Source organism: Ctenopharyngodon idella, chromosome 16 (genome assembly GCF_019924925.1).
Source record: "Ctenopharyngodon idella isolate HZGC_01 chromosome 16, HZGC01, whole genome shotgun sequence".
In the NCBI taxonomy this organism is placed as follows: domain Eukaryota; kingdom Metazoa; phylum Chordata; class Actinopteri; order Cypriniformes; family Xenocyprididae; genus Ctenopharyngodon; species Ctenopharyngodon idella.
In genome coordinates, this window is record NC_067235.1 from 2761860 (window position 1) to 2906038 (window position 144179).

At 37.6% G+C, this 144179-nt stretch overlaps 1 long non-coding RNA gene across 2 annotated transcripts; it reads left to right on the forward strand.

Moving 5' to 3' along the window:
• The first annotated feature begins 3293 nt into the window (after positions 1 to 3293).
• Positions 3294 to 72723, forward strand: LOC127497663 (uncharacterized). 2 transcript variants are annotated; one of them, XR_007925601.1, is made up of 6 exons: positions 3294 to 3411; positions 4468 to 4537; positions 55352 to 55391; positions 58087 to 58204; positions 69819 to 69929; positions 71772 to 72723. It is a non-coding gene; the product is annotated as an uncharacterized LOC127497663 (long non-coding RNA). The 2 variants fall into 2 exon arrangements; XR_007925602.1 differs by lacking the exon at positions 69819 to 69929.
• Positions 72724 to 144179: the final 71456 nt, after the last annotated feature.

The following is a 144179-nucleotide window of genomic DNA, read 5'->3' on the forward strand; positions in this document are numbered from 1 at the left end:
ATTATTTTTATTATTATTACTTAATAATGTTTCCTAGAGTGCACTTATAATGTTAGTATGATTTAGATAATTGAGAAATAAAAGGCAATATTCCTAACCTTTTTTAGCCCTCTGATTTGAACACTCTGTTTTAAGGGGCGTGTCTGCTGTGAGACTTCAGTAAACGCCCACTGCTGTGATTGGCTGACATCTTTGCATATGAAAATAGCATTACACGTGGAACTCTCGAAAACTTTTAGCACGGTTTTACTATTGCTGTTCTTAAGGTTTACTAATCGTGAAGTGTGTTGATTATAGCATTATATTTAGAATGTGGCATGAAAGGTTGCAGTGATGAACATTGTAGCCGATCACAGACATGTTGTTGAGCGCATGAAAGCAGTGATCTCGTCATTGCAACTCAATTTCTGCACACTAACCAATGCTTTCATCACAATTAACAGTGCAAACACAATGTAAAAAAGAGATTTGTTGATTCTAACACTCACGCTGTTTGATTGACAGCTCCAGTGATAATAAAGAAAATGATCGCTTTTTATATATAATTTAATCACAGTTTAAATAACAGATTATTTTCATCCTACTAAAAGAAACAATGTGAAGTTGACCGTTTAGTAACTGGTTTGATTTACTGACAATAAACGATTTTGAGATTTTTGTACATGAATCATTACATATCAGAAATCACTGGTGATTTTGGTTAGACATGTACACATCATCTGTACATATCAATTGATCTGTAACAAAGCAATAGTGACACAGTAAAAACTTTTTACTCACATAAGTGTGTTGCGCCGTTCCTGTCGGATTGAATACAGAAGGCACAGCATCGTTTTTAACTTCAGGCTCTCTGCAAATCCAGTGCAGCTACTGTGTTTTTCCACAACATTTTGCACTCTTCAAAGGCAAGTTCATCACTTAGTTGCTCAATCCAGTGTTAGCGTCACGTCTGTTGTTTACTCACTACTACTTGTCATGCTTGAATCAACAGGCAGGGCTACTGAACTTTAGGGTTCTTGATGTCACCAACCCGGGAAGAAGCTCGTTGTAGTCCCTACCAGCCGTTTGTTGTAGTCCTTAAAGAGCAATTTCTGTAAAAGAAAATATCTCCCTTTGCATTGAACTTTGAGCGTCGTAAATTTGCAGATGTTGTTTATGCTCAAACAGCAACATTACACACTAACTAAAGTTAAAAAGTGAAATCATAATCAATCACCCCTTTAAAACATTCTTTGAAATATCTTATTTTGTCTTCTACAGGAGAAAGTAATGCAAGATAGGACATATCCATTTTTTTTGTCACATTATAGAAGTAAAATGGGTTTCAGTGTGGGTTTAGACACCAAATACACTGGAACTGCTTCTGAAGAGATGATCTAGGGAGTATTTACTGAATATTAATGCAATATATACAAATAATGGTGATTTTGTTGCGTTTTGATTGTAATTTGATATTTAATCAAGAAGCAATCCACCTTCAAGCCTGTTTACTTTCTGCTGTTCAACAGCATGAGATTCAAAACCTCTCAGGCTTTACAGTCATAAAAATAGATCAGACTGCTATCAAAATGGCAACACGATCATTGTCTAAGACTGTCTAAGTTTCTAACCATTTTCAACAATGCAAATGAAAATCCTGGCCGAGTTAAAGATCTCATGGATAAACCATACTTAGACATGAAACAGAATTAAGGTGGTTAATTAAGCATTAGACTAATACATGATCAAATCCATACAGTGGATTAAGAGATAACATTTGTAAGAGCCTCTGTGTTGTATCTTCAGCTCTGTCATAACCTGCTCCATCTGTCTAATTATTTCTCATGATGTTCAATATTCTCCATAAAAGTACATACATGCATCACAATTTTCCAGAATTCAAAGCACACCAAACCCCCAGTGGGGCTATAAAACAACAGTTGAAACTTCACAAATTAATCTTGTTTGAAACAAGCATCCAAATGTATGTCTGTAAAAAAACTGTATGTCTGTAATAAAAGCATCTGTGGCATCTTGACCTCCACATGGATCTATTTTATTTGAGTTATCTGAGACCAATTTTGCTCATTCAGACAATCTGCAACATTTGTTCAGTTGTCAGAATCCCACAGTGAGTTTGGCGGACCCTCCATCTGACAGCAGGTATCTGATTAGCCGCATTGTCTCCTAATATCTGTCAGGCGCTTCAGTGAGACTGACTTTGTTTTTGTTTATACTCTGTTTGCCTGTCATTGGCTGACATAACCTGCTGCCGTCTATTTTAATATTAATTAAAGACGATATACTGTACAGGCAGAAAGTGTGGCTCTCTGCCAGTGTTTTGAAGTAAGACTCAATTAACCTGAATGACCCTACCCAATACAAACAAGGCAAATTAATTACATTACATCTATTCCACGGGAGCTTAGCGAGCTCAGAATGCCTCTTAAATACTTTAGGATGTAATCTCTCTGGTTTGATTTATACCTGCATATTTGTCAGGCCATGCAAATCATTAATGATACAAGAGCATGAAAAATTCACATCAAAGCAGACGGACCGATGATGATGTGGAGATTCATATTAGCGCTACCTCTGTTGTTTTAACAACTGCTTTGGGCCGCTAGTGTGTTATATGTTTTAGGGACTTCCGTGCTGTTATATGAGGCTTACATTTGTCAAAATGGAATAAAGACAGTCATGCAAATATATATTTGGCAGTGTGCCTGTGGTGACATTTCTGCAAAATATTATGTGGCTTCTTAAAAGTACGCTAATGTTCTATCATGTTTGAAATGAATGCTGCACCTAAACCCTACAGTAAACCTAACTGATAGTGTTAAGTAAAGCAAAGATGAGATAAAAATGCCATTTTTGCTGCTTCTACAAGTCTTTGAGCTCTTTCATTGTGTTTTGCAGGATTCATATCCAATATAATTAATTTCACCATGTGGTGATTAATTAATCTAATTAATCACAAATTAATCACAAATCAATTTGATCATTTGATGCACTTAGGGCAGGTCCGAATCCACTTTTGCTAGTTTAACGATGGAAAAAATGGTCGGCGTGCCAGGCGCATGGTCTAAAAGGTTTGTACCTAATGTCTTAATGAGTCATGGGTGTGTTTTGGGTCTCAGAGTCTCATCTCCCAGTCCCTTTAAAAGCCATGGCGGATTTCTATTTACATGGTGGAATATAGACACCCTCATCCTGACAAGTCAGTTTAAATACATTTTTAATGTGCAGGACTGAGTTGATATTATTTTATGTATGTCTAATCTGAGGACTTTAATTTTGAAAAGCAGTCACAATTAGCCTCTTAGTTCAGGAAGTAGGAAGTATTAGTTGTACTGCAGAAGTTCAGAAAAATGTGGTATCTGTGACGTCCTCAAACATCTTCTTTCTTTGCATCTGTTAAGCTCAATGTTTGTAAGTACACAGTGTTCACTTATTGTGTGATACATTTGAGAAGGTAAATTTTCTTGGTTTAATTAAACTTACTTTATCATCAATCTGTGATCTTTCAATTTCATACTTAGTAATTGTGTCTTTTGTATATTTTTACAGTTTCACAATTGAATCATAAACTTCATAAACGACTTGATGTCTCCAGCGAAGTTTTTTGAGTCACTGTTTAACTTAATGGATAGTTAGATGCCAGAGAAGTCTAACAAGACCAGTACATTTAATATTTGGCATGTTTGTGTGCTGCTGCGCGTCCGTGTGTGTGTGACAAGCAGAGTGTACACGAGTTTTGCAGCTGCCTATAGGCGCATATTACTAACACGAAAAAAATAACAAAAAAAAAAATACTGCGCCATTGACTTTAGACCAGGTTTTTGTTGGTCAATGGCTCAGTCGTTTTCAGTTGCCTCAAAATAGCACATGCCAACAATGTGCCTGAACACACCTCGTTTTCACCTTGTGAGTGCATTTGCTATTTAAACAACGTGGGCGCTGAACGTGAAAATGATAACTGTGTCGGGCTGAAACTAGCAAAAAACACTTGCGTCGCGCCTGGCGTCACATTGCGCTGGGTGTATGATAGGGCCTATTGAGTCATTTATTCGATTCGTTCAAACAACTGATTCATTCAGGAATGAAGTAAATGGCTCTCTTTGTGAATGGGCCATTGGATCATTGGTTCACCCGACTGATTGACTCAAAATGCAGATTCATTCATAAATTAAACACTGCTGTGTTGCCCGGAGAAGCACAACAGTTCTGCTGTGGCTTTATAGGTAAGATTTCCATTGGCAAAACTGAACAAAAACAGACAATATTGTGTCTAAAATATAACACAATATTAGCTTCTTGTTTATTAAACTGTTTTTTAAAATCAGTATCACATGTGCACTTGTGCTATTCGGAACAAAAACAGCACTCGTGTGATATAGCTTAACTATGTCATATTATATCAATTTGACTCAAGGGCATTTTTGCCTGATATCTTAAATTTTGGATCATTCTAATTGCATTTTATAGGCTTCCACCACGCAGTGAGTTGTTTCCCTGCTTCTTCATGTTCGTCATCAATCAACTGTATGGAATGAAGGTAGGTCTGGGGCGGGGCGGGTGTGGTATTTTTTCCCATAACTAATTAATTAAATTAACATGTTAAATTGACAGCCCTAATCCAAATGCTCCATATCTCAAGTGCAATGCTGTACCAGGTGAGCTACTGAGCAAGTTTACTTAGAAAAGTCATATAAAGCTGATTATGTGATAAACATCAAAATGGGTGGGCAGTTGTGGTTAGCGAATTGGACTTGTAACCCGTTGCAGCAAAAATGGCTTCCCATTGCTCTGGGTATGTGTTCAAGGTGTGTGTGTGTGTGTGTTCAATACTAACTGCTGTACTGCACAATGAGTTCCTGCTCCTGTGCAGCATATGCACTTTTTGATGATTTGCAGTGATATGTTGCTTTCTTTTTATAGTTTCATGCATTCAGAAGCCAGTGACTGCAATGCATACCTTGCTGTGTGTGAACCTGTATTTTATGTAGCTTTTGTTATGTCTAATTTGGCTCACTACGTGACAGATGTAATTGCCTCAAAATACAGTAGAGTTTGATTGGACCTTTGATGTCAACATCTAAAGATACAGGGAGGAAGCATTTCCTCTCTTTTAAAAGCTATTCATATTTATTCTGCTATTGATGCACGCTTGTATGGTAACTGTTTCCAAGCTGCTCGCCACCCAATCAGAACAGACCTGTGACCTATTTATGGGTTGACAACCACTGATATAACAAAGAATAAAATTATCCAAATTTACCCAATTACTCTAAAGGCTTAAAGTTTATCATAGTGTCTATATATACTGGGTTTTCCTGTAATACCCCAGATGACAAGCCTAATCCAGCTTTAAAGTAATACTAGAACTAATAGATTAAATTAATATAAAACTGAAATGATTAAAGTAATACCAGAGCTAATAGATTTTTCAAGTCCATGTGTTTGCAAACTACATGTTAATGTGATCAGATAAAGAAACTCACATACTGCATTTCAGTTATAGCACTGGAATATGGAAATGTTATTAATAATTCAGGTTTTTCGGAATGTATTTAAATCTTCACTGGTCAGTGTATAATTGCAAATGATTAAGATGTTTGGAAAGGGGGATGGATAAATAGGCAAATGGATGGACTTGATTCAATAAACAAGATACCCGCCTCAGCCCGTAAATAAATTACAACTAGAAGACAAAGTACAAGGGATGTACTTTCATTCCTCTTTTCCGCTGTGACTGCAGACATGCCAATGACATCTGCTGCTACAGAAAGTCTTTTAGCGATGCACAGCTCGTTGTGTGTCAGGTAAAAACACTTGAGTCACAGCTGATATGACTGAAGTGTTGCCAATACGAGAGAGAAGACATCTGTGTGTGACAGAAGCGCTACTGATCTTGAGAAGATTCTCACTGCGTTGACTTCATGTGTCTTAGACGACAACATCATAGACACTGAGTCCAAAAAGCAAAGCAATCATCTCACAGCAGGACATTTTTCCTTTCTTTTTTTTACCTAAATTATAGGGAATAACTGGCAACTGCACCGACTATAGCAAACCATTCCTCTTAAGGCATCAACAAACTGTCCTGCGCTTTCAAAATGAATCTTTAAAGTTGTTTTCAAGACTAGCAAGCCGATGCATTGCCAAACCTCTATCAGTGGCTCTTTTTCACTGAGATTTTGCTAAACAGTTTCATCCTGATACCTGTTGAATAAACTCTATCAGTCACTGTTACAGCTGTACAACACAATGTATTTTACACTCTTTCATCTAGAATTCACTGCTAGCCTCATTGAGAATGTGTTTGTGTAGAACAACAGCACAGCAGAGCAGATCCCAGTGACACTAGTGAAGAAAACACCACCACAACAAGAGAGAGAACTGTGCATTTCAGAAAACAATCCATTACCTGCCACAATGCAACAATGCAGAGCAACAGCATTTGGATCACATTCAAAGATGTACAAAACAGAAATGTTTATAGGCAGCAAGATGATGAAGCCTTTTATGAATATGAATAATGACTCAAACATTGAGCCAGTAAATGGACATTTTGATTTGTAAATCAAAACAAAATAACATCAGTGAACACTTTCACTACTGTATGTGTCAGAGTTCAATTCATCGACATGTGACTTAAAGGGAACCCCTGGTATTAAGACTTGTATGACTTAATATAACGTAAATGATGTCTCTTACTGAAATATGTAGTAGAAAACCAAGCGGCAACCTCCCTCAGTTTCTAATGAAGCCAATACAGAAGTGAATTAAACTGCAATTCATCGACTGGCCGCTAGGGACAGGCTCCAAAAGAGAGCAGAATCTCATTGAGCCCCATGTTAAAATGGCAAACCTTACAGCAGAAAAAAAAAAAAAAATTACAGGTTTACAGGTTGGTACAAATTGTGGTTTTGGTCTATACTGCTAATTTTGCCCTTCATGACATCTCTGAGGGGGGTGAATTTTTTTATAACTCATCTGTTTAAATTATATTAAGCCTTAAAGTTCTGCATAATTAAGGGTGTGGTCACTTGAGTGACAGGTGAATTGCACTGCTGTCTCAGCTAATTCCAGCCGCTGAATTTGCCATCTCTGCCGTATTTGTGCTTTTTTTCTGGATTATTTTATACAATTATAAAATAATATGTCTTGCTGCGTTAATCATCGAGACTCGAGACAGATTTGCATCTGTGTACATGTGCTCGCATGCGGAAGATAAACAGAACACACGTTGTTGGATCGTGGCATTGGCTTAAAGTTTTGTTTGTGAGATTTACTACAATGACAATGGCGGGAGAATATTAAACTCCGACAGCACTGCTTGGATATTATATCTAAAACTGATGCACTATTTTGAAAAATTATATTTTGGACGTGGACTCATTTGTTTGTGAGAGTCTAATGTACGATCATATACAGTTTTACAACATAAACGCTGTTCAGGTTGCATCATTTCTTGAAGAACGATGATGGAGAGCAGATCATTCAGAAGAAATATGATGAAAACAATGGATAATATATCAATATTTCATGGATTTAACGCTTTTGTGGACAAAAAGTACTGTTTTTTGTTTTGCAATGGACACTTATGGAAATTTTACCCAATTAAGTGCCACAGATTGGATTGATCTCGCGATCACTATTTCATTATAAAAGTATAGAGTCCCATTTGATTTTGCGTGTTGTTATTTGCACACCCGACACAAATTAAATTACTGGTGTTGGAGCATCTATATCGTAAAAAAGACACTGTAGATTGACAGTAAATCTTTAGAACTTTCTATAACTTGTTATCTTTATTAATATTTTAGATCTATAAATAGATAGATCCTTTGCCTGCTAACATGATCACGTCGAGCTAGGCGGGTGTGGTTTCAGCAACCAGTCACCTTGGTTCCAACCACGTCCCGCCCCTTTGCTCATTTTCAGTTATCCGGGAGTGACGTGTGGTGACGCGCTGCTAAGATGGCAGCGGCCTCATTTTCGCTTCAAAAATGCTCTTCAGAAATCTACGGGTGACGTCACGGACACTACGTCCATATTTTTTTTACAGTCTATGTAGAAAACCCATGAAAGATTTACGTTATTTAAAAAATCCATGTAATATTTGGACCGATTTGGACAATGGGGGGCGCCATTTTGTTTAGCTGTACAGTGCGCTCTATGTCGATGACGTCAAATGGTTGCACTCGGTGAGCTACTGACACTGCCCTGTTGCTATTTTTACCGCAGCATAGCTCAGAATATAATATACTTTTTATATATAATATAATATACGATGCCACATTGTGCAGCTTTTGGTTGTAATTTTCAGTCGATGGGCAACAAGAGAAACGATGTAAGCCTTTACTGCTTTACTAGCAATAAGAGGAGAAAAGAATGGGAAGTTGTGAAGAATGTGGCCGAATAAAACTTCCTTAGTAACATATTTTTTTTCTCATACACTGTACAGCATTTCTTTTCACACTCTGCTTCAGTTCCTGTCTCTTTAAAACCGATATTTTCGAAAAGCCCAGTCTGGTCTGATTGGTCATCTGGCCCAGTCTGTTGAGATCGGTCATATGATTCAAGAGCGAAACCTTTCAGTCACTGAAAAGTTGATCTAGCATTTCCCAAAAGCATTGTTGGCCAAATATGGTCGCATGTTCCTTCATTACCATTCCCAACATAGTTCAACGATACGGCATATGCATCGTACAATAAACGAACTATATAGTTACAGTCACGGCTGTTTTCCGGAAACCATAACTTTGTTGCACATCCATCATTCGAACGACGTTGTTTCAGCAATGATACTGATGTTAATCACATCACACAGGTGTTGGAGTAATAACTTCTAATTAGTCTATTTGAGATCGAATTAATGTCAGATTACTATAGCTCAGTTGCATAGACAACAGAAACCGTTTATTGCGAAAAAGCTGCTTAAGAGAAAAGGTGGGTTCCCTCTTTTTTTTATACTCCGAGTTCCCCGGGGCACTCAAACACACGCGCAGTCTTCAAAAACAATGCAGTTATATAGAATTAAATATGTAGCTACATATGGAATAAAACATAGACTGATAGAAATAGAATGCACTGCATGTTAGCTTGCTTTTCCCCCCACAAAGCATGATCCATGTGTCATGATAACAAAAAACTATGCTTCTAACCATAGGTGGAGATCTGTACTTTCAACCACAGAACTTGTGATGTTGTTTGTGAATGTTCATTAGAATTATGGTTTCGGGAAACACCAAATCGTTCAACTATGATGGTAAGAATGAAACTTGCGATCATTGTTGCTACTCATGCTTTTGGGAAACACATTCCAGACTAACTCAGTTCTTGAGTTCAACTTGATTCGGTCGCAGTGATGAACAGCTCACTGGAATGGAACATTATCAGGGAATAGCAGACATTTTGCCAAGTTCATCACACAAAGATGTTGTATGGCTTCAGAAGAACTGACATAGTGCACAAGTCATTCAGTATATGGACTACTTTTGTAGAACTTTAACATCTCTTTCATGCCCTATTCACTGTAACTGTAAAGCAAAATATGAGTTTGCTACATAAGAGTGAGTAAATGATAGAAATTAAATTTTTAGATGAACTATTTCTTTAAGATGCACAGTTGCTACCCTCATGTCACCTCGAATCACTCGTTCTTTGAAAATGAATTACTTCTAGTCGCTTTGTTGCAGAAAAACATTTTCCACTAAAACACACCTTCAGATGACAGACAAGATTCCGGAAAAAAAACACTCACATATCCACTTCGTTAATTTCGTTAGCTTTTGTTGTCCCAATAAATGTGCATGAAAAACAAGACTATTATCCAACATTAGATCTATTAGCTCTATAGGCATACCTCTGCTAACACTACTGCCAGATTTCTTCCTAGTTAATATAATTACGTAATAAACAATTTCCTACATAGGAGGAGAAGAAGAAAAAAAAAGAAATAAAAAGAAAAGAATAATTGGGTTTCAGTTCAATTTAAAGTGCTTTATTGGTATGCAACAATGTATGTGTTGCCAAAGCATAAACAGTGTGCTAGACGTCTGGAACACTTGAGTGACTGCAAATGAAGTTTTCCAAATGTTTCATTTCTATTAAATGCTGTTAATGTTGTTGTGTTGTCAGTTTTGTTTGCTTCTTCAGTGCCTCTGTGTGGTGATCCTCAGGGCCACAGCAGGAAAGTCAGCTTTGTCGTTTTATCCAGGGCCATAACCACCATAGACACTGAGGAACACAAGTCCCCCCCAATAAACAGAATCAGCCAAATTGTCTGATTTATTTGATATTCTTGATGCTGCTCAATGTCAAAATGATTGAGACAGCCAATCAAATCAAAGGAGGCTGGGCTTAACGTTCACAGCATAACGCCATAGTTTAAACAGTGAAAGAATGCATGGTCAGAAGCAAGTAGCAAAATGTTTAATATCTGATAACTGTAAGATAAAAAAAATGTTAAACAACCGACAGTAGTATCCAGTGATGCAAACTACTCAACTTACTTTTAAAAACATACTTTTTTAGTACATTGTTGTCGTGTAAACCTACCCTAAATCAAATTTGGCATTTTCAGATGTAAAAATCCATTACTAATACAGTGATTAAGAAGGCACTTATTCATTTGTGGCAATTGATGTTTTCAAGTTCTTTAACATATAATTGAAGCATGTTATTGATGTTATATATCTTGTGATCTCGTCACATGTGGCAAAGGTAAAATGGTGTGTTCTGCTCATACTCTGCATTGAACGCTGTTTGAATCAGGGGCGGAAAAAGCGACCCAGTCACTGAAATTATCACCGCCAGAGATCTCACAAATCACGAAGAAAGAAGAAAAAGGTCATTTGTGTGCCTGTTCTTTCAATCAACGCACAGATGAGCCTGAACATGAGCAATCACTAGAAGAGGAACTTTACGTGATTTACATTTGCATTCTGAGATACAGTACAGGAGCCTCTTTAGATTGTAATGGCTGAATCTATGTAGCCCCAGTTAAAAACGGCTGCAAATGGCTACATCTGGTCAGCTCGCATCCGCATTTGTCAATGTTGGAACAAAATCTTCAAGATGGTAGCTTTGTAGCTTGTAGGAAAAATATTTTGCTGCCAACCTATTGATCATGTTAACTTATCTCCATCACATTACTTACACCTCACCAGTCTATCAATTATTATCTACCTTATTTTGCAATGCAGGCGTAAGCTATTTGTGCGAGACCTCAGAATTAGGTAAATAACTAGAAGATAAACAAAGTGCAGTAAACTGTGAAACTAGTTGTGCTACAAACCAGTGTATTTATGATTACAATAATACAATAACAAATACCAGTTTGCAATTTCAAGCAGTATGACACACTGTTTTTGTACAGCTAAATTAACTGGAATCGGCTAAAACCAGACACATTCAATTTAAAACATGGCAACGTTGCTCTTACTTTAAAGGGGTGGTTGATTATGATTTCACTTTTTAACTTTAGTTAGTGTGTAATGTTGCTGTTTGAGCATAAACAACATCTGCAAAGTTACGATGCTCAAAGTTCAATGCAAAGGGAGATATTTTCTTTTACAGAAATCTCTTTTTAAGGACTACAACAAACGGCTGGTAGGGACTACAACAAGCTTCTTCCCAGGTTGGTGACATCACTAACCCCCACCCCTGAGAACACACAACAAAGGGGGCGAAGCCATGTTGGGCTGCTTTAGAGAAGAGGAAGAGTTGTTGTAGTAGAGTGTTGTTACCATGCCGTCATTTTACGTCGCACTGCTTCACAAACGAGGGTCAATTCAATGCTGGATTTGCACAAAAGATTAACATGACGGCACATGCTAGTGGATGAGTTGAATCAACTCCACAGCAACTACATAAATTTATCCACTAACCGTTCAGAAACGTCCAGTTTCATTCTAAAAGTTGTAACTTCTTCCTGAGTCTCTCCATCAGTGTCGACTCCGGTTTGAACAATGTAAGGCTGAACACCGTTACTGACAATCCTCATTTTGGCTGTGTGAGATTCTCCAGCTTTGTTGTTGTTGAGCAACCGAAGCGCGAGCTGTTAAAGCTCCGCCCTCTTCTGGAAAGGGGGCCGGGAGCAGCAGCTCATTTGCATTTAAAGGGACACACACAAAAACGGCATGTTTTTGCTCACACCCAAATACGGGCAAATTTGACAAGCTATAATAAATGATCTGTGGGGTATTTTGAGCTGAAACTTCACAGACACATTCTAGGGGACACCAGATCCCCTTTAAAAATAAAGTGAATAGCATGTGAAATTGTGTGTTAAGCCACTGCTTTTGTAATTAATAGTTGGTTACACTTTATTTGAAGGTGTTGTTACAGTGTAAGTACTGAGTAATATTAATTAATAGCATGTACTTACTGTAGGGTGTGGTTTAGGGTTAACTGCATGCAATTACTAGAGTAAGTACATGTAACATATGTAACAAGGGCACTGTAAAATGAAGTGTTAAAAGGTACTCTCATTACTTTAGGCTACCAGACTTCCTTTGCTAACCACTTAAGATAATTGTACTTCAATTTAAACCCTGCAGGAATATAAACTTACATGTTAATACTCATTAACGGCACACTTTATCCAATGCAACAATTACCTTTGGGTATCCTGACGTTAAGTGTTTGATCAAGAACACAACGGTGATAGGACTGTACTTTATTCACTACATAGGCCACATCACATATGTATGTTTGCAGACCTGAATAAATCTGTCTTGGAGATGGAGAAGAAGGGGATATAGTTTGGAGGTCTGCTTGGTGAATTCAGTGCGAACAGTTCTGTAGCCTGAGGGTTTCTTTTATCAGTCTGTTTTAAACACAGCTACACAGTCTTGAGCCTGAGGACCTGATAGTTAAGCAACCCTCTCAGAGCTGTCAGAAATGTCGTTCACCAGCTTTACCAATATTTGTTACACAATCTTGACTGCAGGGCTGAGCAGTTACAATCCAGGAGTATGGGGTAAGAATTAATATTTAAGGTGCTTCAGAAACACTGAGTTTTAAAGTATAAATTTAAGAAACTAGCAAATAGTTAAACACCCCATTATCAACATTATTATGATGATGATGGTTACTGAACAGCCTTGAATACTGTTTTGAGTAATGTATACTAACGAGAGCACAATGACCTCAATTAAAGTTCCTTTCAGTGAAATAAAAATGAAAAATACCTTAAAAGAATAGTTCACCCAAAAATGAAAAATTGCAAACTTGGATTTTCTTTTTTTTTCTGCAGATCACAAAGTAAGATTTTTGAAGAAGGTTTCAGCTGCTTTGTCAATACAATATTTGATTTGGTCTGTTTTCATTGACATTATGTATTTATGAAAGTTTGGTTTATTTTCATAGATTTGAATTATGAATCAACACATGCTTGATATCGTGATACTTCAGCTGGTATAGAGTGGTGCAGGTAATGACATCACTTTGTAGGCCAAAACGCGGAAACGAGTTAGCATTTTAACACTTCCGTTTCCATCGTCCCAAAGTCAATGGGGTTTTTTTTATGGGGTTTTAGTTAAATGGCTCAAATAAGGTCTGTGGTGATACATCAGTATTACCCCACTCGTGTTTTTTTAAAGCTGTTACGTGTCTTGAAAAAGGCGGTTGCTAACAATTGGCTAAATGAGACTACAGAGGCAGTCGGGGAGATTAAAAGACATCATGCCTAAAGCCCGGAACACACCAAGCCAACGCCGACGAACTAGTGGCGATGAAAGCAGACTGCAGGGTTGGCTCACTTCGGCAGCGTCTGGGTCCAAAGTTGCCCTGACACACCAAACCGACACTCGACACCCGACGGCCAAGTAGCACGTCCGTTCTGTGCCTGCGTAAGATGAAATGCCTTTCCATACCAGCAGGTGGCGGTAGCTGAACAGCCAATCAGAATGATCAGATGGCACGACTGACCGACGAGCTCCAATGCCGATTCAACATGTCGAATTGGCCGAAAAAAAGCCGACAAGGACCAACTTCAGCGGACTGCAGAACACACTGAGAAAAAGTTGTCTAAACTGCCCGACGGCTGACCGTCAGCTTGGTGTGTTCCAGGCTTAACAGGTAAACTTTTACAGCCTCATTATGCTTATAATTGTGGTCTTATGAACTATTCTAACTCAAACTTTCTGGGAAAATGTTTTTATATAAAAACTGAAAGAGTTGTCAGAAGCTTAGTGATGGTGACGCTGAACTCGTGGGACCGTGGTGTAGTTTGTTTATAGCCTACCTTTAGCTTTTTTTTTTTTTGGCGACTGCATTTAGGCTAAGTTTTGAAGTCTTGATGGACAAAATGTGTAAGTATCATAAACTTTTGTTGATCACAGAGATTGTTTTTTTTGCGTGAGATAGGTTTATGGTATATATCATGACAACCCTAGTTGTTGCCGTCTCCAGTAGTTTGTTGTTGTTGTTTTTTTCATCTCCTCAGTAGCAGTGTCGCCACCTTTGCGTCATGCACACAGTACGCGTATACTAGCGTACCTATAAAAACCTATTTATACTTTGGCCTTTAGTGCACCTGACTCTACTTACTTTTGAGTAGTAATCAATACTATGTTTATATGATAGAAATGGTAATATTTTAATATGACGTTCCGAATTCAGCCATGCTTTTTGGCCATTTAATGATGTAGTTACAGCATCGACCAGCAGGGGATAACAGCTCATGCTAACCAGTAAACCCTGATCCCTAAGCTGTGGATGTAAAGAAATACTAATATTCCTTAAAAACATGATACACTGAAATCAATCTCAGTCGAATGGATGCACTTGTTTCCACTTCATTTTGTGGTACATCTGCTTCTGAAGTGAACAAAACTATATGTCCCTCTTAGCAGAATTGGGAGTATATTCAAACTTTGCCAAATTCAAGTGAAGTTTTCCCATTCCCTTCTATGTTCTATGTCAGTGCTCCACGCACTGAAGCTTGAGGCACAATTATGCAGCTGTTTCGTGTAACTGCTTAGAAGGAACTGACGCTACAGCTACTGCGAGAGACAGAGGATTCAAATGAAGCCTCCCACAGGAGCTCAGCAAAGTCTTTGTTTCCCCCAGTAAAAGCTGTTCCCATTGCTCTCGCTGTCAGAGCCGACAGAAGCGCACTCTGAAATTTTGTGAGTTTGGTGGTTGAATCCCCCGGGGGAGTGTCATTAGGAAATCTTTCTAACTCTCTCCGGCACTAATTAGCATGTGGCTCAATGTGGCATTTGGAACCCTCTGTTTCAACCTGGACTCGCGGGCCTGTAGTTTCACAGAACTATGCAGATGTTTGTAGCCCTCCCTTGATTTACTAAGCAACACTGTGGAAAACAAAAACAGCATTCATCATAATTGACACTAGAAAGGAATTATGGCAAACAAAAAGTCTTTTTAGTGTGAAATAAAATCATTAGAGCTCACTGGCACATATAGGTTGTCTTTCTAAAGATAGCTCATTTGGCACTACATTAAATGGAAATGTGGCTTTAACTTGACAGCCTCTTAGGTTGTGTTCACACTTGGCATGTTTGGTTGGATTAAAAATTTTTGCGATTGCTCTGTTACTGTGGTTCATTTGAATAAGTGTGAACGTTGCCATTCGAACCCTGGTGTGCACCAAACAAGAAAATTTTCTTTTTTTGGTCCGGACCAAAAGAACTGAACTACAAATGTGAACACACACCCTTAATTCCATAATGCAAGGTGTTTTTTGGGTAAACAAAATATTGAATGCTGAAAACTGCAAATATTATTATAAAGGAATTTATTGTATTGTAAAAAAAAAAAAAAAAAAAAAAAATGCAAGTGATTAAATCCATGTATTTTTTTTGTTTGTTTTGTTTTTTTCAGGCAGTGTAGTCAGAATCCAGTCTACATTGGTTTCCATTGTAGAGACTGAAGCATCAGCATGACGCCAAGAGATATGAGAAAGTCAGTGTCACTGTCATTGTGGGAAGAGTACGGAAAACTGGGCATTTGGCATCTGTGCTTATCCATCATCTTACAGTTCTGCCGAACTCATAAGCCGAAAAGGAAAGTTGTTTCAAAGGCGGATCAAGTTACTTTGATGAAAGATTTCAAAGACAGATCAGGAATTTGTATTAAAAGTAAATAGTTTCAATCTAGATTTCTTGATCAGTTTAACATTAAGGGCCCTATTTTAACGATCTTATCTCATGGTCTGAAGCGCATGGTGCAGGTGCACTTAGGGTGTGTCCGAATCCACTTTTGCTAGTTTAATGATGGAAAAAATGGTCAATGCACCAAAGGGGTTGTACCTAGTCTCTTAATGAGTCATGGGTGTGTTTTGGGCCTAACATGCAATAAACCAATCAGAGTGTCAACTCCCATTCCCTTTAAAATCCAGCTGCGCTTGCACCATGACGAGTCAGTTTAAATATGTGTGTATTGCCACGATTGGTCAAATAATTAGCCAATTTAATTCGCCATTACTGCAAATAGGTAATTTTGATACATGCAATGACTATCCATTATGACATGTAGGCATTTTTATCTTTATGTACACAATAATAATCTTTTACATTGTAATCCTTTTATTTGTAATATTTGGCATGTTTGTGTGCTGCTGCACGTCCCTGTGTGTGTAATAAGCAGAGTGTATGCGCGTTGTGCACTCGCCTATAGGCGCATATTACTAACGTGCTCTTTAAATTACAAAAAAATACTGCGCCATTGACTTTAGAGCAGGTTTCAGTTGGTCAGTGGCGCAGTTGTTTTCAGTTGCCTCAAAATAGCAACACGCCAACAATGCGCCTAAACACACCTCGTTTTCAGACCAGCATGTCCATGGGTGAACAGTTGGCCACGAGTGCATTTGCTATTTAAACAACATGGGCACATGACATGAAAATGATAACTGCGTCGGGTTGAAACTACCAAAAAACACTTGCGTCGTGCCTGGTGTCGCATTGTGCTGGGTGTATGACAGGGCCCTAAAGCAGGAATAATATTCATATTTGCATGATGCTTTTAGTGTAACATTTTTAAAAGATCAACATTCTTTGACAAGCAAGTAAAGTAAACATTGTCATTGCCAAAATGTCTCAGTTTTAGTGAACTTTCTTGTGATCTTTTTTTTTTTTTTTTTTCAAGCTGTCTTCTCTACCCTTTACACACATTCTTATAATCACACTGATGTTTTGAGAGTGAATGTTGTGGGTTTTCCATCACATAGAATAGTTCATCACATTGTCAGTTCACCTTTTAGTGCTTAATTCTGTTCTGTTCACACACAGTTCAGTAATTTTCAGGAGTGACAACCGCATTCTACAACCAAATTAACTCCCGAAAAATGCAGGTATAGTGGCAATAGCATTCACAAAAATTCTACGCAGTGTGTACGTAACCAAACTGAACCTACAACAAGAGATGACAGACGAGAGATACATCTCTGATGAACGTTAAAATGTGTATTTTAATGTGCATCAGAGTTGTATCTCTTGTCTGTGTGTGTGGTGAAAGAAATCACAGGGAAAGTGGTACGAGCCCTAACTCATTTGTTTTGCCAGATCTTGCAAGCAAATCAGAGAACGAGAACAAGCCCATTAAAAAAAACAAAAAAAAACTAAATGAATGGAAATGCTTAATGCTAAAAATAAATACCTCTTCACTCAAAGAATGATAACTATAAAGATAACTATAATGATAACTATATTTGCGTCCACACCAACGAACGATAACGGTCTGTTTACTCTAAGCTCACACGCGGCACTTTCAAAGTGTGTACATGTTTTTGCTGTTCTTGTTGCATTTACAGGCTTTAACCAGCAGATGTCCTCAGCAGGCTATGTTTGGAGTGAATAGCTAGTGTAATCGATCTAATCTAACACTGAATTTAGCTGATGAAGTCAATATAGTGCAATAAAAACAACGCCTAGTCTTTTTTCACTGCAACTTCAAAGGAAGCAAGATAATGTTGTCGAAAGTAGTGCTGGATAATTTTATATTACACTGTTTTTGCTAGCCTGGCATATATTGCACATAATACTTCTCACCATTTATTCCTAGGGTATGGTCGATTGTTTTCCATAAATCCATTTTTTTTAAAGTACCCTTGAAAAGGGGGTTTGACTTGTCAAACAATGGTGGCTTTTTCTGGACCTCGGCGATTAACTTCTCCGCAGTGTCGTCTGCCATTTTAAATGTGCGAGCCCTTAAATTAGAGTGGATTCTGACTGGCTGGCAGTGTTTTATTGTTCAACAGCTGGAAAAAATATCGTTCCAAAAGTGATTCCACAAATACAGTTTCTCTGTATCGTTATCGTTATAGCTGTGGTGTGGACTCTGCTATTCTTTTATATTTAGAATGATTTTTAGAAATATACCTTCATCGTTATCTTTATAGTCATCATTCTTGGTGTGAACGGGCCTTAAGACCGAAATATCACGAACTGCACCTGCTCACTGCACAAGACGATTGTGTATGTGCCTGAACAACAACCCCCAAAACACTTACTATAAGTGGACATAGCAACACTGCAAGAGCGGCCTTTAAAGGGGACCTATTATGCAAAATTCACTTTTGCATGGTGTTTGGATATAAATGTGTGTTGGCAGTGTGTCTACACAACCACCGTATAATGATAAAAATCAAACCACTCCTTTTTTTAATCCCCATAAATCATAAGCAGTGTCTCAGAACAAGCCATTTCCAGATCCCTGGCAGTGTGACGTCACAAAAGCCACAGGCCCCGCCCACGAATGTTGACAGACACTGCCGTTTTAACATAGAACCGCCCTGAGCGAGTTCACAGTGAGTTTACACAGTCCGCCATTACTGCACTGACGAGAATGTCTCCCAAGCGTTTTAGGTGTTCTGTAGCTGGATGGATTTATCCACATAGCTCTCTCCATTTACTCCCGAAATCTGAGCAGCTGAAGACGAGGTGGATTCATTTTGTTTTCGAAGAAAATGCTCCCTCAACTCTACCGAAATTTGTTTATGTCTGCGCAAATCATTTCACACCGGATTGCTTTGTGAACGAATGTCAATACAAAGGGAGAATACAAAATAGAGGTTGTGCTAAAAAGTTGTTACTCAAAGATAGATCAATACAAACTGTTCTGATCCAGCTTATAATCTGATACTGGATACGGCAGTAATGAAGGTGAGAGCACTTTATTACAGTTCATCGGAGTTGATTTACAGATATAAAGTTTACCAGTTTATTAAGCACCACCCGAAAAGGCATAAGGTCTTTATATATTTGTTTACTGTTAGTTGTAACGAGTGTTTCTGTGTACTTCGCTGTGTATGTTGATGATAATGCAAGGGAGAGAGAGAGAGTTTATGGGTAATATTGTAATGCACACTTGCACTGTGTTTTATTAAGCTCTTAAAGAGATTTTCTAGAGTGAAAACAGATGCTTCATATTTTGTGTGAAGTACAATAAACATTATAAAACTCATCGGTAAACTGTCTTGTACTAATATAGTGGACATATACTACAGGTGCTGGTCATATAATTAGAATATCGTAAAAAAGTTCATTTTTTTATTGTAAATTATTTTAAAAAATGAAACTTTCATATATTCTAGATTCCCTACATGTAAAGTAAAACATTTCAAAAGGTTTTTTTTTTTTAAATTTGTTGATTAGAGCGTACAGCTAATGAAAGTCCAAAATCCAGTATCTCAAAATATTAGAATATTTACATTTGAGTTTCATTAAATGACCATCCCTACAGTATAAATTCCGGGTATCTTTTGTTTTTTGAAACCACACTAATGGGGAAGACTGCTGACTTGGCAATGGTCCAGGAGACAATCATTGACACCCTCCACAAAGAGAGTAAGTCACAGAAGGTCATTACTGAATGGGGTGGCTGTTTACAGAGTGATGTATCAAAGCATATTAAATGCAAAGTTGACTGGAAGGAAGAAATTGGGTAGGCAAAGGTGCACAAGCAACAGGGATGACCCCAAGCTTGAGAATACCGTCAAGTAAAGCCGATTCAAACACTTGGGAGAGCTTCACAATGAGTAGAATGAAGCCGGAGTCAGCGCATCAAGAGTCACCACACTCAGACATCTTCAGGAAAAGGACTACCAAGCCACTTCTGAACCAGAGACAACGTCAGAAGCATCTTACCTGGGCTAAGGAGAAAAAGAACTGGACAGTGAACAGTGGTCGAAAGTCCTCTTTTCAGATAAAAGTAAATTTTGCATTTCATGTTGAAATCATGGTCCCAGAGTCTGAAGGAAGACTGGAGAGGCACAGAATCCAAGCTGCTTGAAGTCTAGTGTGAAGTTTCTGAAGTCAATAATGATTTGGGGGGGCCGTGACGTCTGCTGGTGTTGGTCCATTGTGTTTTATCAAGTGCAAAGTCAATGCAGCCATCTTCCAGGAGATTTTGGAGCACTTTATGCTTCCATCTGCTGACAAGCTTTATGAAGATGCTGATTTCCTTTTCCAGCAGGACTTTAGCACCTGCCCACAGTGCAAAAACCACTTCCAAGTGGTTTGCTGACCATGATATTACTGTGCTTTATTGGCCAGCCAATATGCCTGACCTGAATCTATGGGATATTTTCAAGAGAAAGATGAGAAACAGTCGATCCAACAATATACAGATGATCTGAAGGCTCAATAGTGCCTCAGCAGTGCCACAGGCTGATCACTTCCATGCCACACTTCACTGATGCAGTAATTTGTGCTAGGAGCAAGTCATTTGCTGTAATATGTCCTGCCGATCAAGTATTGAGTGCACAAAAGAACATACTTTAAAGAACTTGAACTTTTCTGTTTTGCAAATCCATTTTTTGATTGATCTTAGGAAATATTCTAATATTTTGAAATACTGGATTTTGGACTTTCATGAGCTGTACGCTCTAATCATCAAAATTAAAAAAAAAAAACTTTTGAAATGTTTTACTTTACATGTAGGGAATCTAGAATATATGAAAGTTTCATTTTTAAAAATAATTTATAATAAAAAAATGAACTTTTTGATGATATTCTAATTATATGACCAGCACCTGTACATCTGCTATGTTGTTGTTGACCTACCAGCGTCAGTTGCGTCGCTTCACTTTAATTCATAAATCCCCTCCTGTGGCCTCACGGGATAGTAAAGTGTTGAATGCGCACTTCAGAATCTCGGCGGAAGTAGTACATCATACAGGGACTTTTCAGACATACTACTGTTTTGTCGTTCAGTTTTTCGCATACTATATAGAAGGGAAGTATTTGATTAAGAGGACTCACTCCCGCATGCGGTTGTCACTCCTGAAACTTTACAGTGTGTACGTTTGTTGTTCCATTTTCACAAGCCTCCTTATCATAGTTATAGTGGGTTGCCATGGATACAGAGCAAACAGATATCATCTTGTGTCTTGGACAGATAAGTTAAACGCATGAGCAAGGGAGAATCAACACAGAAACTATGTTTACCGTTTTTGAATCTGAATCAATCTTTCAAACAACCTGCTGACATACCCTAAACTCTGCTACCTGACGAAAATACATTTACACATGAATCCCATGTATTCTGAACAACATTACTGCAGTGTGAAGATTGCCAATTCATGTCAGTTACCATAGCAGCGAGAAGTTTCTGTCAGTGGTCCTGTCACAGAAAGCCACCGAGTCCGTTGACTAAAGAAGTTAGGAAATTCAGTGGCCCCCCAGTGTGTAATTGGCGTATTTGGCTTTCTGACACATCTAATATTATGCCAAGAAAGCTGTCGTCTTATGTTGCTAACTTTTCTGAACAAAAGATGAGAATTAGAAACAGCGTCCTGAAACTTTATCTTGTGTAAACAGATTGGCCATTTGCCCATTCCTCTGTCAATAACTACTTCTCTGTAAGAGAAAAGGCTGGGGCGAGAGAGAGAGAGCTGTACTGCAGGAGTTCATGGATTTGGAATAGAAACAAAACGACATGGCATTTTTATGTGATTTAATGAAACAAACGTGGCTCCCGCAGAAAATACGGTGGAAGCCAAACACTTACTAATGCATGTTGCTATTGCTTTATATGAATTAGGTTCTTGTGCCAAGTATTGCATCATTTCAATCAATGATTTTTTTTTTTTTTTTTTCTAAAAGCACTCCAAAAATGTTTGTTTATTCTGTGAAGGAATGCAAAGTGCTATGCATTTATGCAAGGTATTTTTGAATCAGATTAGGAAAATAGTTAGAATTTCCAACGTGATCTCATGAGAAAACGTGTGTATTTTTACATAAATTGTGGTTCTACCACACGTACATTTACTTACGTTTTCATACACACAAAAACGTACAACATTGATGTATTTAAAGGACTAAAACGTAAAAATACTTACGTATTAACAGCAATAAAAAACGTAAATCATGTAACGTAAAGTGTGAATGTATATGAATTCCCATGTATTAATATTAAAATCGTGGCTTTAATGATTTTATTACGATAGCTGTGTAGCTGCAGCAGGGATGAGGCGAAATACGGACTTCTAACAAAGATAGGGTATTTATTAAACAAGGAACAGAACAGCGACACAATACTTAACTTAGAATAACATCAATATAACATTAAGAATGGAAAGGGAGTGCAAGGAGTGAGTCCAACTTTAAGGAAGTGCTAATGATGAGGAACAGGTGCCAGGAATCCAGGGAGAAGAGGGAAGTCAAGTCAAGTCAAGTCACCTTTATTTATATAGCGCTTTTTACAATGTAGATTGTGTCAAAGCAGCTTTACATTGATAACTGGTACATTGTTTGGCTGCACAGCATCTCTTAAAGAATAGTGTCAATGCAGGCAGATCAAAAGCACTGTTGAATATCAAATGTCAAGTCAAGTGTCCCCAACTAAGCAAGCCAGAGGCGACAGCGGCAAGGAACCCAAACTCCATCAGGTGACATCAGGTGGCAGACAAGTGGCAAATTGGTGTTAAAATGGAGAAAAAAACCTTGGGAGAAACCAGGCTTAGTCGGGGTGCCAGTTCTCCTCTGGCCAACAGTGCTTTGTTACAATTCAGGTTGCTATCATAAGTCCAATAGGATCGCAACATTAAAAGTATTTATTTCAGTTCCATCCAACTGAGGATCGTATTCATCACGCCGGTATGGACGGTTGTTGAGGAACTGTGTCGTGGCTGTCGTGTCGATGAGGCCTTCACAGGGGATGATCTAGTTGACTCAATCTCTGCTGATACTTCAGGGCTGCGTTGTGGTCGTGTCAAGGTGCAGGTCCTTGGTCTCACCTGGATACGGCCCGGATCCGGTTGACTACGGTGAACCTCGGGATAAACAGAAAGACTAATATTAGCGTAGATGCCATTCTTCTTCTGATGTAACGAGTACATCAGGTGTTATAGGAAGTGTTCCCGGTTCCGGCTGACCTAATTTATGCAGCCTAATAATCCTTTAACGGATTTGGAAATATAAATTGGTAATGTGTTATGTGTATGCCAGGTTAAAGAGATGCGTTTTTAGTCTAGATTTAAACTGACAGAGTGTGTCTGCTTCCCGAACAATGCTAGGAAGATTGTTCCAGAGTTTAGGTGCCAAATAGGAGAAGGATCTACCACCTGCAGTTGATTTTGATATTCTAGGTATTATCAGCTGGCCTGAATTCTGAGATCGCAATAGACGTGAAGGACTATAATGAATTAGGAGCTCGCTCAGGTACTGGGGAGCTAAACCATTTAGTGCTTTGTAAGTAATTAGCAAGATTTTAAAATCTATACGATGTTTAACAGGAAGCCAATGCAGTGTTGACAGAACTGGGCTAATATGGTCATACTTCCTGGTTCTAGTAAGAACTCTAGCTGCTGCATTTTGTACGAGCTGTAGTTTATTTATCAGGCGAGCAGAACAACCACCCAGTAGAGCGTTACAGTAATCTAGCCTTGAGGTCATGAACGCATGAACTAACTGTTCTGCATTTTTCATTGAGAGCATATGTCGTAGTTTAGATATATTTTTAAGATGGAAGAATGCGGTTTTACAGATGCTAGTAACATGGCCTTCAAATGAAAGATTGGTATCAAAAAGCACACCCAGGTTCCTAACTGACGACGAAGACTTAACAGAGCAGCCATCAAGTGTTAGACAATATTCTAGGTTATCACTTGAAGCAGTTTTTGGTCCAAAAATTAGAATCTCTGTTTTTTCTGAATTTAGTAGTAGGAAATTACTGGTCATCCAATTTTTTATATCAGCTATGCATTCCGTTAATTTTGTGAATTGGTAAGTTTCGTCAGGGCGCGAAGAAATATAGAGCTGAGTATCATCAGCGTAACAGTGAAAACTAACGCCATGCTTCCTAATGATATCTCCCAAGGGTAGCATGTACAGAGTGAACAGTAACGGTCCTAGTACTGAGCCTTGTGGTACTCCATATTGAACTTGTGATCGATATGACATGTCTTCGTTTACTACTACAAACTGATAACGGTCAGATAAGTATGATTTGAACCATGACAATGCAATTCCACTAATGCCAACATAATTTTCGAGTCTATTTAAAAGAATATTGTGATCAATAGTGTCAAATGCTGCACTAAGATCCAGTAACACTAATAGAGAGATACAACCACGATCTGATGATAAGAGCAAATCATTAGTAACTCTAATGAGAGCAGTCTCAGTACTATGGTACGGTCTAAATCCTGACTGGAAATCCTCACAGATACCATTTCTTTCTAAAAAGGAACATAGCTGTGATGATACTGCCTTTTCTAGTATTTTTGACAGAAAAGTGAGATTTGAGATCGGCCTGTAATTGACTAATTCTCTAGGATCAAGTTGTGGTTTTTTAATAAGAGGTTTAATAATAGCCAGCTTAAAAGTTTTTGGTACGTATCCTAATGATAAAGATGAATTGACGATATTGAGAAGAGGGTCTATGACCTCTGGAAGCATTTCTTTCAATAGCTTAGTCGGTATAGGGTCTAACATACATGTTGTTGATTTTGATGATTTAACAAGTTTAGACAATTCTTCCTCTCCTAAAGCAGTAAATGAATAGAATTTTTCCTCAGGGACACTACAATGCACTATCTGACACGATACTGTAGTAGACGGTTGCATGGTTATTATTTTTTCTCTAATATTATCAATCTTGCAAGTAAAGAAGTTCATAAAGTCATTACTGCTGTGCTCTTTGGAAACATCAGAAGTTGAAGCTTTATTTCTTGTTAATTTAGCCACTGTATCAAATAAATACCTAGGGTTGTGTTTATTTTCTTCTAAGAGTTTAGAAAAATAGGCAGATCTAGCAGATTTTAAGGCCTTTCTGTACTCAATCATTCTCTCTCTCCACGAAATACGAAATACTTCTAGAAGCTGATGAGGAAAGTGAAAACAGGTGTGGAGCAAGGAGGATACTGGGAACTGGAGTCCGGGAAGGTGTGGATGTGACAGATTTAATGTTATTTTTAGTCTAATTTATTGAAAGCAGTTTACTCATCTACTTAACATAAAATTACATTTCTGTTCGTGACTTGTGCTGCTCGTTTCGGAGGATTACATAATGTTAAACAAGACTACAATTTAAAACCTTATGAATAAATTTTCTGTAATTGTTTAACCATTTTGTAATATTTAGTTTGTTTGCTGTGCGACACAGAAGGCGTTTTCTCCTATGCAGCGACTGACAATACAACCATAAGATACACCAAAGCACAACATAAATTCACAAATCACATCCATTTTATTTGTTCACTGTACTCCCAATATGTTTGTAAGGAACAGATCCAAATTCAGCCCTTTATCCATCGATCTTCATTTTGATTCTCAGCAACAGCGACCATCACAGTCAAAGCTCGCGCTCGTTATGATTCAAATTTGAAAGTAGCGCCACCCTCGAGAAGTGTTACGACATGGTTTACGGCACTGATATCGAACGCTCATTGGTTCTCACCTGCTTTGTCACAGATTGCGACATGCCGTGTTTCAGTGGATTGACATTTGAAATGAGCGTCGCGCCTTCACGGAGAGAAGCTGGATTCATCGTATTTTCATGGATTAATAAGTTAAATTCTGCTCTGTACCCTATAAAAAACTATTACCGCCAGAGAGGACTGTGACTGGAACTCATCATCATTTGAACTACTTCTGGTACCACTTTTGACATTTTCGCAAAAAAAAAAAAAAACAATTATTGTGATTACGCTTGTTTGTCTGTCATTCTTTTATTTATAACAGTAGGTAGTTTAAAGAAATGGTTATGGGTAGGTTTAGGGGTAGGTGTAGGATTAGTGGCTCAAAATATCGTTTTAATGTTATATTTTTACTAAAATTGTCATTTTCCTACACATTTATACCCATTATGTTTTATTCTTTTAACATTCTGTATAAAATGGGTAGGTTTAGGTTCGGGATGGGGTTTAGGGATCTTACATTTATCTACAAAACGATAAAAGGAAATTATACATATATCTTTAAGACATGATAAGATTCGTAAATATTTTACGTTTTTTCGCTGTAAAAACGTAAGTATTTTTACGTTTTAGTGCCATAATTACGTCAATATTGTACATTTTAGCACCTTTCTAAACGTATAAAAATGTACGTTTTGTGTCTTTGAAAGTTACGTATTAATACCTACGTATTAATGAGACCAGGCTGGAATTTCGATTTACATGTCAATTATTTGTCCATTTTACAGCTTAAGATATGCTATTCTTTCAATTTCCTCTTCATACTGCATTATTACTTACATGGCTACTTACCTAATAAATAAATGCACGTGAAATACTGATTTGAGTGTGAATTTTATTATGATTTAATTCCAGACACAAGGAACATCCCAGTATATGTATTAAATCAGTTGCCTAGGATAACGGTCAATTATATCCAGCAATTTTGCATATTATGCAGAAATGTCGCAAACAAACAAAAAACATAAGCAATTGTTTTTTTATTTTTGGCTATAAAGAATTAAGAATGAATGACTTTTTAAGCTTTGTTGTAGGTTAAAAGCAAACCAATGAGTAAATGTATTGTAACATCTATTTCCGTATTTATTGGTAATTGTGCTTTGCAGTTTGATGTCCATATGCTGGAAAGTGGCAAAATATATCTCACTAAAATGTTCTTCATTATATAACCCAACATGATCTCATTCGTATTCATATTGCAAGCGTGGATTTAGCACACAATTATATTTGTGTTTTGATAGACAATGAAATGCATCAATGTACTGATAGTATCTACAACATAAACCCTTTTGTGCATGAACAACAAAGTAAGAAACTTTACAAATCACTTGAGGTTCATAGAATACGGAGTTCAATTTTAGTCAACATAATAAATGAGATTAATTAAATTGTTTAATGCTTTCACATTTCACACAGTTATACAATTACATGATGTGACATTTAAATGTTTTCATTTTGTTCTGTGTGATTTGTAATGTCTGGCCAATAATAGTGACAGTACAAGCACAGTACACAAACAATTTAAGCACAGTATTAGTGTACACCAGATACATGTAAGCTTTTTGCTGTTTGCTGTACTGCACAAATAATGATCACAATAAGCAAGGGATATTTTTGCCTTTTTCTGTCTACCAGCAAAATAAATGTCAGAAACACGCATACACAATCTCTATATTCCACAGTTTATAGCTGAAGACAAGGAGTGCCCAGGACATTTAAGTGAAATGTACTTATAGTATACTCTATTTGTTTTCAAGTATTTTTAATGTGTTCCATATATCAGTTCAGCATTTTTTCAGTGCTCACAGTGATGGCAGATATACATCGTCCCACCATCAGTGCAGTCAACATGGGACCACATATATAACTGTGTGATTCTCAATTTCTTACAGTTGCATGCTAGCATGTCCCAAAATTACAAACCAATAATTACTGCATGCAGAGTATGTTTTCATGATCAGACAGGAATTACAATCTATTCACAATAAAACATGAGTTTTTTTTATTTGTTTTGTTTTGTTTTCTTCAAATATTTCAGCAGGAATTTGGACCATGTGCTTCAGTTTTTCTATGCAGAAAGAGGATGCTAATGTGAATGTGCACATGATGACAGTTCAAACTTACATGAAAGGAGAAAATCACAGTCACAACTGTGCCTCTTTACAACTATACTCGGTCAATGTCACTTTCAAAGAAAGTCAGTTCACTAGGAAGCCATATTGGCAATGCCTCTGCACAGCTATTTTGGTCACGCAAAAACCAACTCATATCTACTGGGGAAATGCTGAAACTCCTATCTACTGGGGAAGTTTTGGACACTAATGTACTTTAGGGACTTACAGAATAAAATATCAAGGTTGTGGATCGACAAGCACAATATTTACTCCTAAATATTGTTTCTATGAGAACCAGAGCTTCTAACACAGGGGTTATCACTTTCCTGCAGGATTTATTTCCAACCTTGATGAAACTCACCTGCGTATCACTTACTAGTCATCCTGACGAACTTGATTAGCTTGTCCAGGTGTGTTTGATTAAGGTTGGAGCAAAACTCTACAGGAAAGTGGATCTCAAGGGCCAGAGTTGAGAACATCTTGGTTACTGATGTAATCCTCATTCCCTGATGGAGAGAACGGAGACATTATGTCGAAAAGACTGACAAATGGGGTCTCACTTGGGAGCCCCAATCACCTCTGAGTTTTAGAAAAATGGGCAATGGAATTGGTGAGTGGAATTTGCATGCCGAGCCATTTCCCGTACATACAGGTATATAAGATGGCGGCAGGCATCCACTCATTCAGGTTTATGCTGAGGAGCCGAGACGAAGGCCCCGTCCATTCAGCGGTGGTTCAGGGTTGTGGTAGGAGGGACGTCTCCGTTCCCTCCATCAGGACAGTTCGGTGTGATGATCACACAGAGTGTGATGTTGCGCATGCTCATTGGTGAGACACTCCGTCATTTTGACTGAGTCTTACTCCATACCAAGAAAAGAGATGCTCTGCATAGGGGAGAGCTTGCTCTTTTCCCAGTTGACCCGAAGCCCCAGATGGCTGAGGTGCCTGAGCACCAGATCCCTGTGTTCGCACAACAGATCTCAAGAGTGAGCTAGAATGAGCCACTCATTGAGATAGTTGAGAATGTGAACACCCACTTCCCTTATCGGGGCAAAGGCAGTCTCTGCGACTTTGGTGAAGACGTGGGGAGACAGGGACAGCCCAAAGCCCTCAAAGGCAAACTGAAGAAATGGTCTGAAATGGTGTCGAGACAGAATCGAGATGTGGAAGTATGCGTCCTTCGGGTTGATTGCTGCAAACCAATCTTGGGGATGAACACATGTGAGAATGCATTTCTGAGTTAGCATTTTGAACGAGAGCTTGTGAATGGCCCGGTTCAAAACACACAGATCCAAGATCAGCTGTAACCCACTGCCTTTCTTGGGTACGATGAAGTAAGGGCTGTAAAACCCCATCTTCATCTCGGCTGGAGGGACAGGCTCTATTGCGTCCTTCGCCAACAGGACCGCAATCTTGACCACACCCAGGAACCAATCATCCAACCGTGAGTGCTCAGGACAAGGTGGAGGGTTCCACTAGAGTCTGATGCCTGCAGCAGCCCGGGCAAGCATGGCCGTCAACTCTGCATCTGCTTCATCTTCATCTTCCTCTGCAGACGACAATAGTCTACTTTCTGATGCAGCTATCGACATCTGATCCTCACCCGGAGCGCCAAAAGACATGCTGGGTCCCCCGTGAGAAGGACCCGCATGATCACTTGGCAGATCGACATTACACGGCACTATAGAGGAGCGGGTGGTCTGTGGGGATTGGGCCAGCGCAAACACTCCCACTGAAACCTTCAAGCCGGATTTACACTGCACATGTCTGTGGCACATTACGACTCCGACGTGGCCACCGAAGTTGATTGCGGCCACTCTAGTCAATGCTTGTGAAGAAGCATCCCAGAAGCGGCCCAGAAGCGGCACTTCACTAAAGATAGGTGCCAAGTCTATTTTTGACGGACGCTGTGTCCAAGCAGTGCAGTTTAAATACAAAATAAAGTCAAAATAATCACCCTGTGTAGGCTCATATTTAACATCACTAGGAGGCCAGAAATTGACGACAAGAGATTCAAAGTGTAAAAACTTGAAAATCTTGAAAAGTGTATTAACTTCGTCTGTAGGCTACAGCAAAACAAAGAAGGGCATAGCAATAAACACAATTAAACAGGACAAAATATAACCATTTAGCTATTAAAAACACAAAAAAATCAAGGAAACCAACATCGGACAAATAAATCTCGTGGTCTCGCGAATCCAGCTGCATCGCTTCTGAAATGCTCCTGGTGTGAGTTGACACCGCGTAGAGGACATAACAAAACAGCAGTGAGGGCATGAACCATCCATGAACACCATCTCAGCATGAATGAGTGGACGCGTGCCGCTATCTTATATACCCATATGTATGGGGGAGTGGCTCAGCATGCAAATTCAACTCACTAACATTGGCCATTTTTCTAAATCTCAGAGGTAATTGGGGCTCCCAATTGAGACCCCATTTGTAAGTCTTTTCTACATAACGTTGAACATGACTGACAGATAGGGAACCCCTGTTTTAACATCTGCTGCAGTGACACGACTGGCTCTTTTATTTACAAACCCGATTCCAAAAAGTTGGGACACTGTACAAATTGTGAATAAAAAAGGAATGCAATAATTTACAAATCTCATAAACTTATATTTTATTCACAATAGAAATATAGATAACATATCAAATGTTTAAAGTGAGACATTTTGAAATGTCATGCCAAATATTGGCTCATTTTGGATTTCATGAGAGCTACACATTCCAAAAAAGTTGGGATAGGTAGCAATAAGAGGCCGGAAAAGTTAAATGTACATATAAGGAACAGCTGGAGGACCAATTTGCAACTTATTAGGTCAATTGGCAACATGATTGGGTATAAAAAGAGCCTCTCAGAGTGGCAGTGTCTCTCAGAAGTCAAGATGGGCAGAGGATCACCAATTTCCCCAATGCTGTGGCGAAAAATAGTGGAGCAATATCAGAAAGGAGTTTCTCAGAGAAAAATTGCAAAGAGTTTGAAGTTATCATCATCTACAGTGCATAATATCATCCAAAGATTCAGAGAATCTGGAACAATCTCTGTGCGTAAGGGTCAAGGCCGGAAAACCATACTGGATGCCCGTGATCTTCGGGCCCTTAGACTGCATCACATACAGGAATGCTACTGTAATGGAAATCACAACATGGGCTCAGGAATACTTCCAGAAAACATTGTCGGTGAACACAATCCACCGTGCCATTCGCCGTTGCTGGCTAAAACTCTATAGGTCAAAAAAGAAGCCATATCTAAACATGATCCAGAAGCGCAGGCGTTTTCTCTGGGCCAAGGCTCATTTAAAATAGACTGTGGAAAAGTGGAAAACTGTTCTGTGGTCAGACGAATCAAAATTTGAAGTTCTTTTTGGAAAACTGGGACGCCATGTCATCCGGACTAAAGAGGACAAGGACAACCCAAGTTGTTATCAGCGCTCAGTTCAGAAGCCTGCATCTCTGATGGTATGGGGTTGCATGAGTGCGTGTGGCATGGGCAGCTTACACATCTGGAAAGGCACCATCAATGCTGAAAGGTATATCTATAGTTCTAGAACAACATATGCTCCCATCCAGACGTCGTCTCTTTCAGGGAAGACCTTGCATTTTCCAACATGACAATGCCAGACCACATACTGCATCAATTACAACATCATGGCTGCGTAGAAGAAGGATCCGGGTACTGAAATGGCCAGCCTGCAGTCCAGATCTTTCACCCATAGAAAACATTTGGCGCATCATAAAGAGGAAGATGTGACAAAGAAGACCTAAGACAGTTGAGCCACTAGAAGCCTGTATTAGACAAGAATGGGACAACATTCCTATTCCTAAACTTGAGCAACTTGTCTCCTCAGTCCCCAGACATTTGCAGACTGTTATAAAAAGAAGAGGGGATGCCACACAGTGGTAAACATGGCCTTGTCCCAACTTTTTTGAGATGTGTTGATGCCATGAAATTTAAAATCCACTTATTTTTCCCTTAAAATGATACATTTTCTCAGATTAAACATTTGATATGTCATCTATGTTGTATTCTGAATAAAATATTGAAATTTGAAACTTCCACATCATTGCATTCCTTTTTTATTCACAATTTGTACAGTGTCCCAACTTTTTTGGAATCGGGTTTGTAGAAGGCAGGACTTCCTGTACTAGAGCCGCCATATTGGGTGTTCCAGTTTATCCATGTTTATTCATGGTAATATGAGTGAACTTGGTAATGTATAACCTTAGACATGGTCTACCCTACTGTATATAGTATATAATACTTTATTTAGCCCCATCTGGGTTTAATTTATAAGCAAATATGAATATCAATCTGAATATGCCTTCTGTCATCTGATTGATAGTTTTTTAGCAAGTAAAAGGCCTTTTAGTATAATTGTAAAAATGTCAAATGTCAGGTTGTGGTTCATGTGTCTTAAAAAAATATATATTATATATATATATATGTATATATATATATATATATACTTTCTGACTATTATTTCATGTCAAGCTTTGCGAGGTAAAACTGTTGCATAAAAGTGCATAAAAATAATGCATAAAAGTATTTTTGTTTACTATGCTGTTAATATGTCAATATTGTATATTTTTCAATATCTGTTCAAACATGCGCAAGTATGTGCTTCACATGCAAACACTTTTGAAAATGAATGATAACGAATAATAAATAAATAAACACTTTCACCTCAGAAATGTTAGCTGGGCGTGTGATACTGTATGTGAGAGACAGTCACAACACACCCACACTTTAATCCCGCTGCTCCTCGACTCCTCCCTCATGCCACGAAAACCACATTTATTATTGATCGGACCTCTTGTGGAGTGAAACTTGAGAAAATGTATGTGTTTTCGCCTGTGTTTCCTCTCTTGTTAAACTTTAATGAGAAGTGTATGAGCCGTCTGGATGCAGCGCATGCTTGGAAAGTCAACTAAATGTGCCACACACAAAGATGGACACAAGACAGGGAAAACAGCACAACAATGTGCTTGAGGATTGCGATAAGATGCTTACTTAGCACCTTTACTCCCATCTCTAAAAGATGTGATGGGTTTTCGCCTGGTGCTTCTGAACTTTTGCCACTGCTCAGTGCCAACTGAATTCTTCTTATTCCCTGTGATTAGGTCCATTGGCAGCCGCCATCAGCCGGTCTGTCCACACATCCTCTCGAAAGCTTGGTCCACCGGCCCACACTCCTGCAGCGGATTACGGGGAACCCGAGCAATCGTGCAGTAGCTTTACTAATATGCTACACAATAAATGTGCGAGGCTGATAATGGCCGTCTTGACATTTGCCTAAGGCTGCTTCACCAGGCATGTGAAAAAAAACAAACACTCGTGCGCATGGTAGACTGAAGATAACGTGTGTTACAAGGGCTCCCACCCCCCTGAGCATTGTTATTATCATCAGAGACAACCCTTCTCAATGTGTCCCCTGCATACATTGGCTCAGCGCAGGGCACAATGAAATGCCAAAACAGGAAATTCTGATGCTTGCAGACAGGTTGGAAGCATTCTGAAAGAATGCACTAAGAAAAGAAATGTAGTCTTTTATCTCTCTTGTTGTAGAAACTGCATTTACACATTGAGCTTGTTTATACCATCACATGTCTCTTGTTTAATGTTGCTTTTTATGCATTTGAAACAAGGATGTTGGAAAGCTTGAATGTTTTATTGTGTAGTCAGTGAACAAGACAGCATTGCACTATTTCAGACAGCATGAGAATAGTCAGTGGTGTAAAATTACTGTAAAATTGGTGCAGAAAGAAACTATTTAGGGCTGCATGATTAATCGAAACAAAATCGAAATCAAGATATGCCACAGTATGATTATCAAATCTCAAAGGCTGAGATTAATTTAAATATATGCATTGCATTTTTCAGAGTTAAGCATGGCAATGCGTTCTTTATCGCATTTTAAATAGCAGTTGTTATTGCTATTAGACTACTCATTATACTACTCATTAGACTAGGATGTAAAAATACTCATTAGACTAGGATGTAAAAAATCAGATCACGTGTTATTTTTAAAATTTGTTGATGTTGCATCTCATATCAGATGCAGTTGGAAGTAGTAATTTGTTATGTGGCTCATCTGGATTCAGTGCTGTGCTTTCACAGTAGTTAGCATAGATCAGTGCTACTCAACCTTGGTCAGGTCAGGAGCCAAGTGGACAAATTTCCTTTGTTAGCAAGTGGCACATTTTAATGGATGGCGTTCCCCCCAAGGACAGATTATGGTCCTCTATATGGTAAATGGAAGCTCAACAGTACTTGCTCAAACCTCATGGTTTTTGTGCATTAAGCACACACAGTGGACCAAATATTTCCATAAATTCAATATTTATAGACAGTGTTGGGGGTAATGCGAGTTATGTAATCATTACAAGTAACTAGTAAAGTAACACATTTTTAAATTCACAACAAAATATCTGAGTTACTTTTTCAAATAAGCAACTCAAGTGACTTTGTTTTCCCATGTATTGACTGACAGCTCTCCTGTCCCCATGTTGAGAGAAATCGTAAGTGCAGAGGCGTGTGAGATGTGTGAACATGATGGCTGTTGTAGTTCTAAACTAAATATGAGCATTTACTCATCTCACTTGCACAAAAACAGATTCAGTATTCCTAAAAATGATTAAAAATACAGTAAAATGCAAACTCTGAATGTTACGCAAATTATTGCTATATATATATATATATATATATATATATATATATATCAGTGGTGTAGTCGGGGCCATAAGCACGCCGTATACTTACTTTTTGCCCAGGGCTGTTTGCGTATTAAGACTTCTAACGATCAGTATTGGCGTATACCCACTTGTTTTTTTTTTTTTGCTTCGAAAGTCCATAATCTATAATCTATAGGTTGTTTGCACATGACGTCATTGCAGCAGCGCAAATGAGTCTGGAGGGTAAGGAGTGATTTTTTTCTATATAGGAATATATAGAATCCTATCAAAAATTCAAAATTCGTATGTTTTGCGTCGTTTATGGTTTCTCAAATAGTTAAAATCAAGAACCCAGAAGGTGTTTATATCGTTTACATAACTTATACCGTTTTTTATAACTTATTTCATTTTTTAACTTTAAAAGTTGTCGCCTTTTATAGTGTTTTGCGTCTGCTGATACTGAAATGAATACCTGCTTACCTTTTGTTTTTGACTTGGTTAAATATTCACATTCTTCATGGTATCATTTGCAGGGAAGAGAGGATATTTTATCCTATTGAATGATAATTTGGTGTTTTCACTTCAGTTTTGTAGAATTCCGTTCACAATGTTGATCTGGTTACCGTGAGAACAGCGTCACGCGCTGCTGCTTCAGCCATCGTATGGTAGAAAATGTCCAAATACAATAAATGTGTTCAACAAGCTGACAGAAGTCGATCCATTTATTTGTTGGAAGCGTGTAAATGTAACTTTAGTTTTAATGTTGTCTTTGTAAATATTCACTTTCCCATATGGCCAAGAAGGAGAATCGGAGGGTCGCATTCAGGGGACAGACACCGACACGCTGTATTTTTGTATTTATTTCAACAAATGACAACCAAAATCAAACCCATAGAAAAACAGTTTTGAAGTGGCTGTGTGTAAGTTCATTCACAAGCGAGTGAGTCATACTCGCAAATGTAATGTTATTACACAAAAACCAAATACAAAACACAGCTAAGTATGTGATTATTTTGAGTGAAAGGCAGTGGGTTTTTTCAGTGACATTACATTTGCTAAACGTCGTCTTCCCTCACCTCCTCAACCAAGGCGAAAATTGTATTACTAGTCTTTTTCCCCGAACGATGATATGAGCTCCTATTACAATTCTCGATTCAGCATAAATGACCAACAATGGCGACATTTCTCACAATCAACGACAGAAAATTAAAATACTGCCCTTAACATCGCTAGCAGAAAAGCAGCGCCATATAAACAAACCAAACTAGAACTGAACAGGGCGTGACGCTTCACTTGCTCTATGTTTACCGCCTCGATGCAGTCAAGTCTTTTAATTCAGTAGAAAAGTCGCTCCTCTTCTTAACAAAAGGATCACGTCCAACATATGTTGTGATTTTCTGTTTATACCTTTCTAAACCAGCACAGTACGGACTTTTCTCCATCTCTTCCATTCTAATTTTCACTGCTTGCCCTCCACATTAATTTCGCGCGTCAACAGAACCACGTGATTGCAAAAATCCTATTGTCATGCTAGCCTCCCCTTTTACTGTGTGCCTAACGCTGTTATATAATCCCGCGATTCTTTGTTGTAATTGGTGCATTAGCAGTTCCATCATTCTACCTTTTCCCGCCCATCATCGACTAAAAAAATCATCATTGAGAGAACTCCGATCAAAGCGCAGTTCTCTCATTGCAGCGGACACGTCATGAGAAATATGGTGGTGAGCGAATTAAGACTATTAATTAATTACATACATCATGCGTTCGGAGCTTTTATAAGCGCTAAGTTCCCGTACGAACTGAAAAGACCAATTATCAGCGCAACTGAAGCCCGGTTTATTTAATGCATCAGTGGCGCGAGAATCATAAGCATACTCTGAATCTTATCACGCTCCAAAAGTGTGATAAGATTTCCACGAGCCATTACTATCGTGACACTTGATGATAAAATATGCGATCCATTTGAATTCTATTGAGAGTTAAACACTTTAAAACGCTATAGAAAGTCAAAACACTTGTTATTTTGTACAATTTTTATAAAAGCTTGTCAAATACCAACATTTATTAGAAAGATTTTTAAACTATTCATGACTCACCCTTACTAGAACTTATCACGTTTTATTGTATTAATTGTGGTAAATTTAGCTAACTTGTAGAATTTATAATCTATTAAGGGAATATATTTTCACTAGATTTACATTACAACTGTGACATGTAGCTATTGTTTCTATATGCTATGTGTAGGTTGCTATTTTTCATAATAAATGCTATAATAAAAAACAAAGGAAAATGTTATGGTTTGACTTCTTATGGCACATTGAAGTAGAAAATTCTTTCAAACTGAGAAGCTTACAGGTGCTGAAATAATATAAAACATCATATAAACCACGATGCAATCTCTGACGGTCAGTATATCACAGTTTAATATTTTTATAATCATTAAAATGATGAAAGTAAGCAACAGTCTCACGCAGTCATAGGCATATAGCGTATGTGTTGTTTCGTTTAAAAAATGACGGAAAGAAGGAGAGGTTTTACAAGCGAGTGCTGAGGGAAATTATATGAAATTATATGAATTAAAGTATAAATTAATTCTATGAATGTATCTGGGTCTGGGTAATAGTACACCACTTCTTTTTTTAGGAGTACACAACCGATATATATATATATATATATATATAATATCTCACTTTATTAACCAATGTCTTTGCTGCTGATCCAATTCGATGATCCAATTCAACATACACAAAAATAACTTTAGATAAACATCACATTTGTGTTTTTCTTGCTTGAAGTGTTGAACTTTCTTCTCCTGCATCCTGTTCTTCTGCGGTCCAGAATGGCAGCACAGCTGAAAGGTTTGTTTGAGCTGCGCCCTCTACTGTACAGGCGTGAATTTGCATTTCCTTCTGCTTTTTCATTTCACTTTTAGTGTGAAAGGGCCTTTACATTTACCAAAAATATAACTTTTTTTGTTATTGCAAAAGCAAACAAGCAAGCCCAGCCCAGGTGTGAAAGAGGAATGCAAAACTAATGTAATGCATTACTTTCCATTAAAAGTAACCAAGTAGCGCAGTTAGTTAATTTTATAGGGAAAAACGCAATTGTGCAATACATTACTTTTAAAGTTAACTTCCCCCAACACTGTTTATAGATTCCTGAACATTTTGTACGTATGTAAAGTTGTTCAAACACTAATTTACATTTAAGATTCTGTCAGTGCATCAATACTGTAAGCTAGCAAACTAGTTGCTCTGATATTATGAGCTAAGCTTCATTCTGGTTCTGCTTAGTCAGCAGCACTCAAAACCCTGTCATAAAATAACAACACCAAGCCTCAGATGAAAGCCATTTGTTTCGCTGAAAACGTATGCTAATTGCACATTCTGTTTACAAAAGCTACCCCAAATTGTTTTGCATTTTAATGTTGCCATTGCAGATATTGACTATATCTGCGTCCCAATTCAGAAGCTGCATCCTTCGAAGTCCGTGAACAGTGTTCACAACCTGTCTAAATGTGATTGCCTTGTTCCATTTATCTACATAATAAAAAGTATAAACCATCTATAATATTGAATCTTGGTAAGATATAAGTCAATATTTGAACAACTTTAAAGTGTTTTTTGTATCGTTAGATATTCAAGGAAGTTGAAACCCAATACTTACATTCTATCCTTCATGGTCCAGAGAAAGAAGAATGCATTTGTCGGTTGCATTTGAAGGAGCTTAAAACGATTAAACCAGACAGGACAACTTTGCTGGTCTTGGATCAAAATGTTTATCAGCTATCATATGAATGTTGATGACCCAGGAACATGTCCCGCTAGGGTTTGTGACTAGGGTAAATCATATCATGTTTGTTTCACAGTTTTAACAGCAAATTTGATAGGTAACAGTCTTTGACTGTTACAGTGACTTTGATGAATGTCTGTGGTTATATTCTGCTTGGGTGAGATTTTTATTGCTTTTTTGGTTATTTTTTGGTTATTTCACATTCACATAAGTTCCAATACTCTGTGAAACCAATGATATCTTGGCTTTGTTGAATTTCATGCAGAGCACCAGACAGCAACAAAAGAGTTAAATGAAGCGAGGCTGAAAAACAGACCTATGCTGTCTCTTTTCCAATGCAAAAAAAAAAAAAAAAAGGTACAAGCACTCAGCACCCATTATACAAAGTGACTCATATCTTATAGCTGTATTTACATAATCATCTCACTGTTTATCCTTGGTTTGAGTGATTTACAATTTTCTCTGGAAAATCTTCAGCTTGTAGATGTATGAATATCTATGCAGATTTTTTTTTCAAATTTATTTAATTTTATTATCAAAAAACTGGATTATATTACTTATATCATTTTTGATTAACTGAAAATAAAAAATATGGCAACAACGAAATTACACACTAATGTCAGTTAATGATTTTGGCCATTGTTCAAATTTCTAGCAAATAGTTTATGCCTGCTGGCACCGAAGGAAAAAAAAACCTCTCTGAGACTTCATTTTTGCTGTGTGGGTGCAAGTGAGAAAGTTTGGGTCATGTCTAGATAGTAAACTTCATTCTGTGAATGTTTATTTGGTGTCCCACAGCAATTCAACCTTTAACCCTATAACCATGGTAGCGACAAATGCAAATCTAATAAGAGTTTCTCAGAACAAGGTTTACAATCTAGATCCAGGAATTGGATTAAGTTTATATCACACAGCTGAGAAGAGGAAATCAATGGAAAATGGACCAAAATTATTCATCATTATGCTTGAGTATGGGTACAAAACAGCAGAACTAAAAGTTTATGTATCACGGAGATATATTGGCTAAATCTGTCCAGAGGTATTATATATATATATATATATATATAATATATAATCATAAATATTTACAGAACTTTCACTTCTACGAATGGATGAACTGAGACTACTGGATGATTTCAATCTACTGAATTGTAACACATTGTCCCAAATGATCAAATCCCAAATAATTCGTGTGAAAGAGTTGACAGATTGTTGTTGTATATAAAAATATAAGCACAACTGTTGTATTTGCAAATTATCCTCTTGGTGTCTGATGTTTTAGGGGTATTGAGAAATTGGGCCTGTCCCAATACCTACACTTGTGGTCTGTGCACTTGACTACTTCTCTACCCTTACGAAAAAGAAGTATACTTCAAGTTAATTTTATGAAGTATACTTAAGTAACGTTCAAGTATATTTTTAAGTATAGGCTACTTTATGTAGTAACTATACTAATATCAATGTACTAGTAGCAAACTTGTAAGTGTACTGTTTCAATACTGCCCGGGACTAAATTGTCCCAGTTTATAAAAAGTATAGTATTGTAAGTGTACTGTAACAGTAGTAAACTTTAAGTGCACAACTAGTTCACAACTATGTTTCTCATTTGTACTGCATCTGTACTACAAGTGAACTTATAAATATACTAGTAGTTTACTATTTTTATACTAGCATGAAAGTACACTGAAGTATACTCTCACTAGTTTAGTAGTTTTATACTGCAAGTATACTTGTAAGTTTTCTTTAAGTGAACTTAACATCATACTTATAGTGTACTATTTATATATTATTTTTGCACTTTAAGTATACTACTATGTTCCTATTTAGTTTGATGTTTTAGTTTTTATACTCAACATATACCTTTAACTGTATTTAGGGATGCACCGATACCGGTATCAGGCCCGATAACAAGCTCGTGTACTTGTACTCGTACTTGTAAAATACCCCCGATACCAAAGACCGATACCTCACGTGACGTAACTGACAGAATTTTCCGTCCACAGAGACACCGGCGGCAGCAGCAGAAACAATGTCAGCCTCAGGGGCGTGGAAATACTTCAAAATTAATGATGACAACACACACATTGCGAACTGCATGCTTTCAATCACAATTCGTTATTAGTGAAGGCGGGAAAGGCGGAATCGCGCTGAATGACACAGACCAGAAGCGCGCTCGCTCGCTCTCTCTCTCTCTCTCTCTCTCTCTCTCTCTCTCTCTCTCTTTCTCTCTCGCACGTACGGAGCCCTGCACATGACATGCAAGAAAAAAAATTAAATCGTGCGCACGATTTACTATTTCGTTCCCTCGATTTACTAAATCGTGCGCACGATTTACTATTTTGTTCCCTCGATTTATATATCATGCGCATGATTTATAAATCGAGGGAACGAAATAGTAAATCGTGCGCACGTTTTAGTAAATTGAGGGAACGAATTAGTAAATCGTGAGCACGATTTAGCCTACTATTTTTTTCCCCGCATGTCATGTCCGGGGCTCCGTACGCAAGCGCTCTCTCTCTCTTTCTTGCGCGCGATCCCAGTTATCTCAGTCAGCGCGCGATCAGTTCTCCTCGCGCCTGAATGGTCAAATGCACACATAGGTGTCAAAATGTCCATCGTGTGGAGTATCTCACGTAAATACAGTCGGTTATGGCTTAAGTGGACTTAAACATTTGGGTGAAAACAGGATATGTGTCAGTATCCATGGATTCCGTCTTAAAGGGACTGTAGCCTATTTTTGTCATTAATGTTAATAAAACAACAAAATATGTTAAATAAACGTATACATGGTAAATAAACCTACTGTATCTGAAAAACAAGTTTTTATATTTGTATCTAATATGTTTTGTATTGTTTATAATTTGTTTGTAAATTTATTTTTATATAACTACAGTTATTGGTAATTATGCGCTTTGAAGGTTATTGGACACTGAAATTTTTGTTCTTTAAGTTTGTGACAAGCACATCAAAATTATTACTTTTTTTCATTAGAGTAATAATAAAGAAGCTGTCCTTCATTCATTAGTCTCACTGTGTTGTGCTTGGAAAACTGCAACATCAAGAAAAAAAAAAGAGAGAGAGAGAAATTAATAAATGTATAGGTATAGGTATCGGTATCGGCGAGTACTAGACCGTCCTTAAAAAATGGTATCGGTGCATCCCTAACTGTATTTATTTAAAAACATTTTATTCTAGATTCCAACTATTTACATTTTACTACCAAGTTGTATGTAATATCTAAATAATTTAATTTACACTGGAAAGTCATATTACAAAATTGGGACATGCAAGTTCCTGTGTGGATTTTGGGACAGACCCATAATATTACTGTAATGTTGAGTTCAGTCTAGGGATGATCCTTGATCCAAATCTTGCTATTTGCTAAATCTTGCAAAAAATTCCAAAATCTCAAGAATGAATGCCAAAGATTTATTTAGCAAAAGGAAACTATTTCCAAATAGGGTCACTGATGTCGCACTAACCAAAGCTCCACTGCAGCTCAGTGTCATTCTCTGGTGAAACAAACCTATATAATCATACGCTCAAAATAAGTGTTCTCGTGTGCAATTTTATCATTTGTCATCTCAAGTTTAGCAGTTTATGTAGTTGGATTTCAGTGCAGCATGAATGCTTTATTCAAGTCATCATTGCCCTGTGGCATTGCATTTTCTTCAGAGACAAAAAGAAGAATGGTTTTGGCACCATCCTGTCAAGCAGCGATGCCTTTTTTTGACTTGAATAAATTCTCACTTCGTTCCCTACATTAGCCTAGACTCTGAGTGCAAATGCCCTCTCCTCTCTAACCAGGGCTTGAGTTATTTGTCAGTCTGATTTACATATCTGTGCATGTGGGACAAAATCTGACAACCATAAACCGCACGTATCTGCCAAACGTTTAGCTTGCGGCTGGGAGCTATAAGCAGGGCTGGGGAGCAGGGCTCTCTGCGTGATGTGATCTCGACATCTTCTGGATCAGTGCACACACAGCCCGGATCCCTGAGCCCGGCCCAAACCTCTCTCTGCACAAGCCCTGACTGCAGGGGGGCAGCGCATGCATGTGTGCTCCCAGCACCCCGCTGAGGAAATGCAAAACCACAATCCCAGCAAATCTGGAGGGCTGATGCACATGTAAAAACACACAGGCGTGAGCATCAGCCGAAACAATCCAACAGTCGAACCGATTAGCATGACATTATGCTATATGCTTGTGTTTCAGACTGCTGTGGCATATGACAGTGATATCTGATTATAGGCCTATATAAAATGCAGCAAATGGAAAATTACAGCACAGCTGCTTCTGGAAACTTTTGTGGAAATCATACTCTATTTGATGTACATTTAAACAGACATGCATAACATGAATACAAAATTCTGAATATAGTGGTGACCAGGGCTAGTTTTCACACATTTGACTCCAGTGAATAATTCTCAGGTTTATTTAATAAAGTCAGTTTTTGCATCCTGTTTATGAACGCAGTTCAGAGTATTTCCACTGTTATTGCACTGGGGAAAAGAAAAAGAAAAAAAAGAAACATGTAAAACACGTGACATTCTAAGCTTGTTTCCGCCACTGAATAAAAAAATAAAAGGTATAATTTTTTTATTCTGACTTATTTTTCAGAATTGCATGATGTAAACTCACAATTGCGAGTTTTAAAGTCACAATTGCATTATAAAGTAAGAATTGCGAGATATAAAGTCACAATTGCGTGTTATAAAGTCACAATTGCGTTATAAAGTAAGAATTGCTAGATATAAAGTCACAATTGCATTATAAAGTCAGAATTGCGTGCTATAAAGTCACAATTGCATTATAAAGTAAGAATTGCGAGATATAAAGTCACAATTGCGTGTTATAAAGTCACAATTGCATTATAAAGTAAGATTTGCGAGATATAAAGTCACAATTGCGTGTTATAAACTCACAATTGCGTGTTATAAAGTCACAATTGCATTATAAAGTAAGAATTGCGAGATATAAAGTCACAATTGTATTATAAAGTCAGAATTGCGAGTTATAAAGTCACAATTGCATTATAAAGTCAGAATTGCGAGATATAAAGTCACAATTGTGAGATATAATGTCACAATTGCAAGTTATAAAGTCAGAATTGTGTAATATAAAGTCAGAATTGCGTGCTATAAAGTCACAATTGCGTTATAAAGTAAGAATTGCGAGATATAAAGTCACAATTGCGTGTTATAAAGTCACAATTGCATTATAAAGTAAGATTTGCGAGATATAAAGTCACAATTGCGTGTTATAAACTCACAATTGCGTGTTATAAAGTCACAATTGCATTATAAAGTAAGAATTGCGAGATATAAAGTCACAATTGTATTATAAAGTCAGAATTGCGTGTTATAAAGTCACAATTGCATTATAAAGTCAGAATTGCGAGATATAATGTCACAATTGCAAGTTATAAAGTCAGAATTGTGTAATATAAAGTCAGAATTGCAAGTTATAAAGTCACAATTGCGTTATAAAGTAAGAATTGAGAGATATAAAGTCACAATTGTGAGATATAATTGTCAGAATTGCAAGTTATAAAAAAGAATTGCGAGTTATAAAGTCACAATTGCGTGTTATAAAGTCAGAATTGAGATATAAACTCACAATTCTGAGAAAAGAAGTCAGAATTGCGAGTTAATATCTTGCAATTGTGAGTTTATATCTTGAGTTTATATTTCGCAATTCTGAGAAAAGAAGTAAACTCGCAATTGTGAAAAAATTGTGAGATAAACCATAAAAATCTCTTTTTCCATAGAGCACCATTTGAGTGAGGCGAACGTCGCCTGACCAATTCTTGAATGGATTTCATCTGCTGATGCTACCTTCCCTGAATGGACTAGCGATTCAAGACATTCAAATTCCTGCACTTGTTTTATTTGGACTCCAGCGAAATGCAGAATTGCTGGTGAGCCATCCATTGTCAGTACTTTGGTCTTGTTTGGAATGATCTTCAAGCCATACAGCTAGGTCATATTGCATGTTGGTGTCTTCACTGAGCTATCATCAACGAACATCAGGTCAGTCACAAACTTGTCCTCAGCATACTTGATTCCTCTCCTGCCCTCGAATGCACTTCTCATGATGGCGTTGATGACCGTGTTGAATGGCAGGGAGCAGAAGACGTACCCTTGCTGCACTCCAGTGTGAACTGGGAAGTCTTTACATATTTCACAACAAATCCAGACACAACTAGTCGAGCCTTCGGCAGCACTTTCTACTTCCAGCATCCTCCACATGACTGGCCAGATGACACGCACATCCTGATTTTGCAGAGTTAGTTGCGTTCCTTGATCAACATATTTTGTTGATCCTGAAACAATATTCCTGTCTAAAACTTTTATCCTAACCATATCATTACCCCTAAATCTAACCCTACCCATACATTATCCCTAAAATCAGAGGGGAAATGATAGGTGAATAACACTGATGTACAAGCACCTTACCCTGGTTGTAAGCTTAAACTTAACATAAACTGTAAACTTGTCCCTCAAATCTGATTGGTTGATTGGAATGTTGTTGATCTAGGAACATGTACTTGGTGAAATCAGGTTCTGCAGAGGACACAATCAATGGCTGATTTGAAATCGAAGAAGACAATAATGGTCCGCTTCCTGCATCTGAGTCTTTACTTGATCAGCTGTCGAATGGCAAACATCTGGTCACAACAGCCTTGACCCGGTCTGAAACCAGCAGCCTCCACCTGGACTGAAACCAGCTTGTTGTTCTCGGCTGGTTTGCTTGCGATATTGCTTCAGTCTGGTCTGAAAAATCTTTGTGAATACCTTGCCAACGATAGAGAAGAGGCTGATGCCGTGGTAGTTCTTGCACTCACGGCTATCAACTTTCTGTAGGATCTGTGTGGTAATATCCTGCTTCTCCTGGCCTTGATCACTTCAGCAGCATTTTTGTCCACTCCAGGTGACTTTCAATTATTTAGCGATCATACAGCAGCTTTCACTTGTTGGGGTCGTCGTCGTTGAGTGGGTTGTTTGGTGGTTCGATGGGTGGTGGTTCTGCTTGCGGTCCATGTTATTTGACTAACTTTGACTGGATAGCCTCCTGAGAATCTGATTCAAGACTCGATACTTATACCGAGACAGTATTTTCTTTGAGGTCGATTGTGACGTAGTTCCAGTAAGCTTCTCACTCGGCTTTCAACTTTTGTCAAACGTCTTGGTTCAGCTGCTGGTACCAACTCAAGGTTGATGTGTTTGAGTCTCTTCCACTTGCGTATGAGGTTCAGGCACTCGTCCAAAATCCACAATTGGCTGGTAGGCAGGCAAAGCGGAACGGCACACACCAGAATTGACTCAAAGATCTGCTTCTCTTCGATATCCACATCGTCCGAGTGCTTGAGTACAGTGAAATTGTAGGAGAAGGCGAGCTGGAACTATTTCTCGACCACTGGGTCTTAAAGTCACGTCCAGTTTGGTCTTGCTGATAGAAGGGCATTGGGTTTTACCCGTTGCAGCCATAATTGGAGTTTGACACATATAAGGTAATGATCTTATATGCAATCGGGACTAGAGACTATTGCCCACAAACAGGTGATTAGATGAAGAATAGTAGGCGGAGACTGTTGTCATTGATCACCCCTGACCGAAACTGTCCAACATAGGATCATCTGATTCATCAAAGAATCTTTGAAAAAAAGTGTCTCGGCTTTCCAAAAAATATTAAGCAACACAACTGTTTACAATATTGATAATAATCAGAAATGTTTCTTGAGCAGCAAATTGACCTGACTTCAGCTGAACAATGACACTATTGTCTTTTTAGAGCTGCTTTACAGTTGTTTATTACTGTAAAACAGCTTTGAAACATATAAATAACTATATAAATAAAGGTGACTTGACTGAATATTAAGCTTTTTTTTATTAACAAAAAAAAGAAAGAAAAAAAGATTGTAATTAAATTGTAATAATATTTCACAATATAACTGAAATTGCTATATTTTTGATCAAATAAATGCAGTCTTTGTTTAAAATTATCAACCTCAAATATTTGAATGGAAGTATATATATTCTGATTGAAAATGACAAGTAAAACCACTATTAGAGAAACCAAGCTATTGTGCAATTGGATATTACTTAGTTATAGGGCTTGTGACAACAAGCCCCAGTCTTATATTCTTTTACTGACAAAGGAAAGATACAGCAAAAGGAAAAGAACCCGTAACCTTAGTCAAAGTCATGCTGTCTTTTTGCATTTTGTGATTGCTCAATGTATAGATGGATGAATCTTTTCAATCTGAAAGGCCAACATCCATCAGCTTAACACATATTCACAGGCACTGTACCTGTGATAACTCTTATTACTAAGATCTAAACCCATAATTCCCACCAGATAACAAGTTAAAACCTCAGGCGTGACCTTTTGATATCTTTCACGGAAGAGTGATATCTTTTGTCCTGTTTTCATCACTGTATTCTGCACGCTGCAATAAAATATGGAAAAAAGCAAAAGAGATTACGGTACAAGAATTCCCTTTGACGCTAACAGATTCCGAGGGGCATCAGCTTCATGGGTTCAGATGTGCTGTGTCAAATCTGCAGAAGCGTTCGGGCTGTGACTCATCCTCACACATTGAGGAGACAAGCAGCACAAATTTATAGCGTGTTGTGTGACATCCTAACGTGATCATTCTATGTGAACAAATGTTTCTGCAAAATGAAGCACTTCTGATAAAAGTTTTAGAGGTTATACAAATGTGAAGCATTTAATTGAATCACAAATAGGGGAAAATATCATGGTTAGTTGGTTCATTCATCATGCCCTGCTCAATCTAAACCCTGAACATACACAAATAGAAGAACCGACTCTAAGCACAATCATGCAATATGCTTACAATATCTTTAACATTGAATTTTTTTATATATACTATTTGAATAAAGGGTGAAGATGTCAATTTTCCTAAGCCTGACGTAACTTTTGGCCACTACTGTAGTTTTAGCATGTTAATGGACACGGCAATGTTAATGTCTTTAGTCTTGACGGATTAGATCAGCTGTGTTGCTGCTGTTGATTATTGCTTCTGCTGCTGCAGAGCAAGTATGGACTTGTTACTGCTAATAGATACACAGACACACTGCTGTGAGCATGTAAGATATGCTGCTGCTGCATAAATAGACATATATAAATCCCCCAACAAAGCAGGAACAACAAGAATGACAATACAAGCCAACACACATGAATGTATGAAAAACACCCTGCTGCATTAAAGTTAGTTCACCCAACAAATACAAATTATTCCCATACTTTACTCACCCTCAAGCCATCCTAGGTGTATATGACTATCTTCTTTCAGTCAAACATAATCAGAGTTATATTAAAAAATATTCTGGCTCTTCCAAGCTTTATAATGGGAATGAATAGTAACTGAGATTTTGAAGACCCAAAAAGCACATCCATCATAAAAGTAATCCATAGGGATCCAGGGGGTTGATAAAGGCCTTCTCAAGCGAAGCGATAGGTTTTTGTAAGAAAAAAATATACATATTTATAACTTTATAAACTAGAATCATTGGCTATATATATTAATTTTATGGGAATTTAACATATTTAACTTTATTTTGTTTTAATAGCCATAATAATAATAACTAAATAAAGACTAATATCAGTGAATGGATGTAAAAGGCTGTGAGATGGGATGGATAAAAATATTTTCTTGAAGGCCTATATTATTTTATGTTCTTACATATTCATATTCAATATATCATTTATTCATAATAACAAACTTCATTTAATGGTGTTTATAGGCATCATTGCGCACAATATAATAGGCTATAATACATTAATATAATCATTTCTTAATTCCGCCCTTATTTTGTCATTCTTAATTAAAAATAAATATTATTATAGGCCTATCTATTTATGATAATTCCAGGTTGCTATGGCCATGCAGGTTGTTTACACATTTAACTTGTGGCCATGAGAAATATGTCACTCCCTCAACACAGGATCTTGAGGCCACAACTTTACATCACAACTTATCATGTTCCCACGAGTTAAGATGATGTTCCCACGAGTTAATATGTTGTGGCCACAACAAAATTAAATGAACCGAACATGTCCCCTCCCGGTCACCGTATAAAAATCTCTTACATCAGCATATTCTTTCTATAAAATGCTAAAGCATATGGCCATAACACACTTGAACTGTGAAGTATGTAAATCAGAAGTGTCCTAAACTTCTTTCTTACTCCACAAATTGCTGACAAATTGCTCCAAGCTTCTGTTACTAATTAGAAAACATCAACTAGTAAGCATGGCTTCAGCAGTTTCTGAAAAGTTATTGGTCTCAGATCATCAACACTATAATTCTTGAATTATTCAGTTTTGAACAAAACAGTTAAATGAATAATTCAATAACTCACTGATAAACATAATCACTGGCTTCAAACTGGAGCAAATTGGTTAAATGAATTATTCAATGACTGATTCATAATGACAGTCATTTTCGTTTAGAAAGAAACAGCTTCACTGAACAAATTGGTTGAATTAATGATTCTATGACTTAGTCAGAAAGACAGTCACTTGTTTAGTTTCTGAAATAACCAGTGTTTTTTTTTTTTTTTTTTTTTTTTAAATGAATCGGTTGAGCTGATGATGGAAAGACACACTTACAAAGGCATAACAATGTAACATGCCCAAAAAATACCCACCATTAATGCACCTAGGAGCATTCCATAAGTTTATAGATAAGTAACATTAATGTACATATACAAGTTTTACTATGGGTGTTATATGTGATGTATGTACAAACCCGATTCCAAAAAAAGTTGGGACACTGTACAAATTGTGAATAAAAACAGAATGCAATGATGTGGAAGTTTCAAATTTCAATATTTTATTCAGAATACAACATAGATGACATATCAAATGTTTAAACTGAGAAAATGTATCATTTTAAGGGAAAAATAAGTGGATTTTAAATTTCATGGCATCAACACATCTCAAAAAAGTTGGGACAAGGCCATGTTTACCACTGTGTGGCATCCCCTCTTCTTTTTATAACAGTCTGCAAACGTCTGGGGACTGAGGAGACAAGTTGCTCAAGTTTAGGAATAGTAATGTTGTCCCATTCTTGTCTAATACAGGCTTCTAGTTGCTCAACTGTCTTAGGTCTTCTTTGTCGCATCTTCCTCTTTATGATGCACCAAATGTTTTCTATGGGTGAAAGATCTGGACTGCAGGCTGGCCATTTCAGTACCCGGATCCTTCTTCTACGCAGCCATGATGTTGTAATTGATGCAGTATGTTTTCTGGCATTGTCATGTTGGAAAATGCAAGGTCTTCCCTGAAAGAGACGACGTCTGGATGGGAGCATATGTTGTTCTAGAACTTGGATATACCTTTCAGCATTGATGGTGCCTTTCCAGGTGTGTAAGCTGCCCATGCCACACGCACTCATGCAACCCCATACCATCAGAGATGCAGGCTTCTGAACTGAGCGCTGATAACAGCTTGGGTTGTCCTTGTCCTCTTTAGTCCGGATGACATGGCGTCCCAGTTTTCCAAAAAGAACTTCAAATTTTGATTCGTCTGACCACAGAACAGTTTTCCACTTTGCCACAGTCCATTTTAAAAGAGCCTTGGCCCAGAGAAAACGCCTGCGCTTCTGGATCATGTTTAGATATGGCTTCTTTTTTGACCTATAGAGTTTTAGCCGGCAACGGCGAATGGCACGGTGGATTGTGTTCACCGACAATGTTTTCTGGAAGTATTCCTGAGCCCATGTTGTGATTTCCATTACAGTAGCATTCCTGTATGTGATGCAGTGCCGTCTAAGGGCCCAAAAATCACGGGCATCCAGTATGGTTTTCCAGCCTTGACCCTTACGCACAGAGATTGTTCCAGATTCTCTGAATCTTTGGATGATATTATGCACTCTAGATGATGATAACTTCAAACTCTTTGCAATTTTTTCTCTGAGAAACTCCTTTCTGATATTGCTCCACTATTTTTCGCCACAGCATTGGGGGAATTGGTGATCCTCTGCCCATCTTGACTTCTGAGAGACACTGGCACTCTGAGGCTCTTTTTATACCCAATCATGTTGCCAATTGACCTAATAAGTTGCAAATTGGTCCTCCAGCTGTTCCTTATATGTACATTTAACTTTTCCGGCCTCTTATTGCTACCTATCCCAACTTTTTTGGAATGTGTAGCTCTCATGAAATCCAAAATGAGCCAATATTTGGCATGACATTTCAAAATGTCTCACTTTCAACATTTGATATGTTATCTATATTCTATTGTGAATAAAATATAAGTTTATGAGATTTGTAAATTATTGCATTCATTTTTTATTCACAATTTGTACAGTGTCCCAACTTTTTTGGAATCGGGTTTGTATGTATGTGATTATATTATCGCCTCATACTGTAGCATATATGGCAATTGATATAGGGCACTCTTATAGGGCAATATATATCACATTTCCATATGGGATGTAAGAATGATCGCCCTACTCTAGTAAGGTATATCCAAGTCTTTATTAGGATGGACAATCTCATTTGAACCCAGTGTAAAGATTGACTCAGTGCAAGAGAGATTCTTCTGTGGATCGCTGCTCAATGCTTAACTCACCCTTCACATGTTTTCCAACCACCAACCACAATGTTCATTGAACCCCTGTATGCATCATTCTCCTCACTACTCCACAATCTCAATCTGTCTATGTTCAGAAGTGCCCTAAGTAGCTTATTTGCTAGTCAATCCCTCATTGAAGTGTCCCATAGTCCTTGGACATTCCTGGTTAGTTTTTCAAGATAAAGTAATTTTATAGATGGGTGGAGTGATCATTTATTGGTGCTCAAGTATACAGTACTGAAACAAAAAGAGCAGTTATTATGAATATAGTCTTGTAGTCATGGACAGCATGGCCACTATGGATATGCTGGATACATTGGATATGTTGTTACATAACTGGTACTTTTAATGCTCCATCGCATTTGAAAATAACGTAACACCTACACTAAACCTAACCAATAGAGTTAAAAGTAAACATGAGATAAAAACACAACCATGTAATTTTAGCTGCTTCTTCATCTCTTTGAGCTCTTTTATCATGACTTCTGTTTCACAAAACTCCTACCCGAGCGCTTCATATCACAAGTGCACTGCTGTATCAGGTGAGCTACTGAGCAAGTTTACCATGTCAGAAAAGCCACACATGTGGAGCTGGTTATGTGATGCAAATGCCATATTGTATTAATTTATAAAGCATGCACTATGGTAAAAGTGTTTTGAGGTCATAACATAGTACTGTGCAAAGAATCACATAAAAATAAGTCTTTATTATTTGATAATCTACTCCTGTAATCATAATTTGTGTGAAAAGGAACAAAAGTTGGTATTTTACTGCCACTGGTGTGATTTGCATTGAATTTTATGAACAGTACAGGTACATTTTTGGATTTTTTTTTTTTTTTTTTTGGCAAAAAATGTAGGTAGATGCATGTTTTTCCAATAAGCCTATGTTGCGTAAAGGTGGATTTACCATAATCACTGACAACCCCAAAAAATATCTGAACCCGCCACCAACCTGCAACATGAAGAACAAACATACAACCACGACAGGTCTTGAGGCTGTCTCATAGAGTTATTAGCTATAGCCCTACAAAGCATAAAAATTTGTCCTCTCTGATCCAGAGTGTAATGGTATAATATCCCACTAAGCCGTTGTATTAAACCTTCTTCAATTGCAACAGTTCTCTTGAACAATTATGCTTTTAGACCCATTTAACATATAGATGGTTAGTGCTATCACTGTAAAACAGGGGAAATATTCAACAGAACTGCCATTTATTGAGTTTTTATTACATGCAAACACACAGCTTTCAACACCCGTGTTCATCTTCAGAACACAAATTAAGATATTTTTTGATAAAATCCGATGGCTCAGTGAGGCCTGCATTGAGAACAAGTTAACTTAGACTTTCAAATGCCCAGAAAGCTACTAAAAATATATTTAAAATAGTTCATGTGACTACAGTGGTTCAACTTTAATGTTATGAAGCGACGAGAATACTTTTTGTGCGCCACAAAAACCTTTATTCAACAATATCTAGCACTCCTCACTAAACTAAACACTGCTTCATGAAGCTTCAAAGCTTTATAAATCTTTTGTTTCAAATCATTGGTTCGGAGCACTGCCAAAGTCACGTGAACCATTGAAATTTCGAAACACTTATGACGTAATGAAGCCTCGTTTATTGAAATCACGTGACTTTGGCAGTTTGAGATTGTTTGATACATGCTCCGAACCACTGATTCGAAACAAACGATTCGTAAAGCTTTGAAGCTTCATTAAGCAGTGTTTTGAAATCGTCCCTCACTAGATTTTGTTGAATAAAGTCATTATTTAGTTTTTTTGGTGCACAAAAAGTATTCTCATCGCTTCATAACATCAAGGTTGAACCACTGTAGTCACATGAACTTTTTTAAATATATCTTTAGTACCTTTCTGGGCGTTTGAAAGTTTAAATTAACTTACTCTCAATGGAGGCCTCACAAACCATCGGATTTTTTCTCAAAAATATCTTAATTTGTGTTCCGAAGATGAACGACACATCGAACGACATGAGGGTGAGTAATTCATGACAGAATTTTCATTTTTGGGTGAACTAATCCTTTAACAGTACTGTAATCCAGATTCTGTTTTACAGAAGCTACTTAACTTTACATGAAGTAAGGATTGGAACTTTCATATGATTCATAAGCCTGTTTTTAAATATTTAATGCTCACTATGGACATTTTCTGAGGGTTCTTTCCAATTAGTTTGATTCCCATTCTGCCAAACTATTGCAGATGCTTTGACTTGAAATGTTTTCGTAAATATAGAGATATAATTCTTTATTTTGACAGACAACCACACAAAGCTACAAGCTAACATGATTTTCTAATACCTGTAAGAGTTAAGACTGTCTATACAAACATCCTTTCCACTGCAATAACCTTTTCTCAAATGGAAACTCTGATTCAGCTACCTTAAACCTATTTACATTCCCAGACATAAAGGCAGTGCAGTGCTATCTTTACCATCCACAGCATGTATATTACATATTTATGTTCTGTATAAGAAATAATCATCATCATAATGTTAATTATTGGGGTCACATTAGCAGTAAATCATCCTTCAGTTATCATATTCCTTCAGACTGGTTCAAAATAGCTTAAGGGAAGTATTCAGACTCCTGCACTGATGTAACTAATTTGTTGTGAATGGTGTAGTCTGCACTCTTTCCTCTTTATTGCTGTATATCTTCAGCCTCTGTCCTCTTTCAAAGCTTGTTTCTCCACCGTTACACTGACAGATTTACTCTGCTGATTTAATTCAATCTATCGGACAACAGACTTGATATATTCCAGCAGTGGGACAAAGGTTCGGATATTTTCAAGTTGTTCTATTGGGCTGAAAACAATTAAACAAATAACCTTTGAACGTAGCCTTGGTTCTTTCATTAAATTAAGTGGCCTCTTTTGTCTTGAGCAGTGCTTAAAAACCCAAACTCTGCGTGGTTCTTATTGTACACAGCAAAATGTAATTTTCTTCATTTTACTGGAAAACAAGATAATTTAAAAAGCATTTGCCTAAATGGTAAGACAAATAAACTTACTCTTAGACATACTATTATTATATAAAGGACTTTTAGTTTGTATTCTTAGTCACACGTGTTCCTTTGTTTGATTTTCCGCGCTTCTCTTGTGTTGTCATGGTTACTTATGTAATTAGCTCGTTTAGTTCAGCTGTGTTACATTAATTACCTCGTTTGTCAACATACTTAAGTTTAGCCTTTTCCTGTGTTTGGTGTCTGGTCTCGTTTACGATAGTGCGCGTGTAAACAACTTCCTTTTGTTCGGTTTATGTTGTGCATTACTATTAAAGACTTGTGTTTTGAACTGTATCATTCATCATCATCTGTCTGTGCAACACTTGCTGACAAAAATCTTATTTTCTTACACAAATTTGCTTCTCAAGTAAATTTATGTTGTTTAAAGGATGTTTAGATTTTTTTTTTTTTTTTTTCTGGACAAAAAGGTAACAATACAGATGTATAATACAGATAAATACATATAAGAAAGCAAAATGTCAATGTTTGCTTTACATGTGTTTATTGTCAACAAAATCATCTAGCAACTAAATTGTGATATATAAAGTAAAAAAAAAAAAAAAAAAAAAAAAACCTGTGCAATGCATTTGTTCTGCAGGTACATGATTATCAAACGAGAAGTTCATTTAACATGTTTTACACACTAGTGCCTGCAAAAGTTTGATAAACAGATTTTATTATCCTGTTGTGTTGGAACGTTACACTTGAAAGTTGAGCAGCCATTTTAATGTGTAAGGTCTTCATTTGAGGGCTCTTTTAAGCAAATGTAAGATTTATTGTAATAAATGTAGTTAATCTGCACATCATGCAATTAATTTAACTGTTTTAATTGACTGACAGCGCTATTTAAAATGAATGAGCCACCATATTTAGATTACATCACACTGCAATGAGTTGTACGTTTTACAACCCAGACTCATTGGAAAAACGTGCCTGTAGTGACATTTTTGAAATGATATTACATTGCTTCTTACCCTTTCAAAGCGAAATGTCCAGTATGTGGTGCTAAAGTGCATTCAGTTTAATCAGAAACAGATGAATGTGAATCTGGCAAAGTTGTACTTTGTTGGTTGTTGTACGTATCACAGCAAGTCTGGAATTAAATATCTAAAAGGTTAACTGGTTTGAAAATCCACCTACACTGATAGTGGTAACAAACTGATAGTGTTAACAAAAGCAAACATTTGCTGAAGAAACTGTGCTCTTTTAACTTGCTTCTACAAGTCTTTTAGCTCTTTTCTCATGATTCGTGTTTCACAGGACTTGTACCCGAGTGCTTCACATCACAGTGCTGTATCAGGTGAGCTACTGAGCAAGTTTACTATGTCAAAAAAGCTAAAATATGGAGCTGATTATGTGATGAAAACATGAAAATGTATACGTTTACAAATCATGCACTATGTTTTGAGGTCATAACATAACATATTGTGCAAGGAACTACATGGAAATAAGTGTTTATTTATTGACAGTCTGCCCCTGTTATCAGAATTTTGTGAGAAAACGAATAAAAGTTGTTGGCGTTTTACTGCCATTAATGGTTATTTTGTACAGTGCCCTCCACAATTATTGGCAGCCTTAGTAATAATGAGCAAAGGCGGCTGTGAAAATAAATCCGCATTGTTTATCCTTTTGATCTTTCATTCAAAAAATTCACAAAATTATAACCTTTCATTGAAGGAAAAGAACAATTATGAAATAAATGTTTTTTTTCTTCTCCAAAACACGTTGGCCACAATTATTGGCACCCTTTTATTCAAAACTTTTTGCAACCTCCTTTTGCCAAGATAACAGCTCTGAGTCGTCTTCTATAATGCCTGATGAGTTTGGAGAACACCTGACAAGAGATCAGAGACCATTCCTTCATGCAGAATCTCTACAGATCCTTCAGATTCCCAGATCCATGTTGGTGGTGCTTCTCTTCAGTTCAGTCCACTCATTTTCTTTAGGGTTCAGGTCAGGGGACTGGGACGGCCATGGCAGAAGCTTCATTTTGTGCTCAGTGACACATTTTTGTGTTGGTTTTGATGTTTGTTTTGGATCATTGTCCTGATGGAAGATCCAACCACGGCCCATTATTGGATTTCTAGCAGAAGCGGTCAGGTTTTGATTTTTTATCTGTTGGTATTTGATAGAATCCATGATGCCATGTATCTGAACAAGATGTCCAGGACCTCCAGCAGAAAAATAGGCCCACAACATTAAAGATCCAGCAGTATATTTAACCGTGGGCATGGGGTACTTTTTATCCATGTGTGCACCAAACCCATCTGGTGGGTTGGCTGCCAAAAAGCTCTTTAGTTTCATCTGACCATAGAAGCCGGTCCCGTTTGAAGTTCCAGTCTTGTCTGACAACTGAATATGTTGGAGATTGTTTCTGGATGAGAGCAGAGGATTTTTCTTGAAACCCTCCCGAACAACTTGTGGGGATGTAGGTGCTGTTTGATCATTTTTTTAGGCTTTCTGAGACTCAAGACTCAACTAATCTCTGCAGTTCTCCAGCTGTGATCCTTGGAGAGTCTTTGTCCACTCAAACTCTCCTCCTCACCACGCATTAGGATGATTTAGACACACGTCCTCTTCCAGGCAGATTTGTAACATCTTTAGTTGACTGGAACTTCTTAATTATTGCACTGATAGTGGAAATGGGGATATTCAATGCTTTAGCTATTTTCTTACAGCCACTTTCTATTTTGTGAAGCTCAACAATCTTTTGCTGCACATCAGAACTATATTCTTTGGTTTTTCTCAGTGTGATGAATGATTACGGGAATTTGGCCTTTGTGTTTCCTCATGTTTGTACTCCTGTGGAACAGGAAGTCATGGCTGGACAATTTCATGTTCATGATCACCCTGGTGTGCTAAAAAATTTAAATATGAATGGGAATATACTTCAGAGATATTTTACTCATAAGAATTTCTAGGGGTGCCAATAATTGTGGCCAACATGTATTGGAGAAAAACATTTATTTCATAATGTGAGTTTCCCCCCTTTCAATTGTTTTACTTCGATGAAAGGTTAGAATTTTGTGAATTTTTTTTTAATGAAAGGATAAATAATGCAGATTTATTTTCACAGCTACCTTTGCTCATATTTACTAAGGGTGCTAATAATTGTGGAGGGCACTGTATGTACAGTAAATATATATAGATAGAGGCCCATTATTCCAACGACCCTATGTTGGGATTTCCAAGTAGGACGTTGGAAATTCCAACCTTCAGAGATGAATGGCACGCAGCATAAGGATTGGATTTGTTGAAATTAAAAGTATATAGGAATATTTTTGAAGTTTTGCAAAAATGCACACTCTAAAAAAATGCTGGGTTAAAAACAACCCAAGTTGGGTTGAAAATGGACAAGCCCAGCGATTGGGTTAAAAGTTTTATTTAACTCAACTATTGTTTAAAAATGACTGTATTGTTTGCTTAAAATTAACCCAAAGTATGTTGGAAATGAACATTTATTAATAAGTTTAATGAATAATAATTAAACAATAAACATTTATTGAATTGCTTATTAATAAATGTCCACATTTTAATTATTATTATTGCCTCTAGTAATTATGTGTCTGATTTTTAATTTCCAACATATTTTGGGTTCATTTTAAGCCAGCCATATAGTCATTTTTAAACAATAGTTGAGTTAAATAAACCTGCCCAGCACATTGGGCAAACATTTAACCCAACTGCTGGGTTAAAACAACCCAATCGCTGGGTTTGTCCATTTTCAACCCAACTTGGGCTTTTTTTAACTCAGCATTTTTAGAGTGTAGATAGAGGCACGTTATTCCAACAAGTCTATGTTGGGACTTCCAAGTAGGAAGTTGGAAATTCCAACCTTCAGAGATGAACAGCATGCAGCATAAGGATTGGTGTATTTGTTGAAATTAAAAGATCAAAGGTCACCTGAAATTACACCTCACTTGCCCTGAGACACGTGACACTCAATTGGCCATTTTTCACTCTCAACAAATTTTATTTTGCCATCTCCCTCCGAGGAATAAATCTGCTGAGAGGTGCTGAGATGGAGACAAGGTTGGTGTAAGAGACTATGGACCGTCCCCAACAGGAGAAAAGGAGCAAGAGAGAGAGTGAAAGTGAAATAAGAGAAAACAGGTACATCTCCCCCTGGTCTATAATGCTGAGATTACTGTTTGCTCTGGGGCCGTCTGCTGCTCTCCACTCCACCTATACTTCACTTCTAATCTCCCAGACCCCAGCTGTCTGCCAATTGATTTTAACATTCTCTAAATCAATTACTCCTCTGTCCAAGGTCTCAGTGCCAGCAAATCTCTACTGTGCACAGACTCACACACACACACACTCACACACAATATTACATACTCACACACCAAAAAAAGGTAAATGAGAGAGAGTCTGTCATCTGTGTTTCTGGGCTTCTGTCAGCTACAGATGATGGAATACAAGTTTCATCTGCCACACTTCGCTGTCCTGTGTCTCTCTGCCCTGTCTATCTGCTCTCACACATCTCAAGCTGTCCACTCTGGACATGCCTGGTCATTATCCAGGGTTAGACTGGATCATCTACCGGACTTATCAGCTAGAGTTTGTCCTAGAATGCTTTACTGAGTTTTCAGTGGTGCTTTGGTAGAAAGGAGTCTATCCCCCGGTTTCACAGACAAGGCTTAAGCTATTCCCAGACTAAAATGCATGTTTGAGCTGTTTTAACTGTTATTATGATACAGGGATCTTTTAACCCTTTCATGCATTAACCCTCTGGCCCTCTTCAGTCATTTTTGACCGAAAAATTTTATATTTTGAAATGTTAATAATCGTAGCTTCATTAGAATAATGTTATGATGATGTGTTCAGGTTTGACTGTAGTAAAATTAATGCAAAAACTGACACTTCAAATCAACATTTCAAACAAAAAAAAAATCTAAACCTTAACAAAAAGTAGTCTTTGAGAATGTCTAAGTATAAATCCAAATCTTAATAAAAATAAGTATTTGTGTCTAAAAACCACTAGAGAATTTATAAGCCACTTTAGAACTATATAGGAATCTAGTGGTTACACAATGGCAGTTTTTATTTTTTTACTCCCACCAGATGGCACTAATCTACCTTTAAATTTTTTTAACATGGGATACTGCTTTAATTGAAAAATAATTAAAAAATATATTAGAAAAAAAAAAAAAAAATGTGTATTATTTTCAATGGGGAAAACTAGCTAATAAAAATTGTATAAATATTGCATATCATAAAATACCCTCAAAATTTTATATAATAATCAAAAAAATATTTTTGAACAAAAATATTTTATATTGGTTTTCCTGAAAAACAAAAAAAGTTAAATTTCAAGGCTTCAGTCACTTTTGACCATGAAGAAGTGTGTTAAATCACAAAGGGAGATATGTTTCTTTTTGCTTACAAACCAAGAATATAAGCATTTCCATTTTTTAAACATACATTGTCCACTGCAGTTAAAACTATGGTATAGATATTGAAAGAATTCATAAGCCATTTTGTATTTGTTGACACACACACACACACACACACACGATGACATATAAAGAAAAGTGTAATCATACATGGAGGTTGGGATCTAAAATCACATTTTGCATTTAACAAATGTCACTAGAAACTGGCCTTTGAAAGTGTCAAACCAACACTAATGCAACTAAAAATAATACAATTAAATATTTACATAATTAAATTATGTTGGGTTTCATGAAGGGTAGAGATTTTGATTCTTTGATATTGTCAGTATTTGTTTGTTTATTTATTTATTTAAAATGTCTTTTTCTTTGGAGGCCATTTATGGTTCATAAAGAAAAAAGAAAAAAGCATATTAATTTATATACACAAGAACTGTATTAAGTGTTTTCTTAAATAAAAGTGTCTGGCAATTTCCAAGCAATAAAGCAGTAAATTTTATGAAAATAAAAATAAAACTTCTGACATTGTCTGTGTATTTAAATTCTGATAATACGCACATATATTAAATAAAATGATGCCTAATTAGAATATTTTAAAATGGGTAAACAAAACCAAAACTGTTTTTATGTGCTTTTTATCTATACATAGACACAGAGCAGTTGCACTAAGCAGCATAAGGTATTTCGTAGAGAGCAATGTCATTACACGAAGAGTAAATATGAATGCATTAGCTGGTGATGCTACTGAGTCTATGAATGACAAAATCTGTCCTTGTACAATTTCATTACTCCTGTCTGGTGAAACAGCCAACAGACATTCACCCGACACCCCTTCAGTCATTCAGTCACTCGGCTCTGTTTTCTTTGGCATTTCAATTATCTGAGATACAGGAAAACTGATGCTATTCATTATGTGATACTTAAAGCAACACATTTAATTATTTGAAGCCATAGAAATAGGTTTTTTTTCATAAACTCATAAGTTGTCCTTATAGTACGGGTCATAGATGAAATAAACCTGTAGAGAAGCTGATGCACTTTATGGATTTTGTATTCATTAAAATCTGTAGCTTAAAGGAATATTGAGATTAGACTGGTGTGATAGCATTGCCTATTAACCTCGTCTATGCAAAGTTTATCCTTTCAACTGTCACAACACAACAGTGTAACTTTTGCACAATATCCACAGAAGAATAGCACGATGGGATATACGTAAATGTAAAGCACATTTTAATGGAGCGTAGCTGTTCGTAATGCACTTTAAGTACCAATACAACAAAAAAGAAGCTACTCTTTTGAAAAATCCAATTTCACCACCTTGTGTATGCCATACTAGTGTTTAAGCTTGTTTTTTTTGTCTTTGTCAGCATTTCTGTCTTCTGGCCTCAGACCTTTTCTGCTTCTTTGGCCATTCAGGTACAAATTCTCCCATTGTCTCTGCTGATAAAGCTGTATAATAAGTGCATTACATTGTCTAATTTTCCCTCTTTGCATCATTAAAACTACTGTCAGGTGAGGGTTAGTGATGAGGTGGGGATTCAGGTACAGAATAATTTAAGGCTTTTAATTAGTAAAAAAAAAAAAAAAAACAAGAACAAAAAACAACCTTGTAAACAGTCCTGGAGCTGGGCTGAAGGAGAACCAAGTTTGGTTGCTCCAGAGGTCCTTAGTCCGGTGGTCTCAAGCATCCCTGTCATGGCTACAGAGGCCCCCCAAGAGCTGCCCACTCTCCCCGACACAGCCACGGTGGCCATAAATGCTGCCTTCTCCAACTATATTGCTATCTTCCAGTGTGTCTGGGTCACACACAGAGGCCGCTCCAGAAGATGGACTGCCCTGATTCTCTTATACCAGTCGTACCTCCTTTGGAGCAATCATCTTTGTGGGGTTCCCCTTCCTTACACTTGCTCCTACCCAGCCCAAGCTGGCATGTCTGCTCGGCCCTGTCGGCCTCGCTTGTGATCAGTGCGCTCAACCCTAGTCCCAGCTCAGGTCTGACTGGCTCTCTTGCCTTGCCGTCCTTCTGACAAGGATCTCCCCCAGATCCACCAGCACTGCCAGGCCTTCCCTGCTCCTCGCCTCTGGTCCCACCCTGGTTCTCTGCCGGGGTTTCTGATTGGCAGAGCCGCTCTGGTCTGTCCCTTTTGTCCCACCCTGGTCATCTGCTGGGGTTCTAGTTCAGCCAGAGCCCTCTTGGTCCGTCCTTCCACTTCCTTCCACGTCAGTCTGCATGTTCTGGTTTCTGCTGGGGCACATGAAGTTTGTTTGCCATGTGCTCTTCTGTCTCATTAGCCACCTTTCCACTGTCGTGCCAAAGGCGGGCGTGCTAGTGTGTGCCAGGGCCACTCGCGTTTCCAATGTCACTTCTGGGGCTTAATCAGGCCTCGTCAGGGCTTCCTCTGGGCCAACAGCCAGGGGTTTTTTGGCCCGCCAAATACCTGGTCTAAAGTGGGCCAGCTCGGGCTTGAGGGAGTGGTTATGGTCTGAGTCTGGAGACGGCAGTGCCGCGGATGATTTCATATACCAGCTAACATCAGCAATACATTTTTTTTTTTTTTTTTTTTATTTTAGCTCAAAACTCATTTTTAGACAGCAGCGAGTGTTTGAAATAACTTGTTTGTGATCTGATGTGGATTCTGATCACCGTATAAGGCAGAAATATTTATATGCGATGCAATAGACTATGCATGCTAACCATTACCATAGTAAACATGGTAAATATGACTGCTTGAAGAAATCAGACAAATCATACAACCTATATCACAATTGTGTATTTATTTTATCTGTCAGTACGTCTTGTCTCTATACCAGACGGTCTGATATCACTTTATTTCTGTGACTAATGTGCAGTCTTGACACAAATTAATTCATTATGATCAATGTATCACTTATTATTATAAAACTGTGGTAAAACATTGATGCTTGGGTTTTAAATCTTTAAGTAAACAACAAAAATGCCAACAAACAGCCGCTTTTATTTTGTCCGTTTTGCGATCTCGCTAGTTCCCAGTGATTTCTTTCTGATTAGTTTTATGATAAAACTTCCATTTGTTGGTGAAATGATGTGTTGTTCCAGAGAGGCGTGTTACGGGCGGGTTTTAGTGAAGCGCTGCGGAGCTTCTGGACCGAAGGTGGAAACGCAGCATGGTTTTGGGCTCGGTGCTATTAGCCCAGCCCAGCAGTGGAAAAGCAGCTAATGTGTAAAGTTTGAGCACATGGTATTGGTTGGTTGCATTTTCGTTCTGCACGTCTGTTTTTTTACAGTTTGATCATGAAGAAATGTGAAAATCGGACCAAATCTTCAACCTGAACATTTGTGTCAGTTTGAACATAAGGCGATGCAAAACTGGAATGCAAATTCACTCTCTGACAGTAGGTGGTGCTTATGGAACAGCAGCGATTTAGCATTTCCTTGGTTATCGCTGTACACAAAGCAGCACTGCGCTTATAAACACTACTTTAATAGGCATTATACAGAGGTAAGAGGAAAAGAAAATCCCATCCTAACCTTTCTGATGACAGTCAGTTCCCTTCAGAGATAACCCCAACCCCCAGTTCAATGTTTTCTTCCAATATTTCAAGCATTGCGAAAAGTGAGCTTGCTGTACAGTATTTTCTCTGCCGGCATGTCTGTGCTCTCCTCTCCTCTTTGCGTCCATCTTCAGCATGTCCCTGGCCTGTGTTAACGTCCTGTTTTCAGACTTTGCAATATTTCCATACAAATGACATTTTGGGAAATTATTTCAATGCAGTTTGTGCGCAAGTCTGGAGCTGAGATCAGCCCAAATAAAACAAAACAAAACAAAAAAATATCTACTTATATAAAAATATTTATATCTCATTTTGCACTTACAAACATATACAAATATTTATCCAAACAAATGCTCTCTAGAATGAGATTGTCCTGTCCCCTAATGCCACTTTTTGTGATTTATTATTTATTTATTTATTTTTTAAAGTACTAATTTACTGTTCCAATATGAAATGCATCAACGAAAAAAAAAAAGAAAATAGCTCTTGTCAAGCAATTTCATGGAGTCTTTAAGATTTCTGATTACATTTCTATTAAAACTTGGTTTTGGGGAAGATTGGCAAAAGGTTAGATTTTCTTTCTTTTTCTTGTTAGTGAGTATGTCTTTCATTTTCCAGCTGCACAAAATAATTGCAGTTTATTGCCAATTAAAGTAATCAGTTCCAAAATAGCCCCAAGTACTGTGCTCGGCTTGACATATGAAGGAACATGAGGAGATAGAAAAGAGGGAGAATCATTGTATCTAGCCAGAGTGTTTTCCCTTAGGAAAAGTGATTCTTCAAGGCTGTGGAGATTTGGCTATGGCCTCCTCAAGTTCTGTCAGACAGATGTCAACTGCAGACCTGGCTGGCGGCAGTCAACGAGGAAAATATCATTAATACTTCATCATGTTTTAGCTAAAATGTGGCAGGCAGATGCACACAGATTGGGCTGAAGGTGCCTCTTGTGACCACGCTGTTGTTATTTTGAGGAGGAGGGGACAGCAAAGACATCAGCCAACACAACAGTCCCATTACATCATAAATGATTTATGCAGGATGCACTTGATTAATGCGCACACAGAATATGCCATACCAGACAAACATGACAAGTGACATTAGTGAGGCATTCCCACAGGCGTTTGCACTGGTCACTACGCAGAATGTCTCATAATTTAATCTTATTTTGCAGCCAGACAGTTTGTGGAATAATAGCCAGAGCATTTCCATTAACACTTACGCATGATGGATGGTTTTCAACCTAAGGTTAGTACTGACTGTTACATTACATAACACACAAATGACAAACACATTTTATATTAAAGTGATTACAGTGAGTATACTCAGATGATTTCATCCAAAGTACAGTTATTACATAGACGATACGCTGGAGTAATGTGAAGGTAAAGTAACGTTCAATAAAATGTAAGCTCTATACACAGTTTTTATGGCACAGTGTTAATTGCAACAGGAAATAATTTGGCTTGAAAGAAAAAAATAAAGTTTTGTCCTGTATGAGGTGGGATTACTTGTTAACATACAGACACAACTGTGTTCAGGTTAAAAAACATTATATTAGATAATCTGACCTTTTTATGACAAGGCAAGGTCAGTTCAAGTTCAATTTGTGATATTTGTAATATATATATAGAAAAAAAATGAAAGTAATGATTAAGATTAATGCACACACATGCATTCAAGAGAAAACCTTGTTTAATAACATTTTTAGAGTCAACTTTTCATTATAATTTTTTTTCATAATTATATGAAACCAATGTGAATACAAAGTGCACATTTTCAGGAACTTGACACATTTTAAAGTCGGCATGACATGAAAATTCACCCTATTAATTCATTTTCTAAATGCTTGTTTTTGATCTTATTGTGAACAATTCATCTGTGCAAGAACTTTTTTTTTTATACCTAGTAATTAATAACCAAAATGTCTTAACTTGATCTACCGGTGAAATGACAGACTTCTCTCAGGTTGTTGGACATCTCCAATCATTGAGGGGCCGTTTACACGACACTGTTCTCAACTAAATGGCCCTTCATTTACGCGGTGTTTTGGGGGCCTGAAAACACAAACTTTTGAAATCGGGTTTCAAAGTGTAAGTTTTTGAAAATGATAGCGTTATCGTCTGTGTATTACGTGTTCAGTTTGTAGTTTTTCTTTACAAAGTGACATTGCCAACTACTGGCTTGGCAGCAGAATACAGCAATTTTAATCGTTTCCGTAGATTCGTAGACATCTTTGTCGCCTGTACACGAAAAACACAAAGGAAAAATGTTTCCGTTTTGTCATGTAAATGTACCCCTTTTCAAGAATACTTTAAAGAAAATGGATATGGAAAACAATCGGTCATACCCTCGGAATAAACTGTGAGAGAAGTGTAATTACCGGAGATGAGATCATTATGCAAACACATAAAATGACCTCAGGTATCCAGCGCTAGTTTCAACATCATTGTCTTGCTTCCTTTGAAGTTGCAGTGAAAAAGACTAGGTGTTGTTTTTATTCCACTATATTGACTTCGTCAGCTAAATTCACTGTTAGATTAGATCGATTACACTAGCTATTCACTCCAAACATAGCATGCTGAGGACATCTGTTTTACAATGTCTTTATGAACCTTTTGAAGTGTCAAAGTGTCAATAGTTGTGTAGCTGTCTATGGAGGGATAAAAAGCTGTCCGATTTTATCAAAAGGATCTTTTTTAATTTGCGTTTCGAAGATGAACGAAAGTCTTACGGGTTTGGAATGACATGAGGGTGAGTACTTAATGACAGAATTTTTATTTTTGGGTGAACTAACCCTATAAACACTGCCCCTTTTTTACAATCGTGCGTCCTAAATTTGATTTTTTTCTTTTCAGTTACACTTGGATGTACATCACAATACAGAAGAAAAGATCGGTCGCAACTTCAAACTATATTTCTAAAAGATTTGTTTACATTTCTTTATTGTGGACAATTTTAATTATGCACATTTGTTCAAATCACACCATAGGCTGCTAAACAGATGCTTAGAGGTCTCCATAAATTAAAAGAGCATATAGCTAAATATAAGTCTTTACTGTCATATAATATCAGGATATTTTAGCGGATTCACTCTGCATTTAAATGCGATTGTCTCTCCTGAATCTCTGCAGTGAGTACGTCGCTGTTGGTCCTCTTAGCAGCATGGAAAATAAAACTTTTATTCAAATTGTGAATAGATTACATATAGAAAAACGACCAAAGAGCGCTCCCTTTATGACTGAAGCTGTCAATCACAGTTGCAATCAGAAAAACTCGGTGATCAATTCTGCAAAATCTCGTAATTAGAAACCTTTGATGGTCTTCCGATAACAAAGCTTGTGACCGTTTGAAAGCAGCTGCCTATCAGTGGGTACTGAACTGAGTCAAAATAGTCTTGGCTATTGGACCTGCAGTCCGCCCGTGCCTATTGATTCCTGACCTGTAACGTCAAAGTAACGTCAAATACCAATCAGGTACCGCCAGCGTACAGGACTCTGACCCAAGTGACTATTGTGGCTACGTTTGAAACAGTGTGAATTTTTAAGTTTATTGCCTGATCTGTGTATATCCAGTAAGTGCCTTTCTGTCATCACGATTGTTGAATTAAAGAGTTGTTGGGTGGGGATGAGTCTTTGTGAGAATCAGCCAAGCAACAATGACAACAGCATTGTCATTTACAAACACTGAGCTTTAGCCACTACACCGCATCACCACATTTTAGAGGATTGCGTTGCCAGATTGCTGTTGAAGGCAGGTATCAACACTTGATTAGGCGAGTGAGATAAGGGCAGCCTGATGATTAAGAATCTGATCTGTTAATGTGGGGGTCAAAGGTTTGAGGCTGGAGCCCATGAGAGTTACTGAAACACTCCTCCTGATTAATAACTATTTTGACCTTGAAGAGGGTGTTTAACCACAGGTCTCTCCAAAGAAACTTCTGTCCCTGTGTGCACTGCTGTTGGTTTGGATAGAAACCACTTACTGAATGACATCTGACCCAGTGAGAACACATTGCCTCAAGTCATGAACATAACAGCTTATTTAGACTTATTAGTGGTGTTTGCTAAAGTATGCATCACTATTACTATTGCTCATACTCAGATTCTGGGATTTAAACCTCTAACCTAAGTATTCAACTTTGATGTGTAATTTGCGCCATTTGTGCTACAGATTTGAATGCTAGCATGTTGCACTTCTTTTAAGCAGTCAGAGGTATGATCTATGCTCTATGGATGATAAAACACAGAATACAGATCTCATAGACTTACATTGAGGAATCTTGGTTATATTTAGAGGCCAGAATATCATACTTTGGAGCGGACCCTTTTTACTTGGGCCAGTAAGCAATCACCTAGAAACCTCCTAAAACAGTCAAAGCAATGCACTTGAAACCACTCAAACCCCATTTGCAAAGAACACCCTAGCAACTCCCTAGCAACCACTCACACCACTTACACTCTTCAGAAAAGGTAATTATTGTATATCATATCAAAATTATGGACAGTGATTTTACCATATTAACAGTCAAACTCTAATCAAAAGCAGTGCAATTCAGTGTCAACACCATGAGCACTCATAGTCTGTGAGAAATAATGAGCACTATTTGAGCACTCTGAAAACAATAGATGAAATCCTCCCACACTACTTGATGCATTATATAACACACCTACCTGGCTTCAAAGGTCTGTCTTCTCAATGTAGCTGAAATAAAAATGGCAATATATGCAATGTGCTAATGTACAAATATTTCTACTAATTGAAGACATTAAGCTACATTTGTAAATGTCTCTTGCCTTATGTGTAGCCAAAGAATGTTATCTTAAAAATGCCTGCTTGTGTAACTGGCCTTTTAGTTGCTTTGAAGATTCAGTCAGTATGGATTCCCAGTGCATTTTCAGTGATTTTGGATTAAAAAAAAAAAAATGAGAACAACTATCAGCATGTCTGTCAACTATCAACAATCCCATCTGTCTCTGCTGATAAGGAAGGCCGGTGCTGAGACGCTCTTCGGCGAGCGTGGGCGAGTCGGAGCGATGCTTTAGAAAGGAAATGTGATAAAATTAGAGACGGTCTCATTAAAGATTGAATCTGGTTAAATGTTTGATTTAATAGAATTTCCAGTCACATAGTCATCTGAGAGGAAGATACATAAACCGTCACCAGGAGAGACACACTCGCACACCTGTTCTTTTCTCAGCCGTCCTCTGAAATGGAAGAGAAATGCACATACTGAAATAAACTGTGGTATATCTGACAAAAAATAAAAAATAAAAAAAGATAAAAAAAGAAAAGAATCCATTGAAGAAAGGATAATTATGTTTCTCAAAGGCGAATGAGATACAAGCATGTGGCAGACCATTTAGAAATGTTATCTGAAATTGTAGTTAATTTGCAAGGTTCTTTAAATGTGTGATTTCTGTGCCTCTAGTGTCACTAAATGGAATTGCGAAAATAACAACTGTTTTCAGATTGATTTTCTAAACACTCACCTCATTTTCTATTGGCTGTAGAAACAGATAGCCCCACCCACACCCATTGGATGAGCAAATGTTACTGTGCTGACTGGTGGGGAGGCTCAAAGCAAAGGGTTTTTGAAGAGCTCTTGAAATTGTAATATATATATATATATATATATATATTTTTTTTTTTTTTTCTTTCCTCCTGTCGGCAGCATTTGAGAAGTCGCTAGCTGTGGGGTCACATTCATTTATGAACTACACGAACCGTGTAAATGATTGCATATTTTCGATTTAAAATGGTGAAATTTCATTAATAAAAAAATGTAGTAGTTTGCTATCGAGCCAGATCAGCCTCAAAAATAATACATTTACAAAAGAAAATTCATAAATGCACAGCACAATTCACATTTACAAAAGCTGATTCATTTACAAAACACAATTCATAAATACACAAGTAAAAGCATAAATATTTCCCCAACTGCTCACACAAATGCATCTTACCTAAATAAATTTAAAATGTTTACACAAATACGTATATATTAAGTTCTTGAATTAATTTCCATCACACATTTATGAATGATGTTACATATATTTATGGATCGTTGAATTAGCCTGCTGTCTTTAAAATCGATCTGAGGACACCGTGGTTGAATTTCAGTTATGAAGGAAACATGCCAAAGAAAGTCGGTAAAGTGTTATATTTGCGCAAATCATTTTATTTCAAACTGCTTCTCAAACAAGGGTCAGTCCAACGCTGGATTTGCTTAAAAGATTAACATGCTAGTCGATGAGTTGAATCAACTCCACAGCAACTACAGTGCTCAGCGTAAGTGAGTACACCCCCTTTGAAAAGTAACATTTCAAACAATATCTCAATGAACACAAAAACAATTTCCAAAATGTTGACAAGACTAAGTTTAATATAACATCTAACTTAGATTACACATTTTTCAGTTTTACTCAAATTAGGGTGATGCAAAAATGAGTACACCCCACAACAAAAACTACTACATCTAGTACTTCGTATGGCCTCCATGATTTTTAATGACAGCACCAAGTCTTCTAGGCATGGAATGAACAGTTGGCGACATTTTGCAACATCTCTCTTTTTCCGTTCTTCAAGAATGATCTCTTATAGAGACTGGATGCTGGATGGAGAGTGATGCTCAACTTGTCTCTTCAGAATTCCCCATAGGTGTTCGATTGGGTTCAGATCAGGAGCCACTGAATCACTTTCACCCTGTTCTTCTTCAGAAATCCAACAGTGGCCTTAGATGTGTGTTTAGGATCATTGTCATGTTGGAAAAGTGCACGGAGTGATGGTAGCATCTTCTCTTTCAGTATAGAGCAGTACACCTGTGAATTCATGATGCCATCAATGAAATGCAGCTCCCGACACCAGCAGCACTCATGCAGCCCCACATAAGGACAGTGCCACCACCATGTTTCACTGTAGGCACCATGCATTTTTCTTTGTATTCCTCACCTTTGCGACGCCATACAGTTTTGAAGCCATCAGTTCCAAAAACATTTATCTTGGTCTCATCACTCCAGAGTATAGAGTCCCAGTAGTCTTCATCTTCGTCAGCATGGACCCTGGCAAACTTATGTTTCTCAGCGTCTGTGGTGGTTACGGCCCTGCTGCAAAATAATTTGTTTTTTGTTATGTAAATTATACAAGACAACAGTAAAGATTATTTTGAGATTGCATTATTTTTAAAGGGTTAGTTCACCCAAAAATGAAAATTCTGTTATTTATTACTCACCCTTGTGATCTTCGGAACTCAAATTAAGATATTTTTGTTGAAATCCGATGGCTCCGTGAGGCCTACATAGGGAGCAATGACATTTCCTCTCTCAAGATCCATAAAGGTACTAAAAACATATTTAAATCAGTTCATGTGAGTACAGTGGTTCAATATTAATATTATAAAGCGACGAGAATATTTTTGGTGCGCCAAAAAAAAACAAAGTAACAAATTATTTAGTGATGGCCGATTTCAAAACACTGCTTCATGAAGCTTCGTAGAATAATGAATCAGTGTATCGAATCCGCAGTTCGGAGCACCAAAGTCACGTGATTTCAGCAGTTTGGCAGTTTGACACGCGATCCGAATCATGATTCGATACACTGATTCATTACGCTCCGAATCTTCCTGAAGCAGTGTTTTGAAATCGGCCATCACTAAATAAGTCGTTATTTTGTTTTGTTTTTTGCGCACCAAAAATATTCTCGTCGCTTTATAATATTAATATTGAACCACTGTACTCACATGAACTGATTTAAATATGTTTTTAGTACCTTTATGGATCTTGAGAGAGGAAATGTCATTGCTCCCTATGTAGGCCTCACGGAGCCATCGGATTTAAACAAAAATATCTCAATTTGCGTTCCGAAGATCAATGGTCTTATGGGTGTGGAACGGCATGAGGGTGAGTAATTAATGACAGAATTTTCATTTTTGGTTGAACTAACCCTTTAAGTAAACTTTATTGGTAGGTCAAGCAAAGTTGGCTAAAGTAAAGCGATTTGTTATTTTAGTATCATTAAGATACTATTCAAGTTTTTGTTAATAGTTTGAATTAAAGAGCAAGAGAAGTGATTGGCTAAAAAAAAAATAAATAACATGGCTGCAGAATTATGTGCCCAGAAGCAAAGATGGCAGATTTCAAATTGTGTACTTCTGGGGAGTCCCGTGGCAGCAAAATAACTCTTATTGAGATAAACGGGAGTGCTAGTCTCACATAGTCAGACCACCGACTAAATGAAATAAGCTCTGGTCCACAACTTATCTGGCCAAGAACCGCCCACTTAGACAGGAAGATTTGTCTGACTGACATGTAAAGCGATCAATCACTGCTTGTTTTGTTTTTATGCCCCTGTTGGAGCGAGGATGGTCAGATCAGTGATTAAATCACAACAATAGATCAGCGTGAAAAAAAACAAAAAAAAAAACAACAGAATATACAGTTTTTCTCCAGCATATCTATTGTACTTGCTATTAATTGCAACAAAGTTTGAATATCTTTCAAAGATTTGATATCCATAACAAGGCATACTTATAGGTCAAATCCTATTATTGGTTCTTCAGAAATTAACTGGGGAAGTCAACCTACCAGTGGATTACTTATAGTTGTCTCAATATTTAGGTTTGTACTATTAATAATGATCAGGATTACATCACCTCAAAATCTACAATGTTTCCATTGTTTGTTTGCCATACAGAACCTTGTAAAATATGAAAATATGTTAATTAGCTCTTTTTGTTGTGTTGTTGTCCTCTCAAATGGCAGGCAGACAGCAACAGCGCTTGGGATCGCATCCAGGGTCACTGCCCTTCTAACAGCTGGGATTCGGATGCCCTTCTCATGAGTACAACAGCTCTGGCGAGGGCACGACTGCGGCCGCGGCTACTGGGCTCGCTTCAACTAAAAGATAAATGACAATAGACAATGGAGCCTGTCATTTCTCAGGTTAAAGGCTTTTTGCTGAAGTAAACAGTCTCAGCTGGTTGTCAGTGGTAGTTACACAGCCATTCAAAGAAAGTGTAAACAGAACAAAAGCTCAGATGAGGTTAAACTGATATTTATGTCCCATTGAATCTTTTTTGGTTGAATTTCTCTGGCCCTCCCTGATCCCCAAACACTCTTTTAATGTTATAACAGCGTTTTAGTTTGTTCGTGGATGATTTTGGAAGTCAAGCAATCGACAGAAATGTCCAAATATCTGTGTCTGTGATTAGGCATTGTGCTCTAATCTATTAATAATTCAACCTCATCCAGCTTAGACACTTCAAAAAGAATATAATCAATCACATGAAGGAGAAAATAAAGGCCTGATTAATAATTAATGCAGGTGTCCCAGATTTTGTTGCTTTAAAAACAATGACCATTTCGGATGAGATAAAAATAAATACTTTTGTATATAACTTCCACATATTTCCGAAAAAGACAACACAAAAGTAGAACATGTAAACACAAGTAGTCAAATATTCTCCAGTGCCTCTATCAGTGGTATTTCACTGCTGAACACACATTCTCACAGTAGGAAGGGCCCATTGATGGACAGACTGTTCTTGTTCATCACCGCCCTGATTCCATCTGTTGCACATTTGGAGAATCCGTTCCTGGTGTGTTTTGATAACCTGCCAAGCACTTTCTATTTAGCCATTCTTAATAATGTGCACAATAGGCCTAAAAGTCATCATTTAATGATTTAAATGAAATCACCCTAATATGATTATCTCTAAGCTAGACTCCCAACATTATATATGATATTTACCATTTGAACCTAATCATGTCATGTCAACAAAAAATGAAAAAGTCAGCCAGCTGGTTATCATCATGTTAATTATTGTGCCTTTAGCCCAGGGGTGGGGAACGTTGATCCTGGAGGGCCATTGTCCTGCAGAGTTTAGCTCCAACCCTGAAAAAAACACTCACCTGCCTGTAACTTTAATAATCTTGAAGACCTTGATTAGTTTCAGGTGTGTTTAATTAGGGTTGGAGCTAAACTCTGCAGGACAATGGCCCTCCAGGATCAACGTTCCCCACCCCTGATTTAACACTAACAGCAGGGGTGCTTTTTACCCCAAATGCCATACTTGTAAAGTTACAATTCTTCAGTTATTGAAAAACTGTTGCTTTATTTAACTTGAACAAAACTGAAAATTATTAACAAGTACTTTGTCTCAAAATATAGACAATTTTATTGATTCTCATTTGCTACATAAATCTACAACATTTTAAAAAACATTAAATATTAAAACAAATTAGCTCAGAATCAACTTTGCGTTGCGGTCCGCGATCGCGTCAAGGATCAGCCATATTTCCATGTGCATTATCAAAAGTGGCTGTTAAGAAAAGTGCTGAGCTGAATTTGTGCCGTCTAGTGGTTTAAAAGAGAATAAAGTCAAATGCGCCTTTTACCCTAGTGTGCCTTTAGCCCTGTTGTACCCTAATATTTTTAATTTGATGGATGGGTGAGAATCAAACCTAACTATTTTACCAGGTAGCGATTCCGTATGCAAACTTTTGAATGAAAAAATTAAGGTCCACCTCTAAACATAAGCATCAATGGTCACATTAGCAGATTGTAAGCAAACAAACAAATGTGATCAAATAAAATGATACAAATTATAGCTACCAATTTGCCAAAACATAAAATAATTACAAATTGCCATGAGATTGTGTTGAATTTTTACATGTCAATGTTGTATTCCTTTTTGTATCTCTTGTAAAGCAGCCTTTACACAATCTCCGACAAATGACAAACTACAGACCAGAAGTCATTCATTTCCATCGGATAGTAGTACAGGAGCTGCGTGAAGTTCTGATCAAGTCTAATTTAAGCCTTGGAACTTTTGCAGCTAGACTATACGTTACCGCCAGATCGAATGTGACTTATTTTCATCAAAACTTAGAATAAAAAGTGAATATTTCATATATTTTTCCACTAAAATATTATTCTTTGATACAATTCATGAGAATGTCTTAATTATATCTGAAATACTTATATAATTGTTAAATAACTATTTACATTGATTATCCCTCAAAAACCTTTTTTTTTTTTTTCTTCCATTAACATGCAACCTGTATCCGGATGTTGTCCACATACTAGGGGTGTAATTGTACACAGAAGTCATGGTTCGGTACATACCTCGGTTTTGGGGTCACGGTTCGATATGAGTTCAGTACAAAAGGAAAAAGCAACAAATCCCCAATGCTAGGATTATTTTCATTTATTTTGAAAAGACAGTTGTGCAAATTACAATTTGTTCCACCTAGCAGCATTTAGTCCCTCCTGAGGTTGTTGGTACAGTACAGCCTTTTTTTGTGTATGAAGCAGTGAGCAGTATTCAGAATTCACTCTTGCATGTCATATTTTTTGTAGGGCTGATAAAAAAACAAAAAGGTATTTTTGGTCACAATCAGCTACAAAACTGAAAATCATTTCTTGTGTTCTTAGTGTGATTAGGGCGATTTGTTTTCATTGGGCGTGAGAGTTCATTAATATGCGCTGACAATGGTGGATGCACAAAGTTCAATATTATGCTTTTTCAAGAAAGCACAAAAAGATGAGAAAGAAGAAGAAAAAGAGCTTACTTCACCTTTCCACGGGGAGAAAGCGAGTGAAGTGGCACCTGAGGCTTCCCATTTCCAGGACACACATATTTCATCACTGGACTGTATAAGTGAGACACTACACAGGCACAATGCCAAATGATTTTGTCTCATTATAACAGCGGGAACAACTTAAAATGGTCCGTCATTTGGTCATACAGGTAAGAGTAAAACATTCAAAACTGTAAAGGTTCTATTTTTATTTGTGTACACTACACTCACCATAATAACAAATCGTTGGGCTTTTGTAAAATAAAGAAAACAAACAGGACAAGATATGTTATCCTCATAACATTTATCGAAATGCTACATGGAGATAGTGAAAAAGTTTCTTAAGAGGAACTTGATGTACATCAAATACTCTACGTATAAGGCATAAGTGACGTATAAGTGACCAGAAGCTTCTTTTGTGTTCAACAGTAAAAAAAAATAATAATATGGGTTTGGAAGGATATGAGGTAAAGAGGGTAATGGAATCCTCCGAAACACATTGAATCCAGCATCAGAGTGACATTACAGTGGTATCAGGATAGAAGTTGCTAGAATAATGTTTCCTCACAAGAGAGCACCACCATGTACTGAAGCTTCATTACATATCCACGTGACAATGCAGTTAGGGTTCAGTAGCGCTCAAAGAACTTATTTGATCTTGCCCTTCAGATGACTGGGCAACCACACAGAGCGATGCATAGTGCCAATGCTAAAGAGATGACCTAGATGCTAAAAACAGCAAAGGTGCTCGTTGACTGTCAGTCTGAATTTCATGCTCAGTTAGATAGTGCTTTGAGACTCGATGCTGATTTGTAGGGCTTTGCAATGCCATGAAAGTTTTAGTCCATTATGTTAATAGCGAGTTACAAATGTACCTCAGGCAATGCAGCTAATTGCCATCATGACAATTTTAACATTAGCATCCCTTGGGCTGATTTAACTTCTTATGCTTTGGATTATTGAGCTAATGCAATTGAGGATCACACAATAAATGCTTTAAATCATGAGGTTTTTAAAAGAAACTTCTCTGATTATTGATGTGGGAAACGAATATAGCAGAAGCAGAAAAGTTGAGAGAGTGAACGTGTGCATTCAGCGACTGTGAGAATAGAAGCTTTTGTCATTTATTCATTTGAAATGCACAAACCACTGCAACTGGCTTCCTCGCTCATTTGCAATGGAGATTGTGCATGTCTCTTTGAAAGGCCTTAGCTCACTTCATCCTTGTCACAGAATTGGCTCCAGTAACCAGGGTTCCCTCCCGCAGCACATGTTTTCACGATGCCAAGAAAATTAAATCAACCTGCAGTGTATATTCAAAGCATATCAGAGGTGTCGGGTTATAAAGGCTGCTATTCGCCTGGACATGTATTTGGTCTCTAATGCAGTACCACAGTTAACTGCCAGAGGCCACTGTCATTTTAGAAGTTGAATCAACTTTACATACTGTACATATGTGATGAGTAACTAAAGTCAAATCTTCTGTGTTCATACAGTATTATAATTCACCCCAAAACTCTGGAAAAGCATGACTCTACATACATTTTTGAAAACCTCCAAAAACCTTCATGTGCATACAATTCATTGCAATTTTAAGCTGAAATATAGCTGGTATATGGGAGTTTTTTGCGAAAAACACCAGTAGCCGGGTTTCCATTACAGATTTCCGCAAAACTTGTGTCATTTTCAAAATGTCAACAAAAAACTATTGTGAAATGACAGCATTTCCATTAACTGATGTTATGTGACTAAAACTTAACTGTAACACTTTATTTTAGGGTCTTTTAGTTGCTTGTTAGCATGCATATTACTAGAATATTGGTTGTTTATTAGTAATTATAAAGCACATATTAATGCCTTATTCTGCATGGCCTTATTCTACATTCTTAATCCTACCCAATTCCTAAACTTAACAACTACCTTACTAACTATTAATAAGCCGTAAATTAGGGAAAAGTCGTAGTTTATAATGAATACATGTTCCTTATACTAAAGTGTTATCATGGCAAAAATCATGGCAACAGATGTTAGTGGGTTTACGTATATCGCAGTCAAAAAGAACCCTGTCTCATCTTCTGTCCAAACATACGACACCATCTTTAAAGAATGATCAACTTTTACGTACGCCAGGTGACCTGTAAATGCGATAAACTGTTTCCATTGCAGTTTTGCAAAATATTCCTTTTCGAATATCCTGAAAAACCACCTCATGTTCATATTTCTCTATTCCTACACTCTAAAAAATATTGGGTTAAAAATAACCCAAGTTGGGTTAAATATGGACTAACCCAGCGATTGGGTTGTTTTAACCCAGCGGTTGGGTTAAATGTTTGACCAGCCTGCTGGGTAGTTTTATTTAACCCAACTATTGTTAAAAAAAATTACTGTATTGCTCACTTAAAATAAACCCAAAATAGGTTGGAAATAAAGCATTTATTAATATGTTTAATAAATTAACATTTATTAATAAGTTTAATAAATAATAATTAAATAATAAACATTTATTATATTGCTTATGTAAGCAATAAGGTACTCGAGGCTGTGCTGTATCGTGAATAAGTCACAGCTGAAGGGTGTTGTTAGGCATGACATGAAGCTGTGACTTATTCATGATACAGCACTAGCCTCGAGTACCTTATTGCTTTTATAAAATGGTTACCACACAATACAAATATTAAAGCCTTAATATGTATCAATGCAACTTTCATGAAGTAAACTTTCACTAACTCCTTCCTTCCACTGGAAAAAATAGCCCCGGACCGTGAACAGCAACAGAAGTTACATTATTATGCCATTAGATGGCGGCAAAGACTGTCTTTATGAGTTTGTCAGTCAGTAGTGAAGGCTTTTACATTGAAAAGACTGAATTGTTGTGAACACAGAACAAGACGCAACTGACAAATGCTTTGACTAGCGCTGTCAGTCACTGGAAAACCTCTTAACTGTTAAAAGGACAAGATAATACATCAGACATTTAAACAGATGTTTTATTATGAACATAGGACAGACCTGAAGGAAAATGCTAAATCTGAATGCAGGTAATAAACTCGCTCACTCGATCTCTTTCTCTCAATACTCTTCTACATAATACAGTAAGCTTCAATGAACAATATCAGTTGAGAACAAACAGTTTACGTTGCTAAGAGTGGTTGCTAAGGGTGTTGTGTAGTGATACACAGAACCGTTGGGTGAAGCGGTCATTGCCGTGTTTCATTGTGAATAAAACACAGCTATTGACCAATTAGAATCAAGGACAGAAAGTAACCGTTTTATAATAATAAATGTTCACCTTTTGATTATTATTGTTGCCTCTAGTAATTATGTGTCTGATTTTTAATTTCAAACCTATTTTGGGTTCATTTTAAGCCAGACATATAGTCATTTTTAAACAATAGTTGAGTTAAATAAAACTACCCAACCTGTTAGGTCAAAACAACCTAATCACTGGGTTTGTCCATATTTAACCCAACTTGGGTTGTATTTAACCAAACTTGGGTTGTTTTTAACCCATTATTTTTTAAAATGTATAAATGTAGCAACTAAAAACAATAAATTAAAGGAAATCAATTTTCTAAACAAAATTCTACACTATACAAAATTAGGAGATTTGACTATAATGGGGCAAATTTTCGATTAGGTGTCTGATCTAACCATACCTGATTCCTTTCTTCACATTTTTTCTCACATTACTCCAGGCGAATTGTCTCTGAGCCCCAGCAGCCCACTAACTCAGAGAAGTTTGGGCAAGCGATAGGAGTTAGCGAACATGCTGACCAGCACTTTCTGCACTGTCAGAACCAATCATTGTCTGTGCAGTTAATGGAGAACACAAAACCTGTTTAAAAGCTACATTTACCACTTGGCTGATTCCATTACATTGTGTAATTTCCAGGTGTCACATTTCCCCTCCACATGTCTGTCTCAATGCTCCCCCAAGCAGCCCCTGATTAGTTAGACTCTACTGACTTCCCAAATCCGCCTGAACCTCAGCGGGAGAAACCCACCAGCAATCCTGGAGAGCGGATGAAAAGCCTTGTTTTCTCTCACATCTACTGCTGTTTGATCTATATTTCTTGATGCATAAATGGAAAACAGATATTTGAGTCATTGCCAATGGAATTGGACACACAAAGCCACAAATAATTTTCGTTGATGTACTTTTTTTGTAATTGGAATGTAGATTAATTACTCGAAAGAATAGTTGGCAAGAAAAATCACAAACGAGATCTCATTAATGAATCAATTGTTCCTCCTAGACAACAGTGTGATTAAATTGAGAGCAAATTGTGACTTCAAATTCTCGCCTACGAAAAGGGTCTCTAGAGATCTAAATAACATCTCAAATGAAGTTCAGAATTGCCAAAGTCAGTCTGAGCTTTATATACTGCATGTCAACTATTTTCTCATACAGTACAGGTCAAAGGTTTGGTTCTCTTCTGTTCATCAAGGCTACATTTATTTAATTAAATACAGTAAAAGAACATTATTAAAATTAATCAGTCTTTCCCCGCCATTTCCGGCTCTCCCTGGTTTCACTGTTATAGGGTAGGGGGTGCTGTTACACATCTTCTAAAAGAGTACAGAATCTCCGGATTAAAACACAGGAAAAGAAGAAGCAGAAACAACATTACTTCTTTTTCCAATATTTCTTTGAAGACATATAAAAGAAATTTTGAGACATCTTTAAATTCTTGGTCAAATTCACAGGTCAGACCATCATTAACTGGTGCCTTATTACTTTTAAGTTTTTCAATACACTTTTGAATTTCTTCAAGAGTGATGTCTTGATCACAAATAATTTTGGAATCTTGATTTATAATTTTAGCATTTTTCTTAAGTGGATCTAGAAAAACAGCAGTATTACCTATATTATAATTTTGTGTATATACATTTTTATAAAATGATTTCAAAATTTGGTATATTGTGAATTTACTAATTATATATGGAAAATTCTTTATCCACAAATGTAAATGGGGAGGGAAAAAGCCTAATTTTGCTCATTTTAAAATAGAAATAGGTCACTACTTGTATACATTAAAAGAAACAAGAAATAACAAAGCCAAAAAAACTGTAAATTATTTTAAAGCCTTAAATCTATTCTGTGAATAACTTGTAATGTCTATACTTGTTTATACATGTGAATTTGCTACTTTCTATTCTTTTTTTATCATAACATTTAATTTGATGTATATATAATGTAAAATCTTATTGCCCTTGTATGTTTATTGTTCAAAATTGCAAAAAAAAAAAAACTTAATGGTTTAGAAAAATATATAATAAAAACCTTTAAAAAAAAAAAAGAAGAAGCAGAAACAAGCGATAAAACCACTTTGTAGTCTTTTTGTTAAATTTATTTTTTTTTTTTTTTTTTTTTTTTTTGCTGTTGTTGTTTAAAAGCAGAGGCTCTGTTCTTTCTTTTGATATATTGCATGTTTATAAAACGGTTAGTTCCTGTCCTTGATTCTGATCAATAGGTCAATAGCTGTGTTTTATTCACAATGAAACACGGCTATGACCGCTTCACCCAACGGTTCTGTATATCACTACACAACACCCTTAGCAACCACTCTTAGCAACGTAAACTGTTTGTTCTCAATTGATATTGTTCATTGAATCTTACTGTATTATGTAGAAGAGTATTGAGAGAAAGAGATCGAGTGAGCGAGTTTATTACCTGCATTCAGATTTAACATTTTCCTTCAGGTCAGTCCTATGTTCATAATAAAACATCTGTTTAAATGTCCGATGTATTATCTTGTCCTTTTAACAGTTAAGGGGTTTTCCCGTGACTGACAGCGCTAGTCAAAGCATTTGTCAGTTGCGTCTTGTTCCGTGTTCACAACAATTCAGTCTTTTCAATGGAAAAGTCTTCACTACTGACTGACACACTCATAAAGACAGTCTTTGCCGCCATCTAATGGTGTAATAATGTAACTTCTGTTGCTGTTCACGGTCAGGGACTATATTTTTGGGCGGAAGGAAGGCTTTTGGTGAAAGTTTAATTCATGAAAGTTGCATTGATACATATTTTTGACTTTAATATTTGTATTGTGTGATAACCATTTTATAAAAGCAATAAGGTACTCGAGGCTAGTGCTGTATCGTGAATAAGTCACGGCTGAAGGGGTTATTTCGCTTCATGTCATGCCTAACAACGCCCTTCAGCCATGACTTATTCACGATACAGCACAGCCTCGAGTACCTTACTGCTTTCTTAACTATTAGACATAATTTTATATATATTTTATATAACTATAAAACAAAATATTCTGGGGGTCATTTTTTTGTGAAAATGATCAAAAATGCTGGCGTTGGCTGGCAACTTTTTTTTTTTTTATAAAACACTGGCAGGGAAAGAGTTAAAGACCAGATAACTTTGACTAAACGTTCTATTAATGTTACTGGAGGAGCATTTGTTCAAAACTTTGAGAGAACATTTCCAAAATGTGCCAAAATTAGCTCCCTGTTAGCTCAAATAATAATTCTTCATGTTCAGACTGCACAACTGATGATTAATTAACTCAAACTCAAACTGAGTGCATTTACAATTACTCAGCAGCATTTCACAGTCATGCTCCAAGATTCGGAAAGGTTGGACAGAGATATTTGACATTCTGTCGTGTCATGCCACATTACTTTGGCAAAAAGCAAAAGTTTACATTTCAGGCTAAGAATTCTGTTTCATCTGTAGAAAGCAAGTCGAATGCAAGATGTGCTTCATTCCCAAGACTGATTTCACTGTAGTCACCTTCCTTTCTGAGAGGAGGGAGGATTTTAAGGTTTAATCAGTGGAGGGCTGTGACGTGCGAGTTGGAAATCAATTCCCTGTAAGGATACAATCAAGCGGATTGTTTGATTTGTGGTATCCCACTTCGCCAGGCCCATCAAGAACTTTGGAACAAATAAAGAGCAGTCGTTTGACCTGCAGGCCGAGACCTTTGAATAGATTTAACCCTATTGATCCCATGGTTTTTATTTCTCTTTGAAAAAACATATAGGGTCAATGGTCTAGTCCAGGGATTCTCTAAAGATTTTTGTACCCCCCTGAGATCTTAAGTTAATATTTAACAACATATCTTCACATTCACTGTTCTTTGATGTTGGTTAATGATCACATGAGATGCAGGTAAACAAATATTTTTTTAAGTGTTTTATATGGATTGCTTGTATTTTAAATAGGGCTTCAATTAATTAGTTATGGGGGGAAAATAGCATGTTAAAATTATTAACGCATTTAATGCCCCAGACCTACAGGTCATCTTACATTTCATACAATTGATTGGTGACGAACATGAAGCAGGGCAACAACTCACTGTATGATGGAGCCTATATGCAGTTAGAATGACCCTACAATTCAAGATATCAGTGCAAAAATGAGTTTTTGGGCCTGTTTACACCTGGTCACTAGGGCTGGGTAAAAAATATCGATTTCTAGATTTTAATCGATTCTTAAATCCCAAGAATCGATTAGTCTAGTCTGTTTTCAGTTGAGGAATGAACAGAACATGTAGCATGCCTCCCATCCAATAAATCACAATAATCTTTGTGCTTTGTTACTTTTCATATGAAGCAAAGTCTCAGATTTCAAATGACGTCCATCTTATTATGAGATTCAAAACATAAATACCGTTTTGGCGCTGTTTAATGTGGCGTGACAGATCGCCGTAGCGCCTCAGTTAAAGAGAAGCGGCAGCACAAGCACATGTGAACATCCTCTCCTCCGCTTTAATACCAGTTACAGCGCGAAAAAAACATGACTAAACATCTGAAGGTATGTTAAAATATACAGTACAACTTACAGAAATCCGTATCATGTCTCGTGTAATAGCTCAATCAGTGTTTCAACCTCGGAAAGACGTCAATAAAACAGCTTGTAACAATGTCACGTAACGTCACATTTACCTCAGAAAAACATATTCAGTGACCATAAACTCATTAGTCAGCCAGAAAAGTGAACTCTAGAAAGCAACATTCTGATAAATATAGCTATGCACCGTTACATATTCATTATAATGTTCTTCAATATTTAATGCATGTTTGAATAAATCACTTATGACAGCCACGATTTAAATGTTTATATTTAAAAAAAACAACAAATTGGAGTAAAAATATGATTATGTAATTCTAAACTTTATTTATTAAAAAAAAAAAAAAACATAATTGAATGTAATTTAAGTGTTTGTATATAAATAAGTTCATTTTAACCTTCAATATTATAGTAAAGTAGTATCAGCTGACTCCCATGTGTAGTTTACAGCATTAGTTGAGAGATTTTTTTCCTCTAGAAAATTTGCCATGTAAATTTGTTGAATCGTAATCGAATCGAATTGCAAGCATGTGAATAGAAATCGAATCGAATCGTGAAAATTGTGTCAATACCCAGCCCTACTGGTCACTAAACGCGTTTTTTCTGATCGGATAGCTATCTGATCGTGAAAAGACCAGGTGTAAATGCCCTCCGAAATGCATTTGAGACAGATTTAAATCTGATCGCTCAAACCACTTAGGGAGGTGGTCTGGAACACATTCCAGACAAAACTGAACATGTCTAAATGCATCTGGTTGTTGAAACCACATATGTAAATTTAACTCCTCCCAAAAATACTAAAAAATAAACATGCGAGAGCGTGTTATAGGATAAATAACATGTTATAGCCAGATATGACAGCGCTACTACAGCACGCATCGCCGCAGATGAGCAGCTGAGTATCTCTTCAGCAAGATAACGTGCCAACTGCCACAAATCAAAGAAGTCGCAGGCACTCAAAACACATTCATCTTTATTAAAAGTAATGAGACTGAATGATCTTACCAGTGCTTTTGCCGCTCTCTCCTATTGCGGTCTTTGATTTTGAAATTAGCTGATTATCATGCAGCTCATATTTGTTGCATTCGGTGACATGAACTCATACATTAAATCTGCATGTAGCGCGGGACTTGAAGACCGGATTTATATCCATTTTGCGGAGACACCTTTATGTGGCCAAGTGTAAATGGAATCGTTTTGATAATCAGATAGATATCCGATCAGGAAAACACATGAAGTGACCAGGTGTAAACAGGCCCTTTGAGTTAATGACATACTGATTTTATGCAACAGTTCAGTAAATAAGAAGTTAATATTGTGTTATATTTTAGACACAGTATTGACTGTTTTTAAAATCGGGTGGACCAATGTTTCAATGGCCCATTCATAAAGAGAGCCATTTACTTCATTCCTGAATGAATCAGCCGTTTAAATGAATTGAATGAATGACTCAATGAATCATTAAGACATTTACCGCCACCTTCTGGCAGTTTTAGTTTCTTATTTAAAGTATAATTTCATTAAAAAAAAAAAAAAAAAAAAATCATATTTCCATATTAATAAAAAAAAGCCATTATAGTTCGCCCAAAAATGAGAATTTTGTCATCATTTACTCACCTTCATGTCCGTTGAAGCCTAAAAGTTCATGTAATAAATTATAAAAATAAAAAAAATCTTTCTAAAGCTAATTTTTGTTATGTATATTTGATGATTTCTCATTTAACACAATAATGACTTTAAATGATCTTTTAGGGGTAATTTCTCAGCCAAATTTAAATTTGTGATTAATTTGTGATTAATTAATTAGAATAATTAATCGCCACATGGTGTAATTAATTAGATTGAAAAATTTTAAATCGCTTGAATTTTATATTATTTTAAGTTTGCATTGTTATGATTTCATTAATGCTTAGCTTTTATGCAACACACATTTCTAGAGATATGACACAACAGAACTCTGCTGAGAACAGTCTGTGTTGCAGACTCAGGCTCATCAGCGCTCAGGGCAGGCAGCTAATGGCCGCATGGATTTCAGTATGGGTAATCATTGATATTGAACAGCCGTGATCCACGACATTCCCAGCTGGAACCCAAACAGCCACGGCAATTAAATCCAACATACAGACCAAAAACCAATGATGGCTTTTCATCAACCTTACTTAGTATTTTATTTAAAACATTTTATCCAGAGCTTACAGTACATTCAAGCTATTTTATCAGTATATATTTTATTTATTGTTTTATCCTAACATTTTATCAGTATATGCATTTATAAAGTGCACTGTCTCTCTAGCTTTTAATTGTGGCCAATTACAAAATCATGATGCATCACAAAACTGAACAAGAACTGAATGTAGAGAACTAAATTTTCGGGCCATCAATTATATGTTATTCACAATTAAATGTGTTAAATGCAGTTAGTTGAACTTTAGAGTGCTTTTTTAACTCACTTCATTGGAACCTAAAGTACATTTCATAATTACTTCTATTGTCTTTGAGATATTGTAACAAATTAAACTTTTCTTTCTCTAAGTCTCATTGTTACCACGGGGTTCTTTTAGGTTAGTATTGGTTTGTATGCCTTAACGTTCTCAATTTAATAAAGCATGAACAAAGCATAAGACTCTCATTGATTCATGCATGTATTAACAAACATCATTCAAGCCACATACAACCCTCATAACTCAAAGAATGAATTGAGTCCATGAATCAAAGGGTGCCTTGAATGAGACCTATAAAGTCCCATAGAACCAAATACCAGCAATCAGAGTCCAAAACAAAAAAGCAGTCCAAAAAACAAGATAATCTCAGCAAAAAAAGGAAAAAAGGTGTAAGAGAGAAAGAGTAAAAAAACAAAAAACACAACAGTCTGACTCACATTAACTTCTCAGGGATTTCTGGATTCCTAAGACAATGCCGCTGAAAAGGAAAAAATAATCCTCAAATGATCCCAGGAGGAGAAAACGTGATAATCCACTGGTAACAGGCCTCAAAAACCATCAGGCAATCCTTCAGTCAGTGTGCCAGATAAAAACTTAGTCCATTGAACTCGCACAGGTGAGAGCCTGCCATTTCCCAGCGCCTTTGTTGGCCTGTCTCTCAAGCATGCCACCCCATGAGCTACAACTTCCCTCAAAATGGCCACCCCTTTGCTGTGTTGGAAATCGCCCCCTATACCCTCATTTACTATTCCCTACATTACTCCACTAATATAGTCCACTTGAAGGAGTGAATGAAATGAGTGAGTGAATTCGGACAACGAGTACACCGGAAGGGCTGCCAATTTCGCATAGTTTCTGCTTGCTGTTTAATAATTATTTAAAATGTAGCAAACTGGCAGCTTCAGTAGTAATGAATATTTATGTTAAACTCTGCCATGAAAACTAGCATGTACAAACCTTAATAAACGATTTAATGATCAATTAAAAAGGAAATTATACCTGTATGATATTATACTGGACCAGCACGGTTTGGAAAATGGAAAACTCTCACAGTGCATTATGGATATTCTCTAGCCGTTGAGCGTGCATCGGTTGTACACTCGTTATTGCAGTGCATTGTGGAATTGAATGAGTGCACTCAACATCGTCCACTATGGTTTCGGACACCACTACAAAGGGCTGTCCCCTCAAATAGTGCCCTATTTAAGGGTATAGGGGGCAATTTCAGACACAGCTCTTGACTTCTTCTTCTTCTTCTTTCTTTTTATTGGCAACCGCACTTAACACTGCATCCCCCCCCCCCCCCCAATAATAATTAAAAAAAAAAAAAAAAAAAAACACTAGCGCTGCGTGTTCATCTCCTCCAGTTTCCACCCCAATTTGCCCCTTGACTTACTTACCCAGAGGCCTTTTACAATAAGAGTCCTTCCTCCCATAACACATCCCAATTCAATGTAACAAATCCCCTGCCCCCACAGAAAATGGTTTACATACAAATAGTTTACATAAATAACCATAACCAAAAATATAAACAAATAAATAATCATCAAAACATTAACTGAAAATGTTTTCTCTTTTTCTGATTTGTGGAAGTGTCACAATATGGTTAAAGTGTACTGCTGAATGTATTTATGGTAAACTAAAATATACCTTTAAAGGGGACCCATAATGCCCCTTTTTACAACATGTAATATAAGTCTCTGGTGTCTCCAGAATGTGTCTGTGAAGTTTCAGCTCAAAATACCCCACAGATCATTTATTATAGCTTGTCAAATTTGCCCCTATTTGGGTGTGAGCAAAAACACGCCGTTTTTGTGTGTGTCCCTTTAAATGCAAATGAGCTGCTGCTCCCGGCCCCCTTTCCAGAAGAGGGTGGAGCTTTAACAGCTCGCGCTTCAGTCACTCAACAACAACAAAGCTGGAGAATCTCACGCAGCCAAAATGAGGATTGTCAGTAACGGTGTTCAGCCTTACATTGTTCAAACCGGAGTCGACACTGATGGAGAGACTCAGGAAGAAGTTACAACTTTTAGAATGAAACTGGACGTTTCTGAACGGTTAGTGGATAAATTTATGTAGTTGCTGTGGAGTTGATTCAACTCATCCACTATCATGTGCTGTCATGTTAATGTTTTGTGCAAATCCAGCGTTGAATTGACCCTCGTTTGTGAAGCAGTCCGGTGTAAAATAACTTTGCAGATGTTGTTTATGATCTAACAGCAACATTACACACTAATTACAGTTAAAAAAGTGAAATCATAATCAAAGACAACTTTATTGCGTTACTACACAACCTTATATGTCAAATATATTTTCATATACATATGTAATGATGAAGTTGAAATTTAGTACATTTAAAATATATTTACTGTAAATGTAATATAAAATAACACTCCAGTTAAATTCATAATCTAGTGCTTTAGTATGTTAGTCAACACCAAAATAAGTGTTTTGATATTACAAAGTGCACTTAAAGAGTGTATTTTCTTCAAGTACACTTAAGTGGCCTTTTTGTTTGATTAATATTATATTATCTGCAAGTTAAAAGTTGCACTTTTATGATTTGAAGTACACTACAAAGTGCACATTCAATACAATTACTCACACTTCCTTTTCCACATGGGTTTACCCATTCTCTCCAGTTTTATACAGTGAACATATACTAATTTAAACCCAATAAAGAACAGACTGAATTCAAATGCACGTCAGCTATTGATTAATTATAAAACAGGCCTCTGCGGCACCTCAGCATCTGTCTGTAATTATGTCTGTTGGATTTGACTGACAGACCAGAGCTAGTTAGAGGTTACTGAAGTATATCAGCACTTTCAAGTTTGTCTTTCTCATTGTAGTCCCTGTGCCTGGTGATGTGAGCTCCCCGCTCTTTACATCCGTCTCTTTTAACAGACAGAGGAGGGTGGCAGGTTTACTGATCCCCACAGGAGGCTGGTTCACAATGAGAAACAGAAAACCTCCTTAACAAAGCCGGCTCTCCCTAGCAATAAAGGCTGACTAATAAAGAGCGAGCGTCAGAGAAATGTGACTTTGCTAGCTTTTATTGCTGCCGATCTCCTCTGGTGCAAATTGCAGGTCAAACAGGTTGATTTGCCGGTTGACCCGTCCCTCCCCGACTGACACCTAAAGCACACTGCTGGGAAAGTATATTAAACATACTCAACAGGCCCCTGGTGCTTTATTTGTAGTTAAAATGCTGCCAGCCTGAAAATTAATGTCCATCACTAGCTAATTAATCCTTCAGAGGCCAACAATCAAATCTACTGGATATTAAAGAAATTATTCTTCACGTGGCAGTTTCTTTGTGTTTTGATTGCCATGTGAATTTTAAAAAATATATTTAGAAAAAAAAAAATGAGACGTTTACTAACCATGGCTAGTGTTTCAAGATGAATTGTGATCCTTTCCGATGACATATCCCCTCTCTCTCCGTCTTCACTTCCATCAACCTCATTTATTATTTTGTTTAAAACATTACAGTAACACGAGTAACAAGAGTTACGTAGGGTATTTTTTAAAGTAACTTATAAAAAGTAACACATAAAAAAGTAACACATTACTTTTAAATTTACAAGAAACTATCCGAGTTACTTATTCAAATAAGTAACGCAAGTTACTTTGTTTTCTCATGTATTGACTGGCAGCTCTCCTGTACTCATGTTGAGAGAATTAGTGCGAAGTGTGAAGTGTTGTGTGCGCTGTGTGAACATGATGGTTATTGTAGTTCTAGACTAAATATGAGTAGACATTTACTCATCTCACTTGCACAAAAACAGTCAGTTTTCCTCAAAATGAATAAAAACAGTGAAATTCAAACTCAGAATATTACGCAAACCTGCAATAATTAAATATGTTAATCTACACAAATATACTTTATCTATTTAATCTCTTTTTATTAACCAATGTCTTTGCTGCTGACCTTTCGGTGATCCAATTCAACCATACTAATAAGGGAAAATGACTTTAGATAAACATCAAATTTGTGTTTCTTTCTTTTTTCTTTTTTTTTTTTAAAGAAATGTAACGCATTACTTTATATAAAAATTAACTAAGTAACACAATTAGTTACATTTTAGGGATTAACACAATGTTGTAATGCATTACTTTTACCAACACTGTTTATATGTAATTTTATTATTACTTCTACTATCTTTGTAATATGATTAACGTGTAACAGTTCGAAAGTAGTCCCAATGACAATGTGTATCATTCACAGTCCTCTCCAGTGGTACAGAGTAAAATTTAATTTAATCACTGGAAATCTTTTCCCTATCCACTCCGTGAGATGTTGTCAATACGTCAGTATGTTTTAGTGTAAGTAATAAGTATGTGTGGTACAACTTGATTTTACATGTTCAGATTTACTTAGGCAAGTTAGCAACCACCCACAACATGCTGCTTAGCAACATGCTAACAACTCATTGGAACACTATAGAAACTTCCTTGCAGCTATATACAATACCATAGCATCGTCGTGGCTAGTTTTGTACAGGCAAGAACCATGCATGTAAAAAATTAAAAATGGCTAATATTTTCATATTTGACCAAGATTTTCTCTGCCTGTGCAGCCTTGGTTACATCAGAAGAAAAGAGAATATGACCCCTTTTTTTTTAGAATAGTGTTTACTGATGAATGCACAACAGGATTTAAACAGGTAACGCTTTATAATAACTGCATGCTATGAATCATTAGTTAAGCATTAGTCAATTTATCATTTATAAGCATTAATAGACATTATTAAGCAGACTCAAACTCTCTTTGATGCAGAAACATCCACAGCAGAACTGAAACACACAGCGGTGTTTTGTGAACAAATCTGTGGCTTTGAACCAATCATGAGAGTCAATGATTTAATGACCCATTCATAAATACAGCCACTTGCTTCATTACTGAATGAATGACTCAATGGGCCCTATTTTAATGATCTAAGTGCATGGTCTGAAGCACATGGCGCAGGTGCACTTAGGGCAGGTCCAAATCCACTTTTGCTAGTTTAACGAAGGAAAAAATGGTCGGTGCACCAGGCACATGGTCCAAGAGGAGTTGTACCTAGTGTCTTAATGAGTCATGGGTGTGTTTTGGGAGTAATGAGTCAATGGGTGTGTTTTGGGAGTCAGAGTGTCATCTCCCATTCCCTTTAAAAGCCAGGTGTGCTCGCACCATTGTGGATTTGCTATGTACATGGTTGAATTTGCAAGCCGAAAAACTGAACGCTTCTCCAGAGAGGAATCCTTTTATTTGTAATATTTGGCATGTTTGTGTGCTGCTGCGTGTCCCTGTGTGTGTAATAAGCAGATTGTACGTGTGTTGTGCGCCCGCCTATAGGTGCATATTACTAACGCGCTCTTTAAATAACAAAAAAATATTGCACCATTGACTTTAGAGCAGGTTTCAGTTGGTCAATGGCGCAGCCGTTTTCAGTTCCTCAAAATAGCAACACGCCAACAATGCACCTGAACACAACTGGTTTTCAGACCAGCACACCCATGGGTGAACAGATGGGCGCAAATGCGTTTGCTATTTAAACAACGTGGCGCTGGACGTGAAAATGATAACTGTGTCGGGCTGAAACTAGCAAAAAACACTTGTGTCGCGGCTAGCGTCACATTGTGCCGGGTGTATGATAGGGCCCAGAGATTCACTCATCAAGACAGTGACATACTGCCATCGACTGGCGGTTTTAGTTTAATATTTAAAAGTATCACTTCGTTTTTATCATCATTGCATATTTCTTTATTACAAAAATTATTTATTTTTATAAATGTATTTATAAAGGTAAAAAATGCATTGGAAAATCAATTTAAGGGGGCAAATATTGTCCCTTAATGGAAAAGGTGTGACTGCAGTCTAAGTGGAACAGATGGATGAAGGATGTTAAATGCCTCAGAGGGTTTGATACTCTAAAAAGTTTGGGAGCAACTGGTTTAGGGGGTGTTTTCTGCTGCAGGAGTTGGGCCTCTTATACAGCTACATGGCAGGGTGAATGCAAATGTTTATCCTTCGGCAACATACAGTTCCTTCCCTGTAAGCATCTTCCAATCAGCCCGCGATTTTCATGAAAGACAATGACCGCTATCACACTGTAAATCTGGTAAAGCAACTCCTTGAAGCTAAGAACATTTGAAATAATGAAATGGTCAGCCCAGAGTCCTGATATAAACCCGAATAAAAATCTGTGGAAAATCCGACAAAGCTGTGGAAGAGACTGGAAGATGAGTGGACTAAGATCGCGCAAGAGAAGTGTGACGTCCAGCGGCCGCAGATGTGTTGAAGACATTCAGGGTGTCTACACGTCCTACAGCTATAACCCTCAAAAAATGTAGTTGTAATCTTCTTTCGTGCTACAATGGTTATTGTCCTCCAATTTTGATCACTGTTTTTAAAATAAATAAACAATTGCCCTGTTTATTTTGTAAAGCATGCTAGTAGAACAGCGGTATACCCACAGCTAATGTTCCTTCAAATTTTGAGTGATGAAGATTGAAATGTTTATAAATTGTTCTCTAATGTTGATCTCCACTGTACTTACAAAGTCCTTTCAGTTTCCAGCTGAAATGAACACTTATTTTCACGCGGTTCCTTGCACAGTACTATGTTATGACCTCAAAACACTTTCACCATTCACTGCATGAGAGCGCTCGGGTACGAGTCCTGTGAAACATGGTTTGATAAAAGAGCTCAAAGACATGTAGAAGCAGCTAAAATGGCATGGTTGCTTCAGCAAATGTGTTTTTATCTCACGTTTGCTTTTGTCAACACTATCGGTTAAGGTTTAGTGTATGGGACTTTATTTTCAAATGTGATAGAGCATTAACTTTGTAGCTCCACTCATCTGATATTTCATTTCCAAACTGCCAATATACATGCATGAACCAACATAATAAAATGTTGGCATCATCTTGTTTATGTGTTATGGAGAAAATTGAATGTGCTTTTTAGCGCCACTCACTGGCCATTTCACTTAGATTTTTTGCAAACATTTTATAACAGGCACATATTTTTCATGAGCCTTGGTTGGAATGTTGATTCATGTTGTCTGCGAGTGTGTTATGTTGGCTGGATTCAATGTGAACGGCACTGCTACCCTGAGGTTTCGACCGCTGGCATTCATCCTCCTGTGGGAACACCACTGGACCCTGCCCCAAAACCTTGATTTACATTGACAAAGTATGATAAATGACTGGAGTCTTTATCCTCGAGCTACTTTCACTCTTGTAAATACAGCCAAACAACAGAGGCTCCTCTTAATGGCATTTATTGCCTTAGCGCTTATATCTGAGTGAATGCATACCCAGCGGGCTGAAATGAATATTCATATGCACTGAAAGCGCATATTCATCACTGAATGTGTAACTTGGCATGTATCTCTGCTGCCCCCTAATTGAATCAGTTGGCCTCAGTGTAGAAACACAGCAGCATTAGGGCTGTTTAGAGCAACGTATGGCTTTCAGGAGCAAACCTCATTTCCTAAATGTGACACACGCACCACATTTATCTGTTTGCTTTCAGAGAAATGTATGAATTGTATAGGCTATATTTAGGGTTTTCTAGATCTGTTTAACCTTGATTTAAAAGAGGCCATATTATGACCTTTTTACAAAGTATTGATGTTGTTTTTGTGCTCTACTAGAACAGGTTTTCATGCTTGAATGTTGATTATTTTCCTCATATTCTCCATTGTTGCAGCTCCTCTCTTCTCAGTCTCACAGTAACGCTCTGTTTAGTTCCTGTCTCTATGAAGCCCCTCCTTCTGAAAAGAGCAATGTGCTCTGATTAGTCGGCTGGACCAGTGTGTTGTGATTGGTCAAACACTTCCAGCATGTTTGGGAAATGTACCGCCCCTTACCATAACCACCAGTTTCAACACACTACTAACTAACTCAACCAGGCCCCGCTCCTTTATTATGCGTATGAATTATTTAAATAAGGAATATTTTGATGTGTTTGTTCCCGGAAGAAAACTCAAGACTACAATGGAGGCGTTTCAGAGAGTTCAGAAACAGTGACACTGATACAGAGAATATATTACATCAAATGGTTTCGGCTGACAAAATGAATTAAATAAATGTAAATATACAAAATGAAGTGAAATTTGTGCAGTTTGATGTGTTTGAATGCCAAAAGCCTTCAAACGACAGTAATGAGTGTTAATTAAAATAATAATTAAAATGTGATGTTGAGAAAACACTCCTTAAAAGTGGAATGATTTCTGTTTATCCAGTGGTCAAATGCTGTGTGGCCTCTCCATTTTCTCTATAATTAAAGTCACCTGACTAGTGGGCCGGTCTGTGTTTACCTTTCCACAAAACTGGAAGACTTTGTTAATTTAAATACAGTAATATCTAATATATACTGTACGCTATTGGCTTTTTTTAGAAAAGAAAATTGAAAAGATAAAAACGAATTATGAAGGCATAATCAATGACTTATCAACCTTTGTGTGAATAATAATCAATAAAACAGTAACTGTAGTCTGATTATGAGTAATACTGGCATAGTTCTGGCATGAAACTCTAGATGGCACAGGCTGATAGGCCCTTAACTCAGTCTGTTTGCAATCGCATCGCGATCACATCGTTATCTCATAGCACAGCTGTTAAATTAACAGCCAATGAGCTTGATGCTCAACATTCAAATAAGAGGCAGCATTTGCTGTAGCAGTCTGCAGCGCGCTTTCTGAAATCATCATCTGAAATAAGTGAATGCTCTTTTACTCCATATCTCTCTGCGTACTGTGTGGTCTGCTTATGAAATCCTAAATGAGCAATCATAGCAAGTTTTAAGCTAAGCATCATCCTTACTGTTTGCACGAGTGAATTACTAAGCATATAACAGGTAATGTTTTCACATATGTGTTTATGTGGCAGCAAGCGGTCTATTGTAGTAATCGCTATGATCAGAGATGGGCACAAATACATTAAAAAGTATTTAGTTACAAATTACAAATACTTATGAAATGTATTTAAATAAAATACAAAATACTGCTGTGAAAAAAAGTATTTAATTAAAATACAAGTAATTGGTAATTTGAAAATGCAAACAAAATTTAAACGCATTTGAAGTGTGAGAGTAACAGTGGAGTTAGATACACGTAAGAGAGAGTTACTCTCAGTTGCTAAGTATAACCAAAATATTCAAAAAGCACTAACAACTATTTAACAGTAGCATTAAAGTAAGAAATTATACAGAAATTGAATAATCATGTAAAAACACTGCACAATCCTCACTGTAACAATTAAATATAGATTGATGATCCTTGTAAAGTTACTAAAGTTATACAATCAGGAGCAGTGAGTGATTTTGTCTTTTTCTTTTGTTGCTTGATTAACATTAATGACAGACAGCAGCAGGTTTATTAGGCTGCTGTCACTTTAAGAATGAACGCATAGACCGAATATACTTACGGTTACATTAATTTAAGACACAACTGACTGTGTTTTTACCTGCAATTAATCAGAATGTTATTTTTTATTACTTGACCCACCTGTCCGCGGATTATCTGCAGCACCCGCGGATATAACTGAGATCCGCGCATCACTAGACGGCGCACGTCGTGCTTTAGCTAGCAAGTCAATTCACAAGTTCTAGCCATTTGCGTTAATCTTCTGTCCTATAATGACATTCAGTGAATAATATCTGATAGTATATTTCACTAGATACTTTACCTTAAAGCAGTTTGACTGAGCACAAAAGCAGCTTCTTTACCTGCTTCTGACCTTGCTATGCAAAGTAAGACAGACGTCAGTCACGAGCTCCACAACTGAAACAGCAGCCACCTTTTACGGTGCATTCACACAGGGCGTCGACGTTAACGCTTTTCATTTACTTTGAATGGGTGATGTCATGCATTGCCGAACTAAATTGTGGGTCGCTTCACTCGCGTTGCTTGCGGCAGAAGTTGAAAATTTCTCAACCTTTCAAACGTCAGTGAATCAGATCGCCTTATGCAAATACCCTAGTGCAGACACTAGCCAATTGCATTCATGCAACACTGGAAAGTAATGTGACTGGCTATGACTATGACTATGATGGTTGCGTCAGCACCAAGCTTCAGACACGCCCTCCATCAAGCGTTGACACCGATGCCCCGTGTGAATGCACTGTTACAGTTCCTCCTGAAGCAAAACAACGAGCTTATGCTGCGTTCACGCCATAACTACCATAATTAAGAGATGACAACCTGTGACGTTATACTTTGAGTGGTTCATGACTCGAATTTATGCATTTCAATGGCAACACTATCAACGGCGAAATGAATCTGCAGCAGTCAGATGCTACAGGTCAGAGCTCTTTAAGTTGTTAATGTTCATTATTGTTTTAATGTTATGTGCTTTGAGACATGAGGTAGTTTATCGCAGTCTCTCCTGATGCTTTGTCTCCCTGCTGTGTGCGTTCATGTGTTTTGGAGGAGGCGTGGCTTTGGAGGCGCTCTGAAGAGAGGGTGGGATCTTATGCTTTCAAAGCTAGCTCGCTGTTGCTAGCCCCTCCGAAAATGACCTACCCTACCTTTAAGCCTGGTGATGAAAGTTATTGTATGCGAGAATAAAATAATATATTTGAATGCATTTTAAGTATTTTAAATACAAAATACTTTCTCTCAAAGTGTTTAATTACAAATTACATTTGATTTTTTCTTTAAATACATTTAATTAAAATACTGCCCATCTCTGGCTATGATGATACACCGTCTATCATGGATATAAGAACAGTAAAGTGATATAGCATCATGCTTTCAACGGGGTTCACCATATTTAGCACATTTAACTCTAATGACGTGTTCATTTATTTCTAAGAGCAACGTTTTCATTAGCTATGCTAAATGTGTGCGGTTGATTTCAGATGCGCGCAATGTCTGAGTCACGCTCCTGTCATTCATTTATCGCTCCCAATGTCTTTTCACATTGAATAAGAGGGGGGGGGGGTTGTCCTATTTTCATCCCGTCTATGTTCATTGTGTATATGCATGTCTAACAATGCAGCAGCTTGTTTTTCGAACTCAGCCGCATGCATATTGTCTTGTCTATTTCTTGTGTCTCCTGCTTTGTTGGGGGGTTATTCATGCATATGTGCAGCAGCACAATGTACTGGCAGTATCAAATCTTGGTACTTGCTCTGCAGCAGCAGCATAGCAGATCTATTCCTCCAAGACCAAATATATTTCCAATATATCCATTACCATGCCAATCTCTCCGAGAGTTGTTAATTTGAATGTGTAATATAATCTAATTACAAGTACTTAATTTTTGGAGTCTGGTTACATAATCCAGATTACATGTAATCAGTTACTACTCAGCACTATTATACTGACTGGGACAAAATGGTCCTATCCACCTGATTTTAAACGTGGAAGTAAGCCATTTTCTCTGAATGTGTGAGACTTCCGTTTCATTAACCACTATAGGTAAATAACTAGAAGAATAACAAAGTGCAGTAAACATTAAAACTATTTGCGTTACAAACAATAAGGGTGTGTTCACACTTGTAGTTCAGTTCTCTTTGTTGTTTTGGTCTTGACCAAAAAAGAAAATGATACCTTTAGTCCTGATTCGCTTAGCGTTCACACTGTCATTTTTAACACTGAACCTAAAGATACAAGCATCCAAACCAATGCTGTGTGCTAGGCTAAATGCACACATTGCGTGTGTTCATATGATGGTATTTTTACTCGTGAAGAGCTCATAAAATGTGTAAAGGAGTCAAAACAGCGGCAGGAATTCCTCAGATCAGCGACTATGACAAGAAATACCAGATATGCTTGAGCATTATGTCCCTTTTTAAGGTTGCATTGTGTGACATCATGTCTTGTTTTTGGTTGGTTTAGATGTCTTTGTTGTGTTAATCTTTCTGTTGAACCGGACCAGAGTACATTTGGAAGTGGACTGAGATGCCCTGAAAAGGTGGGTCTCGGTCCACTTGTTTGGTGCGCACCAGGGTTCGGATGGCAGCATTCACAATCACAAGTATTCAAATGAACCGCACCAACAGAGCAATCGCACCAGAGTTCGTTTTAATCGAACCAAACCTACCAAGTGAACAGCCTAAATATGGTAAGAAATACCAGTTTGCAGTATCAAGCATCATAATGAACTCTTTTGTACAGCTAAAAATAAGTGGAAGACACCAGAAGCCAAACACATTCAATTTACAAATGACTGTGCTGCTCTGACATTAAAAATAAGGTGGATAGCCTGTTCTAACATGAAATGACCTGATGCGCATCGACTGGATACAGTATGTAACTCTTTCCCTGCCATTAACAGAATTTTCCGGCTGTCCTTGTTTTCACTGTTATATGGTAGGGGGCGCTACAAGCAGGACGGCACGTGTGTGTTTTGTGTTCGAGTCAAAGTCCCTTTAAGACAAGTCATTTCACTTGGCGGCCATCTTTGAAATGGCTCTCGGGCATTCAAAACACAGCAAAAGAAAATGCAGAAACAATTGATAGAATATGTAATCAGATGCATATTTAAAATAATGTGATCATCAACATTAAACAGCATATAAATCAAAACTGCTTAACGTTACTGAATGAAATGTCGACCCAGGACGAGCTATAGGACTGTGAAGATTTGGGGGTGTTAATGGACTTGATCTACTCCATCTATTTTTGATCATCCTTGTGAATCCGATCCAGATGTAGTCTGACAAAAATGCAATTTCCTCAGCTTTTTGCTCAAAATGTTGCTTTTTTAACTTACTCATATTGAAATGTTGATTAAAAAGAAGTCATGAAGGCATTTTTTTGTTTAAAAGCAGGGGGTCTGTTATGTGCATGCACGTGCGTGTTTACATTTGTGTTGATAAAATAATTTGTCTGTCAGTTTGATGCATGATTGCCATATTAAATCCTCCAGATAACGATGGTTCTCCTCTAATGGCAGAGCTGAGAGTGACAGGTCAGTGGGCGACAAGCTCCGCCTCCCACTTCAAACTTCAAATTGAGTCGAAAGACGCAGACTGCTCGACGCCCCGTGTGCCGGAGGGTTCCCTGTCGTGCGAGCTGAAACATTATTCACTACATTCATCAAGCTAACGTTGCACAGGTGGTTAGGCAGGCAATTTCCATTTCCAAAGCTGCATCTTTTTCAACGTGGTAAACACCCCTTCACGAACCACAACTTCTCGGATGCCGCCTCCGTCAACGATTTCTCTTCCTGACACACACCTCTCTGAAGTCTCTGGCAGACGTTCAGCCAGAGCACGCCGCGCGGCGACAGGAACGCTCACAAATCCGTATTACAAATCAGAGCAGGATAAAGACAGACTATTTTTAGGCCGCACAAGGGTTTGCTTTTTCTTTGATTGGAGCATTTGGAGACATCTCATGTGGAGACGATGGGATCGCTTTCCTTGCTGATCAGGGATCTGTCGGAGCAGAGAGGTCTCTGAATCATTTTTAGCTCTCCGTTTCTCTCACCTTTGGTTTCAGGGTTTAAGAGATAGTTTGCTTCTGTTCTGCTGCAACAGTTCATTAAGTTAAGCCTGATATGGGCTCTATAATTAAATCAATAGTGAGACATGAAGAGGCCTGTAAGGGCCGTAAGCCTTGTTTCTTTAAAGGCTTAGCCAGTTGTGTCATGAAGCAGTTCAGGATCTGTGATTTTATTCATTTTTAATTTTGTTTATTAAGTTTAAATTAAAGTAGTTTTTGACTCACTGGAATGTTAACTGAGAACTTTAGAATATATATATATATATATATATATATATATAATTTAATTTGATTGATCAAAAATAAGTAAAAAAAAAAAAAAAAGATATTTAAAATCTCATTTATCTATTTGATGGCAAAGCTGAATTTTCACATTATTACTCCAGTCTTCAGAAAGTCCTTCATAATTCTTTCTAAAATGGTAATTTGGTGCTAAATTAATAAATGGTTCTTATTATTATCAATGTTGAAAACAGTTTTTGCGGTAACACTTTATTTTAAGGTGACAGAGGGGGCGATAGAGGGCCGTGGTTTGCATAACTTCGCACATTGGATGAGAAGCGCCACGTTTTAAATAAGAAAAATCTTTTCATAATCCTCCATTATAATGCATTTTAATTGCCTCAAATCATTGTTAATGTAGGCTACACAAAGACTTAATCGTCTGTATTGTACATTTTACACTCTAGTCTGTAAGACTGTACTACTTTTTAATATTAGTGCTAATAGTGACCTACTATAAATTGGACGCCAGATATATTATATTTTCATTTAAGCTTAATTTATGACTGGATAATCTTTTTTTTTTTTTTTTTCATGGTTCTCCCGTGATTCTGGAAACAAAACAGACAACCAAACAAAATAATAGGTTCTGACAATGTTCTTTTAATGTTATAAATGAGTCTATTAAAAATATTTATTAATTTAAATGAATTAATTATATAAAATCCTTTGGAAAAATAATGAATGAAGATTTGTTTCATTCAAAGTTTTTGAACGAATTTCATCATATAGTTATATTTCATCAATAGGCTATACAACCTTTATCAAGCGTAACATTAGTTTCCAGTAGCGGCTCCTGACCGTAAATTTGGTAGGGCAGATTCTGGGTCTTAGCGCTAGTTTATGATAGCTTAAACAATTGTTTCAAGCTTTATGTTCTAATCGCTGAAGACACAGAACACTTTTGGCAGACGTTGCGTTATTCGGCCTGAGGGAGGCGCTCTAATGTTGATTGACACACACGACACACATAGTTTTAAAATATTACAAATTGTCAGTGTTTTATTTGTTACACAATACAGAGAACTACCCAAAAATGTTCCCACTCAAATGAGGGAAACATATTTCATTCAAATGAATACGACTTTTCCAAAAAAAAAAAATATAGGCCTATTATCGATTTGTTTTTGTAATTTGGAAAATTGTATATTCGTCAAACAAAAAGGAGTAATTTTAAACCCAATTTTGCTAATTTCTAACAGCCTTTAAAGTTTATTTAGAATCTGTTTTTTTAACAAACAAACAAAAAATAAATAAATAAATAAATAAATAAAAAATCGAAAAGCTCAAACAACTGTGAAAATAAGCAGGACAGCCTGCAATCTGACCCAATTACACAATTACAGCGCGCTGCAGTTCCATTTTTCACCAGAGATTTACATTGGAAAATTGTGGGGCGCTGTAGAGCTGAGGAGGAATCCAAGACAGGCTGCCCAGATTATCATAATACATGCCTGCCGGAGACATACGTTAAATTGTAATATCCTGCTCACTTTACGTCTTAAAATAGTCAAGAAAATCCAAAAAAATACTTGTAGCAGAATGCTGAACACATTTACAATTTTTTATTGTTTCAGCTTATACAGACGTCTATGTTTGAATGAATATTACAGACGAGCCGTGGCTGTTGGTTTCAAAGGTAATTTACTCATTTTGATTGCGAATGCCACAATATTGGTGTTTATATGGGGACTATAAACTTTTAGCCCAATATTTTGTATGTTTGCAACAAAGGAACAACAATAGTGTCAGCTGAAAACACGGAAACTGTTTCAGACATAGCTTACATGAGCGCTGTGCTCTCTGGATCAGCGGCAGCGTGAAAGCAGGTTTAAATTAATATTCCGGCATGATCATAACTTTAAAGGTTTAATAGACTGCGTAATTGTTGTCATTTAGGAATAAGATCGCGAGTGTGTTTGATTGCAGTATTTTAATGATTATTGATTCATGCATATGGACCTGTAGCCTATGTATTTTTGTATATCTACCAGACCTCAAAAGTTACCCGGGCCCAGGCCCGGGCGGCCCCCCCGGTTCCGCGATCCATGCTCTATAGTAAAGTACATGTAATTAATTAATATTACTCAGTATTATTTGAGTAAGTTCAAGCAGGACAGCACGTGTGTGTTTTGTGTTCGAGTCAAAGTCCCTTTAAGACAAGTTATTTCACTCGGCGGCCATCTTTGAAACGGCTCTCAGGCATTCAAGTGAAGCTCCTATCTCTTTGAATGTGGAAACATCAAATTCTCTAAAGCTGTTTGCCAAGCTTTCGATTAAACTTCATATTTGAAATCACCAATGAAATCTGACAATAACTGTCTCATAAATTTTGTTTCTAAAAGCTTGAATCATGACAAAAACGGTATTTTCAGGCTGGCTCAAGCTAATGCGCATGCGCAGTCCTAAATGCGCGTCTCTTGTGTCTCATTTCGGAGGCGCGCGTGTTGACTGTTTCTATAGGAACCGGAGCTTCTAACGGCCGCTGCAGTGACGCGATGACTTAACCAATCGGCGATTGGCTCTTATTTAGAAGGCGGGACTTATTCCACCATATTGTGCGTTGCACTTTCTCCCATTCAGAACAATACGAGTGACACGTCTTGTGTTATTCTATAGTCTTTGGTTCGAGTGACTCTCTGCAAACCACAAACATGAGCTGTTCATCATGCAGACAGAACAGACTCGACCTCTCCCGGTGACCCTCACACAGCTCCTCTGAAGGACCCTGATAATCCAGGAAAGCTTGGCATATGTTTTTCAGAGCCAGGTTAAAGGGAGGGCTCTTTGTGGATCTTTTTCTGCACACCGGACATTCTCTTGAACCTTTGGCCACTCAGTACTGTTGGGTACAGTCTCTGCACAGACTGTGGCCACACCCAAGCAACACATGATCTTTGAAAATGTCACAACAAACGGGGCACGTAAAATCCCCTTCAGAAAAGGGACGTTTCGATGTCATCTCTGCCATTTTGCGCTAGTAAATGCCACTTATTCGCATATTAAACACGCAAAAACCGTTCGTTTGTTGCACTGTAGCCTACACTTTCATTGCAAGTTAGTTCAGCTTTGCGTATAAGTCACTTGATAGCCAGTGACATAACCACCCAACAAACCGTAACGCAAAAACTAAGGCATTTTGAACATTGAGCGAAATAAAGAAATCCGGGGTGGACGCTGGCGCTACTAGCTGACGCTGCTCCTGGAAAATTTTACTTTTAGTAGTTGTTTTATCGCTGTTTTAAGCTGTTTATAGCTATCATCTATCTGTGATCTGCCTGTGTATCTACTCTGACTACATTGAGTTTGGACCATTACATCAGTAGCTACTATCTTCTGATCTGCGTCATGCTTCTCGTGGCTGCCGGTTTGTCTGCCGGTTACTGACCTCTGATTTTCCTACTATTCCTATCATTCTCATGACTATCTACTGCCCCCTAAGAACAATCCCATCTTTTTAACTGAACTTTCTGAGCTTCTGACTTATCTATGTCCTATGTCTCCAAATGTTATCATATAGATAATGTCAATAATACAAGTGAATTTTTATCTTGTCTGGATAGTTTTTGTATGCAGCAATTCACTAATTTGCCCACTCATTTTAAAGGGCACAGCTTTGATCTCATTTGCTGTTCTGGCATAATTCCTTATAATTGTACTGTTTCTGACTTGTCCATATCAGATCATCTGCTGGTGTCTTTTTGCACCCAACTGACAGTCTTTAAGGTAAACCTGTGTCGCTCTATCACATTTTGGAACATTAAGAACGTTGATGTGTCTACTTTTGCTGATGAACTTGCCATCTTTTCCAGCAAAGCTGATTTTTCTGATGCTGATGCACCGATTTCATATTATAATAATGGACTAACTGAGATTTTGGACGTTTATGCACCTGTGAAAACACGGACTGTTTCTTTTAATCATTCTGCTCCATGGTTTACCCCAGAACTTCATCAGCTTAAAACTAAAGGCCGTAGGTTAGAGCATCTGCATGCCAAATCTGGTCTCACTGTACACAAACAAATGCTTGCTGACCATGTCCAACTTTACAAGGATGCACTGTCTAAAGCCAAATCTGACTATTATTCTAATTTAATTGGAGCCAGTGAAAGGAACTCAAGATCTCTCTTTTCTGTGGTAAAAAAATATTTTACGACCACCGGACTCTCTGCCATCAGATATGTATTCTACCACACTATGTGACAGTTTTATGACTTTCTTTGAGTCTAAGATTAAAAATATTCACCAACAATTACTTGCTAGTAACACAGGTTATGATTTCCGTTGTCCAGTTTTCCATGTGCCCCCACACTCTGTTTTCTCTACTTTTTCATTACCAACTGATGTGGAGATACTGGGTCTTATTCGGGAATCTAAGTCTACTACCTGTTGGCTTGACCCTTTACCAACTCACTTAGTCAAAGCCTGCTTACCATCTTTATCTACATTAATTACTAAAGTTATCCACTGTTCACTTGTTTCTGGCTCTGTACCCTCCTCTTTCAAATCTGCTATTATTACTCCCATCCTTAAGAAACCAGGGGCTGATCCATCTAACCTAGATAATTACCGTCCAATTTCTAATTTGCCATTCATCTCTAAAATCCTGGAAAAATGTGTTGCAACACAGGTCCATGATCATCTTTCCATTAATAAACAGTTTGAGCTTTTTCAATCTGGCTTCCGTCCTCGCCACAGTACAGAGACTGCTCTTGTCAAAATCACTAACGATTTGTTGCTGGCAGCTGACTCTGTTTTGGGCCCGCTTTTATTCATTATCTATCTACTCCCACTTGGTCACATTTTCAGGAAATATGGTATTCACTTTCACTGCTACGCCGACGACACCCAGCTCTACCTGTCTTCCAAACCCCTTGACTCTTTTCCTCCGCCGCCTTTGTCCCGTTGTTTAGCAGAAATTAAAGACTGGCTTTCAGCTAACTTTCTAAAACTTAATAGCAATAAAACCGAGGTCCTACTTGTAGGCACAAGATCTGCTCTGACAAAATCTGACCGTTTTTCTGTGGATATCGATCAACATCCCATTTATCCTTCTTCACAGGTTAAGAGTTTGGGTGTTATTCTAGATAGCACACTTTCATTTGAAGCCCATATTAATAATATTACACATACTGCATACTTTCATCTGCGTAATATTAATCGTCTCCGTCCTTCCCTCACAATGAACAATAATGCAATTCTCATCTATGCACTGGGTACTTTATTGCAATGCTCTTCTTACTGGTCTTCCTTCCAAACTTCTCTATAAACTTCAGTTGGTTCAGAACTCTGCGGCTCGTGTTCTTACTAGAACCCCTTCTACTTTGCACATTTCACCAACTCCCCAGCGACTTCACTGGGTACCAGTGAAATATTGAATTGATTTCAAAATTCTGCTTCTCACATTCAAAGCACTTCACAGTCTCGCTCCTACGTATATTATTATTATTACCTTTATTTATATAGCGCTTTTTTTACAATGCAGATTGTGTCAAAGCAGCTTTACAGTGATAAATGGTATATAATTTTGGCTGCACAGCAGCTCTTAAAGGTCCCATGACATGCTGCTTTTTGGATGCTTTTATATAGGCCTAAGTGGTCCCTAGTACTGTATCTGAAGTCTTTTTCCCGAAATTCAGCCTTGGTGCAGAATTTCAGCCACTATGAGACAGTCCCACAATGAGCTTTCCTCAGGACGTTTACAAGCCATGATGCAAGCCCGAGAAGAAAAAAAAAATCGCGCCCCCTCGCACGGTAGTAGCTCATTTTCTCATGGGCGGGCAAAGCAGAGAAAGGGGAGGTAACCTTTTCCCTTATGACGACATATGGGGAAGATTCCAGATTGGGTCGTCTGAGCTTTCATTTTCTCAAATGCGAAGCAAAACACCCAGGGCTCGGTTTACACCCATCACCTTTTCTAGCCACTGGGCGACCATAAGCAGGCTAGGGGAACTCATATTAATGTTAAAAAATCTCATAAAGTGAAATTTTCATGCCATGTGACCTTTAAAGAAAATGCTGTCAATGTAGGCAGATGCAAAGCACTGTTGAATATCAAATGTCAAATGTCAAGTGTCCCCAACTAAGCAAGCCAAAGGCGACAGTGGCAAGGAACCCAAACTCCAACAGGTGACATCAGGTGGCAAACAGGTGGCAAATAGGTGTTAAAATGGAGAAAAAAACCTTGGGAGAAACCAGGCTTAGTCGGGGGGCCAGTTCTCCTCTGGCAAACAGTGCTTTGTTACGATTCAGGTAGCTATCATAAGCCCGATAGGATCGCAACATTCAAAGTATTTATTCCAGTTCAATCCAGTTGAGGATCGTATTCATCACGCCGGTATAGACGGTTTGTTGAGGAACTGTGCCACTGGCTGTCGTGTCGATGAGGCCCTCACAATGGATGATCTAGGTGACTCAATCTCTGCTGACACTTCAGGGGTGTGTTGTGGTCGTGTCAAGGCGTAGGTCCTCAATCTCACCTGGATACGGCCTGGATCCGGTTGACTACGGTAAACCTCGGGATAAACAGAAAGACTAATATTAGCGTAGATGCCATTCTTCTTCTGATGTAACGAGTACATCTGGTGTTATAGGAAGTGTTCCCGGTTCCGGCTGACCTAATTTATGCAGCCTAATAATCCTTTAATGGATTTGAAAAAATAAATTGATAATGTGTTATGTGTATGCCAGGTTAAAGAGATGCGTTTTTAGTCTAGATTTAAACTGACAGAGTGTGTCTGCTTCGCGAACAATGCTAGGAAGATTGTTCCAGAGTTTAGGTGCCAAATAGGAGAAGGATCTACCACCTGCGGTTGATTTTGATATTCTAGGTATTATCAGCTGGCCTGAATTCTGAGATCGCAATAGACGTGAAGGACTATAATGCATTAAGAGCTCGCTCAGGTACTGGGGAGCTAAACCATTTAGTGCTTTGTAAGTAATTAGCAAGATTTTAAAATCTATACGATGTTTAACAGGAAGCCAATGCAGTGTTGACAGAACTGGGCTAATATGGTCATACTTCCTGGTTCTAGTAAGAACTCTAGCTGCTGCATTTTGTACGAGCTGTAGTTTGTTTAACAGGCGAGCAGAACAACCACCCAGTAGAGCGTTACAGTAATCTAGCCTTGAGGTCATGAACGCGTGAACTAACTGTTCTGCATTTGTCATTGAGAGCATATGTTGTAGTTTAGATATATTTTTAAGATGGAAGAATGCAGTTTTACAGATGCTAGTAACATGGCCTTTAAATGAAAGATTGGTATCAAAGAGCACACCCAGGTTCCTAACTGACGACGAAGACTTAACAGAGCAGCCATCAAGTGTTAGACAGTATTCTAGGTTATTACGTGAAGAAGTTTTTGGTCTAAAAATTAGAATCTCTGTTTTTTCTGAATTTAGTTGTAGGAAATTACTAGTCATCCAATTTTTTCTATCAGCTATGCATTCCATTAATTTTGTGAATTGGTAAGTTTCGTCAGGGCGCGAAGAAATATAGAGCTGAGTATCATCAGCGTAACAATGAAAACTAACACCATGCTTCCTAATGATATCTTCCAAGGGTAGCATGTACAGAGTGAACAGCAACGGTCCTAGTACTGAGCCTTGTGGTACTCCATATTGAACTTGTGATCGATATGACATCTCTTCGTTTACTACTACAAACTGATAACGGTCAGATAAGTATGAATTGAACCATGATTTGAACCATGATTTGAACCTACGTATCTTACAGATCTTCTAATGTAACTACGTCAACTTAAAATAATGATTTTTTTTTTATTAGTCAAGTCCAATGAACAGCATTTATTGGAAACATAAATCTTTTGTAACATTATAAATGTATTTACTGTCATTTTTGATCAATTTAATGCATCTTTGCTGAATAAAAGTATTAATATCTTTAAATTAGGGATGCACCGATATGAAAATTTTGGCTGATACCAATATAACTGATAATTCTTTATATTTGAAAGCCAATAAACAATATATTGGCCGATAAATCTAAATCCAAATTTTTAAATAATTTGAGAGTCTGATTACAAAAACAAAAGTCTCACCATTAAAAGCCATGTCCCATCACACAATTATAATGTTCTCATTATAATATTATGTAGCCTATATGAGAGACTTGTGCTGCAAATGTTGCACTTAACTGTATTTTCCTTTTTGAAGTGATTTCAATCATATTTCATGCAATTCAAAACTAACCTGGTGAACAGTGCACATCTGAAGTGTCTCAGCTGAAGGAAATAATCCATTACTTATCGGCTTTAATATATCGGCCACATTTTCTTATCGGGCTGATAACGATAACATTAAAAATGAACGTATATCGGCTTATACCGATATGGTGGCCGATATGTCGTGCATCCCTACTTAAAAAAAAAAAATTTATTTGATCCATTTACAATGTATGTGTTGATAACACTTTACAATAAGGTTTATTATTAGTTAATGTATTAACTAACATGAACTAACCATGAGCAATACATTTGTTACTGTATTTACTAATCTTTGTTAATGTTAGTTAATGAAAATACAGTTGTTCATTGTTTGTTCATGTTAGTTCACAGTGCATTAACTAATGTTAACAAGATTTTAATAATGCATTAGTAACTGTTGAAAATAACATTAACAAAGATTAATAAATACTGTATAAGTGCAGTTCATTATTAGTTCATGTTAACTAATGTAGTTAACTAATGAACCTTATTGTAAAGTGTTAACCATAATATTCAATACAGAAAAACAAGTTATATTTTAATATTGACACATATACAATAAGTAGTTCAACAGTGTTGTTTTTATTTTGTAAATGATTTTAAATAATACAAGCTATTTATTCACAGATCACCTAATCAAGGCTCTCAGAAGATGTTCTTTGCAGCTTCACATATGATCTGTAAATCACAGGCTCTGTGTTTTCTTGACCGCTACCGAATCTCTCTCTCTCTTTAAGTGATGTGTGTGCTGTTGGTGATTGTATAGTGGTCTTTTCCCCTCATCAGGACCTCTTGAGTTCAGGCAATCAGCAGCGGCCCTTACCTGTGTTACCTGGCCCATTTCCATAGCAACCATCCTCTCTCGATCAGACTCCTATTCATCGAATGACACTCCAGTGACCTATTAGTGCATCAGTGAAATACGGCCTCCTGCGTAAAAAAAGTAATAATAGCACTTATAATGTCCACTTTATAGGCGTCAGCCACTCTAACACAGTGAAACTGAGTGGATACTATACAAAAGGCATCAAATCTGTAAAGACAGGACTATTACACCAGATCATTCCTATTGAAGACAAGTTGTCTAACTGTTCATTGTTCTATGTTACACTCAGGCAAACAAGCTTGGGATATTTAAAAAATGTTTTTGAAAGAAGCTTCTTCTGTTCAACCAAGGCTGCATAATTACTTAAGATTTCTCTGTCTTAAAATTCTGTTTATTGAACTTTTTATTCAACAAAGAATCCTGAAAAAGAAAAATAATATTAAGCAAAAATATTAAGCAGCAAAAACATTTTCCACATTTATAATTATAAGAACCATTACTAGCAATTGAGCAATAATAATAACTGAGCAGCAAATCAGCATATTAGAATGATAAATTGATAAATAAAAATACTAAAATAAATACAAATAATAAAAAATAATTATGAAGGATCATATAACAGACTGGAGTAATGATGCTGAAAATTCAGCTTTGGTCACAGGAATAAATTACATTTTAACATATATTGCAATAGGAAACAATTAGTTGTTTATTTGTTGATTAATTGTAATAATATTTCACAATATTACTGTTTTTACTGCATTTTTGATTAGATAAATGTCACCTTGGTGAGCAGAAGCAACTTCTTTCAAAAACATTAACACACCTTACCGACCCCAAACTTCTGAATGCCAGTGTATATTACAGGAGACAGGAACTAAACAGAGTGTTACTGACAGACTGGGAAGAGAGGAGCTGCAACAATGGAGAATATGAGGAAAATAATCAACATTCAAGCATGAAAACCTGTTCTAATCAAGTCTTTGTAAAAAGACATAATATGGCCTCTTTAAACAGTACCTATAATGCCCCTTTTCACAAGATGTAAGTCTCTGGTGTCCCCAGAGTGTGTATGTGAAGTTTCAGGTCAAAATACCCCACAGATCATTTTCATAACATGTTAAAATTGCCAATTTTGGGGGGATGAGCAAAAACGCACGGTTTTTGTGTGTGTCCCTTTAAATGCAAATGAGCTGGTGCTCCTGGCCCCCTTTCCAGAAGAGGGAGGAGCTTCAAGAACTCATGCTCCAGTATACCGACAACAACAAAACAGGACAATCTCACGCACTGAAAATGTCAAAAACTGTCAGTAATGGTGTTCAGTTCGAACCAGAGTCAGACAATGATGCCTACAGAGCCAGAGAATATATGCAGCATGGAGACAGAACGGGTATAGTTCAGTGTAATTATAGTTATAAATTATGTTGTCATCTTGCTTTTATCCACTATTAGTACAATTCTGTTGTAGTGGATCCCATCTGAATGATGGCCGAATGTTTACTCATGAGTTTTATGAAGTTTATTGTACATCACACAAAAGATGAAGTGTCCATTTTCACCTCAGAAAATCACAGTAAGAGCTGAATAAAACACAGTACAAGAAGTGCGCTTTAAAGTCTTATACATAAACTCTCTCTCTCCCTTGCATTATCATCAACATACACAGCGAATTACACAAAAACACTTGTTACAGCTAACAGTAAACAAATACAGACCTTATGCCTTTTTGGTGGGTGCTTAATAAACTGGTAAACTTTATATCCTTAAAAGAACTATAATAAAGAGCGCACCGTCCCTGTCATTACTGCCGTATCCAGCATTGTTCCGGAGACTATAAGTTGGATCTCGAACAGTTGGTACTGATCCATCCTTGAGTAACAACTTAGCAAAACCTGTGTTTTGTATTGTCCCTTTGTACAAAACAGTCTGTTGTAAAAAAGATTTAGGTATATGGGGGTGCATTCCCTTCAAAAATAAAGCTAACCCACTGCTTCTTCAGCTGCTCTGATGTCGGGAGTACATGAATACTGTTATGTTCACTCTTACATCCAACAACAAATCACCTGAGTTGCTTATGAGACATTCTTGTCACTAAAGCTGCTCCTGCGTCGAGACAGTGGTGGACAGTGTGGGTGGAGTCTATGCTAATACGGCAGAGTCTGTCAGCAGTCGTGGGCGGGGCCTGTTCAAACTGACCTCACTTTGTACAGAATCTGCAAATGGCTTGTTCTGAGACACTGCTTATGATTTATAGGGATTAAAAAAAGGAGTGGGTGGATTTTTAACATAGGGTGGTTGTGTTCACACACTGCTGGCTCACATTTATGTTCAAACACCATGTAAAAGTGAATAATGAACCATAAAAGTACGCTAAAAGTAAACTAAGTGATTTTCAAAAAATGTCATTATTGGATGATGGAAATGGGAATTGTAGCAGAGTTGATTTTATAAAATTACATAAAATTGCGATTCATTTCAAAGCTGTAGTTCTTGGAAATCTTAACATGCCATTTTAGAATAGGAAATATACTTCTGGGGGAAAAAATCAGCATGCACAGGCTCAATGCCTTGTTCTCATTACATATGCTGTTATTTCCTTAGCATCTTGTCCTGCTAATAGTTTCTTATTATGACTACACATGTGTAGCCTTCCTTCAAGTTAAAAGCATAAAAGAAAAGCAAGAAAAACAGCACCTTTTATCTCCCTACATCCCCCTGGGAAAGGAAGAGGGAGTTGGTGTCAGACCTTCATCATCTGAGCACTCCGGGGCCTGGAGGGGCCCCGCAGGAGGGACACCGCATGTGCTAGAGAGACGGAGACGCTGCCTGCAGCTTCGGTGTGGCGTCTCACTCACCAGAAGAGCAGTTGCGACTGTCACAGGAAGCAGCGAAGCATCACTTCCCCCTCAGGCTAGCAGCTGGTCAGACCACCGGCAGTGACCCTGGCGGCAGAGATTGAGAACATCATACACTGACCTGACTGCACTGACACATTCATTACCTTCACAAATTGTGCTGCCAGAGAAATCCATAGCGTGTGTGATTGATCATTCATCACTCCATCTGTTTATCTGCAGCGCGGGCGAGATGGTGCCCAAAGTTCTGGCAATGTGTGTTGGGGGCAATTATGTGTGGAGTGGACGCCATATCCTCTATTATAACCTCTGTGGGCAGAGATGCACTTCTAATGGAAATGGTTTGGCCAATTTCTGCAGACTTTAAGGGATTAGTTCACTTCAGAATTCAAGTTTCCTGATAATTTACTCACCCCCATGTCATCCAAGATGTTTGTCTTTCTTCAGTCGAAAAGAAATGAAGGTTTTTGAGGAAAACATTGCAGGATTTTTCTCCATATAGTGGACTTCACTGGGGTTCAACGGGTTGAAGGTCCAAATGTCAGTTTCAGTGCAGCTTCAAAGAGCTCTACATGATCCCAGACGAGGAATAAGGGTCTTATCTAGAGAAACCATCGGCCATTTTCTAAAAAAATGTGATGCGTCACGCATTACGTAATTATGTTGGAAAGTCACACGTGACGTAGGCAGAAGTACCTGCGGTAGGGCAAAAAACTCCATCTCATTTTCTCCTCCAACTTCAAAATCATCTGACATCATTGTTGGTGAACTGAAAAATCCTGATTGATTCCCTTGAAACATCCTGATTGACTCCCAAGTAATTATACATTTGCGATTTCATTGTCAACACTGAGAATGTAATGCAACCGAAAACATCACGTACCTTGTCTGTCTCGATGGCAGTGTGAATTTAAAACAAACATGGACTCACACAGGTTCTTACACCAGCCTCTTTTTTTTTTTTTTTTTTTTTCAAATGACAACAGCCTGTGTCCTGGTTCATGCACAAACATGCACAGCCACCAGACAGAAGAGTGAATCACTGCAGCAGGAGTCTTACTCTTAAAGCAGAGGTAATGCGATATGACACATCCTTTCCTCAACAGGCCCACAGGTCACATGTATGCTCTGTGCCACTCCGCAGTCCCGCTCTTTCACCTCGCTCCTGCTGTCTGTTCAGGTCACCTATCAGTCCACCTTGGCTGGGTGTTGCAGCCCACAGTCAGGCCTGAAGCCCCCCGTGACCCGTGCAGCCCGTCCCAACAGGCCCCCTGACCATACTCGCCATCCGAGCCCTTACCGACCAATCCAGTGTGACAGAATCAGGACCTGAGCCTGTACGAGTGCCTGTTTGTGCATGAACAAGCCCTGGCAGCGCTGCTGACTAACAGAACACGTCTTCATGTAAAACAACGAGCATAGCTATTTTTGACAATGGTAAACATGGCTGACATACACTGGAGAGGCAAGATTGCAACCAAAGTAAAGCAGCTCTACCATACAACTGGGAAATCACTCCTGACTTAACCTGAACTGTGCAACTCTGATCCAACTATGTTGGTGCCAGAGTCACTGCGCAATCTCGCTCTATTCTGCACATTTCACAATTTTTAGTATGTTTGTCATCTTAATGGTAGTTGCTTGGCTGGTGCATGCAAAAACCTTTGGAGAAAAATAACATCTACTACAACACAATTACATTTTTTAGTTTTCAATGTTTTTTTTTTTTTTTAGTTAGTTAGTTTGTTTGTTTGTTTTTTGCAGCCTTGAATAAAATAGTTCACCCCAAAATTCTGAAATGATTTACTCACTATCATGTTGTCAAACCTGTATGACTGACCTTTATCTGCATAACACAAAAGAAGATATTTTGATCTTTGTGTTTTTGACATAACGTTTTGTATATTTGCCAGTTTAGGTGTAATAAAACGTTTAAGAGAAATCAGTTTAAAACTCACAGGACGCACTCAGAAAACATCAGAAGTTTAGACTGTTTAAACACATGCAAATAATTAACTTTCATGATGACGAAGAACTGCCATGTCACGTGACATGATAATCAAAACCAAACAGATGTTTTGTTTTTGGCAGAGTATCCGAGCCACGAGTTGTACAGGCTCCGCCCTCTTCTGGAAAGCGGGGTGGGGAGCAGTAGCTCATTTGCATTTAAAGATACATGCACAAAAATAGCATGATTTTCCTTCCATTAAAAAATGGGCATTTACAACATGGTATAATAAATGATCTGTGGGGTATTTTCACAGACACATTCTGGGGACACCAGAGACTTATATTACATCTTGTGAAAGGGGCATTATGGGTCCCCTTTAAATCATCATTTGGCTTTAAAGTCAGAGATACAAGCTGGTTCTGAGAAAAAAAAAAAACAAGGAAAGAAAAAAAAAAAAAACAAGAATTGGATGCAGATTCTCCTGTGATATATACTGTATAAACTGAACATTCATATCTGACCGTAAGACTCCAAACACGAGACCTGCAGGAGAAACCTTGAGCTGAGGCACATGCAGAAAGAGATTGACACAAGGTCTTGCAAAGCAGTGTCTGACACACAAAACAAACAAACAAAAAAAAAAAAAAAAAAAAAGAACTTTATGCACTCGTGGGTAATAGAGTAATGCAAAGAGGCAATGGATTAGGAAAATGACTTGTTTTCATCTCCTCACAGTTCATTATTTCAAAGAGAATAAGGCATTAGGACAGTTTTTCCTGATAAACAAATTCTGATTAATTTTCCTTGGTAAACAAAGCCTTACAGCTCTGTTCGCAGTGAGATTATTTTAGAATTTCTGTACAATTGAACAAAGCTACGAGTGATTTGTTTTCTCGACTTTAAGGAAAAATAATCATTAAACTACAAAGCAACTTGAAGCGAAGGAGAAAAGAGGAAACTCCATGAATCAGAAGATGAGCAGTAGGGAGACTATGAGTGCGCACACGCTCTGCCATTCATGGCTAATTAACAGTGTTTAAAACTGAAAAATTAAACATTTAATGCAGTGACTTACACACACACATTAGTCACAAAAGCACAATTTTTAGTTACATGCTATTCTTATAGACCCTAGTCAGAGTAGAGGCCATATGTAATATGACCTCTACTCTGAATATATGAATATAAAGAGTTAAAAGCATACTTTAAAGATTTGAAGTACACTACAATTGCACTTTCAGTAAAATTAAGCACTCAGATCAGACCATTTGGAAGAATTTAATAAAAAAAAGCACTTGAGATCATAATGGAATGGAACATTATTGGGATCCCAAAGATTTGGAAGAGATTTCAAGTGTGAGGAGGTCTTTTCTTATGAGAAACATTGAGTCTGCATTTACCCTCCATTTAATGCTTTCCTTGTCTAGTTGAAAAAACAATGGAGATATTAAAGAGAAATGTCATTTGCGATATTTCTTTCCTATGGGTTCATCCGAAGTAACACTGAAAACACGTCAGGGTTGAGAAAATTAGACGTGACCTTTGACATTAAGACGGTATGACATTCACGTCTTCTCTGACTAGTCACATCTTATAAATGTCTTTGGTGTGTGCAAAGCTGGTGCTAAACATTGTTGAATGTCTGAGCCTTTCAAATTCTACAGGAGCGTGAAATGTTCTCCACCCGTGTCTGTGTGGTCTAGAGAGAGAATATATTAAAAGCTAATCGGGGGCTCGGCAGCACACAGGACTCTTCATATTCACAGAACTATTAAAGGATCAGACAGGTAAGGTACAGATGAGTCAGACTCACTTCTTGATAAATTAATAAGAATGAGCCCTGTACATGTGTTCCCTGACTGAGGGCAGCTCAAACATCCTCCTGCTAAATTGATTTAATGGCATATATTAGCATCTCATCTCCTAAGGATCTCTCGAGCTTAGGAAAGCTCAAAACTGTTCATCTCAACTTTTGTAAAGATTGTTAGAAGGATTTATGGAGTATTGTGAGGAAAAAAAAAATTAAATAGGCTAATTTTATACATGAACTTTGTAACATTGACCCAGTTATTGAACTGAATTTAAAGGACATTGAACTAAATTGAGCTGAATAATGACACGATTGTCTTCTGTAGAGATGCTTTACAGCTAAAATTAATAATAGTTTTATTTTACAATACTGTTATTTTCCTGTTTATTAATGTGAAGCTGCTTTGATCTGTAAAAAAAAAAAAAAAAAAAAAAACTCCTGTCATTTTTACAGAAAAAGAAAGAAAAAAAAAAAGACAGCTGTGATTGCCTGAATAATTCTGCAATATAATTCTGCTGAATTAGCAAGGACAGGCTGCCACTAAAATCTGTTTTGTACCTTCAACATATACTGAAATACACCATAATAACACAGAAATCAAACTTAAGTAGCTTTTCCACAAGCTGAGGTGCCTATTATAGAGTATCTGAAACCCTGCCTGGTTGGCAGAGGCTCTTTACACTAACTCCACCCACCAATGTCTGATTGAGGCAGACAAAATTACAAAAGAAACCTGTCTGATAACAGGATCAGTGCTGTGGAGAGTATGGTGGGTAATGTTAGTTTTTGACGTGACCGACCTGAGTTTAAATCCACCTTTTTCTGAATTCATTTGTTTCCCTTTTCCCATCACATATCTGCAAAAAAAAAAAATTTAGTTTAAATAAAACTTAAGAAAATGTTTGAGAAGTGGAAATAAAACGTGGTTATTTAATAGTATGAATAAAGTGTTTATCGGTAGGGGTTAGGGCTCGGAGTACAGGAGGCACAAGTAATGCCCCAATAAGGCAGCATCCATTTATGATTTTAATAAATATAATCATATACACTGAATATGTTATTATTGCATACTGTTTCATAATATACTACAATACACTGAGGTGCAAATAGTATCTTCCACTATTTTCACTAAATATAAATAGCATCTAATAACTACTTACACTTATAATACTACTATTTTCACTTATTTTCACAGTGCAAATAGCTGCTGCCTAAATATTAATATATAGAAGGTGCACAGAGTCATACACACAAATACAAAACACCATCATGATAACCCTCTTTACTAAAATTCTGCAAAATAAATAAATAAACAAACAATTATTAAAATTAAAAACCATCAAATGTAAAATGTCACACAGGAAATTGTGGGAATGTCTTTCACTGTAAATTGTAAGATTTGTTCTTTTTTACTTCCAAAATCAGTACATTTAACAGTAATTTACTGTAAAATGACATGAAATGTAACATTCTCTTTACAGTTTACATGGAGACGATAACAGTATCGTTTTCAAAAACTTGCACTTTGAACCCCGTTTTCAAAAGTTTGCATTTTCAGGCCCCCAAAACGCTGTTTTTGAGTAAATGAATAGCCAAAATGTATAAAAAGTTTTCCATTTTTAGTTGAAAATGGTGTCATGTAAACGGCTCCTTAGTTCCCTAGTTAGTTTGCCTGTTTGTTAATTAGTTTCCATAGTTCCTACTTCCACACACCTGTTCTGTTTCTCCTTTGATTACGTTCTCTGTGTATATAAACTGGGAGTTCCCTTTTAGGATGGTCTCTCAACATTGCGTACAGCTGATGCTGACGCATTGGGGAAACACCTTTCTCCTCATTAGAATATTGAAGCCTGATTTGCTTAACGCCATTGCATTGCAATGGCCAATGGCGCTCAAGCGCGTGAAAATAACGGGGCATAGCACCCTGCACAACGCAGTGCAGAGCAGCATTGTCTCAGAATCTTTCTCCTTCAAACCTGATTAATTAGAAGCCTCTCTTTCGCCGTTGAGTCATCACAAGAAGTGGATTATTATTGCAAGAAATCCTCTTTAGTGTTCCCGTGAAGCTACTTATGTCGTTTAGACTTTGCTCTGCCTGTGCGTGACCTCTAGAGCTCCCCGACGATCACGACAGGTGTGTCTACTGCCTGGGCCACACCAATGCAGAGGCCGCCACTGAGGAGCCCAACTGCCCTCACTGTGACGCCAAGAGTGTCAGTACTCTCCGTAGGAGTATAGTCCTCATACTCAGCGAAGCATCCACCTCAGGTCCACCAAGCTGGGCACCGCTCCATCAGAGCTGCGGAGGAAGAGGCAGTGACCTCACATGTTGAATACCGGCATGGTTGGCAACAAGCTAACGCCAACGCAACGCCTATGTTCCCCCTGATCTCCAGATCACAGCTCTCCGGTGGATTACCCAGAGCCCAGGTTTCGTCCTCCATCGAGTGTAGGTGATTTTGTTTCCTTCGGGCCCCCAAGGTGGCAGGCGATGACGCCTTGTCCATGGCAGTGTCTGAGTTGGTGGAATGGTCAGAGAAGGCCATCCATGTGGACAAATTAGACTCTTGTCTCAGCGAGACACATGAACCAGGTCGGATAGACCAGGAGCTTCTCCGTGTGATCAGTTAGGTGGTGGAGGAGCTCAACCTGGAGTGGTCCCCTCCCACCAAGCCTGAAAGGAGCAAACTAGATAAATGGTTTCTCCAACCTGGCCGAAGCCTTGGAGCTGGCCCGCAAAGGCCTGCCCCTTTCTTTCCCACAATGAGGTCTCTAAGACATGGGATGACCCGTATTCACCCCATGCCCACATCTCAGGCTCCTCTCTCCTGACGACAGTGGATGATGCTGATTTGTACGCATATTCCAAGCTCCATCTGATCGAGGAAGCCATTGCCGCGGGTGAAGTCTGCAGCCGTGCTCCCTAACAAGCCGTGCTGATCCACAACTAGTATCGCTGGAAAAACACTTGATGGCTGTCCTCCATGTCTTCCAAGCGAAGACACTGAAACGCCTGGATGAGCAGGGTCCGGATCCTGAGATCTTCAAAGAGCTTTGAAGAGGCAGCGAGCTGTCAAGCTGTCAAACCCTGTCACTCTGAAACCTCTTTCACAGTCTGTGGAAGCATGGCGAGCACTTCCAGGTATATCGGAGTGGGTGATGAACACAGTCGTAAGCGGCTGCACGCTTCAGTTCGCACAAAGACCTCCCCGTTTCAACGGCGTAGTGATGTTGGAAGCTCAAAACACTCCAGTTTTAAAAACGGAAATACACATATCTCCTCGTGAAAGGGGACATGGAGATTGTACCTGTTGAGGAATGCAAAATTGGTTTTTACAGCTGTTACATTCTGGTTCCAAAAAAAGACGGCGGTCTTCACCCTATTCTAAACCTGCATCATCTCAATCGCGCTCTTGCAAAACACTCCTTCAAAATGGTCACGTTAAAACAGATACTATCGCTTGTTCAACCCTGGTTTATTTTCGTGGATCCTTACCAAGTGCATGAGCACGGTTCTCTCCCCTCTTCATTTGAGTGGAATACAAGTAGTGAATTACCTGGACGACTAACTAATTATGGCTCCCTCAACGAGCGAGCTTTGCGATCACAGAAAAGTTATCATCAGCCACCTGCAACGTCTGGGACTCACAATCAACATGCAAAAAAGCCAGCTACAGCCCACGCAACACATCCCTTTCTTGGGCATGAGTCTGGATTCTATCTCCATGAGCTCCATGTGAGTGCACGCAGAACATTATGAACTCGCTCGCGACATTCAAAGAAGGCAAATCACGTTCTCTGAAATGCTTTCAGAGATCGTTGGGTTTGATGGCAGCTGCCTCAGTGGTTTGTCACTTAGGACTGCTTCACATGTGACCATTCCAGCTGTGGTTGAAGAGGCGCGCTCCCGTGTCAGCTTGGCACACGGGCTCGATGTGTGCCAACATGCAGTAAGTAGTTAGAAACACGCAGATGTGTAGAGACACTGGCCCCCCCGGATGGACACTGCAATCTACAAACGGGGTGCCCCACTGGGATAGATATCTGAGCGGAAAGTGGTCACGACAGATGCTTCATGGACAGACTGGGGAGCCCTTTACGACGGCCGCCCAACATCTAGCATCTGGACTGATGTGGAGAAAAAATGGCACATGCCTAGAGCTCAAGGCAGTCCACCTGGCGCTCGAGAGTTTTTATGCTCAAGTCCATCATAAACATTGGCTCATTCTCATTCGCACAGACAACATTTTGGTGGTAGCGAACATAAACTGCCGGGAGGCATTCGTTCTCGCTCTCTTCTCTCATTCGTGACGAGCCTGCTGATATGGGCGGATCAACATCTCTTTTCAATTCCTGCCGTTTACGTCCCTGGCTGCCTGAACCACAGGGGCAGACATGCTGTCCAGGCAGAGAGTGACCCAAGGAGAATGGAGGCTTCACCCTCAAATTGTGAATATGATTTGGAATATATATTCGGACGAGCAGAGGTGGACCTCTTTGCATCAGCAGAGAACACTCATTGTCCACTGTTTTTCTCCCTGACTGAGCCCTCCACACTGTGAGTGGATGTACACGCCCACCCTTGGTCAAGAACAAGCAAGTATGCTATCCCTCCGGTAAAAGATCCTGCATCAGGTGCTGTGAAGAATCAGGACCACCTATCTCAAGCGAACGTTTTGATCTGGCACCCCAACCTGAGGTTGTGGGACTTGCACGCCTGGCCACTCAACAGAGTTTGCCAGCTTCAGTCTCATTGTCCCAGTAGGTGATTAAAATGATTTCTGAGGCAAGAGCCTCATCCACCAGACGCCTCTACACACATAAATGGAAGGTTTTCACTTATTGGTGCGACTCAAAGGGTGTAGATCCAGTGAACTGCTCAACCTCATTAATTTTGTCCTTTCTGCAAGAACGCTTACACCATGTCTACACCGGACACGAGCGGCACGATGCGACGCATCAAAAGACAATAGAACCCATTATAATCAGTGATATTGTCTACACTAGATGTGGCGCGACACGACACAACAAAATCAAGACAGTAAACGGATTCCCCGTCCTATTTCTGATGTAGTCCAAGTGCTTTGCAACAGTTGGTTTGTTGCGTTGAGTTTAGACAGCTTTTTTTAGCTGTTGCGGAGTGATGCGATGCGACAACGGTCGTGTCCGGTGTAGACATGGTGTTAGATGACGGCCACACAACCTCTAGATTTAAAGTATATGTAGCTGCTATATCAGCTTTCCATAATGGTTTTTGATGGGCAGTCAGTGGGGAAGAGCGATTTGGTGATTAAGTTTTTATGTGGGACGAGACGGTTGAACCCTTCTCATCCGACCACACTTCCCACTTGGGACCTCTCTCTGGTCCTAAGCTCCCTGGCATGCCCCCCTTTCAAGCCACTTCAATCGGTTTCGCTCAAAGTGCTCTTTCTCTCTTTCTCTTTTAACTCAAGTGCTTTTCACTCGCTTCTGTTAAGTGAATCGGTGACATTCATGCTCTATCACTCAACGAATCCTGCTTAAGCTTTGGTGTTAATGACTTTAAAGTCATTCTGAAACCAAGGAAGGGGTATGTGCCTAAAGTGCTTTCAACGTTGTTCAGAAATCAAGTGATAACCCTCTCAGCTTACACTCACAGCGGGTCTACGGTTGGGGAAAACCCCTCTGCACAGCCGCTTTGTCCTGTACGTGCGCTGTGCATTTATGTTGAATGCACCAACCAATTCAGACTCTCTGAACAGCTTTTTGTGTGTTATGGTGGTTTCACTAAAGGTCTACCAGTGTCAAAACAGAGGCTATCCCATTGGGTTGTGGATGCGATAGCCCTGGCTTATGATTCACAGAATGCAACTTGTCCCATAGGCATGCGACCCCACTCCGCGAGGGGTATGGCTTCCTCTTGGGCATGGGCGAGGGGCGCTCCACCACAGCGACGGGAAGATGTTAAGAACAAAAAGGAGAAAGAGAAATAAAGCACAAATGGGCATTACTTTGGCAGCAGCAGGTGTGCAATTGCCTACCATTTTATTTATTTTTTTATTTAACCTTTATTTAACCAGGAAAAAAACTCACTGAGATTAAAAATCTCTTTCACAGGAGTGACCTGGCCAAAATGAGCAGCAATACAATTAGTTTCGACACAGATTTACACAGTACAAACAAAATTAAAAACAATTACATTTCATTGAATCAACTTCCATTTGCCGAATGACTACTTTAAATTTATCCAAAGACAACAAATTTTGTAACTTCAGTCTCGATTGAAGGTGATTCCAGTCAAACGGGGCTGCATTCACAAAAGCCTTCTTACCCAATTCAGATCTAGCAAAAGGAACAGAAAGAGTATAACAGTTTTGAGAAAATTTTAAAATATGTAGCCTATTATATACAATTACATTAAAAATACAAACAGCTTCATGTTTACCTCATGTAGCCTACTGTAAATAAGAGGCTGTATTAACTTATTTCCACTAAATTCCCCATTTTTAAAATGACATCGTTTGAGATAAAATGCGAGACAAAACCATTTCATCTATATAGCACATCTATCTTAGAGCTTTTAAACAGAAGATTTAAATAATCAAATAATATATAGAATATTATTGTTTCATTAAATATGAATTTATTATCATTATTCCAGGCCTGTTTCATTTTATTCACAGCAGACGTTCATGCAACCGACCGCGTGAGCAGCACGCACGCTCTCACAAAACTCGCTCCGCCACCGTGAATAAATCTCCATCTGAATGCAGATGAGTTTTATCACTGAGGTGCCATGCAAATTTATTTTTACAGACGTCCACATGAGAAACAATTACTGTCTGAATGGGGCTTTTGTCTGTGTTTTTAGTTTTTGGGTTTTCCCTGTTTGCCTGCATGTTTGATTTCTTCGTTAGTTGCCATGGTTACTGATTTGCGTTACACACCTGTTTGTAGTTGAGTTGCTGCTTGTTTTGTTTCTTTCTTTTGTTCATCAGTGTTTATAGTCCTCTGTTTGTAGCCTTGGTTGTCCGTTCTCATTTGTATGTCGAGGTTGTTCTGTTTGTTTGTTTTGAGAGTTAAAAGTTGCCTGAATATTTTGTTATTTTTGATTGTCATTACACTTACTGCTGCGATTAGATCCTGCTTTTTCTTTCTCCGCATCAACACAGACTTTGTAATGAGCCGTTTTATCAACTTGAATTCAACAAATGAAAAGTTTTGAATTTTGAAAGTTTCCTTTGAAAATTCAGGTCTTTGTATACTACCTATGAATGTTGATAAAAAAAAAAAAAAAAAAAAAAACATTAGTAGCCTATTTTGAAATGCATTGGCAGGTGAATATGTGTGTTTAGATCATACATCTGCAGTCTGTAAACACTATCAAGCATATTCCCTTATTTATTACAGTGTTCTTTTCAAAATAATGTCCTGTCCTTCCTTTCCTAACCTCACAATAGACTTTGACCCTATGTATATGTAAATCTATTTGGCAAAACATATCACTATGTACACCTGCCTTCCATGGCCAGAAAGAATAAAATGGATTTTGAAATTACTTTGTAGTAGCAAAATCATATTATTTGGACTGATTAGTTTTCCTGCCTCATTTGCTTTGAGACCATTATAGGTGCTACAGAAATATTTTCCTTAAATTCAATCACCTTGTACCTGCAAAAAGCTCCATCATTATATGTGAGCGTACCTTACACACAGCCAAGATTGCACCAATGTTATTCTAGATGACAAACACTTCAAATCCAGGTTGAGACATTGTTGTTTTGAGCATTCTATCAACTCTGCAAATAAAATATTACGGAGGTACTGAGCTCTGCCGATGTCATGTTTTGAACACTTATTTTATTATTTAAATTTCCATTACTTTTTCATTTATGTTTAAAACATATTTTGATGTAAATGTCTGCTAAAAAAAAAAACAAAATGACAACTATTTCCACACATAGTGAAAAATCAAGGAAAGGAAAACCTTACAGTGTGCAATATACACTAACTGTGTTCCAGGAGTGTTTGTCTACAGCACTGGGATCTTTACTCTGCTTGTATTGTGCGATTGTGCATGAAAGGGAAAGTTTGCCCCAAAATGAGTAAATATTCTGTCATCATTATCATCATCACCCTCATGTCAGCCCAAACCTATATGACTTTCTTTCTTTTGTGGAACTCAAAATAAAAAATATTTTATATATACTTTTTTTGATTGTCCACTTTAGACATTGTACTAACTATAAGTAAAGGCCCTGACACACCAAGCCAACGGTCAGCCGTCAGACTGTCATTGAGCATCGGCCGGCCCAGTTTTTGAGTCTCTACTAGTTGGACCTCATTGGGGGCTTTTTGGACCCCCCATGGCCACCAGGGGGCCCCCAAGAGCATATGAAATGACAGCTTGATTTTTACTAGTGATGGGAAGTTCAGTTCTTTTCCGCGAACCGGTTCTTTCGGACAGTTCGATTCAATAAACCGATTGAAAAAACGGTTCACCGGTTCTTTTACGCTCCGACGTAATGACGTCATCGCGGGCCAGGATGAAAAAACACTTAACACATTCAAATATATAAAATCAGTAATCATAACATCAGTCAACTAAAACATCATTATAATCTGAAACGTTTCTTACCATTTAGTTTTGCATCTAAAGCATCCATATACAGGCAGTGATGTGCAAACGAAGTTTTACAATTATAAAGTGAATAAATCTCCATCAGCGCAGAAACCATGATCCTCTTACATTATGATTTATTTGTAATTAAATAAACTTACGTTTCGCCAGATTGGCCCCTCATTCGAGTCCTCTCATAGCATCAGTTGTCCTAGTTAACCGGTGCTGTCACAGTCATTACTGTTCTGTAGCTTCAGAACATGCTGAATCACGCATGCGCAGTATCATCAGCTCATCTGTTCTCAAATCGGACACGTCCGAAAGAAGCGGTTCTCGGTTGTGTACTGGTGATCTGAAAACCGTTGCAACCGATTCTACTCCAGAACGAGATTGAGATTCGAGAATCGCAAGAGTGATTCAAAAGGAGTCGCTTATTTGCTCGCTGTAGTTTGATTACGTCATTTTTTTTATCTTTATATTACCTCAGAAATTAAATAAGCTGTACATGGATTATTTATGAAACAAATAAATGTTTAGTTTGATAGTTTTACAAACAATTAATTGTTTCCAATCTTTAAAAAAAAATAACTTGAAAGCACAACTGCACAACTTTTACTATATTGCTTTTTAAATAGCATTAATATAGAAAAGTAATTTTGTAGAACTATTTCTGAACATTAGTTTGATCTGTGTACAAAATATTATGTTCATGTTGGCATGTAGTTTATTATGTACAGTATGTACAGTATTTTGTATGCTATTAATCTGTTATGGTGTATTTGGAAAAGCACAATAAACTTTTTGTATTTTGAATTAAGTCATAAACATATTTCCATCACACTTTCCGATGTTCATCAAAACTAATGTTCTTTTCGTTCTCTTGAAAGTTACACGCATGCGCAGTATCATCAGCTCATCGGTTCTCAAATCGGACATGTCCGAAAGAAGCGGTTCTCGGTTGTGTACTGGTGATCCGAAAACCGTTGCAACGGATTCTTGACTCGAGAACGGTGCCAGGCCGTGTACGTTCATTCGTGTATGCCGCGCATGCTCAGTATATCAGCTGCTCGTGCTCATCATCATACTGTAACTGAATAACTCCGGGATGTTGGTTTATTTCGAGAGGTAGTGTCAGGCACGTCAAAAAGTGAATAACTTTAATAATTTGTGGATTGGTGTTTGCTTACTGGAGATGCAAACTGTTTGGAACGATTCAGACCGATTTGGTGAACTGGTTCGACCGGTTCACTGAAAAGAACCGGTTAAAAAGAACGATTTGTTCGCGAACCGGACATCACTAATTTTTACAGCGCACAATCAGTTGCAGTTCTAGTGCCTCCGTCCCAATAGTACTGTACAACTCGACGTACATTTGCATCACATTAGGGCTGCACGCACGATGTATCGTTTTAGCATCGATATTGCGATGTGCACATCCACGATAGTCACGTCGCAGGAATTGCAAAGTTTCACCAAAGTTGCATGTGTTTAAGTCCTGATACACGGAGCCGAATTGCATTTACTTCCGCATCTATTTGTGCTTGAACGGACATATACACGCAGAATTATGTCAGAATGTCCTTGTAAACACATTTACTTTCGGCTTAGGTAACAAAGAAAATGGATGTGTATCATTATTAAGGATCAGCGCATTCGGTCTTAAAGTCACAGCAGGCTTGCTGCTTTCTGTGTCATGAATGTTAACAAACAACAAAATACAAAGAGAAAATCACTTTTGCAGCTTTAACACAGAATAATTTTATTCCACTTTTACAGTGAAGACTATGCAGTGTTATTTTACATTTGATTATTCATTTTCTGGACCTGAATACTAACCTGAAAAATATAAAACACCCACTGCAGCAGTAGAGTTACACTCACGGGACACTGCACTTATTCACAATCACAAAAGTTCATTATTTGCATGTGCTTTAAAGCCTTGCCGGTTAAATATTTCATTCACTTGCTGTTCTGACATGCGCTTTTTCTCAGCGCGTACACCCGAAGCACGCGCACACTAAAAGCCTGTCAAACAGCGCCCCATTACTTCTGATTGCGCTAATACTGTCAAATACACACAAGGTTTCAATAAACACAGTTGGTTATGTCTAAAGTGAAAGTAATCATTTGAGAGAAAATCGTATGCTTGTCTTTTTGTTAGATACATGCAGGTCTTAAAGTTACAGCAGCCTAATAGTAATCATGCTGCCGCTTGTTCTTAAAGGGATAGTTCACCCAGAAATGAAAACTTCTGTCATTATTCACTCTTTCTCATGTTGTTCCAAACCTGTATTCAATTCTTTCTTCTGCTGAACATTTCGAAGAATGCGGGTAACCAAACAGTTGCTGGTCCCCATTGACTTCATAGAAAAAATATACTATAGTATCGCTACCCACTTTCTTCAAAATAACTTTTATGTTCAACAGAAGAAAAAAACTCATTCAGGTTGAAAACAACTTGAGAGTGAGTAAATGACAGAATTTTCATTTTTGGGTGAACTATTAATGTTAATACATTTATTATTGTTATCTTGTTACAGGTCCATCTGATCTGTTCATTTTCTGTCATTATTTAAGTATTTAATTTCATATTGTGCGTTTTGTACATTTACATTTATTTTTTTTATAAGAAGATACTGTTTATCTTAAGTTATTTTAACCGAGGGGCCCCCAAATAAAATTCTGCTTAGGGCCCCATAAAGGCTTGGGCCGGCCCTGGATGAAATGTAAAAATAAATTTCTCAAATGACAACAGTTGATGCGATTATAATTTTGAGTAAAATAATAATTTCATTGACTAAAACTAGACTAAAATGGCCAGACAGATTAAGACATAGATTAAGCCAGGATTAGACCTTATTTAAATTAAGGTATTTAAAGGATTAGTTCACCCAAAAATGTGTCACCCTCCTGTGTCAGCATCACATGTATGCGTCGTGCTGCTCATGTGTACAGTGTCGGCCTATACTGAGCTGGCGTTTGGACGTAAACTACGTAGGAGACTGACATGAGAGAGAAGAAATTGTTGAATAAAGTCGCTATTTTTTTTTTTTTTTGCGCACAAAAAGTATTCTCATCGCTTCATAACATTAACGTTGAACCACTGTAGTCATGTCGACTATTTTAATGATGTCTTTAGTAGCTTTCTGGACCTTGAAAGTGGTGGTTAAATTGCTGTCTATGGAGGTGACTAGTCAGAGAGCTCTTAGATTTCAACAAAAATATCTTAATTTGTGTTCTGAAGATGATCGAAGGTCTTACAGGTGTGGAACGACATGAGAGTGAGTAATAAATTTTCATTTTCATGTTCACAAATGCAGGCAGTCAACTTGTGCTCACTATGGTGTCTTTATTTATGGGTAAAATATATGGGTAAAATATAACCTGAACATTTCATGAGATTCAGCCAAACAAAATAATATAATTATTATAATTATAATTTCAGCAAATTGCGTTTCATCTAAAAAAAAAACACATCTGTATTTTGATGTACAGATATAATCACACACATGTACATATATCTACATGCACATACCAAAATACAGTTGACTCAGACATGCGCACATGTACACACACACACACACAAACACACACACACTCGCTGCGAATCCCTTTGAAGAAGCCATGATGATCTCAACTAATGAGATAAGAGACTGTGTAACCACGGTGACAAATGCAGCCATTTGAGGCCGGAAGGAGGAAAACAAGAGCAGATTATGCATGCAAGCAGCAGGTGAGAGATACTGAGCTATCGTGCCTGTTTTGGACCAAGTCCCGCCTCATTCTGAACGCTGCCTGCCAAACGGTACAGAAAACGCAGTATCACATTCACAGACTGATGCCCCGTTGATCCTCAGAGCAGAGATGTTTAGAGATGTGTAAATCTTCACTTTCAAATGTCATACGGTGGAATGAAAAAATGGTTGTATTTTTTTTTATAGCGTATAATATGTGAAATACAGCCATGAAATATTCAATAGCAAAACCAAGATGTTCAAATATATACTTAATTAAATGCTTAAAAACAATAATTAAAAAATACTTAATCACTCATTGTAAGATTAATGAAATTTCATTCTCATTACTGTAATCACGGTGCAACTTTTTGTATTTAATTTGCTGATTTTAATTAAATAATATCATTGCATTACAATATTTGTACTATAACAAAGTAAAAAAAGTAAATATTAATAGAAAATAATCAATTTCTTACTGCAAATAGTTTTCTTTTCATTTTAGGCAGAAATGTAACCTAGACTTTTTTGTGAGATTCACAATATTATTATAACAATTTTATTATGTAATATTGTTATCTTGTATTCTAGGAGATGTGTCTGTCTATAACACTGAAGCAGGAAGACTCTTCAGCTAGGCAGGGGTTTGTACGTTCACACTCAACACCACATTCCTGTCTGTCACGCATAAACGAGGAAAGCAGGCAGGAAGAGATGGCAGGGAGCAGGACCTGAGGAGCCGCTCTGACGGGTCGTGAGATCTCTGAGGAGACCCCATCTCATGGCCGATGAGCAATTCATCTGGAGTTAATGTGCTGCAGCTGTGCTCTAATGAGCTGAGGCCAGAGGAGAGACTCCACTGCTGTGACGTGTTCTGCATTCATCAGTTAAAGTCCTCCGTCTCACACTCACCAAAGCCTGACTGTCAGACCATCCGGCCTCACGCTGCCCAGCGCTCCTGAGAGAACCGCCTGCTTATGCTTTTGAAAGTCATAATTATGATATGATATATATCATGAGATTTGGGTCAGAACAAAATGAATATTTCATATTTTTTTCCGCAAACATTATATCCACTCTTTGGTCAAAGTAGGCCTACACAAAATGAATACAAATAATTGTTCAGTGGTGGACAGTAAAAAAAAGTATTTCAACTTAATTCCTGTACTTAAGTACTCAAATATATGTACTTTATCACAGTATATTATTATTTTAGGAAATGTTTACTTTTACTTCACTACATTCCAAAGCATAATATTGTACTTTTTACTCCACTACATTCCATAAAAACATATCGTTCTTGTTATTTCGAGCTGAAGAAATCGCCACCCCCCTCTGAGACTCAAGAAAGAGTGTTATCCGATTCATGAACGAGTTGATTCTTTCCAATGAACCTGCTGAATTGGTTCACAAATAACACTGGACGATTCACTTTGCGAATCGGAGTGATTCAGTTGCAATCTGTACAAGCATAATTTTACTCCACATAAGGCTATAATTTGGATCACCAGATGTATTTTACCTGCGAGGAAGTCTTTATTTTATAAAGACTGGATGGAAAAAGGAGTTTGGGCTGTAATACATTTAATGGATGAAGATGGTAATATGTTACGTTGTGATCATTTTAAGATAAAGTTTAATTTGGATTGTTCATATAGACAATATTCTTTAGTTGTCAAAGCTATTTCTGTAGCTTTGAGAAATCTTAAGCAATATTCTTCTGTAATACCCACACCTCTGGATTTGTTTATTGACAAGTATAATTTATTGGATGAAAAATGTCATAAGGTTTTGAGATCTCTTATTACAAAAGAATATTAAAATTAAAATTCAACACAAGAGTGATTTTCTTCACACACAGTATGTATGAGTTGCAGTATGAACACGTCTTTCTGCACCCTTTTGATTGACAGGATATAATCGGCCCTGACCATCGGCAGTTTTTAAACAATCGGCCGATGGCCGATAGTGATAATAATAGCTTTTATTGGCCAATACCGATTGTTAGCCGATACATCGGTGCATCTCTGATGTTAATGCCTGTTTGTTATTTGAAATTGTTTAATAACGTAAAAAAAAAAAAAAAAAAAAAAAAAAAAAAACTGATTCAATGATCGGGTCAAAATGAGCCAAGAACAATCATCGGAGCTTGAATGTGCGTGCAACTGATGGCGCGAAAAGTAGGTTAACAGTGAATTTTAGCATTGATTATTAATGAAATCATATTTGGGTTATGTATCATTTGTGAAGTAAATCTGCTGTAAAAGGACCAGCTGTTTAAGCCCATTGAAATGCTTGAAAAGACATTTTTGTGTCACCGTCTGTGTATGGAGATTTAAGCTACAGTAATATAACACAAAACAATGTCCATGCATCTTCTGTAGCAGTTTAAATGATATAAACTAGTATGTTTTCATACTATTTCTCTTGAAATGTTAATGCATTTTACCCCACGTGACATCTGTACATTGTATTTTTATACTATTTGTCGCCACATATTTACACAAATTTTGTATAAGCCTACTATATGATATATTATTTCACTTGTCTGCACACTTGAATTATCAGTAACTTAAACTGATATTTTAGTAGTATATTAATGTATAATGTTTTAATAGTGTGAAATAAAAAAAGTTTGCTTATTTGCAAAACATTAAATGTATGCACTAATCTTTCTTATTAGTGCTGACTAGTGCTAAATAATGGTTCATCGATCAATACTTTTTACTTTTTTACTTTTAATATTTTCAAAATCAAGTAATTTTGTACTTTTACTAAAGTAAAATCGAAAAAGAGCACTTAATCATTTTACTGGAGTTATAAATTGATAGGGTATCTGTACTTTTACTCAAGTTCTTGATTTGTGCACTTCGTCCACCACTGGTTCAGTCAACATTCTTAATTCATAATTTCATAATTTAAACCAGTAGCAATTCACTGGTAAATAAGGACGTTTTTAATGACATGGTACTTGATGTGTTTTAAAGTGATAATTGCATTAGAATATTTTTACTATAACAAAGTAACAAAGTAAAGTAATTATTAATAAAACATAACCACACAAACAAATGCTGCCTTCACTAGGCCTGTCACAATAACTACTTTTTGCTGTGCGATATATTGTTCCAGAAATAATTGCGATAAACGATATTATTGTCATTTTATAACCATTTTATGCCACTGAATATATAATCATAATATAACAGCATAATAATGCAAGTAGGCCTACACACTTTCAAATGACAACATCCATTTAATTCTTTAGATCAAGGAAAGTATCAAAAAATGTAATATCCTAAATAAAAAACTTGAATAAATGATAAATATTTAATAGCACAAAAGGCACTATGGAGATTTTCCATGTACAGATTTTTCCCCGACCTTCTTTTCTCAGTAAAGGGTGCACACTATTGCTGAAAACACAAACCCTACTTAGCAGTCTGCTGCTGAATCTATTTTAGGCGTGTTTTTTTAAAAGTTTAACTTCTTTTAAACACAATTGCTGGTGACATTCATTATCCTGTAAACATAATGGGCGATATATTGCATTACCAAAAATGATTGAGGTCATGTACATATATTGCGCGATAAGTTGATATATTGATTATTGCGACAAGCCTAGCCTATTTATGATGTGCATTTAAGTGATTTTAGTCAGAATAAAATGGGTGCAGTTTCATGTTGTTTGTTCTAATGCAGTAAAATGTTTGTGTTTTTGACTTTCCTTGCTCCTTTAGAGAATGATGGGAAATGTAGTTTTGCTACACAAGCCATAAACTGGCTAAATAAATAGCATTTTATGTCAATTTCATAATTTTAAGACCTCTCCAAAAATCTATGATAACATAATGAAATATTTGCAGTTTATATGTCGCCTGAATAATATTTTATTCCATCAGAGTAGATGACTACATTTGAATAGCAGTCATATGTCAATGGAGAAAGATGCTTTTTTTTAGCTGCTTGGCATCTACTATGCATTTTGCATAATCTTTGTTTTTTGCCTCACACCTTTATCTCATCCAGCATTATGTAGATTGAGTTTAATGTCAATTTCCGGCACTGATGTATCATTAGTGCTTTATGGATTGAACATAGTTGGGGGTTTGGGATTGGGGCAGTTCATTCTACACCTGTGAAGGAGACCTTCAGTGTTTTATAATTACATACAATTTTCTCATTCATCCTTTCACCGACTATTTAGCTACATGCAGCTCCTCCTTTCCTTTCTCCTCCTCATCCTCCCCATTCCCTCCTCCTGTTCTATGATAGACGCATGTTCTTCCTGTCGAAAATAAACCATCCAGCAGTCCTGCACACACAAAGCCATCTGAACACAGTGAGTTCACACCCGTCACACCTGCATAGCTAATGTGGCGTGCGCTGAACTACTCTAACAGAGCGTCAGTGCTTTGAAGCGCCGTCATCAGGGACAGTGTGATCTCATTAGTATTCCAGCTATTTGTATGTTAAGTGTGCTTCTGCACACATACGTTTGTGTATGTTTGGATAGACACTGAATCAATGCATATCTAAAACATAAAGCCTTTTAAGCATGAATAACTTTAACGATTTACAAACCTTTGATTTTATTGTATGTATTATAAAGGAGATTAATGAAATGTTTATTGCCAGTACTTGAATTTAACACAGTTTACCTGCAGTTTCATTCTGTTGTGTCATTTTTACTTGCCGGAACCAATAAACACACATTTATGAAAATACAAACACAAATCAAGTATTGTGTGAAATATGCACATATTTCATAATTGTTTATCTTTGATGATGATTACCTAAATAATAATTAAGTTCATCAATACAGTGTTATTTTAGTATAACTGATATACTATTATAGTTTTTATTTATATTTTTATATTTGCCCCTTTTTATGTTAAGTTTGTTTGTAATTTTGTTGTGGGTTTTTGTAAAAAAAAAAAAAAAAAAATTATCTGAATTTTATATATATTTTATTTTTATCTATTTTAGTTTAGTTTAGTCTATTTAGTTTAATTTTTTTTTTTTTTTTTTTTTTTTTAGCAGTTTATATAAAGGAACACTTTGAAAACACATCAGATCTCAATGAGGAAAAATATCATGCTGGATATCTATATTGATATGGACTGGGTAATGTGTTAGGAACGAAAGGATGCCACATCGTTTGATGGAAATGAAAATGATCAACTTACAGAGGATTGAATTCAAAGAAACCCCGGAAATCAAAGTAAAAAAACGATACAGCAGGCTAGTCCATTTTGCTGAAATTTCATTGCAGCAACTCAAAATGGTACTCAGTAGTTTGTATGGCCCCCACATGCTTGAATGCACACCTGACAATGTCGGGGCATGTTCTTAATGAGACGACGGATGGTGTCCTGGGGTATTTTCTCCCAGATCTGGACCAGGGCATCACTGAGCTCCTGGACAGTCTGGGGTGAAACCTGGCGGCGTCGGATTGACCGAAACATAATGTCCCAGAGGTGTTCTACTGGATTTAGGTCAGGCGAGTGTGGGGGCCATTCAATGGTATCAATTCCTTCATCCTCCAGGAACTGCCTGCATACTCTCGCCACATGAGGCTGGGCATTGTCGTGCACCAGGAGAAACCCAGGACCCACTGCACCAGCGTAGGGTCTGACAATAGGTCCAAGGATTTCATTCCGATACCAAATGGCAGTCAGGGTACCGTTGTCTAGCCTGTAGAGGTCTGTGCGTCCCTCCATGGATATGCCTCCCCAGACCATCACTGACCCACCACCAAACTGGTCATGCTGAACGATGTTACAGGCAGCATAATGTACTCCACGGCTTCTCCAGACCCTTTCACGTCTGTCACGTGCTCAGGGTGAACCTGCTCTCATCTGTGAAAAGCACGGGGAGCCAGTGGTGGACCTGCCAATTCTGATTTTCAATGGCAAATGCCATTAAAATAACTAAAAATTATTTTAGTACATCAGATTAAACTAAATGAAAATGAGAAATGTTGCCCTGGCTAGCTGAAATAAATAAATAATGTATAAATTTTATATATATAAAATAAAAGAGCGAGTTTGGCAAGGGCCAAATTGTGATGGCTAGACGACTGGGTCAGAGCATCTCCAAAACTGCAGCTCTTGTGGGGTGTTCCCGGTCTGCAGTGGTCAGTATCTATTAAAAGTGCTCCAAGGAAGGAACAGTGGTGAACCGGTGACAGGGTCATGGGCGGCCGAGGCTCATTGATGCACGTGGGGAGCGAAGGCAGGCCCGTGTGGTCCGATCAAACAGACGAGCTACTGTAGCTCAAATTGCTCAAGAAGTTAATGCTGGTTCTGATAGAAAGGTGTCAGAATACACAGTGCATCAGTTTGTTGCGTATGGAGCTGCATAGACACAGACCAGTCAGGGTGCCCATGCTGACCCCGTCCACCGCCGAAAGAACCAACAGTGGACACGTGAGCATCAGAACTGGACCATGGAGCAATGGAAGAAGGTGGCCTGGTCTGATGAATCATGTTTTCTTTTACATCACGTGGATGGCCGGGTGCGTGTGCGTCACTTACCTGGGGAACACATGGCACCAGGATGCACTATGGGAAGAAGGCAAGCCGGCGGAGGCAGTGTGATGCTTTGGGCAATGTTCTGCTGGAAAACCTTGGGTCCTGCCATCCACGTGGATGTTACTTTGACACGTACCACCTACCTAAGCATTGTTGCAGACCATGTACACCCTTTCATGGAAACGGTATTCCCTGGTAGCTGTGGCCTCTTTCAGCAGGACAATGCGCCCTGCCACAAAGCAAAAATGGTTCAGGAATGGTTTGAGGAGCACAACAACGAGTTTGAGGTGTTGACTTGGCCTCCAAATTCCCAAGATCTCAATCCAATCAAGCATCTATGGGATGTGCTGAACAAACAAGTCCGATCTGTAGCGTCTGGATAGATCCGGCTAGTCAATCAACTTTGGACATTTCAGAATGCTTTTAGCCTCCTGAACTGTGCATGTAAATCACGAATCGGCTCCGGCAAGTCCGGGACCAATTGCCCCATTGGCACCTTTGTTACCCCAGTAAAGAAAAACAGAACACATTCTCACCAGCTCCCGAGACTTCAAAGAGTCACCCTGGTGGGACTAAAGGACATATGGTCACAGACACTGGCCACAACCCCAATACACACACACATACAGACACTCACAAACACGCATGGAGATTGTGAATGTACATTTATCCTCCAAATATGACTGTGCCAATATGTACCCGTCGCTGTATTTAAAGGTGCATGTATTTATCCCTAGTATATAAGCTTAGCTATGACTGTAGTTGTATTAGTTTTCTTCTAAACGATAAAACTCAAGTATAAACGGTATCTCACCTTTTATGTCTTTGCCATCTGACAAGTTTGGTCTCATTGTAAAGCTTTCGTTATGCTCTAATTGAAAATGTATGTCACATGACTGTAAAATGCATTCTTCTATTTTTAATGGTACTTTGAAGAAAATGTACTCAGATCGGACACTTCGTAAACCATGCAAATTAGGTCATAAATGGAGACAAAGAAAGAGTTTGCCCGCCAAAATCGCACCCTCATCATTGGCTGATGTATCCCAGGAGGCGTTCTGGCCTGTTGTCCTTAAAACACAACGACACGCATCTCTCATTGTCTCTCGATTGTCTCTCGCCATTTAACACACGTCTCTCCCGGACGTCTCGGCGACCGCGCTTCCATCACGCGCCCCCCTCTCTTCGGGACGACCATCTTTTGGCAACAAGTTTCTTTGTCAAACCCTCTTCATCCGTCGCCCTAAGTCTTCACTCTTCATCGCCTAGGAGACGGACTCTTTTTCTTTCTTTTCCGGTTATCTTACTCTTAAGTTAAACCCTTGTTTGAAAATCCCGCCGAAGAAAACCTTCTCGGAAAAGGACCAATCGCTTCAGCCGCACGCACCGAAACTCCTGCAGAAACACGAAACGACCACAGCACCTGAACCTATGCAAGTATAGAACCATTCTTTCCAAAGCGTTCTAAGCTCGATGTGTAAGCTGAGTTTCCTTGCTGGCTCTCAAAGGTTTTAACTGTTAGTAAGTTGCCATTCCTTTGATCACCTCTGTTTTCTTGACTTTACTTTCGCTTTCTATATATGTGTATTGTTTGTGTATGTCTAGTAGTATAGCCTCTGTATCCGTAGTTTCATATATTAAATACATTATATTCATGCTCGATTGTTTTTTTTGCTCATGCAACAAACCCAGGTCACTTTAACGTTTCGATCCAGTATCCTTGCTTTACGCATTGATGCTAGAATAGGAAGTCTTTCTCGTGGCCAGAGAAAAACCTTCCTTTTTATAATCGGCTATGAGGAGCTAACGGTTTGCTGGACAAACTAATAGTTTCTCTAAATTATTATCAAACCAGAACTAATCATATATGTGATTGATTATAATTCGTTGTAATTAATTCACGATATATGTATAATTCCCTCTCGGGTCGGTATATGTATTATAATTAATCATAAAACTTTATGATTTATTATATTCATATATTTCACCCATAAATTAATTAAATACCTGTACTGATTCGCTACAGATCCATGGAGGCTCCACCTCAACACTTACAGGACTTAAAGGATCTGCTGCTAACATCTTGGTGTCAGATACCACAGCACACCTTCAGGGGTCTAGTGGAGTTCATGCCTCGACGGGTCAGGGCTGTTTTGGGGGAGCAACACAATATTAGGAAGGTGGTCATAATGTTATGCCTGATCGGTGTATATATATATATATATATAATATTTTTATTTTATTTAGAATATTTTGTTTTATTTTAAAATTTAATTTATAAATACATTTGATATTAAAAAATGTCAAAGTTTATACTATTTTGCCTGAGTATGCAACTTTAAAGGCTCTTAAACACCTGTATATTGCATAACAAGTTTTATGTTGTACATGCTGTCACTGTGACTCTGTACATTTTGAGTGTTTATCCTCCGTGTACACTTTACATTCAAACACTTATGAATACACTGATCTCTGATTCTAGAGCACTCTGTGAGGGTATAGACACGGACAGCATGCACACAAAACCCCCAAACACATCTCACTAACATTTAGGGCTATTTAAAGAGAGAGTAGAATAATCACCTAGGGAAAATTACATACCATTCAAAGCGCTGAGGCATAATTACATACTATTAGAAAGCATCTCTCCCCTCTTGCTTTGGACCACAAGCACGTGACACTACATGTTTCAAAGCACACGGTTGTCTTCCTCTCATGGTAATTCAGAAGCTGTGTATGGTTCTTAACAGAAACAACCTTCACAAACGATGGGTTCCGGACCGCGGCTCGTTGTCATGCTAGGATACATGAATCGGGGGTTTGTATTTTCTGTGATCATGAATGAAAAAGCGAGAAGCATGCGAAGAGGAAGGCAACAAGATTCTGCTCCGCTGCCCTGCGAGACGCCTCTCATCCAGCACCGAGACCCCCGTATAAGCACCCGCGAGACTGTCAAGAGACCCCTAATAAGAAGAGGTCTTATGAATTATTGATTCCCACCATCCGTGCCCATACGCCCTCATTCGTCCTCCTCCCACTCTGCTCTTAGGATATATAGTCCCTTTAAGTCCGAGAGCTTTGAGTTTTGCCTCGGGTTTTGAGCGTGGCCCTTAAAGCGAGCCACCCAGCGGTGGATGTTTCTGAGATGGAGAGCAATTAACATCCGAGACCCCCTCCTCTACGCACCTCTTGATCTTTTAAATTCTTGCTGCCATGGTTGGGTCAATGGCAGATCTTTCCTCAAGCATTTTACTACTATGAAAGGAAACTCCTCGCACTAATTCCAGGGAGGGTCTGGGGCGTTGCTGGGTTTTCACGTCGGATTGTAGCACATCGTTGATTCCTGAGCCATGAAATACTTGAGTGATTTCCAGTATTACAATTTTTATTATCACATTTGTGTGATAATAAAAACGATTGTAAATGCCTGATGAAGGTCATGGGGCCGAAATATTGATTAATATTTTTTTATATATATTTTTGGCAAATTGGGACAGGGCAGTGTGCAGAATTTCTTTATCATATTTGAAAATTATTTAATAGTTGTTTTTGTTTTTTTTTAATTAACACGCAGCAATTGAAAAATTGTTTTTCAAAATGCAGTTTTAAATTTGCATTAAAATATTTATCTTTTTTTTTTTTATTATTTAACTACTTTTTAAAACATATTTGACAATTATTTTTACATGTTTTACTACATATTTAAAACAATTAAATATATAGTTTTAAATACACTACCGTTCAAAAGTTTGGGGTCAGAAAGGGTTTTTTTTTTTTAAGAATTTAATATTTTTATTCAGCAAGGACCATTAATTTGATTAAAAGTAACAGTAAAGGCATTTTTAATGTTAGCTGCTGAAAATTCAGCTTTGCTGCCACAGAAATAAATTAGATTTTCAAATATATTCAAAAATCGTAATTGTAAATTTATTGTAAATTGCAATAATATTTCACAATATTATTGTTTACTGTATTTTTGCAAAAGCAAAGGAGGCTTCTTTCAAAAACACTAAAATATCTTACCGACCTCAAACTTCTGACTAGTAATGTGTATTTTTATTTGTCAATTAAAAATTATTTGTTTTATTTTTGTATTTAACTACATTTTAAAACATGAATCAATGAATCAGTTTCAATTTACCTGGTTGCCTTAAAATTTTGAGTTCATTGAAATTAAAAATTTGAGTTAATACAATGAAGGCGATTGGTTTAATCAACAGAAACTCAAAATATTATGTTATCTGAACCACATTAATTATATATATATATATATATATATATATATATATATATATATATATGATAATGATATTTTTGTTACAATTAATAAACTAATATATTCTTTCCTGACACTCATAAAAATAATATATAAAAATAATGCTGTGTCCAGCTTTTGTTTTGTTGTCAGTGAATTCTGAATCATATTTAACATTTAAGATCTAAATGATACGTGCTTCTATCCACATTCAGTGTCATATATGCACACTGTATGTATATTTCTGTCAGCACGCCTGCTACAGTAGCACTGATGCATAAATTTAATATTCGTTTTGATAAGTCTGGCCGTTTCACCTTCACTGAATGCTGCTGACAGAATGCCGTCCAATCCTGTCTTGCTCTTATAATAAGTGGCCAATAGAAAACATTAAACAGTCTGACTGCCAAAAACTCCTGACTCCACATGCCACAGCACAAGGTTAACAGAGCTTATATTTATTTGAGTAGTGTGGGTGTGATCTGCACAGCTCCACAGAGCAGCACTGAGCTTATCAGTCACTCAAAGAACACACATCTCATTAGTATTCATAGGTGTTCTAGGTAAAGTGAGGTTCTAGCACATTTTCATATGTTTGGACAGACACTTAAATGTACAATATAAGCAGGTTGAGAGCATTTAAAAAAGATCCATTTTTAAAGAAGTGTTTTTGAATTATTTGTGGTTCATAAAATATTTAATTAAATTCACATTTATTTGTATAGCGCTTTTCACAATATATATAATTTCAAAGCAGCTTTATAGAAAATGCATGTTTCTACACTACAATTGAGAGTGATCTGTTATCAGAGGTGACTGTGTTCAAGTAATGTTCATATTTCAGAAATGTACAGTTCTAAAATAATATAGATCATGCAGTTAGCTAACATCATGTATTTACTTAAGCAAAAACAATGAGCACAAGGATTCATTTGAAATTGATTAAGTATGTTAAATAATAATAGTTTCAGTCTGTCCTGTGTGATTTCTAAAAACTGATCGGATAGATGGATAGATACTTTACTGAGTGATGACAGGTTGTATTGAACTTAACCAATTTTCATTTTAGTAGTTCATGTAGGTTGGAAATAACAATATTTCAGTTAATTAAATACACTGCAAATAAATGCTTTTCTAGCTTAGTATTTTTGTCTTGTTTCCAGTCCAAATATCTAAAAAATTCTTCAATCAAGATGCATTCATATATAAGTAAAATGACATAAAATATTATTTCTTGTTTTTTGGAAAATAAAATCAAAAGTGACAAACAAAATTATCTGCCAATGGGGTAAAATAAACCTTAATTCAAACAGAAACGAGATTATTTTTTCTTAACCCATTGGTAGATAATTTTACTTGGTTTAAGCAAAAACTCACTTAATTTTGATTTTTTTTTAGAAAACAAGACATAATATATTATGCCATTGTACTTACATAGGAAATGCATCTTGATTCAAGAATTTTTAGATATTTGGATGGGAAATAAGACAAAAATGCTAAGTGAAAAAAAGCATTGTTTGTGGTGTCGTTACAGTTTTAAGCTATAAATCATACAGGCAAAATGCCTGAAACAATGTTAAAATGTGAAACAATACAGTCAAACCAAAATTTATTCATACACCTTGAACATTTCATTCATTAATACAGTTTATTCACTATAGTTTAAAAAAAAATTGTAATAAAATGTGACAAGATCTCAGAGTTAAACTGTGTCAGAAAAAATAATCTTAATTATGTCAGATAACACTTAAGCAAAACATGGTCAGGTCAAAGTGTCTGAATAATTTTTGGTTTCAAATTTTTTATCAATTTTACTGGTAGTCCACTGTATGAAGAATTTTTGGATATAATATTTCACAGTTTACTTTATTTTGCTATCCTCACTTACATAAATGAACTATAGTGTCCTGCACCCACTAGTAAAAATATATCAAAAATATAAAAAATGTCTGAATAATTTTTGGTTTGACTGTATATATATATATATATATATATATATATATATAATATACTGCAAAAAATGCTTTTCTTATTTAGTATTATTGTCTTGTTTCCAGTCTAAATATCTAAAAATTCTTAAATCCAGATGCTTTTACTAGATAAGTAAATTTTTTTTTTTTTTTTTTTTTTTTTTCCTTGTTTTCTGGGGGAAAAGAAAATCAAAATGAAGTGAGTTTTGGTAGAGAAAAAGGTACATTATATGGTACATTATACATAAAACAAAAAAAAATATTTGTCAATAGGGTAAGAAAAATAATCTTGTTTCTGTTTGAAATCTTGTTACTGTACCAAACAGAAACAAGATTATCTTTCTCACACCATTGGCAGATAATTTTTCTTGTTTTATATATAATGTACCATATAATGTACCTTTTTCTCTACCACTAGTTTTATGAGATTTTGTCATACTAACTTGCCTCAAATGAAGAAACTTAGGCTGAATTCGTACTGCTCTATATTTGATTCTCTTGAATTCTACACCAGGCATCAACCTGCAAACGAGAGTGCGCTCTGAGATCTTCTATTCATGCATTTTCACACCTTCTGGGTTTTTTTTTATTTTTTTTTTACTTATGCATCAACTCACTGTATCTATTCCATACCTCTCGCCTCTATTTCACCTATCAGGTCACGGGGCCTCCATTCTACCAGCGGTGCGCTGAAATATTCAAAGGCGCTGCACCCTTGGCCCTGCCTGTTAATACTGGATCTGTTCTGCCCAGTGCAGGAGGAGGAGGCTGATGATGAAGGTGCCCTCGGGGAAAGAAAAGAATCTGTTTATCCAGCGAGAGGAGCTGTTTGCTGACATGCAGAGCCCTCTTCTGGTGGGTTTGCCACGCTGCCACATTTGAATACAGGTTCACACTCTATTTTTTGCAACAATTTTTCCATCTTAGACAGACATTGGGGATGGTAAAGTATTTCTTTTGTCAGAGGGCAAAATCAGCAGTCTTGGATCACTTACTCTGACATGCTCACCGACGGCTAATTGATTGGCTTTGTAATGAATCTTTGCTTCAGACAGATTTCTGGCAGTGTCCGAAATTTTGGGTTGCAATCCTGCAGCATGACTGCTAATGAAGAACCAATAAGAGCACAGCGATTGATGAAGTGTGCGTGCAAGAGAGAGAGAGAGAGAGAGAGTTAAAGCGCTGAGATTGTTTGATACACAACATCTTTTTTTTTTCTCACATTCCCTTCACTATCATGCTGCCGATATTGGTGCAAGGGCTTGCTTGAGTTTGTGTGACACCATTTTAATTTTCTGTATCAATGAGGATGTCAGAACATGACATGGATTGATAATATTAATCTTCCTTTCAATGCTGTAAATCATGAGCAGTCGCAGGATCAGAAATTTTCAGGGGCATTTTTTTACTTTTGTAAGGACAGTTTGTTTGATTTGATGATTGCTTTAGTAAATATGCCTGTTGTCACACGCTGGATAATCCAGAAAAAGATGTTTGACGCAGATGAATGATGAAATAACATTTACTAAACACCAGGAATCATACATAGAAACACTAGCATGAAACTTCAACGCAAGACGATGATCAGACGATAGCCTCGCATAGCCAGAGCTTCAGACTGACAGCAGCAGCTTTCATTGGCCAAGGACCGCCCAAGAGGACGTTTGACTGACATGTAACGCAACCAATCACAGTTCGGTTTGTTTCATGTCATGTTTAGGGGCGTGAAAATGAAAGTCGATGTCCCTACAATAACAGACCGGCTTGCATCTAATAAATTATTCATTCAAGAACACTGTGTAAGTTTACTGCAACAATGGAGCTGCGAACTTCACATACTTTTGAAAATCCAGCATTTATTTGATCCTGATAATTGCTCATTGTCACAGTTGTAAACATGACGGCGTCCTTCTTCCATGAGGGGGTTTGGCATCACGGTATTTGTTTCCAGGCGGACCGTTAAAGAACGCAACACACACGTCTCCCGGACATCCTGTAGAATTCAACCAACCAGATGACGACTTCAATACTCCTGAAGTGTTTCCAGATAAGAGTACGTCTGTGGACATGACGTCTGAGGCTGAGACTAATCAGATGATGACTGAGGGTTTAAATGCATAAAGGTAACAAGAGACTAAGCGAAGGACAGGTGTAGGTGATCAGTTGACATGGTAACAAACAAAGGTTTCTATGGAAACTAACAAGATTACAATGGAGACAAGGGCTGTGTCTGAAATCACCCCTTATACCCCTAAATAGGGCACTATTTGAGGGGACAGCTATTTGTAGTGGTGTCCGAAACCATAGTGGATGTTATCAAGTGTACTCATTAAATCCCACAATGCACGGCAATAACGAGTGTACAACTGATGTACGTTCAACAGCTAGAGAATACCCATAATGCACTGTAAAAGTCATGTGCCGAATTAATTCCCGTGCCTTGTCAGAAGATGGCGCCCCACAGCTGAATCATTCATTCATCCATTTTCAAAACCGCTGGTCCAATGTGGGTACAGTGTAATATCAAACAGGTATAAATTCCTTTTTAAATGATGATTTAATAGTTTAATTAAGGTTTATACATGCTAGTTTCCATGATAGAGTTTAAGATAAATCTTTTCATTACTACTAGAGCTGCATGTTCGCTAAGTTTCAAATGATTATTAAACAGCAAGCACAAACTATGCAAAAGCGCCAGCCATTCTGACTCAGTGTCTGAATTCACGTTTTCATTCACTCCTTCAACTAAACTATATTAATGTATTAGTAATATAGGAAATAGTGAATGAGGGTATAGGAGGTGATTTCGAACATAGCCAAGGTAACGGTAGTCTCACGCAGCCAGAGCTTCAGACTGACGGCAGAAAGTCTGGACTCTATCGCAGCTTTCACTGGACAAGGACCGCCTGAAGAGAACCTTTGACTGACATATAACGCAACTAATCACAGTTCGTTTTGTTCCGCTTCATGTTTAGGGGCCTGAAAATGTAAAGTCAATGTCCCTATAATAACAGACCGGCATGTATCTAATAAATTATTCATTTAAGAACGTTGTTCAAGTTTACTGCAACAATGGAGCCGCGAACTTCACATACTTTTGAAAATCCAGCGTTCAGTTAATCCTGGAAAGTGCTCATTGAGACAGTTGTAAACACGACGCCGTCCTTCTTCCATGAGGGGGTTTGGCGTCACAAAATTTTTTTCCAGGCGGACCGTTAAAGAACGTGACACACGTGTCTCCCAGACATCCTGTATAATTCAACCAACCAGATGATGACTTCAAAACTCCTGAAGTGTTTCTAGTTAAGTGTGCCATATGCATCAGACGTTCAGCCAGCAGTCCGTGCACTATCACACAAACTCCCATTATAATCACTGAAGCCGTCTACACTGCGAAATAAATCTCTTACTTTATCTTACATTTGGGTGGCATTTTTGTTCATTATGGTGGCATTTTTCCCCCAAGCTCCCGTTAATTTCCAACCCTGCTAAGATGCATACCGTACTCTGACAGACATTTCTTTTAGATGCATAAATCGTAAAGGACAAAAAAAAAAACATTAGCACAGTGTGTGCCCGGCAGAAGTCAGATGAGGTCCACTGGATTCATAGATTTCCATTGCTCAGGCCTCCAGGCCAAAATGAGACACTAATGGCCTCCGGCTCACGCACCAGTCAACCTTGTCTTGGTAATGATTATTATCCCAAACCAGTGGGCAATCAATGGATGAACAAGATGTTCCCTACGGATACAACCTTTTTGCCATATACTACACAATAGGGTGGAAATTAACACAGATGTAAGTACATCTCAACATCAGTTTAAATTCACTGCAAAACACCATTTTATTAATCAGTGTTTTTTTATACTTTGTGTTTTGTGGAATGACAAACATTTTAATGTTCCTGTAGCTCAACTGGTATAAAGCATTGCGCCAGCAACACTGAGGTGGTGGATTTTATTCTTAGGCAGCGCATGCGCACACACTGATTAATGCTGTGTAAATCACTTTGAATAAAAGCATCTGCCAAATGCATAAATGCAGATGGAAATAATTTCCACCATTTTCAAAGTGGCAACAGGGACTTCCTGTTATATGCTATTCTTTCTCTTACTCTGCTTGCTAGAGAATTACATCATGAGTTTTCAGTTGCACAGACGGGCTTTATTTTCATTTCCAGGAAATACAGAGTGCGTTCTCCCTCTAAAGAAGCGACAGCTCGCTTAAAGATGTTTTATGGGTGGCTGGTATGGTGCTATGCATTTGGCATCAAAATAAATACCTCAGAGAAACGCTTCGTGCATTCGGAGGAGTGTGCTGTTTTAGAACTAGCGCTCAGAATGGGAAACAGTGATCTATCGACGCTTGTTGTGCCTTTGCAGCCTCCTTGGCTTCAAGGCGAGAGTTCTTCACAGGCGTCTGTTGAAGCAATAACATCAACCACGCAGAGTCAGGGAACTGTGCTGGAGTCACTCAGGGAATCGCCTGTTTGGGGGATAATAAGGTTATGAGTGACAGGCTTGCTGAGGAGAAGTCTAAAGTACGAAACGGCTCCATACAGTTCTTTAACTCTTTGGGTCTGCCTTTGCCCTCTAGAGAGTGGTGGATAAAGCAAACACACACACACCCTTGGCACTGGGTTCATTTTTAAAGTGCAACCACTCGGTGGTTTGATTACCCTAGTGGTGAAAAAAACAACATCCCAGCTGGTGTACTCTGAGACTATATCAGAAAAAAATGCCATAGCTATTGATAAATGGCTATATTTTCTGCAAAATGGATCTGAAAATACAACCTGTCCAGTTCATTCAGTAAAACAGTTAATTTTGTGTGGTTGAGGTTAAGGTTGA